At 33.9% G+C, this 144,179-nt stretch overlaps 14 protein-coding genes across 20 annotated transcripts; 12 read left to right on the forward strand and 2 right to left on the reverse strand.

Annotated features, from left to right (window-relative positions):
• The first annotated feature begins 270 nt into the window (after positions 1–270).
• LOC133292061 (myb family transcription factor PHL5-like) lies at positions 271–2,939 on the forward strand. Its single transcript, XM_061490443.1, is given in 8 exon segments — positions 271–449; positions 795–843; positions 935–1,139; positions 1,219–1,335; positions 1,822–1,876; positions 2,018–2,087; positions 2,618–2,691; positions 2,693–2,939. Coding segments are annotated over 8 exon segments (840 nt in total). The 5' UTR covers positions 271–312; the 3' UTR covers positions 2,826–2,939.
• Positions 2,940–10,218: 7,279 nt separating this feature from the next.
• Positions 10,219–12,801, forward strand: LOC133291998 (myb family transcription factor PHL5-like). Its single transcript, XM_061490360.1, has 7 exons — positions 10,219–10,725; positions 11,520–11,694; positions 11,786–11,895; positions 11,974–12,019; positions 12,269–12,323; positions 12,482–12,551; positions 12,672–12,801. Exons 1-7 carry the CDS (start codon positions 10,219–10,221, stop codon positions 12,762–12,764), a joined length of 1,056 nt encoding a protein of 351 aa, XP_061346344.1. The 3' UTR covers positions 12,765–12,801.
• Positions 12,802–22,327: 9,526 nt separating this feature from the next.
• On the forward strand, positions 22,328–27,482 carry LOC133292029 (UBP1-associated protein 2C-like). Its single transcript, XM_061490398.1, has 6 exons — positions 22,328–22,496; positions 24,345–24,465; positions 24,660–24,803; positions 25,073–25,269; positions 25,391–25,466; positions 26,941–27,482. The coding sequence occupies exons 1-6, from the start codon at positions 22,348–22,350 to the stop codon at positions 27,274–27,276; spliced, it is 1,023 nt and encodes a 340-aa protein (XP_061346382.1). The 5' UTR covers positions 22,328–22,347; the 3' UTR covers positions 27,277–27,482.
• Positions 27,483–28,437: 955 nt separating this feature from the next.
• LOC133292028 (transcription termination factor MTEF18, mitochondrial-like) lies at positions 28,438–31,056 on the forward strand. Its single transcript, XM_061490397.1, has one exon. The coding sequence runs from the start codon at positions 28,800–28,802 to the stop codon at positions 30,492–30,494; it is 1,695 nt and encodes a 564-aa protein (XP_061346381.1). The 5' UTR covers positions 28,438–28,799; the 3' UTR covers positions 30,495–31,056.
• Positions 31,057–33,054: 1,998 nt separating this feature from the next.
• Positions 33,055–35,024, forward strand: LOC133292055 (uncharacterized). The gene is made up of 2 exons (XM_061490435.1): positions 33,055–33,405; positions 34,376–35,024. Exon 2 carries the CDS (start codon positions 34,425–34,427, stop codon positions 34,833–34,835), a length of 411 nt encoding a protein of 136 aa, XP_061346419.1. The 5' UTR covers positions 33,055–33,405; positions 34,376–34,424; the 3' UTR covers positions 34,836–35,024.
• Positions 35,025–40,100: 5,076 nt separating this feature from the next.
• Positions 40,101–44,109, forward strand: LOC133292038 (squamosa promoter-binding-like protein 9). Its single transcript, XM_061490411.1, has 3 exons — positions 40,101–40,614; positions 43,227–43,366; positions 43,491–44,109. The coding sequence occupies exons 1-3, from the start codon at positions 40,283–40,285 to the stop codon at positions 44,087–44,089; spliced, it is 1,071 nt and encodes a 356-aa protein (XP_061346395.1). The 5' UTR covers positions 40,101–40,282; the 3' UTR covers positions 44,090–44,109.
• A 1,398-nt stretch (positions 44,110–45,507) lies between these two features.
• LOC133292019 (protein STRUBBELIG-RECEPTOR FAMILY 2-like) lies at positions 45,508–50,397 on the forward strand. Its single transcript, XM_061490391.1, has 15 exons — positions 45,508–45,601; positions 45,858–45,984; positions 46,072–46,143; positions 46,234–46,299; positions 46,861–46,932; positions 47,357–47,428; positions 47,569–47,634; positions 47,707–47,772; positions 47,876–48,210; positions 48,463–48,734; positions 48,846–49,111; positions 49,228–49,372; positions 49,678–49,817; positions 49,942–50,098; positions 50,209–50,397. Exons 1-15 carry the CDS (start codon positions 45,508–45,510, stop codon positions 50,395–50,397), a joined length of 2,139 nt encoding a protein of 712 aa, XP_061346375.1.
• Positions 50,398–62,639: 12,242 nt separating this feature from the next.
• On the forward strand, positions 62,640–66,228 carry LOC133292035 (outer envelope pore protein 16-3, chloroplastic/mitochondrial). 2 transcript variants are annotated; one of them, XM_061490408.1, is made up of 3 exons: positions 62,640–62,777; positions 63,666–64,007; positions 65,722–66,226. In XM_061490408.1, exons 2-3 carry the CDS (start codon positions 63,674–63,676, stop codon positions 65,874–65,876), a joined length of 489 nt encoding a protein of 162 aa, XP_061346392.1. In that variant the 5' UTR covers positions 62,640–62,777; positions 63,666–63,673; the 3' UTR covers positions 65,877–66,226. The 2 variants fall into 2 exon arrangements, with proteins under 2 accessions (XP_061346392.1, XP_061346391.1); XM_061490407.1 differs by lacking the exon at positions 62,640–62,777 and having other exon boundaries at positions 65,722–66,228.
• Positions 66,229–67,859: 1,631 nt separating this feature from the next.
• On the forward strand, positions 67,860–70,675 carry LOC133292036 (rhodanese-like domain-containing protein 9, chloroplastic). Its single transcript, XM_061490409.1, has 6 exons — positions 67,860–67,988; positions 68,242–68,492; positions 68,579–68,729; positions 69,953–70,038; positions 70,123–70,227; positions 70,302–70,675. The coding sequence occupies exons 1-6, from the start codon at positions 67,945–67,947 to the stop codon at positions 70,370–70,372; spliced, it is 708 nt and encodes a 235-aa protein (XP_061346393.1). The 5' UTR covers positions 67,860–67,944; the 3' UTR covers positions 70,373–70,675.
• Positions 70,676–71,244: 569 nt separating this feature from the next.
• Positions 71,245–79,249, reverse strand: LOC133292037 (uncharacterized). The gene is made up of 9 exons (XM_061490410.1): positions 78,588–79,249; positions 78,143–78,283; positions 76,625–77,002; positions 75,466–75,570; positions 74,021–74,161; positions 73,055–73,258; positions 72,760–72,852; positions 72,518–72,629; positions 71,245–71,757 (listed from the first exon to the last, which is right to left on the reverse strand). Exons 1-9 carry the CDS (start codon positions 79,071–79,073, stop codon positions 71,714–71,716), a joined length of 1,704 nt encoding a protein of 567 aa, XP_061346394.1. The 5' UTR covers positions 79,074–79,249; the 3' UTR covers positions 71,245–71,713.
• Positions 79,250–85,361: 6,112 nt separating this feature from the next.
• On the reverse strand, positions 85,362–88,497 carry LOC133292021 (probable pectinesterase 8). Its single transcript, XM_061490392.1, has 5 exons — positions 88,079–88,497; positions 87,776–87,947; positions 87,445–87,651; positions 85,970–86,229; positions 85,362–85,515 (listed from the first exon to the last, which is right to left on the reverse strand). The coding sequence occupies exons 1-5, from the start codon at positions 88,495–88,497 to the stop codon at positions 85,362–85,364; spliced, it is 1,212 nt and encodes a 403-aa protein (XP_061346376.1).
• Positions 88,498–89,460: 963 nt separating this feature from the next.
• LOC133292030 (FT-interacting protein 3-like) lies at positions 89,461–93,168 on the forward strand. Its single transcript, XM_061490399.1, has 2 exons — positions 89,461–89,677; positions 90,465–93,168. The coding sequence occupies exon 2, from the start codon at positions 90,595–90,597 to the stop codon at positions 92,920–92,922; it is 2,328 nt and encodes a 775-aa protein (XP_061346383.1). The 5' UTR covers positions 89,461–89,677; positions 90,465–90,594; the 3' UTR covers positions 92,923–93,168.
• Positions 93,169–128,949: 35,781 nt separating this feature from the next.
• On the forward strand, positions 128,950–135,019 carry LOC133291996 (bZIP transcription factor TGA10-like). The gene is made up of 11 exons (XM_061490358.1): positions 128,950–129,125; positions 129,286–129,389; positions 130,104–130,195; positions 130,364–130,483; positions 130,645–130,713; positions 130,840–130,899; positions 131,029–131,106; positions 131,221–131,305; positions 131,396–131,667; positions 132,407–132,646; positions 134,870–135,019. Exons 1-11 carry the CDS (start codon positions 128,950–128,952, stop codon positions 135,017–135,019), a joined length of 1,446 nt encoding a protein of 481 aa, XP_061346342.1.
• Positions 135,020–139,970: 4,951 nt separating this feature from the next.
• LOC133292048 (uncharacterized) lies at positions 139,971–143,846 on the forward strand. Of its 6 annotated transcripts, none has more exons than XR_009748859.1 (8): positions 139,971–140,352; positions 140,662–141,059; positions 141,219–141,332; positions 141,482–141,545; positions 141,828–141,921; positions 142,305–142,467; positions 143,175–143,243; positions 143,395–143,846. XR_009748859.1 is itself a non-coding variant. In XM_061490428.1 (4 exons), exons 1-4 carry the CDS (start codon positions 140,131–140,133, stop codon positions 141,259–141,261), a joined length of 573 nt encoding a protein of 190 aa, XP_061346412.1. In that variant the 5' UTR covers positions 139,971–140,130; the 3' UTR covers positions 141,262–141,473. The 6 variants fall into 6 exon arrangements, 2 of the variants coding, with proteins under 2 accessions (XP_061346412.1, XP_061346411.1); XR_009748860.1 differs by having other exon boundaries at positions 140,615–140,774; positions 142,352–142,467; positions 143,395–143,845; XR_009748858.1 differs by having other exon boundaries at positions 142,352–142,467; positions 143,395–143,845.
• The last annotated feature ends 333 nt before the right edge of the window (positions 143,847–144,179 follow it).

A 144,179-nucleotide genomic window follows, 5' to 3' on the forward strand; every position in this document is an offset into this window, starting at 1 on the left:
TTTTAAAAGATCGAACACAAATCAAATTCAAATCGAAAAAAATTGAATTGGATTGGATCGAATTTGAAAAAGAAAATTAAATTAAATGAATTTTATTTTCAAAATCGATCCAATCCAGAGGGATAGTAACACATCCAAAAAAAGAATTGTGGAATTTATTTACAATGAGCCAGGGCTGAAAATGGGCGTTGAAATTTCTTTGAGAAAAGCCAAGCCTGCATTCATAGCCCAAATATTATAAATTTATTACATCGGGCTCGGTGAATTGGTGAAAGGGGAAGCAAGTGTGTGTTTGTGATGTGAAAAGGAGAAATGGAGGATTTGCAGAAGAGAAAGCTAGAAGATGAAGAGGAAGACGCAGAGGCAGAGGCAGAGGCAGAGGCAGGCAACGCTGATTTTGTTTCCAAGGAAGAGACACGCTTTCTCATTGAACCTCTACCTATACCGAGGTAAACAAAGATAAGCCAACAGAGGATTGCTTTCTTTATGTTATTTTATTTTATTTTTTAAATAAATATAATTCGTTATGGATTTAAGAGGAGAATGCATTTTGAACTGGCACTTGTGGAACTGGAGTGGATACCTTGTACTAGTACCAACACATTCATGATTATATCTATGAATTAATTATCAAACACTTTGCAAGCCATGGTGAAGTCTCAATTGAATAATAATCAATGCCGTAGATCCCCTGAAAAATCCAATGAAATTTCATGTGAGGATTTTCTTGGTACCAAGTTCCTTCCAATTGAAGAACAAAAATTGTTCATTGATGGCGTTACTTCACTTAGCAGGAACTCATTAATTCCTAACAAAGGAAATCAGGAGATTCAGGACCATACAGTAAGTATTTTTGCAAATCCCATTTATAGCTTTTGTATTGTGTCCATTCTTTGAAGACTCAATTGGCTTGTATTATTGCATCTATCTTCAGGTTGCTCGTGACTCAATTGCTGAGTTGAGCTTCTCTTCTCAGCAAGAGAAGTTGTCTCCAACATTTTCAGCAGGAAGTGTGTCAAATACTCTTGGAAACTTTTCTCCTAATGGGACAATAGTCTCAAGTAAAACACGTATAAGATGGACTACCGATCTTCATGAGAAGTTTGTTGAGTGTGTGAATCGCCTTGGGGGTGCTGATAGTAAGTAACTTACCAAATTATCAATTGGAAGAACATCTATTTAATATCTGATAGTCCTCTTTTGGCTTCTTGACTGTAGAGGCAACACCAAAAGACATATTAAAGATTATGGACTCGGATGGGTTGACCATCTTCCATGTCAAAAGTCATTTGCAGAAATATAGAATTGCAAAATTCATGGCAGATTCAGCTCAAGGTAATTTCCTTTTTCTTTGCATAATTGCAGTGTAGTTTCTTTTTCATGTCAAGCATATTTCTTGGTGCTTGAACTTACTAGCATTCATGTCAGAAATTATGAGTTTATAGTGCTTGTCAATGCGTAGGATAGATAGATCGATGCAAATTATTTACAGTTACTATTTTCTTTGTAGTTAAATAGACTTCAAGTTTAGGAAGTTGCAATACAGAAAAAATGCATTTATATCCATTAATATGGTAGAAAGTTTGAGCTACCCAATGAAAAATATAGTCCTAGTCTACTATCTCTTCCAGATGGCAGCGATCTTACTCAAACTAACAACGCTTTTTAGGTGAAATTATCTCTTTAGGATATGACTGACTGTTCTCTGCTTGTTTTTCTTCTCCCAGTTATTCATAATCTCCAATGCCCTCATTGTTCTTAGTTTCCTTCAAATAATAGGTTCACTCTCCATACTGGACCTAAAAAAGTGTACTATTTCAGGGAAATCTGACAAAAGAATCCATACAGAGGATGTGCATCATCTTGATGTCAAAATGTAATGCTACTTCTTTTGCCTAAACCACTGTTATATTTCTATAATTCTAGTACTTGATTAAGTTGCTTGGTTCATTTCATATTGACCTCGGATGCTGTTACTCTATAAATCTACTAAATTTACAATACTCTTGATTTGCAGTGGCTTGCAAATTACAGAGGCACTTCAGCTGGAATTAGATGCTCAAAGTTATCTTCATGAACAGCTTGAGGTATATCCTTGCTATTGTCTTCTCTTATAACTTTTTATTTCTGCTAGTATATTTCCATGTTCGCCATACCTTTCAGGTTCTTACTTGGTATCATTTTTGTGACCCCTTCCCCCAATAAAAAGCTTCAGTATTGGCCATACCAGTTGAAAGGTTCTTGAGCATTGAATTTCACTTTTAAAGCTTCAGTAAAATGACAGCCACCAACTTAGCATGCAAGAAATGATGCAGAGATTTTCATCACAGAAGAACAACTTACATGCTCAAACTCTAACCACAACTTTTAGAACAATATATCCCTTTTACAAGCAAAACATGATATATTTAAAAGCTCTAGGACATCTCTGCCTATTTGCATTTTGGGCTTCTTGCAATATAGTGCTAAAGCATGGATGAGTTAGGGTTTAGGGCAGTTATTGTTTGAAAAAATGTTGAGGAAATTGGATACCGAAACTGATTGGTTAGGATAGTTGGATTCTAATAATATTCTTTCGTAACTTCAGATTTTCATTTAACTTGCTTTCTTGGTCCAGATTCAGAGAAAATTACAGTTGCTAATTGAAGAACAAGGTAGGCAGCTGAAAAAAATGTTTGACCAGCAGCAGAAGAAGTAATAACCTCTTGAATACTCAGAATACAACCAATGATGATACAGCAATTAGTCATAAGGATGTTGAGGTTTCTTTTTCTGGAGGTGTGGGAAATTACTTCTTCCCTTCCAAGGCCTCTTCAAGCCCATAATTTGATAGTTTTTACAGTTTTCCAAAAGCTTACTCCTTGTAAGAAACAGATAAACCGATTTTGTTATGGGAAGAAAATCATTCTTGTTGATAATACAAGTGCAAACTCAGTGAATTAGTCCATAATCTAGTGTGCTTGCAAGGTGCTATTATTTTGCTCCTTCAGCATTTCTTTCATATTCAGTTCAATGAGTTCATACAGGGTTCACTCCTCACTCCTTTGTTAGAAGGTGAAAAAAAAAACCAGCTTAGTAATTTCAAATTTCATTTACATTTCAAATGTCAGTCTAGTTTAATTACTTAACCACGATTAATTACAAACTACTATAATAAACCAATTTAATTACTCATTAAAAATGATGCAATTAAACCATTTATCTAATAGTTTAACTACTTTATCATGTCACATAGGGATACTCTGAACTTAGGTTAGCATCTGCCGTTATCTTATGCCATGAAAGTGGGGGGGGAAATTCCTTGTTGTGTACGTCAAAATTTAAAGTTCTTGATATTCTGTGTGAGGTTATAGGTTTCAACCTAGGTGTTACTATTATATATATATATAAAAAAAAAAAAATTAAAGTTTTCCTTCTTTCTTGTTAGGTAACAAGGCACTGATATTAAGACACGGTATCATTATACTAAATATAATTATTTGTTAATATTTACTTATAATAAAAAAATATATATTTTATACCATATATATATATATATATATATATATATATATATATATATATATATGTATATATATTAATGATAATTAAATCCAGTTGTTGATCGAGTGGCCGACGCTTAAAAATTGAACCTTTGTGCCTTGTTTTTATTCAAACGTGGCACGATGACCGTCTTTCTTTGGCATTTCGTTCTTGGAGCTGCGTACGTGAACATGCATTAGGGATCAATATAGACATTGGTATCCATTTACAAGGATAGCAAAAACAAGCATAAATTAAATAGCCACCAGGATAAATTGAAATTCTATTGTTTGTGCTGAATGTGACTTGATTCTCTCTATCTCCCACCCTTTTCTGGGTACAGATGCTTTTATGTAATTTGTCGAATAGACTAAACAAATTGATGCTTAAATTATGGTATTGGAAACGGAGACCGAATCACAAATGATTGGAAATTCGGAATAACGGAATCTCGTAACGTTCGGCAGAATCTAGAATGTAACGTAACTTTTATACATTAACACAGATAGCTTGTGAAATTCTATGTTTGTGATATGAGAAGGACGTGCATGTCAAAGCCATAGCCGTGACAGCTTAATTATAGTTTTAAAAAGTTAGAAAGTGACCTTATTCCTATAATTTAATTAGAGAAGAGTAATTGGAACATAGACTCAAATTCTTTATGAATGTCACATACGACAGCATATTTATTATTTAAAATATTTTAAATTATAAATATGTGTATTATGAAATTTATTATGTGTTTGGATTAGATTTCACAAATTAATTTTGCTGGAACTTGTTTTTTCTTAAAACTTAATTTTCTTAGAAAATGAGTGTATAAGTTATAATTTAATGAGTAAAGTTATACTTACAACATTTTTTTTTACAACCTCTTACAACCATATCTTAACACCGTTGATTTCTGCCAATCAACAGTTATGATTTTCGCAAATTAAACTCATTAATTAATTATTAATTCACAATAAATGATAACCGTTGATTGACGGAAATCAACGGTGTTAAGATATGGTTGTAAGAGCTTGTAAAAAAAATGTTGTAAGTATAACCTTCCTCTAATTTAATTATGTTTGAAAACTTTTATTTAGAAAAGGAGGCAGCTGCTCAAATAGTATGAAAAGTTAATAAATAAGAAAATAACAAATATTTGAGGCATAGAATTTTTAATTTGTGATATAATGTACTTATTCGATCGACATTAGATTTAATCGAATTATTTTGATATATCCAAACTAAATTCATTTCATCAAAAAACCGATTTAATCTATTTTCATTTTTTATGAAATTATATCACATTCGATAAATATAAAAGTGATATGGACTACTAACATAGGCCCAAAAATCCCACGAAGGACCCATTGCGTAATATAGCCCAAAAAAAGTTAAAGAGGTAAGTTGATAAACCATCATATTTCAGAAAGGTAAAATGTATTTACGCGAAGATCGATAGGAAAAACTGTTTTTGCGTGCGCGGCTAAAGCTTAATTAGCCTTTTAGCCACGGCAAATGCTTGACTATGATACTGGAAAGAACAAATATATTTGTTATAATGTTGCACAATGATAAAGTTTATAAAATGTTAAAATAAGTGAGAAATGATGCATAGCTATAATGATATGCACTAGGGGTGTTTATCAACCGATCGAAACCGATTCAAATCGCGGTGACCGAATCGAAAGATCGATAACCGAATAAATCGAAAATCAAAAAATCGAAAACAAAAAAAAAACCGAAAATTTTAATTGGATCGGATCGATTTTTATATGGGTTGATGAAAACCGATCCAATCCAAATCGATCCAATATATTAATTTCCTTCTACCTACTTGGGTCTTTCCCCATTAATGGCCCAAAAATTTCTAAATCCAATATCCATTAATCCATCAACTAAACCTAAGAAAAAATCTAGTCACATTTTATCACCAAAATGTTATCTTTGTAGAGCTTCCTAAGTCATTGCCCAAAAAAAAATTATATTATAGTTTACTAATGCTTTTGTATTTCAAAAAAAATAAAAATTTACAAAGTCAATATATACAAAAGATGTTATTTGCACAATAATCATTAAATAAATTTTAGGATTTTCAAAAAACCGAAAACTGATCCAATCCAAACCGAAAAAAATTGGATTGGATCGGATCGGATCGGATTTAAAAAAAAATCTAAATCGAATGGATGATTACATGATCAAATCGAAGGAATTGGATCGGATGATTTTTACTTCCAAAACCGATCTAATCCAGACCGCGAACACGCTAATACGCAGCTTGGGTGATCTTGAATATGGTGGATTCTGTTCTGGGTGGAATTTATCTCTCTGTTCCAAACTCAGCCCTTCTATTCGTTGTCCAATACTTTGATTGTTCATTCTTTGATTAATTATATATACAACCAAAGCCTAAAGCACTACTATAGATAATGAATTCAATGTGCTTATCATTTTTCATGTTAAAAAATCACTTAGCAGGTAAAAAAACTCTTTCTGCAAGACAATTAGTATGTTCTCGAACATCGATTGTGCACTGCTTCTATTTCTTCTGTACACGGAACACTGATCTGGATTACTAATTTTGACCATCCCTATTTTTAAATAATACAATTTCGCTGCAGAAATTGTGGAATCCCAATGTATTTAAATTAATCGATCTGAACAATAATCACGAGTGCTGCTGCTACTTGAGGACCGGCCAGAAGATTATTCAAGAACAATTAACAATATACATTGAAGTGAAGGAAAGGCCCACAATGAAGCCATACTTTTTTTTATATATTTCATTTGAAGAGTTAAACATTGTTAAGCAGGGAGAGCGCGAGTAAAACAAGTATTTATATAGTGTAAAATTGTATTTATAGATGTTAAAAAAATTTATGTTAATACGTAAAGTAAACCAAAAATTGAGCCTGTGTAATATTCACATTTCAAGTTTATATGACTCTTGCGTGAGGGGATGTGTTAGAGAATAATATAAACCATTGAAAAGGTATTCACCCAACAGTTTAAGTTTTTGGGTTGAATTGATTCTTTATATAGTATTAGAGCTTCGGTATCACGGGCTCTGAAGCATGAACATACAATTTTGAAGAAAAAAAATGCGTGTCGGACACCGACGACACGTTCTGATACACAATCAACATTTACCGACACGTGGTCAACGTTTTCCGACACGTTTTTTATTTTATTTTTATATCCAAATTTTATTTTATTTTATCTTTTTAACTAAACATGAAAATTTAATTTATAAATTAAATATTTTTTGTTATGAAATTTGACTTGAAAATTAACAAGGCATCCAAAATTATTTTTTCTTTATATTTATGTTATGCAATTTGAATATTTGATTGATTATATGATTTATTATGAGCAGTGGCGGAGCCAAGGAAAAAAGTCAGGTAATGCCAAAAGATCTGACCAGGTAGAATCAGGTAGTGTCAAGGTTGTATTATTTTTAAAATTCCAACTAATATCAAGGCGGTATCAAAGTTTTTAAAGAAAATCTATACCATTTTAATCTCAAGTGGCGCCACTAATTATGAGCTGCTATATGTATTAAATATAAACTATATTATATATATTAAAAATATTATTTAATATCAAAACGTGTCCTAAAGTATCGAAATCTAACATCTTTTAGAATTAATGTGCGGCGTGTCGTATCCTTTGTCTGTGTCAGTGTAATATAGGTCACAGATTTGATCTTCACCGTCCCATTTAATTAATAATTAATTAAGTATTATGAAGTTTCTTAACATAGATAAGTGTGTCTTGCATTGTCACCTTTCAAGTCTAATGGGCTCTCGTGTAAGGAGTTTGTTAGAGAAATATAAAACTATTAAGGTAATCTTATCTAACTGCTTAAGTTTTTGGATTAAAATGATTCTTTAAAAAATTTAACATAAAACGATATTCACTGAATAGATTTAGTTTTAGGTGAAATGCTTGTTTAATAAGATAAATCCTTCAAAGAGTGTATGACCAAGTAAATTATGGAACAAATTAAATAAAGTGATATCCCGTAACCATGCTCAAGAGATTTTTCAACTTTCCTTTATAAAAAATCTTAGTTCCACGTTCGCATGCCCTAGAATTTAACGAGGTCATAGGGACTGTTAGCTAATGTCAACAACTTTCAGCATAGCAACTAGATTTCAACAGATTTATACACAGATGTTTCTATTATTGCTTCATTTTTGTGATAGAGCTAGTATCATATATTATCTTGGTTATGTCCTGTTATCTTTACCCACAGTTTTTTTTTTTTTTTTTTTCAGTCTTTTCCCGTTATCCTCTGTATGCCCTCACATGTACTTCATGATGGAGACCAAGAATCGTTTTGGTGTCGACATTTTTTTTTCGCGAAAAATAAAAGAAGATCTAGTGTCGACATTTTTTTGTCATTGTCATGGTGCAATTATTTGGACATGTGATTTTGTTCACTTTTTTTTTTTTTTTGGATTTCTTAAATGGTTCATCAATGATTCAATTGATCCGGTTGGAACTGAACAAAGCCACGAAGACCACAAAATTCTTCCCATTAAGATTTAACACAAGTGGATTCAAAGATTCAAACTCGAGATAATTAATTAAGTTGAAATACTCTTTTATCAATTTTAAAATATAAGTGTATATAATAAATAAACTAAGGAATAATTTGAAATGATTAATCTAATTTTAGTGCATAATACATCAATATAAATCATGTTTAGAGATTGTGTATGTCCAAACATAAATCAAAACCTTCTTAATACCCTAAACATTCATTATTTATAATTTTGGAAATTCAATAAAATATTCTTACTTTCATCAAAAAAATATTCTTCAATGACATTTAATTTCATTTAACATTATTATGACAATATGCATAAACATCAATTTAATAAACTTATTATTATGTCTACAAAAAAAAATAAACTTATTATTATCTTTATATTAATTAAAAATAAAAATTATCTTTCGGATGAAATAAATTTTATTTTATTTTAGATATCAACGGATCTTCAAAGTCTTAATAGACCCAAATAATATAGATTTGGATTTATGCCTCTCCGCCCTCCTAAAAATTGTGGTGATCAGAATTCGAACCCACGACCTTTTTCTGTAGATCAAATCTTTGGATCTATTAATATAGATTTGGATTTATGCATCTTCACCCTCTAAAAAATTGTAGTTATCAGAATTTGAACTCACAGCTTTTTGTGTAGATCAAATCTTTGGATCTATTTAGATCGTCACTAGACGAATAACTCTTAATAATTAATTAAAGGGAAAAACATATATCCTTTTAAAGGATATAACCTTTTATCATTTTATATTCTAACCGTTGATTTCTGTCAATCAACGGTTATAATATATTGGGTCAAACTTAATGGGACAAATTTATTATTAATTAATTAATAATTTTGATCCAATATTTATAACCGTTGATGGATGGAAATCAACGATTAGGATCTAAAAAGATATAAGTTTATATCCTTTCAAATGACAAATGTTATTCCCTTAAATAAATTATTTAAGCAAAACCGATTCCATAACTTTTTCTTATACGATGGCATTGGCATGCATTCCTATAAAATAAAGAAATAATGTTTCCCTTAAAAAGATTCCTTTCCGACCATCCAACTAAACATATCAGCAACTTTTCATCACATTATTTTCTATTTAACGGAACCTAAAATAGATCTACCATATATTAAAAAAAATAAAAAAAGATCTACCATATTACTATGAGTTTAATATTTTTCATGTTGTAGAAGATAATTTTATCTCCCACATACATATAAAAATATGTAGAACCCATGTGAGGCCATATGAGAAGAAGAAGAAAAAATATGAATCTCACACACTTATATATATATATATATATGTGAGTTTAGCTGATGTAAAGTGACTGCACCAATTCTTTGGTGCAGTCATATGAAACTACGTCATTTTATAATGTGAAAGCATTAAATATGAAAAATCATAATCATACAAAGATGGAAATAAATATAATATTTTCATTTTTTACAATTAATTTTGAACGCAGACTTCCTTTATCCTAACCAAAACAACGTAATTTTTAGGTGACTGCATCAATATTTATATGCAGACTATACAGTCACGTTACAAATCATTTTGCCTATATATATATATATATATCATGTTAAATCCGTTAACTGTTTATGCTTTGCCCAAGACTAAACTATCTCTTTACTTAAATACTTTTTTGTTTTTTCCTGTTGTCTTTTCAATTGACTGCAAGATAAGGTGAGGACGTAGGAAGGGTCTGGCGCATCCAAAGTAATGTATTGCTATGCTGATTCCTTGAGTCACAATAGATTAAATAATTTATGGGTCTCTTCTACAAATTAATAGCAAGTGACTCCTCGTTTCTCTGGGAAGCTACAATACATACTATGTTTCATTGGCCAGAATGTACTTGGACAAAAATCTTATCATGATACATTGAAAATTCTCTTTGTATGAGGACACAACTATGTCTGCATACATTATTAACTTTTCCTCACTGTTCATCCCTCTCTTCTTCTTCTTTCCCCTACCCTTATACACCCTTTAATATAACAAATAATTGATGTTTTGCATAGGTACTGGCTTTTAGTGCCTTTTTTTTTTTCTCAACTCGTTTTGGCATATAAATGAAAATCACAGAAGTGAAGTAACTATATTTGCAGAAGAGCTGGAGTTTAGATTAAGAGAAGCATGTACCAGTGTGCTTCCCAGATGTATGGAACTCAATGGGAATCCCATATGGGGTTTAGCAACCTAGCCAAGGTTGTTGGATCAGAACAATCACCCTGTAACATTGTGACCACTCCTTTTCAAACAACGCAAGGTTTCTGTGCAAATGCAGCCAAAAGCCTTGTGAGCTTTCAAACTCAAGAACATGATCAGCATCAGATTGAAGTTCCTGCTTGGTGCTTTGAGTTTCCAAATACAACAGACTCCCCCATGTTGATTTGCCAAGCCTCTGGGAATAACTTCGCCAATACCACCAAACAAGATCGATTCACCTCTCAATTCACAAGCTCATTGTACTCGAATGCTGACTCTTTCTTGGCTAGCTGTGCAGATAGCCTTTCTTCTTCTGAAAAATATAGTAATTTTCAGCCTGACAATATGCCATTTTATGAAAACTTTCCACAAGAACGTGATAATGATGCTGCCACAGATGAGAGGCCCCATGAAATTTCCTTCCAGAGAAATCAGGTTCTTACTTTCTTAGTATGTGGCTTGTAGTTTCTGATTCCATTTAATTAAATTATGTGTGATATGGTATGAAGTTGTGCCTTCATTTTCTTCAACATAACAAATAGTAGATGATTTTTACTTGTTTCCTTCGCTTGGCTAAGAGGAAAATGTGATTAGTCTTCTCCTCGGGCATGATCTGTTATAGACACCCAAATTAATTGTTGATAATGATATATATAATGTGAGGGTCACACTAGAAATATAACATCTTTTTTTTTTTTAAGGTAACAAAATAAGCATATATAATGAACGCTTTTACACAAACTATTTATTTGGGCGTTTTTAGTAGATTATACGCACCTAAATTTTTTTCCATCTCATCCATTTATGGAACAGTGACCAAAGTGCCACGGTTGGCAAAAAAAATTATCAAACTGTCACGCCAACAGTAAATTTTGTCAAAATGCCACGTGGCATATTTTGCTACACTGTGTAGCGAAATATATATGCAAATAATTCGCTACACAGTATAGCGAAATTCTCCCTGTTTGACACGTGGCATTTTTTATTCTGACGTGGCATATTTCGCTACACTGTGTAGTGAATTATTTGCACACATATTTCGCTACACAGTGTAGCGAAATATGCCACGTGGCATTTTGGCAAAATTTACTTGTTGGCATGGCAGTCCGGCAATTTTTTTTGCCAACGGTGACAAAATGGTCACTGTTCCTCCATTTATCTTATTGTTTGTAATATACATTTTATTTATTATTTTCTTTGCTGATGAACTGTAATATATGTCTTACTAGTTGGCCTCATGTGCAAAGCCAGAAAAAGATACTCCTCGAATTTGTGGGGTTGCCGGTGCCAATTCTAGCAACTCTGCTTCTAAGAGAGCTCTAACACGTAAAAGAAGAATAAGATGGACCAAAGATTTGCATGAGCCATTTATGATGATTGTTAATAGCCTTGGAGGTCCAGAAAGTAGGTTAATTAGATAATAGTATTAGTTATATATAACAACAAAGAAACTCCTACTTACCCAATACTTGATTTATTCTTTGGTTAATCGCAGAGGCAAAGCCTAAGGCTATACTAGATATGATGAAATCGGATTTACTGTCCATTTCTCACGTTAAAAGTCATTTGCAGGTAAAACTATTTCCAGTGAACAAGTGCTATGTCGTTCTTAAACTTTGTTGTGTCATAGCCTCTTTAGCTATTAATTGGCTCTCTAATATTTCTAATATATTTGCATTGCAGAAATGTAGGTCTACAAATACAATACAGATGCACAAAGCTTTGCAGGGTAAACTACTTCTGTCATGAAACTCCATAAAACATACCTCTTTTGAACTGCTTTATTAATGGTATGCTCAATAGAGTAAAATGAAGAAGGTGGAAATCATTCAGAGAAGTTAAAACTTTTCACCTTCTGATTTTTAAATTTTTAAATCATGGTTAATAATGTACACTTAAATGTGTTGAGTGTTGAACTATCATTTAATTCTCCAGTATTAGGGGTATATTGTGACACAGTTACCACTTTGTGTTTCAGAAGGACCCGAGGAAGGACATAGAACAGATGGGGTCACTGAACTTCAAGTAAAAATGTAACATCAATTGAGCTATGGCAATCTACACTTGTTATGATACTTCTTTCATATGTAATTACAAGTGTTTTGTTCTCACTAAAATGTCAATGCAGTTAAGTGTATTCATATTTGATTTTTTTTAAATGTATGCTTACTGATTTCCTACTTCTTAGCAGCCATATGCAAATTGAGGAATCACAGAAACTGCAACTAGAGGTCCAGAGGAGCATTGACCAACAATTAGAGGTAATTAATTCGGTTTTGCTTTGATCGAAATATCAATTGGACATCAATTAAAACTTATGCTATTGGACAGACTTATACTTACCCTTTACTATGTTGTGCTTATTTTGTCTTTGGGGTTAGATGCAACGAGATTTGCAAATGCTAATTGAACAGCAGAACAAGCTGCTCAAAAGTAATCTAAGATCACCAAAAAATGAAAGAACCAAAAGGTAGAAAATCCTTGGCACAGATATGGAAGTGACTGTCCCAGAATGATGTGTCATTTGTTTTGATAAGTTACTCTACTTTATCTTTCAATAAGCAATCAAACATGCAAATGTAAGAAACGATTCTTTGGCAGCTAATTCAAAATGTAAGCATGCCTAGTGTGTTAGATATTTACAAATATAGGGTTGGAAGGGTCTATGTCAGATCCAATGGGAAAGTATCATAGATATATTCATTTTATTAAAGTATATCACCCGCACTCCCACCCACCAAAAAAAAAAAAAATATGCCTAAGATGAATGTCTGATTCTAATCCTTAAAGCCCTGTTTCTTACGTTTGTATTATTGAAATTCAATTTTGATGCCCAAGTCTTTCGGCAAGGTGTTTTGCAAGTTTATATATTGAACGAAAAAGACAATTTAACGTTCGCAATGGAGTATGGACCTGCTTTAATTTAATACGTTATAATCAATACGCTAAATGGATTATAAATTGAGGACTTGTTGGAAGCTTATTGGAACTTGCCAGAAAAGGAAAATAATAATAGTATTACATTAAATTTGCAAATTAAGATAATTTTACCCTTTTCTGACAATTTCTTGCAAGCTTCCAATATGCAAATTGAGATTATTTTATCCTGTTACTTTTCAAGCAGTTGTTATGACGTAATCAATGGTTTTTTTGCCTTTTTTACTCTCTATCAATTAAAAAAAAATTATTTTATCCCTTATCCAAAATATTCCACTAATCTGTTCATGTTTAATTAATTAAACCATGAGCTTAATCTATTAAATTGCGGGTTTAGTATTTTCTGCATTTTTTAATGTTTAATCAATTAACACCGTGGTTTAATCAATTAAATAGGGGCAGATAAGTGAAATATTTTGAGTAAGGGATAAAATAATTTTTTTTTTTTAATTGATGGAGAGTAAAAAGGTCAAAAAAAAAATCTGTAATCAAAATGAACTGGAATATAGTGGTACGATTCTATTCGTTAAAATGCATGGCAGATCAATGTAGTGCTTATTAGAATAAAAGCTATGAAAAATAATTAGTGTACAACTTTATCTGAAAAAAAAAATGTAGACAAAAAAAAATTGATGTTGATTGCTGACCACTTAGATCAATTTTGTTTCAGCACATGCCTTTACTATATTTTTTATAAATATAATCGAGTTGAATTCAACCTGTGACTTTAATGTTAGTTCTTATTGGATCTTAACATAAGCAAATAATTGAATTGAATTGAACCAAATTGAATTATATTTTCTTAAATTAATTTTGAAAATCTAACTGGTTTTTGTAAACCAGTTTAAAAATTGAACCAAAACGAAGGAATTGGTTCGAAAAATCAGTTACTGATTTAAACAGATTTCGAACCAATTCAAAAAAAAAAAAATCGATTTGAATTAAATGAAACAGTTCAATTTTTTAAACCGGATTAATTTAAACTAGTTCAGGTTCAGGGGGGGAAAAAAACGAGAGTCGAACCATCCCCACCAATATTTATGGCACTCTTGCATTGTTTTTGCACTTGATCAAGTATCAATTCAAGGTCTCAAAACCAGTCAATTTTATTCAATGTTAGACGGGCTTACTTTAGTAATGGGCCAAAAAATAGCTAACTTGTTTAAACCCCATCCGGATTGGTGGATTAAACGGATTAATCCTCTTAAATATAAAAAAATAGAAAAACCGAACAAAAAAGAATTTCTTATTCGCGCAGCCATAGGGCTCATATCTGGTTGGGTTCTTAAAAGTTTTTTTTTTTTTTTTTATAATATTAAGGGGCGAAGCCCCAAACAAAAACAAACAAACAACCAGAAACAAAAAACAACTATCCAGGGTCTATATCCCTACAAGAGGAAATTCCCTGAAGATCGTAATCAAATAACTGAGCAAGGTGAAACGGCATAACTTTATGACTCTAGAATCCAGTATCTTTGTGAAGAGCAGACTTGGCTAACCAATCTGCACAGAAATTAGCTTCTCTTGGAATATGAGAAAGCGTTACCTCCCAATACTGACCGATGAGTGCTTGTATCTTAGCCACTATACGAGTCTGACAAGCTGCATGTAACAAGAAACAGAGATCAGAAAGATAAGAATTAGGGTAAGAGAAGAGACGAAGGAAGAGAGAAAAGAATTATCTGAATATTGCTACCCTTTTACTAAGCCCCAGTAGGCTATATATACGCAAGTCTGTTACATGTATTGTAATTTGAAATGATGCATAATAAAAGAAGACATTATAACTATTGATTTAAGATCCAATACTTATTCAGCCCAATATGAAATCATTGTAATGGGCTGGCTTCTTTATGATCCTTTTAGTAGCCCTTTTAGTAGATGAGCCCGTAACATTATTCTCCGCTTCAAGAGTCGACTTGTCCTCAAGTCGTTTGAAATCCGTAGAGATATTGCGTGCTCCCAAAGCTTCAGTTGTGTCAGTGGCATTTATTAAAGCCACGCGATTGGCAGTTGGAGTGGATGGTTGCTTCAGGGAATCCGACGGTAGATGGATAGTTGGCAGGGGAGTAGTTGAGGACAGCTGTGTCTCACTTGCCGAATCGTGTGGTCCAGAAGCTGCCGACATGGGAAGTTGATTGGCAACCGTTGATGTGGGAAGTGGAAAAGGCTTCATAGGGTATGTCTGAAGCCTTGGTCTTTCAGAAAATTGATGAGCCTTTTTCCTTGTTAAGTCCTTGAGTTCCTCTCTGTGCTGCGGTATGAGCTGCTCGTCTGTTCCCGTTACGATCTTAGGCCTACCTTGATCAGTCTCTTTTATCACTGAGTCTGAGAGTGTCAAAGAGTCTCGTGTTATGAACTCCTTCCCTGTGATGTTGTCATTCCCAGATGTCAGAATCACAGCTTGATCTTCCCAAGTCGAATCTTCTGGTGGAAGACCCGTCCATTGCACCAAAACCTGAGGGATCAGCGCTCCCCTCCTCCATATTTGTCTAACCCCGACTATTGCACAAGGTATGTGTATCAGAGGGCTTTCCAATTCCGAAGAAGGAAAAGGGTGTACCTTGAAGGTTTGCCCTGAACGAAAAGGTCGCAGTAAGGACACGTGAAAGACCGGATGAATACGTGCTGGTGCGGGCAGTTTCAAACGGTAGGCGACCGGACCAATTTTTTCTACAACTTCGAAAGGTCCATAGAAGCGCAAGGCCAGTTTGTGTGAGGACCTACGAGCGACATAGATTTGTCTGTAAGGTTGCAGACGAACTAGAACCATGTCACCCAAGGTAAATGTCCAATCTTTACGCCTTTTATCTGCCTGTGCTTTTATAATCTGTTGAGCCCTGAATAATTTTTCTCGTAATGTTCCTACGAGGTCGCTCCTTTCTGAAAACGTGGACTTCACTGCCTCGTTGGTAGAAGACCCCAAGCAATAGGCCACCATGTTGGGTGGTTTGCGGCCGAACATAGCTTGGTAGGGTGTAACCTCTGTTGCCGTATGGAAAGAGGTGTTGTAATGGTATTCTGCCAAGCTCAAGAATTTTGACCAAGTGGATGGGTGTGCAAGCGAGAAAGCTCTCAGGTAATTTTCCAGGCATCTGTTTACTCTCTCTGTTTGGCCATCTGATTGTGGATGATAGATTGAACTGAAATTTAGTTTTGTGCCTTGCAGTTTAAACAAAGAGCGCCATAAATCGCTTAAGAAAATGGGGTCGCGATCCGAAACAATCGATTCAGGTATACCGTGGAGCTTGCCTACAAAATCCCAGAAAAATTGAGCCACCTTTGTTGCCGAGTAGTGCGCTGGAAGTGGAATAAAATGGGCACCCTTAGAGAAACGGTCAACCACGACCAATACAGCATTATGGCCTGCTGATGTAGGTAAGTGTGTGATGAAATCCATACTTAAGTGAGCCCATATCTTGTCTGGGATTTGAAGGGGTTGCAAAAGCCCGAGAGGGGAATGGTTAGGGGGTTTTAATTTCTGACATAACTCACAACTTTGGATGTAGGTTTTAACATCTTTGCGCAATCCCTTCCAAGTGAAGTGGCTGTTGATGCGGTGAAAGGTAGCTTGAATTCCTGAGTGACCCCCTTGGACTGAAGTGTGAAAGTCATGAAGAATGTGTGTGATCAAGGAAGAACCTGCTGGTAGAAAGATCCGAGAACGATTCAAGAGCAATCCATTGCGAAACTGCCATTCCGGCAAGGAATTGGGATTTTGTTGTAATTGTTGTATAAGCATGGTAGCATAGGGATTAGACTTGTAATCAGATTGTAATACCTGAGTGTAGTTAAGTGTTGGGCCAGAAATGGCCCAGTAATGGACTGGCTGGGCTGCCACGTCCCCTTCAGGCAATCTGGACAAACTGTCGGCCACAATGTTGGCTTTGCCTGTTTTATATGTTATCGTATAATGGAACCCCAGTAGCTTAGACAAAAACTGCTGCTGTTCAGGGGTTTGAATCACCTGATTCATCAGGTTATGAAGGCTCTTATGATCCGTTCTGATAATGAAATGAGATCCTAGGAGGTATTGTCGCCATTTACTAATGGCGGAGGTTATGGCGAACATCTCGCGCACATAAACTGACTGATTTTGCATGGCTGGAGATAATTTTCGGCTATAAAATGCAAGTGGCCTTTCTTTTTGTAGCAGAACTGCTCCAATGCCAACCCCTGAGGCATCTGTTTCCACCACGAAGGTATCCGAAAAATTCGGTAAACCCAAGATTGGAGCAATTACAAGCAGCTGTTTAAGTGCATCAAATGCCTCAGTAGCCGCATGTGTCCAATGAAAGCCACGTTTGGATAGTAGATCCGTCATAGGGGCGGCAATGGATGCGTACTTCCTTATGAATTTTCTATAATAACCAGATAACCCCAAAAAAGCCCGTACCTGAGTAACATTTTTCGGAATGGGCCATTCCAGAATGGCTCTTAGTTTGTCTGGATCAGGTGAGACTCCCTTGCCAGTAATTATGTGTCCTAAATAAGGGATTTCAGTTTGGCAAAATGTGCACTTCTCCCTTTTTGCAAACAAGGAATGGGCACGAAGCTGACTTAGGACAGCGTGCAAGTGAGCCAAATGTTGCTCTGCAGAGGGACTGTACACCAGTATATCATCAAAAAAAATGACCACAAATCAGCGCAGAAAAGCTGAGAAAATGGCATTCATGGTGGATTGGAAGGTAGAAGGGGCATTGGATAACCCAAAGGGCATAACTAAAAATTCAAAATGTCCATGATGAGTACGAAAAGCTGTTTTAGGAATATCAGCTTGATGCATCTTGATTTGGTGGTACCCGGAGCGTAAATCCAGCTTTGAAAAGATAGTAGCACCGTGGAGCTCATCTAGTAGCTCATCGATAGTAGGAATGGGAAACTTGTCTTGCACAGTGATAGCATTTAGGGCTCTATAGTCAACACAAAACCGCCATGTACCATCCTTTTTCTTCACTAATAAAACTGGGGAACTAAAACACGAATGGCTAGGCTTAATAATGCCTTTAAGTAACATATCAGATACCATCCTCTCAATCTCTGTTTTTTGGTAGTGAGGATAACGGTAGGGTCGGACTTGCACTGGGTCAGCATTAGGAATGAGATGGATGTGGTGATTGTAGTCTCTATCTGGGGGCAGGGAGGAAGGTTCCACAAACACATCGTGGAATTCATGCAATAATGGGTTTAATCCTGGCACCAAAGATGAGTTGCTCTGTGTGGTTGGGTCTGAATGAGAGGGAGCATTGAAGCACATGAGACATGAAGAAATAGAGTCCTGCAACATCAATTTGTGTAATTGTGAGGACGTGATGTGACCGGGCAGCATGGGTCGCTCTCCTTGTAATAAAACCTGAGAAGAATTGTGAACAAAAGACATTGTTAAGGCAGAATAATCAGTAATAACAGGCCCCAAGGTTGAAAGCCATCGCACTCCTAGAACCATGTCAGCCCCCTTTAATTCGATGACATATAAATCAAGGGCGAATAGATGGGATTGCAAGTCTACTGTGATGGCTTTACAAGCTGCTGAACAAGTGAGTGCATCCCCATTGCCAACTTGAACATTGAATGGTTTGATGACATGCAAAGTGAGTCGAAGGTGAGTAGCCATACGTAGGGTGATAAAATTATGGGTACTACCCCCATCCACCAAAATTTGCACTTGTTGTCCCCCTATTTTTCCCTGTAAACGAAATGCATTAGCAGAATGGTGTCCAAACAAGGCATTAAAACTAATTTCGTGAGGAGTGTCCAGATGGGGAGGATCAGGTATATCCTCCATTGGTTCCAACTGCGGTTCTGTAGTACTGTCAGGTGGATCATCATCTGTTCCTTCCAAGTATAAAAGGGTTGCACGACCCTTACATCGGTGACTCGCGACAAAACGCTCGTCACAATTATAGCACAGATTCTTCTCCCTGCGTGCTGCCATTTCAGCAGGGGAAAGTCTTTTGATAGGGATAGATGGTAGGCTTAATGGTGGTTTAGGGTTACTAGGTGGAAATATTGTGGTGAGAGGCTGGGCTGGAATGGGCTGAGTGGAGTTGGATGTACGTGGAATCCAGGGTTTGGAGGGTCGTGTTTCAGCAAACTGTTCCTCATAGATTTTAGCAAAAGCAAAGGCAGTAGTGATATCAGTTGGTCGGTGAACTAGGACAGCTCTCCTAATGTGTGGTTTCAATCCGGAGATGAAAAGGCTTTTGCGAGTTAATGGTGTTAATTCGGGAATTCTGCGTGCAAGGAGTTCAAAAGCTGATTGAAAATCAACCACTGATCCCGATTGCTGCAATTTGGCTAAGGAGCCCAATGGGTCTTCAAATTCTGATGGTCCAAAACGCTGATGCAACGCATTGACAAAAGAGTTCCAATCGGGAAAATGGCCATGACCGAAGCAAGCTTCGAACCAGCAGGATGCAGGTAAGTCCAAATTAAAAGAAACTAAATCAAGTCTATCCATATCAAGTACCTGATGATAACGAAAATACCTCTCTACAGCAAATAACCAAGGGCCCGGATCTCCAGAACTGAATCTTGGAAAATCAATTTTCATGGAACGTAAGTGTGAAGTTTGACGCGTGGGGCCAGCGCCTAACACTCCCTGCTGAGGAATGGAACCCATATTGGTGAGTTGAACTTGCATTGTTTGTAAGAGGGCAAACATATCCTGGATCTGATGGTTAATACCATCCATTCGTTGAGTCTGTTCGTTAATTCTGTGAGTCTGTTCGGTGAACTGTTGGTTGTGGGTTAGCTCAAACGTTTCTAGTCGATGGTCTAAGGTCCGTTCCAAGGTGAGGAACTGTTGATCATGAGATTGAACCTGGTGAGTAAGGTCCCTTAATCTAGTATTTTCAGCCATAGCTCTCAATGGAGGCACCAATGTAACAAGAAACAGAGATCAGAAAGATAAGAATTAGGGTAAGAGAAGAGACGAAGGAAGAGAGAAGAGAATTATCTGAATATTGCTACCCTTTTACTAAGCCCCAGTAGGCTATATATACGCAAGTCTGTTACATGTATTGTAATTTGAAATGATGCATAATAAAAGAAGACATTATAACTATTGATTTAAGATCCAATACTTATTCAGCCCAATATGAAATCATTGTAATGGGCTGGCTTCTTTATGATCCTTTTAGTAGCCCTTTTAGTAGATGAGCCTGTAACACTGCATTGCAATCAGCAAGCAAAGAGAATACTTCAGAAGCATCTCCTTCTAGTTCCACCTTCTTAAATCCCAGTTGCCAAACCAATTCCAGACCTTTTAGAGTTCCCCAAAGCTCCGCCATTAAAGGAGTGCAAGCACCAATATGATACTCAAAGCCTCCCAACCAAGAGCCTGATAATCCCACCACAAGCAGCCACCTCAGTATTCCTTTCAACTGCCCCATCAATATTAATCTTCACCCAATTTAGCCTCGGAGGTTTCCATAAACTCATACGAATTGGATGAATGCTAGTAGTAGCCATAGCCTTCCTACCCATGCAGTTACGCACCTCCTCTATATACATAGCAACTATGTGTGTTCCATGGGTTGGATGCTTGAAGTTAGTATCATGGACACTTTTGTTCCTCCATCCCCAAATGAACCAGCAAGAGATAAAAAAGACGTCACGCCAATCATCTGAATTACTTTGATTCCAAGCTTTTGAGATATTATTTTCAACCCAATCTCTAAGACCCAAGTTGTAGAATAAGCTTTGCCGATTAGCTGAAACGAGAGAATTCTAAACACTTCTAGCATGCTTACAATCTCTTAGAACATGGAGATTTGAATCCAACTCACCAGGACACAATTTACAATGATCAGATTCCCCACTCCATCTAGATGTGCGGTCTTTAGTAAGAAGGCGGCTATGCATTATGATCCACATACAAGATTTAACACGCTGAGGCCCATGCCATTTCCATATGGTAGTCCAAGAATTTTTCAACGGCATGAGAGGGAAACCAAGCATGTTATAATACGCGGTTTTAACTAAAGAGCAGCCAACCTTTTGATTTCTCCAAATAATGCGATCATTTCCATCCGATGCGCTAGGAATAAGAGCAACTTGGATCCTTGCAACAGCTTGATCATTGAGATATTGACGAATATAGGGAAAGTTCCATTGACCAGTATTGCTGTTCACGAAGGCACTAACAGGGAGATTCAACTCCAAACCTGTTGGAGTATGAGTAGCCAGAGAGGCAAGACACTCAGTTAAACCCAACCAATTGTCTGTCCAAAATAATGCATCATTACCGTCTCCAATATCCCATTGCGTTGCTTGAAGAAAAGATGGCCAAACACTATATAGATTTTTCTAGAAGTATGAGTCATATGCTTTATGATTTACTTCCCTCCGAAGATCCAAACCTCACTTAAAAGATTTTTGAAATATTAATTCGGATTTTTTAAAATATTAATGACATTATATTAAACTTTAATTTTTAATTTTTAATTCATTAATCTAATCAATAACTTTTAAATTATTTTGGTGTCATAAAAGTATCATATAACTGTAACTTGACGCTGAGTTAGTGGGGTTGGATATGTGTTCGATTCCCGCTGAATGCATTCTTGGAGAGGGGGCTGAACCTTTAGCCATCACTGTTCCCCCGCACTCCGGATTAGTCCCATAGCCAGCTCAAAGAGTCGAAGCTCGTGGGATACCGGAGGGAGCCAACTCGTCTCAAAGAGATAATTAGGGTTGGGTAACTCCAAAAAGTATCATATAACTAAGGGTTTGATGTTTATAATTTTAAATGACATAAGTTATGCCATTTTAAGAGAGAGATAGACATAAAGAATGGAAATCATGGGAGAGAAAATATGTGATTTTTTTAATTTAAATTTTAAATAAAAAATATTTTCTTGTATCCATCTCTCTTTTAAAATGACATAACTTTATGTCATTTAAAATGAAAAATATTTTCTCAATAACTAATGGGCCACGATAACAGTAAAAAAAGAATTTAGGAATATATTTACGATGAGCCAGGGCATAAAATGGGCCTTGAAATTTCTTTTGAGAAAAGCGCAGCCTGCATCCATAGCCCAATAATTATAAACCTAATACATCGCGTTCGGTGAAAGAGGAGGCAAGCGTGTGTTTGTGAAGTGAGAAGAAGAAATGGAGGATTTGAAAAAGAGGAAGCTAGAAGACGCAGAGGCAGTGGCAGAGGCAGAGGCAGACAACGCTGATTTTGTTTCCAAGGAAGAGATGCGCTTTCTCATTGAACCTCTTGCTAAACCCCAGCTCGTCGATCTTCTCGCGAAACTGTGCGTTTCAATTTCAAAATTCTCTATTTCACTTCCTTCTTCTTTTTTATCATTCTTTCTTTGCAATTTATGCATGCTTTTGCTATCTCGGTTTCAGTTTCAGTTATTAGTGTTCCAATTATTTTTCATCCTTTTCTTTTGAAGGGTAAAAACAAAGATAAGGAAACCGAGGAGAGAGAAAGCAATATGATGCTTTATTTATTTAATTTAATTTTTAAATATAATTCGTTATGGATTTAAGTGGAGAATGCATTTTGAACTGGCACTTGTGGAACTGGATACCTTGTACTAGTGCTCATTCGGAGTTCCAATATCTTAATTTTTAAGATATGTCTAGTACACACGCACAGACCCATATATATATATATATATATATATATATATATATATATATATGTGTGTGTGTTTATCGTTTCTCAAGCAGTTTGAGATAACTTTGTATCCGGCTACTAAATCATTAAATCATAACCGTAAAAAGATGAATTAACGATAATAAAGGAAGAGAGAGAAAAAGGGAATCATAACCGTAAAAAGATGGATTAACGATAATAAAGGATGAGAGAGAAAAAAGGAATCATAACTATTCAAAAGTGAAGCAATTAATATAAGGAAATAAATAAACAAAACGACGTAGTTTTGTGGTAGTCGGCGATAAACTTATCTCTTGAGAAATGTTTTTCCCTATATATATATATGAGATAGGATATTCTGACACCCAAGTTATGTTACACCCATGTGACACCCAGTCAATCTCACCGTTAGATCGCTTATGTTGATCCAACGGTTATATTTATTTTCATCTTTGTATGGTCATGATTTCCCAAATTTAAAGTGAAAGCATTAGATATGGGAAATCATAACCATACAAAGGTAGAAATAAATATAAAATATTAAATTTGGGAAATCATAACCATAGAAAGATGGAAATAAATATAACCGTTGGATCAACATAAGCGATCTAACGGTAAGATTGACTAGATGTCACATGGGTGTAACATAACTTGGGTGTCACAATATCCTATCCCTATATATATATATATATATATATATATATATATATGGGCTTATCGTTCTCAATCTGCAGGCTATTAAAGATAATCGAATAAAGATAGATCAATGGTGATAAAGGAAGAGAGAGAAAAAGAGAATCATAACCATTCAAAGCTGAATCAATTAATATAAGAAAATAAATAAATAAAACGACGTAATTTTGGATGGCCGGAGATAAACTTTATCTTAAGCTGCTTGAGAAATGTTATCTCCAGTTATGTGCTTATCGTTTCTCAAGCTGTTTGAGATAATTTTATCTCCAGTTATTAAATCATAACCGTACAAAGATGGATCAATGTTAAGGAAGAGAAAGAAAGAGAATCATAACCATTCAAAGGTGATTAAACCTAATGTTGATCATCCATGAATGATTAAATAATTTAGATTAGCATCTCTCATGTGTCCCTACTTTATATTTTTTAAGAAGTTTCACAATCTTAATGAATTAGCATCTTCACTGTATTACCGTTGGCATGATCTTGGGAATATTCTTAAACCCCTTTTTCAGTCAACAATTGAGATTCTGGAATATATCTCATTCCCTCCCCCCTTCTTCTCAATTTCCACTAAGCCTATATTGTGGCTGTGCCACACCCAGCACCAGCAATTTGGAGTTGTTATGCATAACTTCATATATGCATAAATACTATGTGCGTTTGTCATCATTGACTTGTTAGTACCTTCTGCTTGCTTTGTGTGCTTGTATTCACTGAAAGAGGGCCATAAAAGTGTTTCCCACTTGTATGCTGTGTGATTGACCGTGTGCATGTGTGTTTGTTTGCATGTTGAGGCATAAAGAGGGTCCCAATATCCTTCAATTGCAGAAGAAATAAAAAGTATTGCAAGTGCAGATCCTGTTCATCGAAAGCTTTTTGTTCGTGGCTTGGCTTGGAATACCACTTCAGAAACTTTGCGTGCTGTGAGTGCATTGATGATTGTGTAGTGTGTCATGCATGTGATTGTTTCATGTCACATGGAATGTGCCCAACATGATTTGTATATGGAATGCCAGTTTCCATAACCCTCTATTTTTAACCCTGTACCTTGTCTCTGATCTCTAGTATCGAGCCTTCCTTATATACATTGCTTCTTAGAATTGTTCTTTTTTTCCAGGCATTTGAAGAGTATGGAGAAATTGAGGAAGGGGCTGTGATCTATGATAAAACAACAGGAAAATCCCGTGGCTATGGATTTATCACTTACAAAAATATGGAATCAACTCAGCGTGCATTGAAAGCAACTAGCAAGTTAATCGATGTAAGCTTTAACCCATTTTGTTGCAATGTGTATAAACAGGAATTGGTAATTTAGAAAAAAATTCAGTAAAGTTACATTTTTTGAACCTAAGGTGGATAACCAATAAAACACCGGCTGGTTATTTGTGATTTGCATTTTCTTAATGCTTCTAAGTTGTAGTTTAGTTGTGTGTAAGTCTTTTTTTGTCTTTATCCTGTAATTTGTGTGTCTGTTTGTAGCCATCATTGCTCCATTCCCGTAATTGATTTTAGGGTTTTTTTTCCTTTCAGGGAAGGTTGGCTGTCTGTAATCTTGCTTGTGACGGCCTAAGTGGAACAAGTAGTACTCCTGATCTTTCCCTGAGGAAGCTTTATATTGGAAGCTTATCACCAGAAGTCTCAAGTGAAATGCTGCTTAATTATTTTGCAAGGCATGGTGAAATAGAGGAAGGTTCAGTTGCATATGACAAGGATACAAATGAATCACGGTAAAAGTAGCAACATGATTTATTTGGATATAATATTTTTTTGTCTTTAATTTTTTATAGTAATCTTTTTACCTGGTTTTCCCTGTAACCTGTATTATTATTGTTTTATTTCCAATTGTAGTGGTTTTGGCTTTGTTACGTACAAGACAGCAGAGGCCGCAAAGAAGGCCATAGATGACCCTGAAAAGACTCTTGGGGTAAGCAAAAGCTTGAATTTTTATATGAAGTCTGAGGTTAGCTGTGAGTGTAGGACTTGATTATTTCTATGCTCAAAAAATGTCTTGGAATTGCAAAAAGAAAGATGGAAAGATCATTTTGAGTGAAAAGGCATCATAGTTATAAGGTGTACGTGAAAGTTCTATTAAAAAAAATTGATTTACACACTTTCAGGTAACTTGCTGTTTTAGGTGGGCAGATTGACTAATGTTGTTTGAGAAGGGGGAGGGGGACTTGTTTATCTTGTTTGGGGGAAATATTACATGGTGCATCTCCCAAGAATTGCCACCTGTCATTATTTATTGTTATTATTTTTAAAGCAGAGAGGTGTTAGTCCACCTAGTGCCTCTCTTTAAAAAAAATAATAAAGAATGATATGTGGCAGTCCCTCAGAGGAGCTAGGTGGACTAGCGTTTCTTCCAAGGACTCCCACATGTAAAAATCATCTCATATAGGGTAAATAAGTTTTTTTGTAAATATATATATATATATATATATATATATATATATATATATATATATATATATATTTTTGGCACCACATTGGTCAATCTTCCGTTTTAGCTGCAAATCTGGATTTCACTTTTCTGTGCACAGATGAATTTGTTAAAAAATTTGCCCTTATTTTGACTAAAATAAAGATCCACTTGTGTATTTGTAATTTATCTTACAGCACATTCAACTAGTCTGAACAATAATCTCAACCTCAACCCCTGTTCTTATTGGGGGGGTGTTTGTTTCAGGTTTTTGAAGAGGATTACCGGTAATCCTTCTTTGGTAAATGTAATTACCACGTTTGGTAGAAGGAATAAATTACGATTCCCGGATATCCAAGGATTACCGGTAATTTGATTTATAAAGAAAAGTCACTATTCAGATTACCAAAAATAATATGGTAATTCGGAATACCAATCAGAATACCAAATAAAGGGAAAGCACAATAATAAATTTTAAGACAAAAATACCCCAATACACATAAAAATCTAGACCCAATCTATCAATTACAAAAGTAAAATAGTTTGGGGTTATTTTTGTAAAATAACCTCATATTCCAAGTCATATTTCGTTCTAAACCAAATATGGAATCAGTAATTTTTACCCAATATTCCCGGTAATATTTTGGCGAACCAAACACCTCTTTCGTAAGATTCCAGGTAAACTCAATTTCTACTGAATTCCCATTAATCATGATTCCCGGTCACCAAAAAATTTCTCTTGTACCAAACACACCCTGGGAGTAGAGCTGATAGTGAAAGGGGAGTATAACTTATGGTAAAAACTGAAAAGTCTACTTTTACATGTGTTTGATTGAAGTTGTCATTTCTACAATTACTAAAATTGTAATTCATACTGCTTGATATTTTTTCATTGTAAAGTACTTGCTTTGGAGCTTGCATAAGGATTCAAGCTGTATATACATTGAAGCTAATAGATATTGTTCTTGTTTGGTTTCAGGGGAGGAATATAATTGTAAAATATGCAGATTCCCACAAGGGTAAAACTGGCCAGCCTCCATTTTCTGCAGGAGTGGTTTCAATGGCAGCCTTACCTATGGCCCCAGGATATGTGCAGCCTGGAAAAGCTCATATTAGTTCTGGCCCTCCTGTTGGATATACTTACCCATATGCTGCATCGCCTTACCCAAGCCCTGCGACTGCACCCTCTCCTTATCCAACACAAGGGCAGGTTCCTTATCCTCCAGTTTCTGCGAAGAAAGACCAACTTGGGCTCCCGCCAACTCAACCTGTGGGAATGAACAACAACTATCCTTATTACTATACCAAGCAATGAACGTAAACGTATAACTAAACATGGTGATATTGGTACTCCTTTGCTTTCCTTGTCAATTCTTATTAGCCCCACTACCTGTCAATATCATCATTGGTTATTAATGATGCTCTGCACCTTCCTTCCTTCTTCTTTTTTTAGCTTTTGCTCTCTCTTTTGTAGAATTTTGACATTCTTATTGCTTGTAATACTAGGTCAGCAACTCCTGTATCTAGAAAAAATAAAAAATAAATTATTTTTTCTGAATATTTTAGAAATGAGAATTTTTCAACGTTTTATCTGCCAACTGCTGTATGCATTTACGCAAGGAAACGTTTCAAATCATTTGCTAGTATTTGAGTGGTTTACATGGTCCATTAAAATATTTCAATGAAAATAAAAAGGCCATAAACTGATGGAAACTGTCTTTTCTACCACTAAAAGGAGTAGCGGAAAATAATAGTACGTGTTTCTTAAAAATTATGTGGTAAGATTGTGATTAATTTTTTTTTATGTTTATTTTATTTATTTATCTTAAATATCGTTAGATTAGAATTTTAATTAATATTCATTTTTTTCTTTTCTTTTAAAATTTTGATATATTGGAAATTAATAAAAAAATAGGCATAATATTTTCTTTTATTGAATAATAAATTATTATTTTATTCAAACTTATAGCTAGCAGGGACCAATATAATTTAGGTTATCAGCATTTCTTTATATTATTTTAATCTAGCAACATCACTAAAGGAATAATAATACGAAATTAACTTTCATACATATAAAATTCACATTCTATGTTGCACTATACTCTTATTTTACAATACTTAAGAAGCATAATATTTAACCTTAATGTGTAGCTTAGTTGATAAATTGACTGATCATTAATGAAGTCATGAGTACGATTCTTATAAGAAGTACTTTAAAGTTGGTAGTGAAATTTTTTTTGCTCCAAACCACAAAACTATGGGTTCAATTCCTATAAGAAATAGTTTGATGCAAGTGGTGAAAATCTTCTCATTTTATGAAGAAATTAGTCTCGTATTACATGATAGACACACTTGAATTTACTAAAAATATATATAATATTTTACAGTACTCTCTTTTATTTCTGAACAAATAAATTTACTTCTCGATGTGATTGAATAACCCAACAAACATATTTGCTAATTGCTATCTCTGTTATGCCTCCTTACACATTTTCTTCATCGTAACTTTTCATTAGGTTTTCAAAGTTTTTGGGTCTTCTTCATACTTTGTTATAGTTTCTCATGGTTACTCATCTCACTTATTGTCTTTTCTTCATCGTCTCCAAAATGGACGTAATTTACTTAACAATGGAGGACAGAGCCCTTCACTGCGCTGTTAGATCCCCTTATCGGAGACGTGTCTTCCTTCTCATTTCCCGGTAATCCTCTCTTTATTTTATTTTTATCCCTTTCAGCTTCGACTTCAACTGAACCTTCTTCTCGCCCCAAAACGACACAGCATCCCAAAGGGGCTAAACTCCTCTTCTTCTTCTTCTGCTTCGAAAACTGTCGATACCCATGATTATCCACTTTCGAAAACTGAGATTAACGTCGACACTTTCCAATGTTGCCCGAAACAACCTTAACCTTAAACCCTCAGAAAACCCTAGATTCCAGAACACGAAAAGAGCACTTCAATCGGACGCGAAACTCCCTCGAAAAGCGATCATGAAAGAAGCCCAAGCTGCATTGCTGGAGTATCTGCATTCCACGAGGAGCTTGCAGTTCTTGGACGCCGACAACATGTGCAAAAACTCGCCTTTTTTCCTTCAAGACCTTCTCCGCAAAATTCAAAAGAACCACGATGATGGGGACATGAAACGATCCATTTCCCGCTACCTGCGTTACCACCCCATCAACGAGTTCGAACCCTTTTTCGAAAGTGTGGGTTTGAAGCCTTCCGAATACGCGCCCCTTCTTCCCCGAGGCATGATTTTCCTCAACGATGACCATTTACTGATGGATAATTATCACACTCTCTGTAACTATGGTGTTCCCCGTTCCAAGATGGGGAAGATTTTTAATGATGCACCTCAAGTTTTTCGTTATGATAATAGGGTTTTGCAGTCAAAGCTTGAGGCTTATGAAAAGCTGGGTGTTGCATCATCTATTTTGGTTAAAGCTATTGCTTCTAGCCCCTTCCTTTTGGTTGGGGATGTTAACCTTGGTTTTGTCAAGGTTGTGGAGAAGTTGAAGCATCTTGTTGTTGCAAAGGATGATAGTTGGATTGAGGGGCATTTGTTGGATGGGGTTTCTTTTAATTGGGGCATGATGCTTGAGCTCTTGTCCTTGCTTGGCAAGGTTTATAGGAAGGGACAGTTGGCTGACCTGATTAGCCGGCACCCTTGTGTTGTTTTTGAGGATTCAGGAGGTAGGACACTATCCCTGATTGGCTTCTTGTTCAAATTTGGATTGTCTCTGAACCAGATATCTCTCATTTTTCTTGAGTTACCGCAGATTCAGATTGGCAAGTTCTTCTCCAACTTGAGGCATTGTTTTCTGTTCCTGAGTGAAATTGAGATGCAGGCTGCAGAGATTGGAAGGATTTTCCAATCTCACTCCTTGCTGCTTGGCTCCTCCACTCTAAAGAAAACAACTAGTTTACTTGGTAACTTGAATGTTGGCAAGAAACGGCTCTGTAGAATCATACAGGATAATCCTCAAGAAATGAAGAATTGGGTTCTGGGAAAAAAACTTCAACCTTTGGAGAACTCCAACGAAGAGCAAGAATCAAAGATGCTGAAGACAGAGTTCTTGTTGAGCTTGGGATATGTAGAAAACTCGAAAAACATGGAGGAGGCATTTAAGCTGTTCAGAGGTAAGGGAGCTGAGCTTCAGGAGAGATTCGATTTTTTTGTTAAAGCTGGCTTTGATTGTGAGGATGTTCGTAAAATGATTAGAGTTGCCCCTCAGATTCTTAATCAGACCACAGATAGGATCAACATGAAAATTGAGTATCTTGTAAATGAAGGATATCCTATATCAACTTTAGTGAGCTTCCCATCTTTTCTTTCCTACACACCTCAAAGAGTTAAGCTTAGGTTATCAATGTATAATTGGCTCCAAGACCATGGAGCTGCAGATCCCGGGCTTGCTTTGAGCACTCTAATTGCATGCTCAGAGAAAATATTCGTATCACAGTATGTAAAGCGTCATCCATCTGGCCCTAAAGTTTGGAAGGATTTAAAGACAGAAATTTATTCTGAGGATTAATATATAATCACTTCTGATGTGCATAGTAATGGTTTAATCTGGCAATATGTTTTCTGGTTCAGATAATTGTGTTTCTCCTACTTTTACCAACTCTCAAGCATGATTAAACTGCAAGTTGTATTCTGAAACCATCACTTCAAGTTGACTTGGAGATTAATAAACACATCATGGGTTGGCAATTGAAGATCAGTTATGTTAGTGGGCATATCTTTGACATGAAATCATCATAGACAACTAATGAATAACAGTTTTCATGAGCAAACATCATAGGTGATTTCTGATTGCAGATATTTCTGACATGACTTGTAGATGGAAGAATGTTGGTTACATAGATTTTATTGTGTAAGTCACCATCTTCAACGTATGTAGTTACCCACTTACCTGAGCTACATTGCAGATCACTTTCCAAGTGTTAGATTTTCTAACTTAACGTGTTCCTCATGTATGAACGACACGGCAAATGGAACTGCTGAGGATGAGAAACTGTATTCTTTTATAATTTAAAGTAAGATAACCAGGTTTGTTGGGTTGAAAGCTATCAAATATGTTAACATGGCTTATTTTGGCCACCGTAGAAATTGTTAAAAGGAACACTTGTGCCTCTGAAATCACACGTTAGAAAGAGATTTATATTATGTGTTACCTTGATATTTTTGGACAATTATTGTACTTGTGTTGGTAGAAATAGCAAGGTATAGTAAATATCAAAATGTTGCAGAGAACTCATATTGCAATTTGTATGTGACTTAGAACTTTTTTATATATCGGAGTCAGCTGAAATTGTTAAAATCCATCAGAGTCAAAGCTTCAAGAATATCAGCTTTCTTCAAGATGAATAATAAGATGTTGGTATTTGGGAGCCACGCAAGAGGAATAATTGATCATATCTAGCATTTAGTTGGGTGACAATGTTTTTTATTAAGGCATTTTTATATACTATAAATTTAAAAAACAAAAATTGAGGAAGTCAGTAACTCAGTGGCATTATGCTATTAGTGGCTCATGATTCCTTCACATGATTTGGTTAGAATTTCTGCCTTTCTTGCTTGGGCAAAAGTCTAGTATTCAAATGCAATGTTTAAAGCAACCAAGTTTACCTTTAGCTATTGGCTAACCAACGTTCTTCTTAACTTTGAAATTCTAGATTAGGTGGCTCGCTTCAATTGCTCATTGGCATTGAAAATTTGCAAGTCTAGAAACTTTCATAAGCAAGTATAGAGTGTAATTTGAATTGTCCTTTCATTAGATGATTAATATTGGACTCTCAACTTGGAACTCGTTAAACGGCATCATTACAATCGGACAATGGCTCTACGGCGGGTCCAACAACTAAGTTGCGTTTTTTATTTTGGATTTTGGTTTTGTGAGGGGTTTTAGTATAATTATTTTAAAAAGTAGAGTAAGTATTAAGTATATTTTTGCGCTTTTAATGAATCAGTTTTTTTTTTTTTTTTTTAATCTTAGCAAGTAGTCAAGTACTATAAGGACTCATTAGTAAATTCCTTTTTTATAATAATAATAATAAAAATAAAAACAGAGAATTTCAAAATATATAATTGCTTGTTGATGTCTATAATGACGTCACAAATTGTAATCGAGGTGTAATCATACGTCGTATATCAAAATTCAGGATTCATCAGTAATGAAATTGTCATATTATATATTATGCGTAGGATTAATATTTGACACATGACTAATTATTAATGTATAAACATATTTACACTAATTATTTTAAAATTTCATTTAAAGTTATGTTAAAAACTAGTAAGTATGATCCACACCAAAAAAAAAAAAGAAACTAGTAAGTATGATAATTTTTTTAATGTATCATCCTTCAGCTGTATGTAGTTTCGAAATCTATCAAATAAGTTTTAATATAGTAATGTTTTTCATAAACTTTAAATATACTTTTAGTCAACATTATAGTTAATAAGGAGTTATACTTTGCTACCCATAAGGATATTTCCAAATGATAAATAAGTTTGAATTTAGCAGTTTTAGACGCTTAATATCAAAAGCTCGAGCTTGTGGGGAATTTCTCATGTTCAGGGATAATTATAATAACCCAAGTGAGAATTAATTCCAAACCCAAAAGGTATGAAAAAAAAATCTTCTCAGACAAGAAAAAAGCAATACTTTAATAAACAAAATTTTACATTACAATTTCAGTATAATTTTACCGACAATCAATAAGAATTAGGCGCTGTGGTAAACATGTAGCATTTTTAAAGGGAGGACAAAGTTTCAGATTTTGAAGTTGGAAAGGACCTTAGGAGTGATCCATTAGTCAAAGATAAGATGTTTATATAGTATAACGTTTACATTACAATTTAGTATAATTTTTCCAACAATCAATAAGAATTAGGTGTTGTGGTAAATATGTAACATTTTTAAAGGGAGGACCAAGTTTCAAATTTTGAGTTTGGAAAGGCCCTTAGGTGTGATCCATTGGTCAAAGTTAGAATTTTAGCATAATTTTATGATTAATATTTTTTTATGATTATTATTTATTACTATAAAACAACCCATAATAAAAAAATCTCAACTCTTAGCTATCTTCCATTTTCTATTTTCCTCTTACTTCCCCTCTAATTCAGTTCTTTCTCTCTGCATTCTGTGAGTTCTTTCTTTGGTTGCTGCTCTCTAACCTAGTTCTCCATTTTCACTCATCAAGTCTCAATCTTTAAGATGATATTTCTCTTTTCACATCAGTTTTCTGATCTGGGTCTTCACCTTCTCTAACTCAGATCAAAATTCTGACCACTTTTTCCTTCTCTGTTATGCCTTATTGCTAGCCATTCACAGAAAAACCAGTACTTTCATTTGGGTTTACCCAGTTTCTGGACTTGTATAATCTGATTTTGTAAAATGGGTTATGTTTGAGATGCAGAAAGTTGATTCAAGATACGAGGTCAGCTTCATTTCTCTTCTGTGTCTTTTGCTTACTCAATCTCTATTCTCTTTACAAATCATATGCCACCGAGTCTACAATGTTATTGCTGACTTTTTGTTACTTCTGATAAGTATCATCATCTTTTTATTCCTTATAATAAACTTGGGAAGTGATTTTAAGTTCTTTTTTCGTTATAGTTTTCTTATTGTTTCGGACCAGATAAATTTATGGTCTACTTACATTGTGCTTGTACTAGATCGAACATATGGTTACAATTTTTTTTCATAATATCTGTGTTTATATTCTGTTTCTTTGGTTTCTTAGCATTGAAACTATTATTATGATTTGGGTTTCTCTAGATCATTGCTAAAAAATGAAGCGGGCTTCATTTGTTCCGTTTAGGATTAGGTGATCCGTGATATGGTTCAGTTTTGTTGCTATGGAGAACGATTTGGAATGAGATGTAATATTTTCACGGATAGATTTGTTTGTAATTTTCCTAGTTGAAAATGGAGATAATTTGATTTTTATTTATTTATTTTTTCATTGGCTTTTCAGAATTTCAGAAATAGTAGTGCGCAAGTCCAGTGCTTGTGTATGTTTTTTCTGCTTATTGATTTTTCAAAATGGTGTTTAAGTTTTTTTTGTGTTGTTCATTTGATTGACTGAGCATCTGTAACAATATCTTGAAGTCCTTGCTTTTGGATCACATCAGAATTTCAACTGATGTATTCTTTTTTTGATACTTAAATAGTAAAAGACTGAAGAGAAATTATAATTGCATACTTGATCTCTGCTACCTTTGATTTAATACAAACAAATAATTGATGCAAGTGATACTTAAAAATGAAACATTGCCTCTGAGGTAAAGTGTGGCAGAAGTGGTTTGCAAGTAGCATTATGTACAGTTTTAACTATCAGCTTTCATTATTATTCAGTTATTTGGTCTTCCTTTGGCCTTTCAAGTATAATTGTTCTGTCTGTGCAGAGTTCTTAAAGAGATATTTAGTACATTTTATCAACAAAGTCCTTTGAGTATGGGTAGAGGCAGAGGAAAAGGGAAGAAGCAATCTGCTATTGCTGAGGATCCTGGAAGTGGTGAAGAGGATAAAGTCCCAGCTTACAGAAGAAGAGGAAGACCAATAAAGCCACTGACGGATGAAATTGAAGAAGTAGAAGTAACTGAAAAGATAGAGAAGGATGAGGAGAATGTTAAAGGTAATGCTTCCAGCAATGACTTGAAAACTCAGGTTATCACAGTTAACAAAAGAAAAAGGAAGAGGTCTACACAGGTTAAAGAGAAGGTAGATCCAATGAAAGAGGAAAATGGCATTCGAGCAAAGACAAGCCCTGATGACTCGGTAAAGTCTGCCGGATTCCGACAGAATGGGAGCCGGCGTAAGAACAAGCCTCACCGTGCTGCTGAAGCTGGTGTAGATTGCAAGTGAGCAAGGTTGTCTTGATAGTTTTAAGCCCTTGGCATTGCTGATACTTTGTTATCACAAGATGGGGTTCGTTTGATTATGTAAGGCTTGTTATGGTTGCTTATTATTATTCTTTTTGCTATTGTAACTCTCATCTCATTGTTATTTTTAAAAAATCGCATATTTTAATTTTGGGGATTCATGGTTCTTTAGCCTTCTATAGAGATACTTCCCTAAAAGAAACTATGGAATTTTGTAGATATTCCTTTATCATGAGTTTGTATAAGTTGATTTCTCTGTTCTCTCACATGGTTTCTGTTAGGTAGATTTGTTTACTTGACATGCATATATGATGTATGTGATGTCAAGGAGTCTAACTCATGGAATACAGAGTAATTGCATGCTGCTAAACTGAAGCCTTCACTTAGGGGGATTATATTTCTCTAAGACTAAATAGTAAAATTAATCTCTCACATATATAAAGTTGGTCATTTTAATTCTAGATGGTAGGTATTATGTTTGAGGTCCCTAAATATGCATTTTGTAGGTCTAATTAGGCCACGCGTAAAGTTAATGGAGACGTATGCATGTGGTAAGGCAACTTTCTTCCTACTCCCATAATTGAAATGATGTCAGTCTTGCCTTCATCTTTTATAAGTCTTCTCCAACTTTCCTTAGTGATGGGCCCTTAATGCAAAACCTTCAATTTTGCATTGAAGTTTCTCAACATAAAGCTTCACCCACCCATTTAGCCACCACCATAGAACCCACAACATAAGTGATGGATCTTAAGTGTAATTTTTATTATTTAAAATTTAATATAACTGATTCTATATTTCCCATTAATGAATTAATTTAACTAAGTGCTCCTTTTGTCAAAAATCTGAATTCTTACCGCAACATATTACCATACAGTTACTAATGGTGGGAACATGCATAATCTTATACCACTAACTTAGAAGTTATTGTTGCATCTTTATTAATGAGTTACTATGCAGTCTCAGATCTTGTCCATATTGAATAAATATGGCGCTATTTCGTGGTAGATAGAAATTGCAGAAGTTGTGGGTGGATCCATACTCTGCCTCGATAATTTATAATGACATGCATACATGCAAGCAATTGCACAAAAGCTCATATTGTATGTATTTTAACTATAAATAAATAAGTGTATATATATATAGGGGCAGATTATATTTACAAACTCTTACAAACTACACTATCTTTTCCTAGGAAAACACTAGGTACACTATGTTCCTCACGAGAGAAGATAGTGTAATTTGTAAAAAAAATTTGTAAATGGATCCTTCCCATATATATAGGTAAAATCATTTCTGTAGCCGCTTTACGTACAACAATCAAATACTTGGCATATATATATTTGAAAGCATACAAAGGATGAAAGCATTAAATGTGGAGAATCATAACCATACACCTGTTGTTGTTGTACGTACAGCGACTGCAGAAATGTAAATCTCATATATATATATATATATATATATATATATATATATATATATATATATATATATATATGAGATTTACATTTCTGCAGTCGCTGTACGTGCAGCAATCAAATACTTGTCATATATATACGCGAAAGTATTAAATGTTGAAAATCATAACCATACATAAGATGAAAACATTAAATGTGGGGAATCATAACAATACACCTGTCATTGTTGTGTGTAAAGCGGCTATAGAAATGATTTTACACACACACACATATATATATGAAAAAAATATTACTCAAGTTGTTTGAGATATATTTATCTCCGGCAAACTTAAAACTACGTCGTTTTGTTTTATTTATTTTCTTATATTTATTGATTCACCTTTGAATGATTATGATTTTCTTTTTCTCTCTCTTCTCGTATCACCATTGATCCATCTTTGTACGGTTATGATTTAGTGGCCGGAGATAAAGTTATCTCAACCAACTTAAGAAACGATAAGCCCTATATAACTTTATCGTTTTTCAAGTTGCTTGAGATAACTTTATCTCCGGCCATTAAATCATAACCGTACAAAGATGGATCAATGATGATAAGGGAATAGAGAGAAAAAGGAAATCATAATCATTCAAATGTGAATCAATAAATATAAGGAAATAAATAAACAAAATGACGTAGTTTTGGGTTGGTCAGAGATAAATATATCTTAAGCAGCTTGAGAATATTTTTCTTATATATATGACTTTAATGTTTCTACATCAAAACGCCGTCGTTTTGGGTTGAAAAATTAAAAAACTATAATGATAAATACTATTATAACCTTGAAATAAATTATAATTGCAAAATACTTTGATTTTTGCTCCAAAACGGTGTCGTTTTGGGCTCAATGTAGATAACTTATTTATATTGACTGCAGAAAAAACGAACCCTATATATATATATATATATATATATATATATATATATATAGAGTAAATACTATTTTTGGTCCTCAGCAAATTTCACGATGCCCGCTTTAGTCCCTAGCAAATAAAAAGGCCCATCGTGGTCCCTAAGAAATTCAAAATTGACCCATTTTAGTCCTTTTAGGGACTAATATGGGTCTTTTTTGAATTTATGAGGGACCACGATTTCAACTAAATGGATCCATTTTGAATTTCTTAGTGACCACGATGGGCCTTTTTATTTGCTAGGGACTAAAGCGGACATTGTAAAATTTGCTGAAAACCAAAAATAGTATTTACTATATATATATATATATATATATATATATATATATATATATATATATATAGGAGAGATATTTTTACTACTCAAATTTTTCACTACCAACTTACTACCTATCTAATCATCATTGGATCAAAGAGAGATAATGTTAAAAAGTTTTTGAAGATAGAGAAAATGTTAATCCAATGGTGATTAGATAGGTAGTAAGTTGATAGTGGAAAATTTTGGTAGTAAGAATATCCCTCCTCATATATATATAGGGAAAAGTGTGTGTCATTTTAAAGGATGTAAAATTGTGTCATTTTAAAAGAGAGAAAGAGATAGATAAAAAAGGAGAGAGAGTTGACAAAAAATTAAAAGTGTGGATCTCACCTCTTTGTGAGAGTGAAATAATATAAGTTGTGTCATTTAAAAGGATAAACACTTTTTTGCTTTATATATGGAAAAGTGATTGTGTAATGTTATAGAGATTCGTTTTGCGTGTCGTAGTTTTTTTTTTGCTTCAAAAAGTGTGGGCCCCACAAAATGTTGTGTGTGTAGGAAACTTTCTTCTGTCATGTTAAATGATAAATGCAAATATATATATATATATATATATATATATATATATATATATATATATATTGTTTACATAACTTATATGGTTTATATAAGTATCTTTTCTCATATAACAATTTGTATTGAGTATGAATGTCAAGTATAACAAATTATGGAAATCCTAAAAAAATTGTTTTGCAATTGTTGGACTGTAATTTGGTGAAACTGTTTAAGTTTCATCCCACACTTATTTCAAACAAGATGTGCGTTGAATGTTGTAATCAAGCTGTCTGATAATAAAGGAGATGAAACTTTCTAAAATCTTTGAGGCAGCACCTTTCTTGAAGCCCTATTTTTTTTATATTTTTGGAAATTACATTTGAAGCCCTAATTTTCATTTTTCCGTTGGTCTGATTGCGATAAGACATAAACACATGAATTACCGTGTCATACCTCATATGGATGAATTACTTCAGGTTTCTACAAAAGCAGTTGATTGATCTGGATATCATTGAATCAGGCGCATGTGCCATTTGCTGCTTTGAGCATGTTTATTATGCTTAGTCCCAATGTTGAAAGATGCAGAGCTAAAAACTGGAAACAGAAAGAAGAGATTTAGTACCACTTCCATAGTCATCAGACCCTTTTATTATCAATAACTTGTTCGGTCCTTGTTATAAGATGTTTTGTTCAATAATTCTTGATGTTCACATTGTTTTATTTTAGGGTTTTATAATTCTCATCGTTGAAGAGATAAAAAGTATGTGAGACCCATGTGTTAGAAAAAATTATATGTAAGACTCATGTCAGCACGAAAATCGAAGGGTGCGTAAGAAAATTGTAATTCTCATGTTAAATGAGAATTATAAAACCCTTTATTTTAACAAGTTTAATTTTTTCTAATTGAATCTTAAATCCCACACACAAAACGGTTAATCTTGAACTAATTAAAATATGGGTTTTATAAGAGTTATGTTATATGAAAAGTGATTGTGTAATGTTATAGAGATTCGTTTTGCGTGCCTTAATTTTTTATTTATTTTTTTGTTTTAAAAAGTGTGGACCCTACAAAATGTTGTGAGTGTAGAAAAGTTTATTATGTTATGTTAAAGGATAAAACGAAAAACCTTAAAATATACTATAAAGTAAGTAAAGTTATGAACTCTGGACATTATTTTAATTCAGTTAAGAAGATATGAAAGGGCTAATTTTTTTTTAAGGATAAATTAAACTTTATTTTTTTCTTTTTTTCATATAACTTCTCTTATTTATGTGACCTAACCTCTTTAATTTTGGTTTAAGTTGAAAATGTTAATTTTTCAATTAACTTTAAGAACAGTTTAATATTTTTTTTAACTTACTCTCCTAAAACATAGTTTTAAGGGATAATGCACAACATCGATTTTAATTGGATAAATTGTTAAACCACAAAAGAATAAAGTGTAAAATGAACAGGAAAAACTACTCTTATGATACATGTGATAACTTTCTCTCCTACACATTCTTCGATAACTGTGTCACTTTTTTCTTTTCTTTTATTTTTATTTTTTAGATGGTGGAGCCCACAAATTTGTCTCTATGACATGAGATAATTTATCTCCTTTAACATGAGATTAATAAAATCCAAAATAAATAATAGTTAACGTTAAAGTTAACATTTAACTTAAATCAAAATTGAGAGAGATTATTAAGTGGGAAAAAAAAAGTTCAATAGGACAAAAGATACATCCCTTTCTTTTGTAGCACCCGCTAGCTAGTGTGTGACAGACAGAGACACATAAAATTGCACAAAACATCAGTTACACTTGTTAGGGCCAGTAATGGTTAAAATGCGAGATTACAAGAAGCACCCAACCAACAACAAAAGAAAACACACTCATCAAAAAACACAAGAAAAGATAAAAACAAAACAAGTGGTACAATCTCTCTCTCTCTCTCTCTTGGCTGTCGCTTTACCTCCATTATTTTTGGTTTTGGACAGAAAGAGAGAGAGAAAGAAGAGGGAAGGCGTTTTGTTTCTCTGACTACACAACTCTCTTCTCAGTGTACCATACGCTGCACTGGCCACTGCTAATATGGCCCAGCGTCAAGTCTCTCCTTTTGTCTTTCACTTTACTCTCTCACTACCGTTCCTTTTTTGAACAATCTCTCTCACTCTCTATCTCTCTCATTCTTATACACATCCTTTTTCTTTCTCTTCTCAATCACAATGAATGGACTCTAGTCACCACACCACACCACATAGCTTGAGAAATGGGTTCAGAAGCTTACACAAAATCACCACCCAACTCATCTTCTGAGTCCCTCAATGGCTTGAAATTCGGCCACAAAATTTACTTTGAGGATGTGGGTTTGGCTACTCCTGCCAGTGCCACCTCCGTTGCCGGTTCCTCCGGTTCAAAGAAAGGAAGAGGTGGTTCGGTTCAGCCGGCTCAGCCACCTAGGTGTCAAGTTGAAGGATGTAAAATAGATCTGAGTGATGCCAAAGCTTACTATTCTAGACACAAAGTCTGCGCCATGCATTCCAAATCCCCTACCGTCGTTGTCTCTGGTCTCCAACAACGGTTTTGTCAACAGTGTAGCAGGTCAACTCTCTTTTTTTATTTTTTTATTTTTTTATTTTTTATTTATCTTCTTCATCTTCTTGTGCTATTTTAATATTTTACAGTAATGGGTAAGTTAAGGTAGGGTTTGGTGGTCCTCTTTATTTTTTGGTATTATTATTTTCTTTTTTTAACTTTATTTTGTTCTTCTACGGTTTTGGCTGTTTGTAGTGTAGGCCTGTAGCTTGTTTTGTCGGTGCAGTTATCTAGTTTTGTTACTTAGTTTATGTAGTTTGTAGTGTAAGCTTTTGCTTTTGTTCTAAGTTTGTGTGATTCTTTGTGTCTGTTCTCTGGAGGTCTTTTGTTCAGTTATAATTTTGGGTTGATTGCGTTCGGTCATCGGTGTACTTTGCTTTTCCTGTACCTTTGCTTTAAAGTGCTTAACTGAATGGCTGTCCGATAAAGCGTGTGAGATATTGTTTTCCTTTTCGGCGAATTGATTCTTGCACTTCGGGTTGTGTTTGGTGTTAAAATAATAACTGAGTTAGTACGGAAAAAGGTTTGAAATGGGTGTGCTAACTAATAGTCTGAAAATAACACCACTATGATGGTTTCCCTCTCGCCTTTGTGGGGTACGGACCATTAAATGTGTGTTTATATAGTATGATGTTGCTTTGGTTATTATTGATGTTTGGTGGCTGGTTTATATTTATGTATTTGATGCTGCTGTTGCTACCATGGAATTATAGATGACAATGGTTTTCTATTTTATGTTTTTGTGTTGTTTATTTATTTATTTATTTTATTTGGGTTTATTGACCCCAGACCCCAACTGGTTTGAGAACTCTTTTGAGATAAAGATGTTGTTGATATTGAAGTTTTGCAATGTTTATGTTCTGGTTTAGGCTTGTCAGGGGCTTGTTCTCTATATGATAGTGGTGCTTTTGTGAGTTTTTGTTGTTCCTTCTTTTCTCCTTTTTTTGTTCCTGATATCATGGACCGTTCCTGAAGGAAAAACGAGAGCTATTAAGGAAGTAAAGAGCTATAGAAATAAGGTTGAAACATGAAGTAAGAAGTCAAACATGTGAAACTATATATATTAATCACACAGATATATGAGAAAGTCCTTATCTGTGTTAAGATAAAACCAATTATTTAGTTCAGTTTTAGAAATCAAGTTGTTTTGTCATGCTAAGACATATCATTTCTACTACAAGAGTAATGCCTTTGTTGATCTGAGCGGACCTAGGGTTCTTAAAGTATGCATTATTATCATAATGCCTCCTTAACTCATGTTAGTTATCTTACCATATAGTTGACTTGTTACCTTATTGAGAATGAGACAATGAGTACAATTGCTGGATAATGCAATCCAGGTCACTTGCTTTGCTTTTGTGATTATTCATCTCTATTCTGTTGCATGGTTCTAGCTTCGTCTCATGTACTTTTCAATTTGACTTGCTGATGCTAGAGCATACTGCTGAGCATTCTAAGAGAGTGTTCAATGGTAAAGTATTACTAACAAGCTTGTATTTTGGAGATGGATGGCCATCATAATTGGGAAGTGTCTGACCTTAAGATCTCTCGAAAATGTGGTCTATCAGTCTGTGAATGTGGTTCCCATACACAGTTGTTCTGGAACTGAGTTAGCTTTCTGGTGGCAGTGCCAAGTTTAATTTGCGTCTTCTTTGGGGTTATGGTTCATCCAGGATTGAAAAGGGTTTTCTAAGTGAAATGTTACACTTTTGATCTGTATTGTTTCAAGTTAAGGAGCATGGTATTTTCCATAACGGGAATAATCAGATAATGGACTCCAACAAAATAAAACAATACTCTTCTGAATGTGCTAAGATAAAGTACTACTCAAAAGGATAATGGAAAGATATTTAAGATGGATATTTTTAGAATCGGTAGTCTCAGCATTTCAGATAATACTATTGTAATTGGTGGAACAAAAGGTCATCTATTTTATGTTTGTAATAGCAAAATGAATCTACATTGTGGTTTATCCCCCGTATTCAAGCTTGATGACTTCTCTTTTGAATTATTCTGCTATATTATACTAAAGATAATGATATTCCTCTTGTCATTAATGAAGAGAAAGAAACTTATCAGTATTGTTTCGGTTTTATTTTATTAATACATTAATGATGAATTCTAGGTATCATGGAGCCACAGGATGTTCCTTGAGACATGTTTGAGGATCTCATTTATAAAATTTATTAGTATTCCTCCTGTCAATAAGGAACATCTTATATTGCCAATATATGCTCTCTCATCCAATGCAAAACATGCTCACATCACTGCAAGATGTGAGAATTATTACTACATCTAATGGAAATATACCTTTACTTGGGGTTCATACATATTCTTTTGTTCTGTAATCTTGTCAATGATGACTAAATCAAGTCAGTTAGAAATTTCATCTCATTCACCTCTCTATTTAATGAGAAACAAGAGATACTTCAAGTGCATCCAATTTTTTGGTAGCAACACCATGACATGTAATGCTAGGAAACAATAGATTTGTCATGTTAGCATTTTTTACTGTCTTGGCCCTTGTGTATGCTTGTGCTCATTCGTCTCTCTTCTGCATAAATTGGTAGCATTTATATCTTAGAAAAGCTAATATCTTGTTTCATTGCCTTGCCCAGATTTCATCAGCTTCCTGAGTTTGATCAAGGGAAAAGAAGTTGCAGGAGGCGACTAGCTGGCCATAACGAACGTCGGAGAAAGCCCCCGCCCAGCTCCCTCTTAACCTCTCGTTATGCCAGACTTTCTTCATCTATTTTTGGTCAGAAACTAATAGTGAAATAACGATTTGAAATCTCTTTACTTAATTTTTCCATAGGGAAGCATCAATAGTTTCAGCTTGTGCTATTCCTGGTATATAAAACAAATTCAAATGTTATTGACAGATAATAGTGGCAGAGGTGGCAGCTTTCTGATGGAATTTGCTTCATACCCAAAGCTTAGTCTGAGAAATTCACATTCAACTCCTAGATCACTTTCATCTGAGCTAGTTCCTGGAAATCAAACCACAACACATAGCTGGCAGGGCAACTCAGAGACACCATCTGACCTCTTCTTGCAAGGTTCAGTGGTTGGGACAAGCTTCCCTGGTCCCAGACATCCTCCAGGGGAAAATTACACTGGAGTCACAGACTCAAGCTGTGCTCTCTCTCTTCTGTCAAGTCAAACATGGGGTTCTAGAAACACAGCACCAAGTCTTGGGTTGAATAACATGTTAAATTTCAATGGGACACCCATGACGCAACTTGCTGCATCTTCTCATGGTGCAGCCATCCATCAACTTCCGAATACCTCGTGGTGTTTCAAGGACATTGATCCCGGTAACTGCTCACACACGGTTGTGTCTGATCTAGGTCTCGGTCAAATGTCGCCACCTCTCAACAGCCAACTTCCTTGTGAGCTCGATCTGTCCCAGCAGGGAAGGAGGCATTATATGGATCTAGAACAGCCCAGAGCCTATGAATCTCCTCACTGGTCACTTTAATGCACTTGTTTGTTGTCAAGGCTTGTAATAACATGCAAACACAAATATCCAAACTCTAGAAAAAAATGAGAAGTGAACCTGCGGCTTCTTAGTTACTTACCACACTGATGCTATTTGCTTGTTTTGATTTGTTTAAACTGATAAGCGAGGTGGGTAGCCTTGCTTCTTTTTGTTGAACTTGCAGGCTCGAAATGAATCATTTGAGGTTGGATATTGTTACTGTCTTTGGCATAGGTCGATGCCCCGGAAGGGTGGGAGTTCAAATCTTGGATTCATTTTGTTACTTTTGTCTACTAAATGAATCCAACAAATATATAATGATGCTTGTAGTAAGTATAACTTTTTTCAAAAATCTTTTAATATATTCATATATATAATCTAACAAGTTGAGATGTTGGTTCCTCTTATATAAAAAATAAAGTCAGATTTTTATAAAATATAATCGAATATAATTAAGTTATAAATAATTGTAATTGATTAAATTTATATCTTTTGTTTACTTACTCTATTTTATTTTATTTAAAATAAGTATTACAATATAGGCCGGTCTATAGGCTTATAGGTTAGACTTTGTGAAAGTGGACTTACGGCCTATTTATTAAAAAAAAATTTAAAGGCCTAAACCCGATGTATTTTACGAAATATACGATATCAGGCCTAGTCAGGTGTAGGCCGAGTCGTAGGCAGCCGGCCCGGCCCAGTTTCACATCTAATAGAGGGTGTTGGCTTGCTTCAAATAACTAATTAAGGTCGGTATATCAAAAAAAAAAAAAATCTGAATAATTGGTATGTGAAATTAGTGCGTTTGGAATCTAATATAAAATAACTTCACTTGTATTACTTATAAACGAATTTTTATCTGAAATTCATTCGAAATGATTTTTCAAACATTCCCTGGGAACTGCAATAATTCATAATCATCAATTAATTTGTTTGGCGGAGACGTAATTCAGTCCTTTATAAATGGGCCCACTTCCCCTTTGAAGTCCAGAGCTAATTCTTCGAATTGGGCCCAAGAGTTGCGTGATAAACCAAAGCCCAGTTAAATTTGTTATAGGCCGAATTGGTTGTTTCGCGCTCAAAACTAACGAACTGTAGAGTCTTCTTCTTCGTAAATGGTTACTATATAACGGACTCAGCTAGGTGGACCCCATGTTTCCATGAACTAATACTGAGCGCATTAACATTTGAAAACACCAATCTCACTGTCACAGCTTGATGCAATCTTGATTCTTTTTCTTTATTTTCCGTTCTGTTCCGTTCATTTCTGTTCCATTCAAGAACAAATTGTATGTTTGTTTGTGAGCTAAGAAAGCAGAGGAAGACGCAAAAAAAAAATTATTGATGACATTACCGTGTGTTTTCCAGGAAAGGAAAGAAAGGAATATTCTTGACCGATGGTTCTGATTCTCGGGAAAATGGTTTTCGACTTCCTCTATGTGCATCTCAACCTCGTTTTCTTCTCTTCTATTTTGATTTCTCAGTGCTTGGCGTTCACTCATCCATCTGAAGGTAACTCGGATAATTCACTTCTGCTGTGCTATAATTTTTTCTTGGAAACAAGTAATTGAAAATCTTATCAGATATCATCGTATTGTAATGTCTGCATTTTCATTTCAGATTCTAAAACCTAGTTTCATCCTTTAGACTTTTATTATCCGATTTTATCCATTTTAACTTAATTCGACGTTGGATTAGTTTATGCTCTTTCACTAAAGCATAAATTTCTTGTGTGTGTGTGTGTGTGTGTGTTTTTTTGGATAAATAGTCTGGGCTCTCCAGGATCTATACAGGGCCTTAAACTACCCATCAGTGCTCCAAGGATGGAATGGAAGCGATCCTTGTGAGGAGTATTGGACAGGAGTTGTTTGTTCTGGGGCATCAGTTGAACATTTGTAATGCACCAACTCCACTGGTTATATTTCCTATTTAGATCATAACGCCACTAATAACTGTTAGCTATGCTCTCTGTCAACATGCAGAAAAATTCAAGGATTAAACCTCACTGGGTGTTTTGGAAGCATGCTCTATAATCTACATAAATTGAAGGAACTGTTAGTGTTTGTGGCATTAGGTTCTTATCAAGACATTTTGATGTCAAGTCCTGCTGCTATTTACGTACTTCCATATTCTGGTTTCTGCAGTGATGTCAGTTCTAATAACATAATGGGCGAAATACCATTCAGTTTACCCCCCAATGCCACACATATGTAAGCCAACTGCTCTTCTCACCTTGTTCCTGCAGGACCAAATTCTATGCTTTCAGATAGGCATACCTATACTTACAGCTGTGTGTTGTTAGTTGTTCTCATGATTCTTTATGGCAGAAATAAGGCTTGCATTCTTGCAACTATTTGAACCAAAATATCCCACACTCATTGGCAATCATAAAAAACTATGGCATCTGTGAGTTACATTGGTATAAAATGGAACTTTGTTCATCGGAAAAGTACCCCACTTGCAATTCAGTCCCTGATTTAAAATTTTGTGCTAGATTCAGTCTAAATTATTTAAACTAATTGCATATTACTCCTCATCAGAGATTGTAAGAGGAATATCATGAAAAGAGTTTAAACGATTTAAGGACTGAATCATACACAAAACTTAAATCTGTTTAGACCAAGCTTGATAGAGATAATAATACATGGGAACATTCTTTAAACAAAAAATCAATTGAAAATATATTTCTTCATATTTTCTCATCTCTTTTGAGCATGATGTAGTGATTGAGCTTTACTAATGGCTGTGAAATCATCGTTGTTGTCTTGCAGGAATTTAAGCCACAATTTCTTAAATGGACCCATTGGTGATGTATTTACTGGCTTAGATAATCTCAAAGAAATGTATGTCTTCGTCTCCTGGATCCTTTGGTATTGCATTTGAATTTAATTAAATGAAGAAGTGACTCAACTTGTACAAAACTTTAGGTACTTGAAACCTTAATTTTTCTGGATCTGTGAGAGCAAAGTACAATCTGAACCTTCCCAACTTTTGAATATTCATTAATGGATCAAATAGAATGTTTAACACTATAACTATATAAAATATAATAAATAAAAGAAAATCATTCAACCCAAAAGTAGTGATAAATAAAAATAATTTTTTTTTCTAAGGCAAGATGAAGTGAAGCACTCGAATAAGATGATATAAAGAAAATTGATCTGAATCATCTGATTGAGTAGTGAGACGACAAAATGCAGTTGCTTTGATTGTTTTGTTCAAATTTCATTGTATGGAACCTCACAAAGGATGATTTTCTTTCTTCAGGGACCTTTCATACAATAATTTCTCGGGAGATCTACCAAGTTCATTTGGTTCCTTAACAAACCTTGCTAGATTGTAAGTTGCTTCTTTCTCACACCTTTTCTTCTTTTTTTTGCTAACCTTGATTTGTGTTTCATCAAATATTCAAGGGAAAGAACTTTTCTTTTATTAGGGTTTGTTGGTTTGATCTGTGGAGTGGTTGTGCTTATTTGCAGGTTCCTGCATAATAACAGATTCACTGGATCAGTTGCCTACCTGGCTGAACTTCCACTTATAGATTTGTAGGGTTATCTCTAACATTTTCCCGACTGTATTTACAGTTCTATTATTTGCTCATTTTTCTAAGTTGCCAGGAACATTCAAGATAATCTGTTTAGTGGCATTCTTCCACAGCGTTTTCAGTCCATACCGAATTTATGGTTAGTAACAACTATTACGTGTTTTGATCACCTATAGTTACTTGCATAAAATGAAACAGTGAACAAATAACATCGAATGATCATCCTCTATACCCTCAACTAGGATTGGAGGGAACAAATTCTATACAGCAGATTACTCTCCTCCCTGGACTTTTCCTTTGGACACTGTACCAGTTGAGCATAATATCAGTCGCCCACCCACAACACAGGCAAATGCCATCAAGAACTATGCTCCTCCTAAAGTGAGTGAGTACAAGAAGAAACATATAGGCCCTGGAGGAATAGCTTTTATGGTTGGTGGAGGAACAATAATGGCCACAGGTGTGGCACTCGTTGTTGCAATCCGTTTGAATAAACTGCGTGCACAGAGCCCGAACTTGAAGAGCTCGGAAAGCAACCATTGCTCTTTGCATTCTCATCCGACCAGTGCAACCATAGGTAATTCATACAGGAATGCATATAGATCGTGAGGCACTCTACATCCCATTTGTCATGATTGCAAACTGAGGGACCTTGAGAAAATCTAGAATAAATATAAAAGAAAATTTTGATATTATATTGTAAATTCACTTCTTGTATGTAATAATCGAATAGCTACCTCTCTGGGTTAGTATGCCATTCCATTTAGAATTTCTGTTAATTCATTTCTATCGTTAACCATGCTTTCTGTTTTTTCCCCTCTGGTGATAGAGGTCTCTTCTACAGCAATAGATGACAGCCCACAAATCCCATCTTTTAATGCAGCATCCCTTTTGAGTCCAATGCTATGGCCTTCCCTGCAACATAACAATGCAGAGGAAGCATCAAGAAGAAGTTTTTCCATAGGAGGCAAATCCACTGGAAGGACGAAAATTTACACAGTAGCCGAGCTTCAGTTGGCTACTAGCTGCTTCAATGAAGGCAACCTTCTGGGAGAGGGATCTCTTGGCCCTGTATACAGAGCTGGATTTCCGGATGGCAAAGTACGATCTTAAGTTATCTTTTAAAGACTAAAGTCTTCTTCTTTTTATCACGATCAGGTTTCAAACCGTTGCTTTCAAATTATATATCTTTTTTTTTTTTTTTTTTTGAAGATTTTGGCCGTGAAGAATATAAACATGGCGGGCCAGTCCTTCAGAAAAGAGGAAAAGTTTTTGGATGTCATTTGCACGGCTTCGCGACTGAAGCACCCCAACATCGTAGCACTCAATGGTTACTGTCTGGAGCGCGGAAACCATCTTCTTGTTTACGATTACGTCAGAAATTTAACTCTAAACGATGCTCTTCACAGTGAAACATACAAACCTCTATCGTGGATCCACCGTCTCCAGATTGCTGTAGGTGTTGCTCAGGCTCTGGAGTAAGTTCCATTTTGCCACTCAAGTTTAATAGCTTTTAATAAGAAAGTAAGAATCCTAATTCTCGGCTTCTGGCCATTATGTTTCAACTCTTTAAAAGTCACGCAAACGTTTTCAGCTATTTGCACTCAGCCTGCCCTCCTGTGGCCCACGGAAACTTGAAGGCTGCCAATGTTCTACTGGACGAAAATTTGATGCCTCGTGTTAGTGACTGTGGCTTGGCTATTTTAAGACCACTGAGGAGCAATCAAGTTAAAATTCCAGTAAGTCGTAGCTAAGGTTCTAGTGGCTGAAGTTATACCTAGCATTGAGCTATCGTTCCACTAGCTAAGTTGATGAATATGTGTTGAAAGTTGTTTTGTAAGAGTATTGAAGATAAGGTGATGTGTTCCTTATATTTCAGGAAGAGTGATGGTCCTTTATTAGGTGTAGTAGCAAAAAGCTGCTTAAATTTTATAAACCAGCTGCTGCGAAGTGAATCAGAAGCTTGGCAGTTGGCAATGATCTTCATAAATATGTCCGTTGCAGACATAGGTTCATTGATTACTTTTTTGATTGTTGGAAACAGGCTACTGAGATTATTCTTGGAGAGAGAGGCTACGCTGCACCTGACCATGGCCAACCAGGAACCAGCAGCAGAAAGAGAGACGTCTATGCCTTTGGGGTATTGCTTCTGGAAATGTTAACAGGAAGGAAACCTTTCGATGGGTATGTTTTTCATCTTTCTTGCGGCGTTCCTTTTGTTTTATCTTTCGGCCCATTCGCTCACCTAAAAGGGAGCCAGGGTAGTTACATGGATTGAATAATATTGGCCTCTATTCTTTCAACACAGTTCCAAGCCAAGGGAGGAGCAATATCTGGCGAAATGGGCTTCATCTAGGCTTCAAGATAGCGCGAGTTTGGAACAGATGGTGGATCCCAATATGAAAAGGACATTTTCATCCAAGGCCCTTTCTCGTTATGCTAAAATCATCTCCCTCTGTATACAGGTATTAGCACCAAAATGGTACAAGTTAAACTCGTTAAGAAATTTAATTTACTCAATGGTTGTATGTTGCCATTTTGGTTCTTAATTGAAGTCTGTCTCTCTTTCCTACAGCCTGTAAGGCAGTTCCGTCCTCCAATGTCTGAAGTTGTGGAGTCTCTTGTATCTTTTTCGCAAAAGTTCAACACTGCAAAGAGCCGTGTAGCAGATGGTTCTGAACTTGATCCATTGGAGAGGTCTTTTCGTTCAACCAACACACGCTTTATTGGTTCACCGGCATTGAGCCGCCATGTATCACCATGATGTACAATATGAAAGGGTGACATATAAGCTACACACTTACAATGCAGATTACTACATGAATTAGCTTGATTCGCCTGTGGAAAGCGCAAACTCCCCCAGTTTTTTCAGCTCCCTTGTTTTGCCATTGCATAACCCCTGCGATTTACACATCACTTTCATTCTCTTATACAAGTGCTGCCCTTCTCACTTAAGGTTTTCACTAAAGAAATTTACATTCATGTACCTCTTCGACTATATTAAAATTTATGAATGATTATGCAAAGAGAAATACGTACAAAAATTTCAGATGCATTCTGACAAGAGTAAAGGGGGAAAAAACGAATGAATAAGTATTTTGCAAAGTTGCATGATCAAAGAACTCTTTCTCTGTTTTTTTTTTTTTGGCCTGGGGTGGGGAATATAGATGACCAGATTTAGCTACAGTACTACCTAATTTTTTTAAATACATCCGTCTTACAGTTTATTCAATGAGCTAGCCAATAAAAAATGGAGAGAGGGATGTAACTCGCACAGAAGAAAAAAAGAAAAAACAGAAAATTTCATATGTGAAATCTTGAAAGGAACATCCACCTAAGATCCACTTAAGAATAGTTAGCATAAATTAAGAGTAATTAATTCAAAAAAATTAAAATATTTAATAATTGAAATCATTCACCAATTAGATAAGTAATTATTATTCAATATTTTTTATTACTCAATCAAAAAAAATCTTGGAATATTTATGAAGTTGATTTGAAAGAAGTTTTATGTCACATATTAAAGCAAAGCAAATATTTTATTCAAAATAGATGTCACAATTTAAAATATTATTTTAGTTATTGTAACATCCTCTGTAACTAACTAATATAGATAATATTATATTATTTCTTAAATTATACTTAGAGAAATATAAATATAAATAGATAATACAAACTTTTTCAAGTTACTTGATACATGGTACCAAGTTAGATACATATATTTTACATTCAACTATTCTATATCAGATTTTACATCCTAAGTTATTTCATATTAGTACAATACATATATTACATTTCTAATTACTTAAAGTTACAAATTTATACATTATATAAGCCTTATTCAGTCTAATCTATAGGTATAAACTTCTATACTATTCGGATGAAATATAGCTTCCAACAATCTTCATAAAAGTAAATAGTAATAGTTCATCCTTCACCGGAAATGCATAAACTAGGCTGATACAATCAGGCCCAAGACTTACAAAAGGGACAATGTAAGAAGTGCATGGATCCAAGATAAGCAAGGCTCAAATGCCACAGAAGAGCAACTCTCAGATAATGACATGTCATCAGTAGGAAGTCCCAAGAATACCCCTTAACTGAATGGTGCGTACAGTGCCATTAGTTGGTTATATGGAGAGTGGGAAGGAACGGAAGAAGGGGGTTGAATATTGGAGAAGCAAGTGCTTGGGAGAGTGTGGGACCTCTAGAATTGTCTCACTGTTATCTTTTCTTTTACATTGTAATTTGCTGGTTTGGCTTTGATGTAATTTTCCTTTAAGATGGACAAATCTATGTTTCAAAGTGTTCTTTTACATCTGAATAATACAAAAGAGTGTTAATATATCTGTTTTCCTTGTTGATTTGGATAAATATTGGATTGTTTTGTGAAAAAAGTAACAAATTGGTATCAGAGCTCCGATCTAGGAGCTCTGTGGAATGGTAATAACGCGACAAATGGAACACCGAATGGATTTGATCGAGGAAGGACTGTGCAGAGGGTGTGCGAGGCAGGAAGAAGTTCTATTGAGTCTGGATGCAAATGACGCTAGACATGACGAACTGCTACGTAGATTGGGAGCAAATGAATTGGGTATGACCGATATACTCCGTCGGTTAGACGAGATGGAGGAGAGGAGACGCGGACAATCTCGCGACAGAGATAATGATGAGGAGGAAGGTTCAGGTCACTACGAAAGAAGGAATTGGTGGAGGATTAATATGAATTTCTCAACTCACCGACGCCTGGAGGTTCCCACGTTTTCAGGTGAGGATGCCTTTGGGTGGTTGAGTAAAGTGGAAAGTTACTTTGTAGTAAATGGGGTCACCGAAGCTGAGAAAGTGAATTCTGTGTTGGTTGTGTTGGAAGGGGAGGCTCTTCACTGGTTCCATTGGTGGGAGGTGAGCCATCCGAATGTGACTTGGGGAGTTTTCCGGCGAGAAATAATCAGCCGATTTCAATCGGAGGCCCTGGACAACCTATACCGGGCATTATACACGGTCAAACAAAATGGGAGTGTAACCGAATTTCGTGCCCAATTTGAGAAGATGGTTGGGGCTTTTCGTTTTGAAGATGAAGATCTGCTCAAAGGAGCCTGGCTCAACGGAGTTCGTACCAGTATCAGAGAAGAATTACTTATGTTACCGGAGCTCAGTCTGACGGAGATGATGAAGTTATCCATCAAAGTGGAGAGACGCAACGCGGCTTGGAAGGAAGAAGGACTAGGGCCCTTGGGGAGGAATTGGGCAACTGGACCAAATCGGTTATCATTAGGCCAAGCAAGAAATTCAGGCCCATATGAAAGTAAGACATGGACAACCCAAAACTTGAACCCAGGAGTGAGTAACAGGGCTAACTCCACTCAATCCTTCACCGGGTCTAGTCAAGCGAGTGTGGGTCAAGTGAATACCCATCGTGGGAACCCTAGCGAAGGGACGAACACGAAGACGATGACCCCGGGTGCTGAAATTCGCGCCGGAGAAAACGATACCGGTCAGGTGAGGAGGCTGTCAACCGCGGGATGGCGTGACCAGAAAAACAAGGGCTTATGCTTTAAGTGTGGGGATCGTTGGCACTCAAACCACAAGTTCCAAGTTCGTCAGTTGCATTTGCTGTTGGTGGACGACGAAATCGGGGAAGAAGGCGAGAGAGAAAGGGAAGAAGTTGAGGTAGTTCCGGTTGTGGACACAGGTGAGCTGGAAAAACCGCTGCTATTCTCTTTACAAAGCCTGTTAGGGCTCTCTTCAAGCCAAACACTTAAGGTATGGGGGGAGATCAGAGGTCAGCAGGTGGTGGTTATGGTGGATTGTGGGGCATCAAGCAATTTTATAAAGAGGGAGATGGTAGAAAAAATGGGGTTGGACATTTTTGATACTCCATCTTATCATGTAGAAATCGAAAATGGATGTAAGGTGGGATGTAAAGGGGTTTGTCATGGGGTCAACATCAATATTCAGGGGACCCAAATCAAACAAGATTTGTATCTCTTTGAGTTGGGTAGTGCTGATGTAGTGTTGGGGTTGGAATAGCTCACTCAATTGGGGGAAATCAAAGCAAACTTCAAGGAGATGACTCTCAAATATGGAGAAAGGGGGAAGGAGACCACCATTAAAGGAGATTCTTCGCTGTCTAGGTCGGGAGCTTCATACAGATCCATCACTAAGGCTTTAAAGAATCAGGCACATAGATTTTATGTAGATTCGACAGAAGAAGAGGATCTGGAAGATGAAGCACAGTGGGCTGAGATAGATCAGCTGCTTTCTGAATTTGAGGAGGTTTTCCAGGAACCCAAGGAGCTGCCACCAGCTCGAGCCATAGATCATGCAATACACCTCAAAACAGGGAGCCAGGTGCCCAATATTCGTCCATTCAGGTGCTCAATAGCAAAGCCTCTTACGGAGTTATTAAGGAGAGATGGTTTTCAATGGAATAAGGAGGCCGATGATAGTTTCCATCAATTGAAGTTGATGATGAGCTCAGTACCAGTGTTGGCTCTACCGAATTTCAACAAGCAATTTACAGTTGTCACTGATGCATCGGGGAAGGGGATTGGAGCGGTTCTCACTCAGGATAATAAACCGATTGCATTTATGAGCCAAGGATTCTCCACTCGGGCTCAAACCAAATCTGTATACGAGAAAGAACTCATGGCCATAGTGTTTGCAGTCAAGAAATGGAGGCATTACCTCATGGGTAATCATTTCATTATCAAGACAGACCAAAGGAGCCTGAAGTTTCTTACTGAACAGCAAATTCTGAGTGAAAATCAACAGAAATGGATATCCAAACTGATGGGGTTTGACTTTGAGATTCAATACCAACCAGGGAAGGACAACCAAGTAGCTGATGCCTTGTCCAGACAAATGATTTTTGCAGCTTTGTCTACGGTGCAGTGGACAGCTTTGGATGATTTAGGAAGGGAGGTACAGCAGGATGCAAGACTGCAGGGGATCGTTCAGGACTTGCTGATCGCGCCTGATGCACATAAAGGATTCTCCAGGAAAGGAGGGAAGCTCTTTTATAATGGCAGGTTGGTTTTTCCTAAATCCTCTAATTTTATCCCTTCCTTATTGAAAGAGTACCATGATTCTGGGGTCGGTGGCCACTCCGAGTACTTTCGCACGTACAAAAGGTTGGCTGAAGTGGTCTATTGGGAAGGGATTATGTGGCTGGTTGTGATATCTGTCAACAGTGTAAGTCCCTCAATCTGACCCCGGCTGGGCTTTTACAACCACTGCCTATTCCAACTCAAGTTTGGGAGGATATATCCTTAGACTTCATTGGGGGACTCCTAAAATCAAGGGGAGTTGATACTATATTGGTTGTAGTTGACCGGTTCACCAAATATTCTCACTTCATCCCCCTCAAACATCCATATACGGCTAAGGAGGTGGCTGAATTATTTGTCAAAGAGATAGTAAGGTTACATGGCTTTCCTGCCATTATTACTTCAGACCGTGACAGAGTCTTTTTAAGTCATTTTTGGACTGAACTCTTCAAGTGTGCAGATACCAAGCTCCATTATAGCACAGCGTATCATCCTCAAACCAATGGCCAAACAGAGGTGGTTAATCGTTGTCTTGAGGCCTATCTACGATGTTTTTACTGCACCAAACCCAAGGAATGGCCCAAATGGGTTCCTTGGGCTGAATTTTGGTATAACACGACGTTCAAAGATGCAACGGACATGACCCCGTTTAGAGCTTTGTATGGCAGGGATCCGCCGACTTTGTTCAAGTGTGGGACGTTTATTCCTTCAGTTGATGCAGTCTCTCAAACTTTGGAGGAGAGGGATGTCATTTTGCAAGATTTGCAGCATCACATCCTCAAAGCACAAGATCGAATGAAACACTTTGCTGACCAACACCGTAGGGACGTCCAGTATGCGGTGGGGGATTGGGCCTACCTCAAAATCCAACCATACCGTCTTAAAACGATTGCTAGACACATCAATGAGAAGCTTAGCCCACGCTTCTATGGACCCTATCAAGTGCTGGAACGGATTGGTGAAGCAGCTTACCGTTTACACCTCCCATCGGGTTGCCAGGTACATCCTGTTTTTCATGTTAGTTTACTTAAGAAGGAAGTCAAGGTGGCTACTACAATCCAACCTCTTCCATTTGTCCTTAGTGATAATTGGGAATTAAAGATGGAACCCAAAGCTCTTATGGGAGTAAGGCGGTCTGTCCAGGACATGGTTCAAGTGTTGATTAAATGGTGCCATTTACCAATCTTTGAAAATTCGTGGGAGGAGTTTGCAGTCATCAACAGTCAGTTTCCTCAATTCAACCTTGAGGACAAGGTTGTACAAATGGGAGGGAGTATTGATACAATCAGGCTTAAGACTTACAAAAGGGACAAAGCAAGGAGTGTATGGATCCAAGATAAGCAAGGCCCAAATGCCACAGAAGAGCAACTCTCAGATGATGACATGTCATCAGTAGGAAGTCCCAAGAATACCCCTTAACTGAATGATGCGTACAGTGCCATGAGTTGGTTATATGGAGAGTGGGAAGGAACGGAAGAAGGGGCTGAATATTGGAGAAGCGAGTGCTTGGGAGAGTGTGGGACCTCTAGAATTGTCTCACGGTTATCTTTTCTTTTACATTGTAATTTGCTGGTTTGGCTTTGATGTAATTTTCCTTTAAGATGGACAAATCTATGTTTCAGAGTGTTCTTTTACATCTGAATAATACAAAAGAGTGTTAATATATCTGTTTTCCTTGTTGATTTGGATAAATATTGGATTGTTCTGTGAAAAACGTAACATAGGCATGATGCTTATTTGAAAAGGTTAGCATAAAACAAACAACGTGAGAAAAATCTGAGTAATATTGAGATTTTCTAACTATCACAATTCTAGTCGTAATAACGAAAATATCATTCTCTCATATAATTTCATAAAAATGAAATACTTTCATAAATAATAATAAGTAATAAATTGTGTAATACTTAAGTGAAGCTAATTTAAGCCCAAATTTGTAGGTCTCTACGTGTGAAATAGTCTAATTGGCGGAGCTCAAACCAATGATAAGGTATCCCTTACCATATAACCATTTGAACCCAAACTCTGTGGATCAGTTTACAACAGCATCATTCAGTTAAAATTTACACATTCTCTTAATATTCATTTAGTATCAAATAATTCATCAATCTAATAATCAATCTTAAAAAAAAATCTTCTAGAATAAAATTAAAAGTAAGAACAAAGTTAAAAAAATAAATTTAAGAAAGAAATTTAGCAGAATAACATTACTATTACGACTTTCTAAAAATATCTTTAAGATAATAACTAAAAAGAAAAAAAATGAAAGAAAATTTAATCTCTCAATATTATCTTCCTTTGTTTTTATCTTCTTCTTCTTTCTCTTTCTCACCTCTACGTGTTCTCTTTTCCTCTCTACAAATTTTTATTCTTTCTCAACTTTTTGTTCTTAACTCCCAAAACATAATTAGAAGTGAATGGGGTAACATATATATATACACACATCAGCGCTGATCTTCTTTTTCTTTTTGTAATGTCTTACATCATGAATATTTACATAATTAAGATTACCTTATCACTAATTAAAGTCCAAGCTTATGATTATTATGGCTTGGAGGGGGGTGTTCCACGTGGCCCTCTCCTTGCCAAATGATATTTTTTATATATTATTATTATTTATATAATATTATTTTAATACTTATATATATATTTACTTATTCTTCTTTTTATTTTTTATTATTTTATACACGTATTATTTTTATTTTTATTATATATATATATATTAATTATTATTATTTTTTATTGGACTATTATATTTTCTTTCTCCTAAATAAAATTTTGCTCTCAAAATTTAGACATACCTTCTAAGAAATTTTTTGGATAATTCTGCCATAAATCTTCTTTTTCTTTGCCATGTAGCTTCGTGTAGTAAAAGTCCTTCTCAGCATATTTTGATTAACGGAATCATTCTACTTTCTGAGTTGTTTCAAATTTTTGTCAAGGATTGAACTAATCTAGTCTTAATAGTCTGATTTTCTTTAACTTATACTCGGTCTATATAAAAAATGTGAGAGGGATCTGAGACATATTTTCTAAGCTGAGAAATATAAAAAACACTGTAGAGATTGAAAAAGTGATGTGGAAGGGAAAGTTGGTATGTAACTGGCCCTATTTTCGGAGTATTTGAAATGGACCAATGTATCAAGGATTTAATTTCCTAACTTTGAGAGTCATGACTCAAGCCTACACCTGTAGTAGGAGAAAATTTTAGAAAGACATGTTCTCCCTCAAAAGCCAAAGGTTTCTGCCTGTTATCAGTATAACTTTTCTGTCTCCTTTAAGCTTTTTCAATTTTCTTTGATCATCTAACTTTGTCTCAAGGTTTCTTAGACAAATTACAATCCCAACAATTATTGTTCCCTTTTTTCATACCAACACACTCGAGAACTATATTTCTAATCCATAAAGTGCCTCATATGGAGCCATTCTAATACTAGAGTGGTAACTATTGTTATAAGCAAACTCTATTAATGGCAATTATTTATCCCAGCTACCTCCTCGTTCAAGAAAACAACCTCTTAACATATCCTCTAAAGTTTGAATGGTTCTCTCAGTTTGACCATTAATTTAAGAATGATAAGTTGTACTAAGTCTCAACTTAGTTCTAAAGGCTCGCTGCAGAGATCCCCAAAATCTAAAAGTAAATCTAGGGTTTCTATCTGACACAATACTTAAAGATACTCCACAAAATTTAATAATTTCTTTTATACACAATCAGGCTAACCTCTCAATAGAATACTGGGCTCTAATTGGTAGAAAATGAGCATATTTGGTTAATCGATCAATGATTACACAAAATGCATCACATCCCTCTTGAGTTCTTAATAAACCGATCACAAAATTAGTGGCTACACTTTCCCACTTCCACTCTGGGATATCTAATGGCTGAAATAATCCTGAAAGCTTTTGGTGTTCAATTTTTAATTTTTGATAGACTAAACATTTTGAAATATACTTGGAAATATCTTTTTTCATTCCTGGCCTCCAAAACATCTTTTTTAAATCCTGATACATTTTAGGGGAACCAGAGTGAATTGTGAACTTACTGCTATGTGCCTTATCCAAAACTTCTATCACAATATCTTCTTTCTTAGGTACAACAATCATTTCTTGAAATTTCACCAAACTATCTTCCTCTTTGGTAAATCCTTTCTGTTCCATAAAATTTTCAAAATCAGAATCCTCCTGCTAAGCTTCTCTAATTTTATCTATTAGCCCATTATCCACTCTTATTTCACTAATACCTAAACTTTGAGGCAACACAGTCACAGATAATGTCATATCTCTGAATCTTTCTAATAACTCCATTTCTTTGATAATTAAATGTGACACGCGTAGAGACTTTCTACTTAAAGCATCAGCTATCACATTTGTTTTTCTTGGATGGTACTTAAGTTCAAAAACATAATATTTCAAAAAAAAATTTTCCATCTCCTTTGTCTCATATTTAACTCTTTTTTATCAAATAAATATTTAAGACTCTTATGATCACTAAAAACCTCAAATTAGACCCTATACAAGTAATACCTCCAAATTTTAAGTGCAAAAACTACTGCAGCCAATTCTAAATTATGAGTTGGATAATTTTCCTCATAAAGTCTCAATTGTCTTGATGCATAAGTTACAACTTTTCTTTCTTGCATTAAGACACATCCTAATCACTTTCTAGATGCATCACTGTAAACTTCAAATTTTTCAATGGGTCAAGAATTATCAAAATTAGTGCAGATATCAATTTATTTTTAAAATTTTAAAAACAATCCTTACACTCTTGTGTCCACACAAAAGGAATTCCCTTCCTAGTTAAAAGTAATACTAGTTGTAAAAATTCCTTAATAAACATTCTATAATATGCTGTCAATCCTAGAAAACTTTTGATTTCTGTTGCGACTTCGGCAAGTGCACCGGTCGTAAAAGTAATAAAAGTGTATTGAGTACGAGATCGTTCCCACGAGGATTGGTTTTCAAGCACTAGTTCGCTAACAATGATTTAGTTGGACAACAAAGATTGAGATGAAGAGAAGTGAAATTAAAAATAATTAATAACATGCAAATTAAAATTCAAAATTAGAAAGCAATTGAAAAGATGATTGATTAAGATTTAAAACAAGCACAGTTAGGGTTTCGACTTTTCCCAATCTCCTCTATATGCTATGAATTATACTGTCAAGAATCTTCTTTTAATATAATGTCAATAAATTCTTTCTAAGTTAATTATGGTTCAATTCCTTGTTACCCTAAATCTATGTGATCTTGAAAGAACTCTAGTTCTCCGATTATTCCCAGAGAAAACATGCATTAAGATCAAAAATTTAAAGATTGCACAATTGCCCTATGTCTATCCCTAGATCACAAGGATTGTGATAAATTTAGCAGATCAGGGTTCATGCACCAACAACCTTATTGCCATACAATTCCCCTAAATCAATCTATAAGGAGCAAACTAATAGAAAGCATTAAAGACAGATAAATTTATTCAAATATAAAAAGAGAAGAATTCAGAGACAATTTAATTCATAAACATAAGGATTCAATTGAGTTTCATCTATCCCTAACTACAGAAAAACTTAGCCTAACATACCGAATTCAAAAGCAATAAGAAAGAAAATAGTTCCCCAAGCCTCCATTGGTGTGATGTTTACTTGGTTCCCCAGTGCTCCAACGCTCCGCAACAGGATTCCTCCTTTGGGTCTCTGTGTATTTCCCGTGGTGTGTCTGTGAATGAGTGATTGAATTGACCCCAAGCTCCCTGTTTATAACCTTTGAAGTCATATCTTTTAATTCTTCATCAAATCTCCACATGAATCTCTATCAATTCCCAATCAAATCTTGATTTATTTCTGTTTTTATTTAAGATCCTGCAGATTGGGTTGACTGGGCTTGCATTGGTTTCTTTTGGTTCAGATTGAGCTTCAAATATTTTGTTATGATTCTTTGATCACTTCTTAGCACCAAATCTTGTGGATTTTTCTTCAAAATATGCAAGATATCAAAACATTAGCTCAATTTTTAAATCTTTATGATTTTATCATATAACACCTTGAATTCCATGCAATCTACCATATAATTCTTGTAGAATTTAGCATAAAAACATGGTAAATCAAGAATTTATCAATTTCATTGTGGTCTTATATCTCTCCCAGTGTATTATAGTTGAGATTTTACTAGGATCAACTAACACTCCTTCTTTTGATATAACATGCCCTAAAAAGCTTAGAAAATGTTGAAACGGCGCAAGAAGCGCCAAATGTTGTCTTATAATGGCGCAATATGCGCCAAAATGATGCAAGAAGAGTCGAAACAGTATGAATGAAACACTGATTTACGAGAACAGCGTAATAATTAAAAATAAATAATAATAATAAAATAAAAATAAAATATTAAAAAATACAATAATAATAATATAGTAAATATGAATACAAAATTTAAAATAAATAAATATCAAATTATTAAAATATTAAAATAACGTGATAATAACAAGTAAGGAATATGTAGAAGTACCTATTTAAGCCAAACAGAAAATTCTTATCAATATGAATGATTAGTCAGATAGATTTTTTTTTAGAATCTTATTTATATGCAATGATTAGTTAGTTAATTTTTGTTTTAGAAAAACGTAAAAGAAAAAAAATCAACATATGTGTTTGTGCGTATTTTTGTTTTTAGAAAAAACGTAAAGGAAAAAAAAGTCAACATGTGTGCGTATATTTGTTTTTAGAAAAAACGTAAAGGAAAAAGAATCAACATGTGTGCGTATTTTTATTTTTAGAAAAAAAGTAAAGGAAAAAAATCAACATGTGTGCGTGTGTCTGTGTATGTGTGCCCTCATAGGAAGGAAGGAAAACATGAGGAGAAAAAAAGAAAGGAAATAGAGAGCCGAGAAAGAAACGTCAGACTCTCGAAAGAAAAAGGAAACAGAAAAGAGAATAAGGAAGCCGAGATAAAGGAAAGGAGAAATAAAAAAGAAGAAAAGAAGGAATTAGGGGACATAAAAGAGGAAGATAATATTGAGAGAGAATCTTTTTTTTTGGTGTGGGGCACTGCCCAAGACATACTGAATGATTCTGATGTGACTGACTAATAAGGAGATAATATGGTTATAGGATAAAAAACGCCTTATCATGGCTTGAGCTCCGCTATACAGAACCTTTAACATACATAATTCACATAATTTGAGCATTAGTCATTTCTTTTTAAAGACTATACTTTTCTTTATATGTTTATATGTAGAACCCACAAAGGTTTGGGTATACCGTAGGCCCATAAAGGTTTGAGTATGTCAATGAAGAACTCACAAAGGTCTTGCTTATATATATATATATATTCATGATATTAATTTCTTATTATAAACATATTTTGAGAGAATTATATTTTCCGCTAAAGTGACTGAATTGATTATAGTTCGAAAATTCCAATATTACTGAGATTTATCTCATGTTTGTATATTTTTATGCTAACTTTTTCAGAGAATAAATAAGTGAGCATGTGTAACATTGGAGTATAGTAAAGCACTATGGTTACATTTAGGGTAAAATTAATTATTCTAAAATTAATTATTATTATTATTTAGGATAATTAATTTTATTTAGCTCTATAAATTTTTATGGTCAGATTTTGTTTTTGATAGACAAAACTATAAAATATAAAATAAGGCTAAAATAGATAAATTAATTTAATAACTAATAGTATTAAATATGAATTTGGATGGAAAAAAATTACAGAAAATAATTAATAAGAAAAAAAAATAAGGGTGAAAGTGTAATAATAGACAAATTATTATTAGGGATTTATTAAACTCATGTTGCATGAGATAATTATCTCATACAACAGAGATAAGATTACAAGGTCCACTACTTTTTCAAAAAATAATAATAATAATAATAATAAACTCCACAATTTTATATAATTATTTCAGTTATTATTATTATTATTATTATTATGTTGTGCAGATCAACATTACTCTTGAGTGTTTATTTATAGGAGTAGTACCGGCAAGGAGCAACGCTACGCTGGCTGTAAAAGCAGTTCAGAGTTTACACTTCAGAGAGAGTCGCTTCCTAATCCCCAACCTCGAGTTTCTCTTCTCAATTTCTCACAGGTCAACTATACCTACCTCTCTTTCTTTTTCTTCTTTATCGACATTGCAATTGCAATTGCAATTGTGTGTGAATTATTCTCTTCTCGAAAACCCATCCATAGGCATGGCATAGCATAGCATAATAGCTTACCTTGTTTATACATCATTTTAGGGTTTTCTCTCTGATTTCCCCTTTAAATAGCGCATGTTTCAATAATGTTCCTCGATCTGATTATTTGATTATTTAGATTCATTTTTATCATTATTATTATTTCTATGCTTCGTTCGCTACTGCCGATGTTTCCATGTTTTTCCAATTAGACTTATGCTATTTTGTGTGGTTTGGAGTTCATTTTGTTTTTTTGTTTTTTCTGGATCGATTATCATCTGGTCTTACTGTGGAAGTGGTTCAGCGATTTCAACTTGTTAATAATACCATTACTGTTTCCAGCAACGGATAATTATATTATGCATTCTTTTTTAACGGTGGATTTTTATTTTTATTTTTTTAAATTACATATTAAAGAAAAATGAAATAATGTTAAATGAGGTGTTCTAGAAATTTATCATCAGTAAGCCCCCAGTGGCAAATATACGCTGTGTACTTTTTTTTTATTTTTTTTAAAGCATTATGATTTTTAGAAATTTAGAGTTAGACTCCTATCAAAATTTAGGGTTAGAAATTAGAAATTTCCAAATTTAGAAATTTGGAAAGGATTCCTATCAAAATTGCGTTTTAGTGGAAGTTAAATTGTATTTTCCCTGTTCTGTTTCAGAGGTAAATGCTTGTAGTGTGGGATGTTGTGATCTAACTGCATCTTCTGGCATGAGTAATGGGTAGTAGTGATTTGATCATTGATCGAAGGTATAACTTTTGTCTTCCTTTCGCAATTTTTTGTTGCTGTGCAGAGAAAATCATGGTGGACCCTGCAGAACGTAGGTACTTGGAAGAAGAGGATTCTTCCCTAATGAAAACTATCAAGGGTGCAACAACTGGTTTAGTTGCTGGCACTATCTGGGGTACTGTAGTTGCCACCTGGTATGATGTTCCTCGGGTTGAGAGAAATGTTGCTCTTCCTGGGCTGATAAGAACTTTTAAGATGATGGGCAACCATGGGTTGACATTTGCTGCCATAGGAGGAATCTTCATAGGTGTGGAACAGTTGTTGCAAAACTATAGGATGAAAAGGGATCTGTATAATGGAGCTATCGGTGCTTTCGTTGCTGGTGCAACTGTTTTTGGTTACAAAGGTGCCCTTTCCTCTAACAAATATTTATGCCAGAGAATTTGCATATTTTAATATCTAGATTTTAGAATCTGGCTACTCGTATTAAGCTACTGATTTGTTGTTGATAATAGTGAACAAAGTTCAATCAGTGCTTTGTATATTTTCTCCCATAATCTAATTTAGGCATGATAATGGAGAAGCATCATATAAACAAGGACTTGATCCAGTTCATTCTGAAAATTAGTGTATTTGAACTTTATGTTTTCTCTTCTTTTATCATGATTATGTCATTGTGCTAGATGGCCACTGGTGCTTTTAATGTCTGCCAAGGAAGCTAATCTATCGTTGGCTTTTGTTGGGTTCCTTTGGCTAGCAAGTATTGATCTTCTTGTGGTTGTGTGTCTGTTTTTCTATGTGCATGAGGGGGGTATCTTTGGCCAATCCTTTCATTCCATATCTCTTATGTTATTTCAGCTAGTTCTAGAAAGCTTGTTGATTTTATGGCAATGAATCTGACATTTATGTTGACATCTTGTGCTTTTTTGCTGTCATTCAGGGATCCTTGTATTTGGAGGTTTCTTGTATTTGGAGGTTTTTTGTCACAAAAGACAGGCTATGAATTATACTTTCTGAATTGCTTTCATTCAATTGTACTTGGTCCATTGGTTGGTAGCATGATGTTCTAGTAAGAACATGAAATAGATTTTTTTTTGGGTGCTAGGAGATTATATTATGACCCTTGTTATAGTTTGCAGAGGCTCACTTTTAATTTTATTGCCTCATGTAACAAATTATAATGCTTCAAGTAAACATGGAAAATAGTGATGTCGGTGATTAATTTCTTTTCTTGCTATAAGTTTTAAGCAGTATTATACTTATTTCATGCATTCAAGGATGCTCTTCCACATTGTTTCTGCTTTTCTATGTTTATCTCTATGTTTGTGTATACACTTAAGCTGCAAGTTTCTCCAATCATGTAAAGCGGCCTTGTACTGTGTAAAAGAGTTTATTGCATTGGATTATGCTAGCTCATTGAATTATTTAGTTCAACGATATGTGCCTAAAATCTTCAAAAGGAACAATCTTGGTGATAGATGGTTCTAATGACAACTCAATAATTCTTCTTGGCTTCTGAGTCCGTATATAGTTATTAATAACTATTTGATGCAATTTACCAAAAAAAAAAAAAAAAAAACTATTTGATGCATCTAATTGTTTTTTTGGTTACAGTCCTATTTACTTGCTGGGATGTAAGATATCTCCAAATATCTGTAATTAGTCAAGACTTGTTTATATCTTTTTACTTTAAAAGTTCTGACTTCTTTATTACTTATGTTGCTCTATTTGTTCCTTTTTTCTAAATGTTTTTTAGTTTCTTGTCATCACTATTGACTTATACTGCTAACCTTTCAAGTTTTTTCTGAGTTTCTCCACTTGTGTGCATATATAGGGCATCATGTCAAGTTGTTTGATCCTAATCAACTACTTTGTACATGGACTACCCGTGATTTTCATCATTTGCATTTTTTTCTTCTTGTGAACCGCATTGGATCTACTTTAAACATGCTTACTGAGGATGGTGTTCAACCCTTCCTTTATAACCTTATTAAGAGTGCTAAGTTACCTTTCTGGACCTGATGAATTACTAAACCAGGATTACGAACTTTATAATCTAAATTAGTCTCCCTGGATCTGACTTTTTTTAACAAGTTTATCTGCTGTCCACTCTGTTGTAGGAAGGAGCATCTCGACTGCAATTTCAGCTGGATCAGCACTGGCATTCACATCTGCATATATTGATTTCGGAGGTCAGAAATTAAAACATGATGATGATGTTGAGTACGCTGCTTACACAGTAAAGAAAAGACCTCGTCCTGATGCTGATGCATAATTGTTAATTAATGCACCTTTATGACCGAAGACATTTCAAGTTGATAGGAGAGAGTGGATCACTCTTTGTTGAGCTTGTTGTTTGTTTTCTGAGTTGGAATGACATACTGGGCTGTCTTTCCATAATTTTCTTTTCTAAGTTGCTGGTGCTGAACTGGTTCAATTCCAATAAATGTGCTATTGTGTTAATCTAAATTGCATGTTAGTCCTCCGTGGCCATAAATTACCTAATAGTCCATTTTCTTCCATGGGATGAAGTGATGAACATTATATATGAAGCTGAAACGTGTGGTAGAGCTTGGTGTTGTAACTTTAAGATTGTCAATACAATTTGAATAAGGAATGATGTCTTGAGGTATGTTGATACTGCACCCAACGGTTTTAGTCACGTGTTTTTGCTTTTCAACCATTTAGAAATGATATAAATGGTGTGGCAGAGACCTGGTGCCGGGTGCCGGAACAAATCTTTCGTGCAATTGATGCATTGAAGTTTAGTGCAATTGTCATTCATTTATTCTAGAATACGTAGGCGGATTTTTGGATGCTAGAAATTTATACGAATCTGCCTACGTAGTCTAGGATAAATGAATGACAGTTGCACTCAACTTCAGTGCATCAACTTCAGTGCATCAGTTGTATTAAATTTCAGGTGCATCAGTTGCATGAAGATTCGTTCCTGGTGCTGACTTATTGTTCAGATTCTTTGGCAGCCTTCTGCATAATTACGTCTACGCGCATAGCTAACTAGCAACTTATTATGAATCAAGAATGGGTGGTCTTGAAATAGTTTGATCAATACCGGAGATTTTCATGTTATCTATAAAGATACTGCAAGGTTTAAGCCAATTTCATAATAAAAAAAAATTGATTAGAAATACAAGGGATGTTATATTTACAATTTCTTATAATTAAATTTTAATCGTTGATTTTCGTTAATTTAATGATTATCGTTTATTGGGATATATTTATTAATTAATTATTAATTCTCAATAAATAATAATGGTCAGATTAATAAAAATTAATAGTTAAGATCTGATGGTAAAATATTATAAGTGAAAAGAAGTTATATTAGAAGTTATAAATATAACCGTCTCTTAAGTATAAAAGAAGGGACATAAGGTAGAACTTTAATACACGGTGGGATTTCTACGATTTAAGTGGGTTCATGCCATTGGGCTCGGACTTACAGGTTAATCTCAGGCTCAAATGGGCAAGTAGCCCTCAAGACATAAGATACTTGGTCCTAGCTCTAAAGAACCGTAAGATATAATATTCCCCGAAGGGTTTCGACAATTGCTTAGTTTCTTCTTTGTTTGGGCATAGGCCCACGAATGTATTAAAAACAATAATAAGCATGAGAGGGTTTTGTAGAAGGGAATTATTATTCTTATGCTGTAGGAGATATGGTATCTTATGTGATAGACTCAACATGTGTGAGCTCCATTAATTTTTTAAAAAAAAGAAAAAAGACAAGCACGGATATCGAAGGGTCAGTAGGAAAAACTCTCTATCTTATGTTACATGAGACTAACTTAACCCTTTGTAGAAATGTAATTTTGGTTGCATAACAATGATTCAATTATATAATAATTTTGATCTTCCATTAATAAAAAAAGTTACACTATTATACACTCATATATTAGCATATTATTGTGGATACAAATTAAAATCATTTTTTAATGTTGTGATATTGCCTTTAATGTGTTATATTGTTCTTGCCTATTTGTTTACTTGTGTTTAGCATGTGTATATTTTAGCCCCAATGTTTTGAAGTTTATTAGCCGTATTGTATTTTATTGTGCTAAAATCAATGGTTCCCTGATGTATTGTTTACCAAATCCTTTATTTCCGGAACCCACATCTAAATTCTTTATTTTTCATGTCATTTATAAAAGCTAAGATTACGGATGCATATATCCGCAGGATCATAGTTAGTTGCCACGTGGCGGAAAACCATTGCTGATCCCAAATTTCATGGCCCACTAAATTAAATCGTTGGCTAGGGTGTGTTAATTTCAAAGCCTAGTTCACATCACAAGGATAAGAATGACACACTGAATTTTCATTCAATGGCAGGAACTTGTTACTACACCTCCTGTCTTTCCTCTTCCAGGTAACTCATCTTACGTTTGATTTTTCTTTAACATATGTTCAATGGTTTTAGTGTTAGAATAACAAATTCATAACATGAAAACAAGCAATTCTATTCTATCTTGGGAATTTTCTCAGATTTCCAGCATTTAATATTTTTAAAATCTCTGCCATGCAAACTAATCATCTTGATGTAAACAATGAAGGGAAAGTTCAGTTAAGTGTTTAAAAATCTATGTGGACATGGTTGTGAGGGATTAAGGTTGTGTTTTCAGCAACTTAGGGACATGTTGGTTGGTATTAAAAACTCACAATGCAAGGGCCGTGCCAGGGAAGCTACCTAGAAGGAGAAGTTTGACAATAAAAGCAGAAGTTGAGTATGTAAGTGCTGAAAAAGCGAAGGAGCTTGTAGCAATCGATGGATATTCAGTTCTGGATATACGGGACAAGACTCAGTTTGAACGTGCTCATATAAAATCATGTTATCATGTGCCTCTTTTTATTGAAAATCAAGACAATGATCTCGGTATGGAATTTCTCCTTCCAAAAAGGTTTTATATATGCATCTTTTGTTTTTCGATTTTAGTACTTCATCACATTCACTTTCTGTAGGTACAATTATAAAGAGGACTCTTCACAATAATTTTTCCGGCTTGTTCTTTGGATTACCATTCACTAAGCTAAATCCTGAGTTTGTAGAATCTGTTAAGAGCCAGTTTACACCTGAAAGTAAACTCTTGGTTGTATGTCAGGAAGGACTGAGGTTAGTATATGATTTACTAACTTATTTGATTGCTAATTACACCCCAAATGTCCATGGTCATATGGTGATAGGAAGCTTTCATTGACATTCTTCTTACTAGCATAGAGACCTCAATTCTGCTTTAGTTTGTTTATTCTTTATTTATGATTGGCTTCCAAAATTACGTCCTCAGAACGTGCATGATCCAGCAATATAATCATTGTGTACAGTCTAAAATCTAAATGTCAGATGAATGAGAATCTGGAGATTTAGCCTTGGTCCGATTATTCAATATTAGTTGGCCACTTAGCAGTGAAAGAAGAGATTGCAGTGTTGTCCTATGAAGGTATGAGCTTAGAAGAGGTGCCAAATACCCATGTTGTATTTGAGAGTGTGCTTTGCATGTAGTGTAACTTGGAATTAAAAACTCATTGAGAAGAGTGTTGTGGATAAAAATCATTCTTTGGCTTTGCCAAATATCTTAACATTTAGGACGATTTAGATTTTGACAAAGAGAATGGCAATAACTACTTCTGGCAGTGCATGCATGGAATGCTGTCAAATTTCTGAGTTGAATGAGATGGATGGCTTATGTGAATAAAACCTTTATCTGAGGTGTACTTGTTTCTGTATAAAGGAAGATGAAGGTTCATTTATCTTGAATAAGAAGACAAGATCAAGTTTTGTATAGATGCATAAGATTCAAGAGGTTAGAATGAAAAAGGTGACCTTCACCAGAACTCAGTTTACTTTAGCAAACCACCTGAAGGCATTTGCAGAAAATACCTTTGAAGGAAAGTGTGTTTAGATAAAAGTATGTAATAATAGAGATCATCATTTTCAGCCTCACAGTGATTTAAATTTTCGTATTCTAGATGTGATACTAGAGAAAGTTACCTAAATTATTTACTAACAAACAAGCATTATGTGAGTCTGAGGGTTCTTAGCAAAAACAGTCAATGACTTTAGTGTTTGGGTGATAGTTTGCTGATAAGAATAGTGATTTGGGCTGGTAAATCTCTTCTGAACCAACATAGTGTTCTGCATAAATCTTTATGAATGTTAGAGTTGACTTTAGTAAATTATCTTAGTCAATATCTCATGGACTTCAACATGTCTTTCATACGGGGACAAAAAGATGCATCAAATTCCTATAATTTTGCATCCTTGGACTTTCGTTGTACTTGCATTGAGTTTTAATATCCTAATCTAAGAAATTGAGATTTTCTTTCTTCTTTGTCAAGGTCTGCTGCAGCAGCAAATAAGTTAGAGCAAGCTGGTTTCTTAAATATAGCAAGCATAACATCTGGCCTTCAAACTGTGAAACCAGGTTTAGTAATTCATTGACTCCTTTTTTTCGAAGTCAACGTAAAGTAGCTTGTAGGATAAGAATCGAAATATTTCCATTCTGTAGGGACATTTGATTCTGTTGGCTCCACGGAGCTGCAGAATGCTGGCAAGGCTGGTTTGGTGACAATCCAAGGGCAAATCTCAACTGTGTTGGGAACTGTTCTTATTTGTAAGTTCTCAATATCTTTTATCACAGTTTCTTGATGCTTGTGTTGACTTTTCTTTGTTTTATGAAATTTTCAGGTGCATTTTTATTTATTACCTTCTTTCCTGAGCAAGCAGAAAAGCTATTTCAAATGGCCCCCGCAGGCTAAGCCTAAAAGTCCCATTAATTGTAGTCTTTCTTGATTTTGTTTTACCTCGCTCATTATGTTTGTAGCATAATTGAGGAACGGGGATTAGAATTGAGGAACATAAAAACATTAAATATGTAAGAAGTGATGGAAGAGTAATGTCAGTATGGCTATAAATATGATGGTAAAAAAACTAAATTGTTTATTCTACCGTGGTAGTATTCTCCATTCCGTTATTTAAGATATCAGTTATTTTGGATGTAGGTTATTAGGACAATATGTTGAGCTGTGTTCCTTGTACTGCATGGCAGAACCCAATAGATTGCCTTCAGTTATTTAAGATAGCCTTTTTTCTGCTTTCCTTCTTCTGCTAAAGAAAAATAAGAGTTAAAGAGGTGCTTTTAAGATTCAGAGGGTGATTGATATGATGCTTTATCTGTGCATTATGTTTCAAGAAACGTGGTGAGTCAAATATAAGAATTATTCATCATGTTTTTTTAATTGTCTTTTTTTAATAACTCAAACTTTTGAAATAATTAATTCGTAAGAGATGGCTGATTGAATGACTTTATGATTAAGGATTTACTGAGCGAGTCAATATGTGGTTTTCTCAATCAATTTAGTAATATAAGAGGCTTACGAGATAATATAACGTTTCATATAACATTCATATGATAACGAGAGGAACATCTCAACATCACGAAACCCACATTTACCATGCTGTCAGTCCCGTCTCGTTATTAATCCTAACCTCCATTTACGTTTCCCCTCTAACCTAAATGGAAATAATAGTGGAGACAAAGACAAAAGGTATTAGCAGTATCTGGGGGCAAAAAGAGACTTATTATCAAGTTAAAAAATACAGCGATAAGCTACGTACATTGAACCAAAATTAAGTCATTTATTGTCCTAAAGCTATCTCCCGCACATTGTAAATCAGACATGTTAATGCTACACAGTGAATTTACAGAGCGTAGAGAACCCAAGTACACAACAGAAATTCCCGGAGAGTTCAATTAAATGGAAAAACTCGAAGTTGCAAGACTAGCAGTACACTAGATCTTGGCAGGTGGAATTTTTCATGAAGGCCATTGATTTAGGCTAACAAAATATTACAGTAATTATTTTCACAAAAATAAATAAATAATACAATCAGATTAGCAACTGTATTTTCATTCCATTCTGTGCACCGGAGATGTCACCGCATAAATGGGTGGGCATTCTAATTCACGTCATCTGATCTCAGCTACCTATGGGGCCAATAGAATTGGCAATAGGAATTGAAGAGGAGGTTCAAAAAGGAAACCAGAAACATTGGTCCTGTACCATCATTAACTGCACCATTGCATCGTCTGACAAAGATCAATCGCCTTGTAGACAGTAAAGCTGACGAATGTTCCCGGAAGCTGCCACAACAGAAAACAAATTGTTAGCAATATCTTTTTAACTTCCTCTTCACAATAATTAGAGCAGCCAGATCAAAACTACAAAAACCCTCTGTTTGCAATATAGTTCTCATCAATTGTTTTCTGATAGACGCTAATTTAGGTCTGACACAAGCATTAATATTTATGTCCTCCCTTAACCCCATCAGTTGTTAGCATTGAGAATATATTCTGTATAAAATATCTGAAACCTATGTTATCCTATGATATGAACATGGATGCATGTATGCTTAAATCAGAGGAACGTAGTAAGGTGATTCTTGCTCAGTCTGCACAACTGAATGCTGGTGTTCCATCACGCCGAGAAAAATTAAATCCATGAAAAAGCCATAAATAAATAATAGAACATTGGCCATTGAATATTGCTCAGTGATATGGCTATTTAAATATACGAGATTATAAAATTAGAAAATCAAGAGGGTTGCTTGATTAAAATTTCAGAGAGACTCATGAGTGACGCTAAACAATTTCTCATCCAAACCAAAAGGCCAATGTCATTTCAAGAAAAAAATGGAAAATTCTGTGTTCCCTGTCCATTTGCAGTAATATTGACTGTTGGGAGATTGTTGAATGAAACTCAATATAGAATTCAATGGTCACTATAGAAATCTCCAAAAAACATGTGCAGAAAAAAATGATTTAATGGGAAAACAGAGTGCTCCTTGTAGATGTCAAAATTATGTTAGAATAAAAGGTACTAAAGAAAAAGAATGACAGTTACCATATAACCAATCCTTGAAGTACACATGGAGCGCAGATGACAATTCTCGCTTACGACTTTCTTCTAAAGGTGCTTCTCGTAAGAGTTGCCTTATCTCCCCTAAATTTTTTTGCTGTAGAGAATATACAATTTCATTAAAATTAAAACATAACTCACTTAGATACAGCTTTTTAATGTTTAAGCACCAAAAAATTTGGAAATCCAATCACTAATATTTCCATCAATTAACACTGTAGACATACATTTCTGTGCTGAGATGCCATATAAGCATCTGGTAATGTGAACGGGTTGTCTTTTGTAGACCCAGCGGACTCTTCTCCAAGCCAGCTTGGAATCTGCATGCCAACAATATGGACAAAAAAAAAAATAACTAAATAAAGAAGAAAGAAATATACACCTCGAGCATTCTCCATCCCCCAAAATTTACAAAACAGACAAGATACCATTAGTGAACATATTGAAATTCATCAAATGTATATTTAAAAATAAAAATATTCACTTCCCCTATAAGTCAGTATGAAAGAATAAGATTCATACCACAAAATTAGTGAACTGATCAGGGTCTACCCGTGTAGCAGACTCAGCTTGAACATCAGAGACACCTGCTGCATGAGATAATGAATCATGATGATCAATCATGCCCAATGCTAGAGGTTCATCCCATCGATTCACCGTGGGCAGAATTTCAACTTCATTCATATGCTCCTCCAAGTGGGAGTAAAAAGTATTATAGGGAGCCACCTGTTAACATTATGAGCAAGAAAGTTTTCAAACAATGAATCCAGTTGAGAAGAGCGAGCATTTATACATACATTATCAGAAGCTAGTACCACTAGAAGAAGCAGAAATGTGAACATAAAAAACAGACCTTTTGTAAAGGCCACAGACAAAATACCATATTTATAGTGATCTAAAACAATGGTTAAAAAATCTGCTATTAGATTTTGAAGATAAACTCAAGTGCTTGCTTGAAAAGCACCAAATATACTAATTTTGCAAAACTTTTTATGAGTTTATTCATTTCATCACTTAAAGCCTAATCATGCAGTTAAACTTCTATATCTTTTTCTCTACTATATTAATCACACCTTATCAATTACATCTAGGTAATAGACAATGTGTGCCCTGAGTTTTAAAATTTAATAATCAAAACACTAGTATTTAATGGAAAATAATACCAAGAAGTAAAATAAATTTAGTTAGACTAATAATGAAGCTCAAGCACGTCATATACCTACAAGTAAGATCCACAAACAAGCTCAAAGTAAACAACTTACAATCCAAATATTTTATTTATTCATGTATCACTGTCATGTGATTTGATAGTACTAGTAATTTCACAAATCAATCATTTTGTATTTTCTGGAGGGGATTTTCATATCAGGCTAAACACAATTCTGAAATTCCATAATTACATTCTCATGTAAGAGCCAACATGGAAGGGCAGAGCACCAACTTGCTAGCAACTTCATAAATCATGCAACAGTGAATGAAGAAGCTTACCTGCAGCTTATGGTTATCACCAAGAATAAGAGGTTGCTGGTTCACCCCCAAAAAGAAAACACATTCACGGCAGTTAGCAATACAAATACGTTTTGCTGCTACAATCACATGAACTCGTTCACAGTGTTCTACTCTCACAGCCTGTCAAAGAGGAAAAAAATGTCGATATCAACTTCCTGCCAATGAAGGCGCAAGCTATTCTAACACTCATGATAGGCAGAAGTTCAGTAAAATGCCTCCCCGTTACCAAGTCTTACCCGACATAGACAGCATGTGTATGCATAAGATAAGTAATGGTTATTAATATGCTGAGTAAATAATTTTGTTGCAACTTTTAAAGTAGAAGTTCTTTGAACTGGCAAGTGATTCCACAGATGATACATCCAATAATTAAAAAATAAAAAATCTGGCACCTTAAAGTAGCTGACACCTTAAGTAGCTTCACGAAAGGTGTTATATGATGGATGACAATCAGTTTAGGTAAGAATAATCAGAATGGCCAGAATCCATGTAACAAAATAATAAAACAGTTACTGTTACATGCATAATTGCAAGTGTGAATCAATAATTATCTTTTCTTGCACTTCTCATATACCTGGAAGGGCTGTCCACAAAGCACAGACAAGTTTAGGCATCAACCATCATCCCCCCACCCAAAGAAAGTTGAAGTCTTTACTTTTGCACATTAGTCTTTCTTAGTGATTGCCATCTCTTCATTTTTCATTTCTTCTCCATTCTTAAATATGAAGAGAGACATTGTAAATATATGTGTGTGTGTGTGTGTGTGAGAAAAGGTATTCAACCCAATAAAAACACATAGTGCTGATGACAACCTCATGTTCATAGGCATATCCAATTTAGTCATCAGAGTTTTTGACACTTCATATGGGACTCACAATACATGACACGGCTAAGATTCTGACTTGAGAAAAATAAAAGGATGCACATATATGTGAAAAAGAAAAAAAGAGCCAATGAGCAGCACTTCATATTCTTCAAGTCCCAATGTCTATTTCCTTATACTCATGAGTATCTTGGCAGTGTATGAATAAATGGAAGGAAAAAATAATTTTCCAAATAATGTCATATTGTCATACAACGGCTACAATCACCATAAGCATATGTTGGTTATAGTATTCTACAAGAATTTATCATATTCCAGGTTACATTAGTAAGACAATAACTAATAGAAAGAGCTATTTCCATTCCCATTACCTAATAGAACTTTAATCCTAAGAAAATCTCATTCACTTGAAACCCACTGGACAGTTATCATAATTCATATCAGTATCACCTTCCTTGTAAGTCACTTTACCATTTAAAATGATAACATATTATTGATTCCCACATTCCAGAAGGAAAACAAATTCCATAATTGTTTCTTTTATATGAATAGACTCATTATGCTCCTTTTAAAAACGGGACATAAAGTTACTAGTTATTACCTTGCCAACTGCTCCTAGTACTATTGTTGCATCTGAACATCCATAGACAGTCGCATATCTCAAAGGTGCTAAGATGTAGAGGGCAGACTCATGGCAATTTAGAACCTGCAATGACCAAGCATAACTTATATTAGCATTCCTATTTTGAAAATAATCTAAAGAGACCTCTCAATGTCCAAAACACACAAAGTAAGATGTATAAGGTGCTGTTTGAGAGCAAAAATAAAATAAAATAAAATAAACTTCAAATATTAGCTATCCTGACATCTATTTTCAAGGAACTAGTTATCCCAAAAGCTTTTAAGCTTAAAGATGCTCAAAACCCAACTCATCCTGAAAAACCAAACTAACTCATTCCAAACTGATGGGCTGGCATTGATTATTATATATAATCTTTTCAAATATGCCTATATAATAATATCATTAAACATATATTTTTTATGCAGGCATCCAACCCTAATTCAAGCTCTAAAGACCTTACTTGCATAACATCCGGTCAAACAGATGATTGATAATAAAACATTTCTCACTTTAGAGCTTCCTAAGTGTAGGCATATTTGAGCTAAAATCTGTCTCAAATAATTAAGTTTGCAAAGATGTTGAAAAATTCAATAGTCAAAATTAAACTGTAATAACAAATCCCTAAAAGTTTTTTCGATACACAATTTCTACCGCAAAACCAATGCAACATCTACAATTTCAGGTACAACTCTTTAATGCATATTAACAACAAGATACGTGCAGCATAAGGCAGCAATGATGTCCAACACTGACTGATGAATAATATTAAAATCATGAACCTAAATCTACATGTACATAACTTGTTCAGGCATAAAGCAGATAAACTCTAGCAGTTTCAGATTTCAAAGTTCTAGACAGAAAACTGTATCTGAATAATCCTAAAGGCAAGCATCAGTTATTTAATTGTATCAATTTGGAATATTAAGAGCTAAATAGCTACTCATTAGAAGCAGATGCCTATGTGGAATATAACTGCACCTATCAGTGGCCTTATAAGAAAAAAATAATATTTAGAGTTGCTAGCCTACTTAGAATCAATAGGTTCAATGACATATTAAAATTTGTAATCTAAAATGCAAATAACAGTATACTTGAAAAACAGACAAATATATTGAAAGAAGATGTGTATGAAACAAACCTTAACAGAGGAACCTTTAATGTCAGATGCATGTTTCATATATGACGATTTAGAGATCCCTTCAATAAAAATTGCACCTCTAGTACTTGTTGAGAGCTTAACTGAGACAGTTGCATCAGTCATAGCAACATCCTGATCAGAGGCATTAGCTGGGCCGTTTTCCTTTGAAGAAGTCCGTTCAGAAATATGTTCCAAAGCAGAAGCTATATTCTGCAAGAGCCAATCATGAACTTGTGCAGCGGGAACAGGAACAGCAGGCATGTCAGGATCCGAGTTTGCAAAAAAAGGAGAAGATTGACTCAATGAATTCCCTTCAGATCCCTTATCACCAAACTGAATTAGAAACCCAAGGTGCTCCAATCTATCCATGGTTAAAACCTATCAAATAAGCAAAATAATAATAAGATTAAGAACTATAAGAAAAAGATATAAGAGTTTAAACATTCAATAGAAAATAAATTGCTGAAAAGAAACAATTAATCAAAGAGAACATAAGAAATTTCTAAAAATTCCTTTTACTTTACTTCCGGTAACAAACTATATGATCTTAGGCTACAAAGTTGGGTCCACTAAGGAAAAAATTGGGAATCCACTGCTGTCTAAGACAATTTATCATGTCCCCAACAAAAAGGCAGTAGTCTGTTTAACTATGTGATATGTGATGACTCAACAAGTAAAAGAAAGTAAGTCTTAATGTAATTCTGGCATATCCTTTCATTATTATGATTACTATGACAGCCAAGCATATATGCATTGCCAAATGCATGTGAAACAGAATAAATTAATTAGCATAAGTGGGGGCTAATGGTAAAATCAAGAGAATTTGGCATCAACAACATAGATTAGATGGCCAACATCCTCATCAAATCAAAATAGAGATTGTCCCAAATATCAAAGAAGGAGACAGCTCACTGATAAATTGGGTATGAGCCTTAAAAATATGGATTGCACACAAGAATTTTGACCAAATACAGTAGCACTTGCACGAGATTATTATTCTTACATGCAAACCCCCATGACTCCAATTAAATCAAATGAAAGTAAGGCACACAACAGAACCATGTTTTCTGCTCTCCACAAGGATATTGCGATGCTAGTGATACGTCATAAAATCATAATACAAAGTTGCAATCATATTGGAAGGGGACACAAAAGGGTACCTATCTACTCCAAAATCCTTTAACAACCGATGTCTTCAGTGTATGCACAAAGCATATCATGTTTGAACAAAATATATGGCAATGAGCAAATAACAGTAATAAAAAGTTAATGTCATTTTACTGGAACGAAAAAAAGCATACAACAATGATACAAAACTACTTTACATGACATTCAATATCTCTTCCTGGTTTGCATGGGAAGTCACCAAAACAGTATATGAATTACAAGAATGGATCCCAAAAGATTAAAAATGTAGAATGCACCTACATGCAAAAAAAAAATTATTGAGAATATAAGAAATAATGAATTGCGGTCAAAGTCAGCAACCCATGGGAAACATGCAGTTGATTAACAAACCAGAGATTCTTCGCCTTCCCCCTCCACAGGCTCTGCTAGAAGAGACAGAATGTTAGCCAAGTGCTTTTGCAGGTAAGACAACTGATGCGCCTCTTCGTCAGCCTGCGATGGCATAAACCGCCGACTGTTGCTGCGCACAAGCTTCAACACATTCAAATCCAAATTAACACACCTTTTGAGTATCAAATCAACAGAATCACTAGAAATGAAATCGTCAGTATCAAAACGAACGGAAGAGTAACAAATGCCAGCTAAAAAAAAAAGTCCTAATCCAAGGGTTTGAATTTGATATTAACAACGAGAAATTAATCCAAAATTATAGGAATTAAGTCATGCATTAATCCAGAGTAACAGCTCCATGCACAAAACTGATCATATAGCGTCGAATAACGAATTAAATTGCGTCATGGACATTGCAAGGATCGAAAGAAAACGGAGAATTCACCTGAAGCGGCGAGAGAGCGGACAAGTAGCCATCGAAGGCGGAAGTGGAAGGCCATACGTCGGAGACGGCGGCGGAGTCCTTGTGAGTCCGCGGCAGGAGCCTCTTGTAGGATTGAATGTAGAGGAAAAGAAGCAGATCATGAACGTCGACGCCGACAGAGTCGATTTCGTCGAGCTTGGCGGTGACCAGAGGTTCGGAGTCTGAGTGCAGAGTCGAGGCCAAGGTATCGAGGACAAGCCTGGCGTGGTCAATGGAGATCTGCAAGGACTCGGAGATTGCAGCCGAGTTGACTCGCTGGTTTGAGGATAATTCTAGAAGCTTCTGCTTCAAGGGAATTAGGGTTTGCGTCGGGTCGGAGAAAATGAGCCGTGGAATGGGCAAGAGACCGTGTTCGAAGGGCTCGCGCCTTGGGTGAACCACGGTGCTTGGGTCCCTTGCTGTGGACCCCAATGAAGAAGACGTGCATGGCTCAGTTGGATCCGTCATGGCTAGAGAGAGAAAATCATGTGAAAATGAGAGGGAGAGGGAGAGAGAGAGAGAGAGTTGCAGATCTTTGAATCAGAAACAAGTAGGAGGAGAAGAGAGAGACGCGGGTGAGTTCTGGTGGGGTTCACCGTATGTGGGGGAGGGAGAGTGTAGTTGCGTGGCGCGTTCTCATTGGTTGTTTCTGAACAATGGACCAATTGGCTAAGCTTTTAAACTCCTAAGATCAGATTTAAATGCATTTTTGTACTTTAAAGGATCTCTTTTTCTCTTGCTGTGGCACGGAATTTTTCATTTTGAGGTACAAATTCTTGAGACGAGCCTCCTTCTTTTGTAGCTGCTAGTAGTAACTAAGGATTATTCTCGTTGCTGATATATTAAAGTATAGTATGTATTTATTTTCATTTCTATTTTTTCTGCTCTGTTGAATGATGTGTAATAAATAACAATTCTATTTTTCTAAACTAAAATGATTTTGATTTGGCCTTTTTTTACTGCTGGGTATGGTTCATTGGTTATGTAAATATTAGTTTAGCTTTGCTAGTGCTTGATCATACCAAATTGTGGGGTTAACCAATTGCCCTGTGAGGAGTTTTCAATGGCTAATTTAGGAAAGAGCTATTTTTCATAGCAAAATTGACTATTTCTATCAGCAACTGTTCTGAGTTATTTCACTTTTTTTTTTCTTGATTAAATATTTTCTGATTTTATTTTAAAAAATAATAATAATTTGAAACGAGAAAAATTGGCTTTACCATTCCTAATTGGCAGCTTTTCTGCCTTGAAGACATGGAAAAAGTCAAAGAGCAACATTCAACACGTATGTTCTCACTGTTACCAGTAAATTACTGGGAAGATTAAGAATATACGTGTTGAAGTGCGCAATCCGGCAGATCCATAAGCAGCAGCCAATCGCTGAAGTTAGGAATAAGAAGCAAAAATCAATTTCACTGCATCTCATGCATGTGAGATAAAACAACCTCTTTTCTGCTAAATGTTAATCAAATAGTGAAGATAAACATCAAGTCGTGTCTGCTACTCAGGCAATCCCTTCATGCAGCAAACTATTCAATAGTTATGCGCCATATCAGCTTTTTTGTCTTCAGTTATTTTACGAAATGCAAAACAGAAGGACTGAGCATAATTAACAAAAGGGAAGGAGATTGAAGAGCATGAGTCAAGAAAAAGGAAACTGTCCTTCCAAAAATGGCAGAAAGCCTATTCATTATATATGCAGTGTAAAGATTATCTTGAGGATTTATTGATCTTTTTCGTACAAATTCACAAGCACCCGTGGGAATAAATTTAAGTACTGCAATTCTTGGATCTGAAAACTTTTGGTTCGTCTTAAATATACCTTATCGATTTTGTTAATTTGGAACTCAACATGTGTAACGTGTTTTCACGCATTTGATATAACGGATAATGGGAAAAAAATTAATTTAATATTTTTTAATAAATTAATTACGCATTTATTACAGTTTTAGAAATAATTATACATTTATTGCACAATATCACGCCCAATTTGGGTGTCACCAGTCACGCCTAATGTATGCGTCACTAAAGAGGCAATCACATCTAATTTAAGCATCACTTACCAGGTGTTGACGTGTGTCACATTTTTTTTCAAAAAAAAAATTAATTTAATCGTAAAACTTCTGAAGACCATAACTTTTAACTCGGGTATTCAAATCAGGTAATTCTTTTTTCGATTCCACATAAGTTTTTGAAATTTACGCAATGACATCTCATTTGACATATTTTATTTCTCACAAACATAATTTAAATTTGCAAGAATGGTATTATAAGAACGGTTAAACCCAGAAGCATATGAATTATGGGTTTGTGATTTAATATAAAAAAATAAATAAAAATTTAATTTCTGATTTAAATTAAAGCTTTTGGCTGTTTAGCTTATGCTTCCACACTTCAACAAGGTCGTACCAAACTTTCACCTAGAGCTTCCAAATGTGTTTTTCTAGGATATAAAGAAGGCATAAAAGGTTATGTTATGTTCAATCTTTCATCAAAGGTTATTTTCATATCTAGGAATGTCATTTTCTATGAAAATCATTTCCCATTCAATCCTGTAAATCAAATTTCAAAAGATAACAAGCCTATATCCATATGCCACCCTATTTCTACTTTATATGATATACCTGAATCCATCACAAACTTACAAATAGAAGACACTTCTTTAATAACAACTCATGTACATCCAGAACCAGTTGATTCAGATCAAAATTCTTCCATAATTTCTCAAACAGAATATGTCCAACCTTCAATAATTCCTAGACGATCAACCAGAAACCACAAAGCACCAGATTACTTGACAGATTATCATGTCTCTCTATCGAATGCAATAACTGAACTATCATCAAAGTCAGGTACCATTTTTTATCCTTTATCATATGTTCTATCTTATTCTTTTTGTTCCCCTTCTTATAAAAACTTATGTCTCAATACCATGACATGCATTGAACCCAAAACATATAACCAAGCTTCAAAATTTGAGTGTTGGCAGAAAGCCATGCATGATGAACTCGTGGCTCTTAAACAAAATCATACTTGGAAGATTGTTGATCTACCATCACATACCACACCTATTGGATGCAAGTGGGTTTATAAGATAAAGCATAAGGTAGATGGTTCCATTGAAAGGTACAAGGCTAGATTAGTGGCTAAAGGTTATACCAGCCTTGAAGGGGTATACTACTTAGACACCTTTTCCCCAGTTGTTAAGCTCACCACAGTTCGAATTCTGCTTTCCATTGCAACTGCCAAAGGGTGGGATCTACAACAATTGGATGTTAACAATGCATTCCTACATGGAGACCTTCATGAAGATGTGTACATGGTCCTTCCACCAGGAATCAAATCTGAGAAATCCAATCAAGTTTGTAAGCTCCAACGTTCCTTATATGGCCTCAAGCAAGCCAATAGGCAATGGCATGCCAAACTGACCACTTTTCTGTTTTCTATTGGATATACACAGTCCCAAGCAGATCACTCCTTGCTCATACGCCAAGTTGATAAGTCTTTCACTGCTTTGTTAATATATGTTGATGACATTGTACTTACAGGCACTGACAATGATGAGATATCTCGCGTCAAACAACTCCTAGACAAGCAGTTCAAAATTAAAGACTTGGGTCCACTTCGATTTTTTTTGGGGCTTGAGGTTGCTCGCTCAAAACATGGTGTGGTCCTACATCAAAGAAAGTATGCGTTGGAACTTATCTCAGATGCTGGTTTACTTGCTTCCAAACCAACATTAACCCCTATGGATCCTGCAATCAGATTAAGCAAACAACATGGCAAGCCTTATTCAGACCCTGCTGCATACCGTCGATTGGTAGGGCGTTTGTTGTATTTAACTACTACACGTCCTGATCTTTCATTCCTTGTCCAGCAGCTTAGCCAGTTCATGGCAGATCCAAGGGACTCTCATTTTCATGCTGCCATACGTGTTCTGAAATACATTAAAGCTTCACCTTCAAAGGGCTTGTTTTTCTCCAAGCACAACAGCCTTATTCCCTCTGGATTTGCAGATGCAGATTGGGCTAGTTGTCCAGACTCTCGACGCTCTATATCAGGTTATTGTGTCTTTCTTGGAGATACTTTGGTTTCATGGAAATCAAAGAAACAAACCACCGTTTCCAGATCATCCTCAGAATCCGAATATAGAGCCTTAGCTGCAGTTTCGTGTGAGCTTCAATGGTTATCTCATCTCTTCAAGGACCTCTGCATTTCTCTTGATCAGCCTATCTCCCTCTTCTGGGACAACTGCTCCGCTATCTATCTTGCTCACAACCTAGCATTCCAGAACGCAGTAAGCATATAGAGATTGATTGCCCTATAATCAGGGAAAAAGTGAATTCTGGTTTAATTCATCTTCTCCCCATCAGTTCTGCTAATCAACTGGCTGACATCTTAACTAAGGCTCTTCGCCCTACTCCTTTCCATTTTCTATTGTCAAGTTGGGATTGAAATACATTCATCTTCCAACTTGAGGGGGGCTATCACAGTACTAGTTAATTAGTTATTAATTCATTAGTTAGTTACTGTTAGTTGGTAGTTAATGACAGTTATACACTTTTAGTTAATTGCTTCATTCTTTACTGATATAAATATCAGTACCTGTAATCGATACTTTCACTTTTCAATGTATCAGTTTCTTTTCACTTTCAATATTAATTGAAGTCAATTATGAAAACTGTTTATTTATATGATAATTATTTTCGATTAATTACACAGTTCTATTCTATTCAATTTCAATGTATATAAATAGGTGTCATTATTCTCTTAATGACAGATAAGTGCATTGCTCCATTGCCTATCTCAGACATGTACAATTGTGTCTAAATGTATATATTTCATGCTTCATATGCCTAGAATATGCTCTGTCTCACTGTTTCTAACCTCAACGGCCAAAGCCTTGCTCCAGGGAACAAAAAGAGGAGGAAAAAGCACCCATGTGATGTGATTCACTTATTGTAAAATGTTATCACTCGGTTATTTATTCACTTTGATAATAGATTAATAATTAACTTTTCATGCATGATTCATCCAAATCTTTTATGCGAAAATAAACTTGGCCGTAGCAATTTAGATAGTAATTGCGCGCTTAAAAATAAAATAACAATGATCATAGTAGATTTTTTTTTAGGAAATTTTTTTTATACTTCTGTTGAATTTTTTTTTTCACTCAGAAAAATGAGTAAATCTTTCTGTGAAAATAAGCAATAGAAAAAGTTAATCGGAATTACTGAGTCATATATAAATGTGATAAATGAAAATTTCTGCAGCAAAAATAGATATATTATATTTTTTATTTACCCAAAAATAAAAATTAATTACACAAAACCACGATAAGGTGTTAAATGAGGAATAAAATTTAAGATAAATACTAAATGAGATCCATACAGAATTTTTTTTTCACTTTCCTCGGCGACTACATTAATCTCCATTACAATTTAGACATTAGAAAATAGAGCCATCAAGATCGAAATGAAAAAAAGCTAGTGGCATGTTTAATAATTAATTAAATAAACGTCATTTAAACCAAAAACTTTTCTGGAGTCATGTGAACTGTGGTGTATCCTTTACTGTAATAGTAAGAAACCTAATATTATATGTAGGATTAGATGAATGTATTGCGCTTTGCACAGTCCAACGAAACCACTTTCTTATAAGTCTTGCGTCAGAGATTCAACGACTTTAGACATTAATAGCATCGATGTGGAAGCATACCTTAATAATTTGTTTGAGGAATCTTATATCCTCTTAATAAGTTATCTTTTAAATCTTCCTAATTTTTTGAAATACACAGCATATAAATAAAAACAATGTTTAATGCTTTTAAAAAATAATTCAAAATAAAATAAAATTATAGCTTTTAACGTCATCCTAATTCTAAAGATGAGTCAAGGGGATGTACCATATACACTTATTTTAAATATTTTTAAGGTAAATCAAATATAAGTTTAAGAAATACAATACTCTGATCAGTAATCTCAATATAAATTATTCCATCTCTAGTTTTTGTTATTAGCTATTTGTATTTTGTAATTACTTCAACAAACAGCGAAAGTGAATCTCATTTTTCCAAAATTACATAAGAATTAATGGCATGTTTGATTTTCAATAATCATAGGAAATTTTGTTTTCAAATGCTATCTTAATAAAATTTTAATTATAGTCTGTTTTAAACATAAAATAAATTAACCTTATGTCTTACTAAAAGTTACTCTAATATAGTTCTACACATGCAAATATTGTTTTATTAATACTAAACAAGGCTAGCTGTGTACAAAAAAAGGAAAAGTATCATATAATTATTCTTTTCAAATATTAAAGTTTTTTTTTTATCAGGGAAATTTGAATAATTTTATAATTTTTAATTGTAATAAGAGTTGTATTAATTTTAGAATTCATGTGTATGTGTGTGAGATTACTTTAAGTTATACGACATGATAAGTTGACAACAACTTTTTTATTAAAATTCAGATACATGTGATTACTTTTTGTTAAAATTCTAGAGATCATAATTAACTTTCGGCATGAGAACAACCTTTTTGATCAAGTAACATAAGATAACTATAATTTACAATAAATTAAGCCCAATAAGTAAATAATAACTCCAGATAATTTGTCACTATAATATGCACGCATGCAATTCAATGAGTAATATTATCTCTCTTTTCGCTTTGTTTAATTTGTGTAGCACTTGTTACACGTTAGTATGAATAGAAAATGAGTTTACAATGGGCAAGGCATGGGAAGGTTAGCTTATTTGTAAGTTTCCAACCATTGTTCGCCATCAATAAAACTTGCGTGGAGGAATGGAAATGCTTGTGTATCGTTTAATCTCTGTACATATGAGGCCCTCATGGTCAAATTTGCCCCTGGCCCAGAGCAATTATATTCTCCATAGAAGATACTCCTGCATATATTAGAAGTTTATATATGCCGACAACATAACTAACTTTTATCTTAGTTGTTATTAGGAAAAATATATTCTTATGTTATAGGAGAGAATTTTTCTCTCCTACACATACATCGATTTTTATGTTATTTTTTTTTTTTCTTCAGTGAGTGGGTCCCACACATAATTATCTCTATTGCATGAAAGAGTTCTCTCCTATTATATGAGATTAATAAAGCCCTTGTTATTAATCATATAACTCGTACACATACAAAAATGGGTAAAATGTGTGTCATTTTAAAGAATGTAAAGTTGTGTCATTTTAAGAGAGAGAAAGAGATAGATAAAGAAAGAAAGAAAGTTGACAAAAAAATAAAGGTGTGAATCTCACCTCTTTGTGAGAGTGAAATGATATAAGTTGTGTTATTTAAAAAGATAAACATTTTTTCCTGCAAAAATAGGATAAACTTACTGATCTCTTGCAGGGTCGTTGAAATCATTCCAACCTTCAGGGGCAATGATATCTGACATTGTTGTGAAGGCAAAAATAACACGGGAATATGGCCTCCATGCCCGACCCAACCATATTCTGCCGTTGCCTCCTATTGTACTGTTCACAAATGCAAATCCTGTATTTTCATCCATTGAAACTCTACCATGAGCTGTAACAGCACCATTTATGTTCCTTTGTCCCGGGGGTACTGGATTAGCTATAGAAACCAATTGACAGTTCTGTATATTGCAAGAGTAATAACAGCATTTCGATTTTAGCTATAGTTTTGGTGAAACATTAATGCCACTTTTACATCTTCCCTTTTATAATTTGTGAAGGGTCAATTTATCTTATTTATTCTATTAATAAATAATTAAGGAAAAACTTCACCAATGTTCCTATAGTTTGTTTCAGAATCATTTATGTTTCTGTGATTTTTTTTCTATCACATATGCCCCTATGCTTTGTAAAAAATAAGAAATCACAGGAGTATATGTGATAAAAAACATACCCTTTTACAAACCACAAGTACATATGTGATAAGAAAAAAAATCACAGAGACATAAGTGATTCTGAAATAAACAACATAAACATTGATCAATTTTTCCCAATAATTAAATATTATAACTTTTTATTATAGGTAGTTAGATTAGATTAGATCTGTCCTTCAAATCTAATAATTATTTATATGAAAAAAAAAATATAATATAAAATTATTAATGCAACTTTCATGCAACAGTTTACATTTTTTGAATTGATTGAGTTGACGTTTTACCCAATTCTATAACTCTGTTTTAGCATATACTATTTTTTATTATCGTACAACAAAGAAAGTTATCATTTCAATTTGGAAAAAGTGGGTGTGTTTAATTTTTTTTTCTTAAAATTATTTTGTACCATAGTTGATGACTTAATGGTTTAGTATTTGTCTTTTTAAATGACATAGAGTTATGTTATTTTAATGAGAGAAAGACACAAACAATAAAAATAATGAGAAAGGAAGTAAGTATTGTTTTTAAATTTAAATTTTAAATAAAAAATGTTGGATTATGTCTTTCTCTCATTTAAAATAACATAACTCTATTTTTTTTAAAAAGACAAATATTTTTTTCATAATTAATAAAATATGTGTTTTCTAATTTTTTTTATTTTAAAAGTTAAAAGTCAAAACACAAAGCAAAAATAACTTATATATTATTTCTAAATTTTATTCTAAAAACAAAAAAAATAGTTATAATTTTTCAAACTTTTTTTATAAAATAGGTCTTATCAAATAAGTTGTTATTTTTTTAAATTTTTTTTTTATTGTACTAAAAAAATGAATTTTTTTCTTCTGAAAATCAAATTTTTTTTTTAAAATAGATTTCAAACAGGGCATTAAAATTCTTTTTCTCTTATGCATGATACGGCCACGTAGGTATGAACATTGAGATATTCCAAGATGGATAAGATACCTCATAGAGTGACCTTGCATTGCCGAATATGAAATCAATGGAGCCTTGGATATAGCAATCTTTGAAGTAATGACGACCCTTATCATCGTGAAGGGTGTCTTGGGCTCCAAAGAATCCACAACCCCTGAATTCAGCTTGATCTCCCGATATTCTCATGGCTACAGCTTGTGCTCCTTCAACCCCAGGACTTGGAATTGGTGCTAAATTCTATTTCAAGTACGTAGTAGTTTACCAAGTTGTTAGTGTCATTGTGACATACTATATCTATTTTCCTTCATTGAGCAATTACATGCATCTAGACATACATAAAAAAGAAAAAATTATTATTCACCATGAAGCTCATGTTCTTAGCAATGAAGTTGGAGGCGAAAACTTGTACAGAGCCACTATAAAATGTGCCATTCGCGGACTTTGCAGTATCATTCCATGCAATTGCAGTTGAAGTATAGCCTTGTCCTTGAAATGTAATGTTGGGTTTGGTTCTTGGCACCATGACTTTCTCACTATAAAAAACAAATGGCACGATGATGATTGATGAGATTGAGACAAGTATTCTTAACTACCAAACTAATGAAACAAAAACAGTAAAAGGTTTAAAGGATGTTCGATGAATAATGGGAACCAATTAACTTACTAGTAGATGCCACTGTTAATCCATATTATAGTTCTTTTTTCGCTAAAATCTGGAACTGCATTCACGGCTGCTTGTACTGTTGTGAAATTACAACAGCCATTTCGATCAACACAAAGATAGGAAGTGGTATTGGTACTTGTAGGTGGAATGCCTGGTGGAAAATCATCACATATAGAACTGGCATTCCCGCTATCATCGTGTTTCTTGTGTGGTCGATGGTGATGGTTTCTGAGGAAGGTGCTAGTTAAAGGTAGTGCCAAGTATACAGATGATGATGATGACGACGACGACGACAAGGGTGTGAGACTGAAGTCTATGAAATTGTTAAGAAACTGTGGATTTGGATTTATGAGATACAAAGATGCAAAAACTGCAGCCAGGGGAACCAAATATGATAGGACATTGCTTTGGATATTCATTTGCTGATATTGGAATGTAACAGAGAGGATGAGGCTCAGAATAGTGAAATCAGTATATATATAAATAAAATATGTCAAAGATGCACTTGAAGGGAAAGGATAAATGGCATGTCTTGCAAACTACCCTTTTTCCTATTCATTATTCTTATTGCCAACCTTTACCAAACTTGCAAGTTGGCTTGCGAATTATTAGTGTTTTTTCAAGCAAACGAGCATCGTCCTTCAAACAAGCTTCTCTTAATTGTAAAATAACGTTGAACTCAATTTGAAGATTTTGGTCAATCTACTAAGCTTTCTGCTTTGCACCAATTTTTTAATCAATAAAATCCATAACCAATCCAAATAACGCCACTAATAAATGGTGAACAAACATCCGTTCCCAACTTCCCATTCCGTTTAATTGCTATATTATTAATTCAAAAGAAGTATCAATAGAGGGTCACAAAGGTGCCATGTTAACTTTCTTTAGTCAAATATATAAAAAAGAGTGCAGAGCCCTACCAAACTTGCCAGCAGGATCAACAAATAATAGTCCAAAAAAGTGCAAGTCTGAAATTCCATCGTTGTCCTTTCCCAATTACCCTTTACAATTTGAGAATCCAACGATGGAGATGGACTAATGAGAGAGAAACATACAAAATTTATTGTGACGTAACTCATTACTTAAGTAAGAATCCATGAGTTTTATTAAGATATTACTTTATGTACTCCTCTTTCATAAATATATAACATGTTCTAAAAAAAATATGAGATGATCAAGTCACTTACCCACCAGGGACAGGGATATATAGGATAATCTCAAAAAAAACAAACATGTAGTGGCACACGTGTGACTACCGACTGCAGTGTTTCGCACGCGGGAAGCGGGTCCACCGCCACTCCTCCACCACCTTATACAGCAACTGAGGTCTAGCACTGTGCAAAAAAGCAAAGGAGGGAGCTTCTATGTATATTTTACATAGATTCATTAGATCCTAGCCCCACGGTAACAACATAGAAAAGATAAAGCAGATACATACCCTGCTTTCTGTACTCTCTTTCCTTTTTTTGTGCTAGTACTGTCCTCTCACACCCTCTTATCTCTTCCGTCTCAATCTCTCTCACAATCCCAAGCTCCATTTCCTCTGCTTTTTCTTCAAAACAATCATCCCCATTTCAGTAGAAACCCATGCTCTCCAAGGTAACTTCTTGGCATTTTAGTTCTTAAACATAAAAAACCTTCCTTTTTTCACTCTTTCTTCTTCTCCTCTTCTACTTCATGATTTGAGCTTTGCTGAGAATTTGTCAGATTTTTTGTTCATGCCCTCTTGCTATTTACAGCACCAATTTGGTACAAAATTAGATTTTTAATTATTTTTTGTTAATTTTTTTTTTGGTAAAATCTGTTAAAATGAAAAGGATATAAATCTGCAGAAATCGGAGTTTGCAGGTTTTTCTTTAATTTTTTTTTTTTAGGGTGGTTGGGTAGCTTAAAAAGTGCTGAAACAAGGGAAGTAAACAAAGGGTGATGTTTGTTTCCGGAAAAACAGTGCGCTAGAGTTAAAGAGAGTGGTTATTGTTTCTCATGAGGATCTTAGAATGTAAAAAGTATGGAACTTGGAAGTGTTACCCCTTCATCTCATGCTGCATTCTGTCGGCAACTACCCTCGAACATTCTAGGTTCAGATTGTTTTTATGTGCCTTTTGATGTATTCATTTATGTTTTTTCCCTTTCGATTTTGTGCTTTTAGAATAAACAATCGGATCTAAAAGCGTCGAGTAAAGCTCTTAATACAGTTAAGCTTACTTCTAAGCCTTCACACTCTTGGCATAATCAGAGATCTATGTTTGCATCAAGTGATTATGCATTAATTACAACTTTTGAGTTTCCTTATATCGTTTGTGTATTTTAAAGTTTCCCGAATATTTAGGTGACTCGATTTGGTAGCCAGTAACGGCTTATTTGACTGTGTTTTCCTGTTTTTTAGGCTCCTTGGAACCGTTGAGTTTTTATTCAAAACACTTTCCCTGCGACTGGAACATTCAATATTTGAAATTGTTCTGCTCCAGCTTCCTTTTATTTGGAATTTGGGTGTTTTGATTCTTTGAACCAAGAAAATGCAGAGGCCTCCGCCAGATGATTTTCTATTGAAGGAGACCAAACCCCACCTTGGAGGGGGAAAGGTCTCTGGTGACAAGCTTACTAGCACATATGACCTTGTTGAGCAAATGCAGTACCTTTATGTAAGGGTTGTGAAGGCTAGGGACTTACCTGCAAAGGATGTCACTGGCAGTTGTGACCCTTATGCTGAAGTCAGGCTGGGAAACTACAAAGGCACCACTCGGCACTTTGAGAAGAAGACTAATCCTGAATGGAACCAGGTTTTTGCTTTCTCGAAAGACAGGATTCAGGCTACCGTCCTGGAGGTTACTGTGAAAGATAAGGATGTTGTGAAGGATGACTTCATTGGTCGTGTCTGGTTTGACCTCAATGAGATCCCGAAGCGGGTTCCCCCGGATAGCCCTCTGGCACCACAGTGGTATAGACTGGAGGACAGGAAGGGTGAAAAGGTGAGGGGAGAGCTAATGCTGGCCGTTTGGATGGGGACACAAGCTGATGAAGCATTTCCTGAAGCGTGGCACTCTGATGCGGCAACTGTTAGTGGGACTGATGCTCTTGCAAACATTAGATCCAAGGTGTATCTATCTCCTAAGCTTTGGTATTTGAGGGTTAATATAATAGAGGCACAAGACTTGCAGCCAACTGACAAGGGTAGATACCCTGAGGTTTCTGCGAAGGCTATTCTGGGAAGTATGATGTTGAGGACTAGAGTCTCTCAGAGCAGGAGTATCAATCCAATGTGGAATGAGGATTTGATGTTTGTGGCTGCAGAACCATTTGAGGAGCCCCTGATTTTGAGTGTGGAAGATAGAGTTGCCCCTAACAAAGAGGAACTTTTGGGGAGGTGCATAATTCCTTTACAGATGGTGGAAAAGAGACTAGATCACAAGCCTGTGAACACTAGGTGGTTTAATCTTGAAAAACACGTTGTTGTTATGGAAGGGGAAAAGAAGAAAGAAATCAAGTTTGCAAGCAGGATTCATATGAGGATCTGTCTAGAAGGTGGTTACCATGTTTTGGATGAATCAACTCACTACAGCAGTGATCTTCGCCCAACAGCGAAACAGCTGTGGAAGTCCAGCATTGGAGTTCTTGAATTGGGGATATTGAATGCTCAGGGTTTGGTGCCAATGAAAACAAAAGATGGGAGGGGGACAACAGATGCTTATTGTGTTGCAAAATATGGGCAGAAGTGGGTACGGACAAGGACAATCATTGATAGCTTCACACCCAGGTGGAATGAGCAATATACTTGGGAGGTTTTTGATCCTTGCACTGTCATTACAATTGGTGTATTTGATAACTGTCATTTGCATGGTGGTGATAAGGCCGGAGGGGCAAAGGATTCAAAAATTGGGAAGGTACGAATTCGTCTTTCCACCCTTGAGACGGATCGAGTCTATACACATTCCTATCCGCTTCTAGTTCTTCATCCAAATGGGGTGAAGAAAATGGGTGAAATTCACTTGGCTGTAAGGTTTACTTGTTCTTCTTTGCTTAATATGATGCACATGTATTCACTACCCTTGTTGCCTAAGATGCATTATATTCATCCATTGACTGTCAGCCAGCTTGACAATTTGAGGCATCAAGCTACTCAGATTGTTTCAATGAGACTGAGTCGTGCCGAGCCACCATTGAGAAAGGAGATAGTGGAATATATGCTGGATGTGGGTTCCCACATGTGGAGTATGAGAAGAAGCAAGGCCAACTTTTTCAGGATTATGGGAGTTTTGGGTGGATTAATTGCTGTAGGAAAATGGTTTGATCAGATTTGCAATTGGAAAAACCCCATCACAACTGTTCTAATACACATCCTGTTTATAATATTAGTCATGTACCCTGAGCTTATCTTACCCACAATATTCCTTTACCTCTTCTTGATTGGAGTTTGGTACTACAGATGGAGGCCAAGGCACCCTCCTCACATGGACACTCGTCTCTCCCATGCAGATTCTGCACACCCCGATGAACTAGATGAAGAATTTGACTCATTCCCAACATCTAAACCTTCTGACATAGTGAGGATGAGATATGATCGACTTAGAAGTATTGCTGGGAGGATACAAACTGTGGTTGGTGATTTGGCAACTCAAGGGGAAAGGCTTCAGTCTTTACTCAGCTGGAGGGATCCAAGAGCTACTGCACTTTTTGTCATTTTCTGTCTGGTTGCTGCCATTGTTCTCTATGTCACTCCATTCCAAGTTGTGGCACTCCTTACTGGAATTTATGTATTGAGACATCCCAGGTTCCGACATAAGCTTCCTTCTGTGCCACTGAACTTCTTCAGGAGGCTGCCTGCAAGGACTGACTGCATGCTTTGAGTTCAACCTGTCATGGAAAGTTCAGAAACAAAATGGAGCTTTGCTTTACTTTTATTGTTCAGCATCATATTTTTTGGATTTGCAGTTCATTATGTCATAGGATTTTATGTTTTGAACTTCATGATAGTGTCCTTATTATTAAATTTGTAATTTTGTAGGCTGTGGGTTGAAATTAACTTCTGCTTAATCAACTTGTTAAATTAAATGTAGTAAATCTTCTCGGTGGAAGTTTGAACTTATAACCTCAAATGGAAAGGAGTTGTTTTCTGTTTCATCTCCTCTGAGCTTTTCGAAGTTGCTGTTTCATGTGTTGTCTTTTGAAACAGGTGAACAAAACCCATTATTTTTTGGTGCACAAACCAAACCACTATCTAGTCTCATTTGTTTATGAATAACCTTGCTTGTTCTTCGTTTTGGTTGTCTGCAATTTTCTGACAATACAATTTTGTAATAAGCTTGATTGGTGTACATGTGGGTATCGTTCCCTCTGGACTGTGACATTAAAATAAAGAAACCGTATCTGTATTGTCCGTTTTGCTATGCTACCTAATTTATTATGCTTGGATTCAAGTTGGGGGACAATAATTCTAGCAGTGGGACAGAGTCGACAGACACAAATGCTTCCGCAATGACTGGGTTATGTTTTATTTTTTTCTCCTTACAAAAATGTTTGCATTGATTGCGTTACAGGATTCAACCTTAGAATTTAAATAAGGACGAATCATACGTTTATTAAATTTAATTATTGAGTTTTATTAATCTCATGATAAAGGAGATAAGTTATTTCATATCATAGAGATAAACTTATGGGTTTCACCATCTGAAAAAATAAAAAAAATAAAAGAAAAAGATGACACAGTTATCGAAGTATGTGTAGGAGAGAAAATTTATCTCAAGTAATATGAGAATAGTTTTTTTCTTAATTATTCTACTTAAATGTGTAAACTTTATTAAAAAAAGTATATACTTGTTTATTATATTTAAATGAAGGGTTTGATATTTTTTTATGTTATAGGAGATAATTTATTTTTCACACTTATAAAAATACGTGGAGTTCATGTGGGGTAATGTGAAAAGAAAAAAAAATATGAATTTTATATATTTTTATATGATAAATATTATTCTTTTTTTATATAAAATAACTTTTCTCATTTCTTTTACTTAAATTTTCACACCTCACTTTTTTTTTTGTAATGATGGGATTCATTTATTTTTTCTCTATAATATAAGATAATTATCTTATATAAAAAGAAAATAATAAAATCTTTTTTATATACGTGTAGAAGATAATTTTATTTTTTATAACACAAAACGTGAATAAGTGAATATGCAAATATATGACGGATTAATAAACCTGATGGACTCTTTTGGGAGAATGTGGCTTCGATTGAAGGGCCATAACATAAATGATCGAGATCAGGACCAAATTTTAGGAGTTGTGACCGTAAGCTGAAAAAACAAAAGCTGCTCATTGTTTTTTGAGATTCTATGGTTGGTTTATGATTTTTATGGAGGTGGGGACCTATCACATCACCCTCCCTCTTCCCTTTAGTTTTTAGCTTTACAGACTGTATATTACTTTTCTTCCTCCAATTTTTCTGTTTTTTAGTGCATGACTGCATGTGTAGACAAAATCTACCTCTGCTACTCCCACCGGGCATAACTCTTCCCGAATAAAAGCACGATAGAGGGGGTAAAATCTAAAATGTCTTGTTGCTGTGATCCCCTACCTCCACTTTGTATAAAAAAAACACAGAGAAATAATTTGATTTTTATATTTATAAATTATTTGCAGCATATTTTTATATTATTTTAAATAAATTAATATGTTAAAACTCTACTTATTAATAAAATTTAAAATATTAACTTTTGTATGATATAAATATGAGTAAATTCTAAATTGGTATTTCAAAAATTATGACATTACAACCCTAATTTTAAAAAACTAAAATAATATGATATTTTTCTTTTGTAAATAATTAAATTAATTGCATAAAAAGATAAATTCATTATTATTTTATATTTTTAAGTATAAAAATTTAATTTAATGACGTATTTTTTTAAAAAATTGATTTTTGAAGAATTAATTAAAAATTTACTCTAAATTAAAAAAATTATACCATAATTAACTTTATTTGTACAAAGTAAAATTTTTTTTAACCACGATTAACGAGTTGGAAATATCATGGAACAGGAACAAGACTCTCCGTCCCATTTGCTTTTGCTTTGGCGCCATAGAATAGGTTTGGTGGAACTTTGGGAGCAATTTCTCTTTCCCTTACTTAACAGAGAAGTTAGGAAGATTTTGTTGCTTTAAACAAAAAAAAAAAAAAACGAAGATGAAAGGTTCGGAACACTTTTTCGTATGTTATTCGGTTGCAAAATTGTCTTATGGTGATAATAAGAGACATCATCACTTTTTTATTTTTTATTTTCGGTGACAAGAGAGTGAGAGACATCATCATTTTAAATTAGTGTAAGAAGAAAGATATTATATATTTATAGAGGAATGATGTGTTTATAATTTTTTTTTTTTTTACAAATTACATTAAGTGTGACCAGTCATACACTCTTAATTAGTGTATAATCAATCAGACATAGTACAATTGTAAACAAAAAGTTTGTAAATATAACTTTCTCCATATTTATATTAATGATTGCATGACTCTTTTTATCTATTTTTGGAATTTTATTTTATTTTTTTGCTAGAGAGATACAAATGATCCAAAATAATTAATATAACATCACATATCCCCATCACCTAATACCTTAAGTTTTTTGAGTTGAAATAATTTTTATCATAGTATAAAAATTAGAGTGAGTAGAAGTCATGACTCCGATGTTCATCGCACCCACTCAATGACGGACCCAGGTGGTTGCCATTGCCTGCACTTGCAGACATAAAATTGAGGGAACAAAATTCAAATGGGATGTGTGATTCAAGTCAAGTAAAAAATAAATAAATAAAAAATTGAAAGAAAAAAGGTAAAGAGTGGAGGAGAATCACATGAGATTTTTCACCTTTTTTTTTGTGAAACAAAACTGGTCAACTTTAGATCAAATAGACATCGATAAAGATGAGTTTTTTTATCGATTAACCCTTACAATTATACTATATTTTACAAATGTCTTTTTGTGGTGTTTATTTATTTTTTAGGAAAAGTTCATCAATGTCCTTGTAGTTTGCTTTAGAATCATCTATGCCCCTGTATTTTTGTTTTATCACATATGCCCCAGTGATTTGTAAAAAGTAAAAAACCACAGGGCCACATGTGATAAAAAAATATACCATTTTGTAAATCACAGGGGCATATGTGATAAAAAAAACCATAGGAGTATAAGTGATTATGGAGTAAACCATAGGAGCATTGGTTAATTTTTCTCTATTTTTTAATTATCATTATCCATTATTTCCTTAAAACTTCGGTTAATTTATCAAAGCTTTATTTTTGAAGTGGAAGCAAAAATTGGATCATGATTATGATCTTTAAAAAAAATGGGGAGTGGCGCCCCCGAACCTTCGCCCTAAATATGCAGACATAAAAAAAAATTTCTAAACCCGCCACTGCACCCACTTTAAGGTGAAATTAGAAAAAAAATATAAGATAAACTAAAAAAAAAAAAAAATAGGCTCAGCACAAGATAATGTTAGACATATCCACACTGCAAACTCAAAAGACTCTTGTTAGGAGAGTGTGTTAGACAGATTTTAAAAATACAAAATAATTAATTAATTTTCACCTAAAACCTTAAAGTTATTTTTTTTGGACAAAAAACCTTAAAGTTTTTGGTTAAAATAGTTGTTATCAATTTTCTTAATAAGTTAATCATTAGATTTAATTATGGGGTTTGATTTTCTCATGTTAAATGAGAGTTTAATTCTCATGTTGTAGAGATAAAAAACATGTGGGACCCAGGTGTTAGAAAAAATTATATGTAAGACCTATGTCAGCACGGAAATCGAAGGGTGTGTAGGAAAATTTGAATTCTCATGTTAAATGAAAATTATAAAACCCTTTAACTATATCAATGACTCAGTGAAATGCAAGACCTTTATTCTTCTACTAATATAAAATCATTATTCTTCCTAAGTTCCTATAATGAAAAGCTTATACGATTGCAACTGACCCATCTTAAGATACTTATTTACGTTTAAGTAAAATAAGAATGGAAAATTATTTGTTATCAAAAAAAAAAAATAAGAATGGGAAATTATTTTTTCTTGTAATAAGAGATAACTTTTTCATATTGTGAGGTATTAAAATTTATCCTATCCTTTTTATTTTTTCTTATTTTTAACAAATGTTGAGCCTCATTATTTATTGTATTTATGACATGAGAGATATTATTTCATGTGACATGAAAAAAGAGAAGTTCAATAAAAATTCAAATTCTAGAGAAACTTTCAATTTGTACTGTTACGAAAACACGTTAAAAATAAATTACGGAAAATGTATAATATCACATAAAATTAATACTCTTTCACTTGGTTTTTAATTTCTATAATGATCTGATTTTTTTTATTTTTTTGGAAATAATCTGATTTTTTTCAAAAAAGAAAGAAAGAAAGAAAGAAAAAAGTAAAACACACGACAAGGTCATTGCACATTCAGTATAAATTTTCATCACTTAAACACCCTTCAATTTTTAAATATTTTATATTATAATTTAAAGTAATAAAAAAAAGTGTTTGTCCTTTTAAATGATATAACTTGTATCATTTCACTTTCATAAAGAGGTAGTATCCACACTTTTATTTTTTTGTTCACTCTCTCTCCTCCATGATTTATCTCTTTCTCTCACTTAAAATGACACAACTTTACTTCCTTTAAAATAACACATACTTTTTCCTAAAATAATTGATAAGAAACCCCTGAGAGTGATGAGACGGACCCATCAAAGAATATGGACTCCAAGATTGTTTCTATGTTGAAGTTTAAGGTGAAAAGACCGCGACCTGTTATCTATAAAAAGAGGTAAGACCTCGATTTAGTTGAAAACAAAACGGTGGTGAAAATTCGTTAATAAGTTGAAGGATGAATGTCACGGAAGGATTTCGATAATTCTAAACAAAGGGAAAACTCTCAAAATTATGAATAAAATGTTTGTCCCCATTCACATTGATAGTTTGCTTTTTGATAGACTTTTTACACTCCAAATTCAAAAATCAAATCTTAATACTACAAATTAAATCAGAAATAAATATGCTAAAATAAGAAAATATCCTAACAAAATTCAAATACTATTAAAAGCAAAGATAAAGGTAAGGATATTTATCTCCTAAAAATAAGGAAAATATCCAAAGATAAAGATAAGGATTGTTGATTACATACTAATAAACATTAAAACTCTTAAAAATAAGGAAGCAATTATAATAAAATAAGAGAAATATGTTTTTTATGTTACATGAGATATAATATCTCATGCAACACAAAAAAAATCGATGAAACCCAATAAGGAAAAGAGAGAAAAAATGGGTTAATTTACTTTTATGTGTTGTATGAGATAAAATTATCTGATATAATATGACAAACATATTTCTAATTAAATAAATCTAATAATTAAAGAAAGAGTGTGTTAGGAAATTTGACAACCAATCAAATTCAAAACATATCCCACTCTCTTGTCATCGTGGGTCAAATTGAATGTGAAATAAATACACACACAAATTCAAGATGGGTCCCACTTTATTCTTTTTCTCTCTCCTCCTGAAAGTGGACCCCACCTGCACATATGAGTCTGTAGGAGATAATATTTATCTCCTACTACATGAGAAAACTATTACCCATAGTTTAAACTATATTTCATGAATCAGTTGCATGAATGCTTGCTTCTTCTTTTTTGGTATCCTATGAATGCTTGCTTTAATTCTTCTCAAAATTTCACCAAATACGAATATACGATACCTTTAACACCGTTCCCGGATCACATTAATAATTTATTCTACTTAATGTTTAGATCCATTTAAAATTTTAAGAACTTTATCTGTTAAAGCAATTTCCACTTCTGTTATTAACTAAAAAATTTCTTGGTCGTTCTTTAGGCGGCCTGAATGCGAATATAATTTGATTAAGGGTTTATTTTTTCTCATAAAAATATATATTTTTTCTACAGATATATAAAAATATGTGAGTTTTTCTTTTTCTCTCTTCTTTTAATATGAGTTTACATGAGCTCTATACACTTTTATATATATAAGAGATAAAATATATCTCCTGTAACATAAGAATCATTAATTTTTTTTTATACATACTTAATCTCTTTTTTTAACTAGTGAATTAACTTAGTTATGATTCGGTAATCTGTCAACTATTTATTTTTTTAAAAATATTTTAACTTCTTTTTTTTATGTTTTTTTCAACTTACTTTCTTATCCAATAGTAAACGAAGTTCTGTCAAGTTTAAATGACTCAAATAACTAAATAGAATTTAAAACTTTAAATAATTTATTAAGAAAATTATTAAAAAATAATTTGGCAAATCAACCTTAAAATCCATGGTCTAACGTACGAGGCAATCATATATAGTTCATCTATCCAATCCGTAATAGGCCAAGCCAATCGTTTGTTTACGAACAAATATGCACTGCTCTCGGCCAAATGCATTGTCAGAAAGAGAGAGGAGAGAGAAAGATCAGGTAATTTTTTTTCATTTTCCCACATATAATGATGGGTTTAAGTTTTCTTATGTTGTAGAATGGTAGGAGAAAAAAAAAATAGAGAGGAGGTAAATGTGGATCCCATATTTTATATTAAAAAAGATAAAAAAATAATTAACACGAAAAATGAATTTGTGTAGAAAAAATGATTTACTCTCACGTGACACGAGAGTATTATTTCTCTATAATGATTATGATTAATGAGTCTTGAAGTGCCCTTACACATTTTTTTAAGGGGTGTTTAGTAAAGGAGATATTTTTTTTAACTAGGTAAATGTAATAACCAGGAATATGATAAGAAAGTTAGTAAAATGAGTTTTGTAGGAAAGTTAAAAAAAAGTTGTTTGGTTGAGCAAAATTTACTAGAAAAATTGGATTAAATAAGTCATATTTTTTATTCACCTTTTTTCATTTCCCTAGTTTTCTTGAAATACCACCTCACAAATGGTAAACTTCAAGAGTGCATTATCTCCCTTTTTGCATGTAATTCACAAAGGATGGAGAAAACAGATTAATGGGTAAATTTTTGTATGTCTGCTACCAAACGTTGACAATATAGAATGCAAATATCATATGGTTGAGGATCTAAAAATAAAACCTCAACCAAACAATACCTAAAGATAATAATGTTCTTTAAATTTTTTTTTCTGATACAGTTCTTTAAAAAAAATTTATAGGAAAAATATGTCCCATATTTCTCATCAATCAATTGGCAAACTTTTGAGTTATAAATAATCTTTTGATGGTGTTTCTCTTTACAATTCATTTAACAAAAAATTTATTTATTAAAAATATATGAAAATACAACTATTTGACTGTTAAATTGTATAATAAAATGGATTAAATTGACCATAAAATCATCTGTACACTTTAAAATGTCTTCTCTCTTAGCTTCTTCCCCTCTTTGCTTTTCTTGGGGAACTATTGAACAGTGTCATATTATATGAAACGACTTTTTGACCCTTATGACCTTTAATTAATAATTAATTACCAAATTTCCCTTCATTTAAAACTATTTCAAAAATTTAACCCCCCTCAAAAACATAACACCAATCTGCCCCTGTTTGACCGTTGACCACGAAGCCTACCCGGGTACACCCTTACCTACCCGGGTATTTTTTGAAATTTTTTTGCTACCCGGGTAGGGAAGGGTGTACCCGGGTAAAGTTCTTGAATCTGGGAAAATGGTTGAATTATTTACCCGGGTAGGGAGGAGTGTACTCGGGTAAATCGCGTCCAGAAACCCCAATATCTATGGGTTTAGGCCATTGTTGCGAGGTATAGGGTTTTTGAAACCCCAAATCTCTCTCCCTTACCCTCTCTAATCCGAAACATCACACATATTTCATCTCATCATTTCAGAAAGCTTAATCTTGGTGGGACATTGAGATTACATCTCCACACTCCCATTTTGTGCTCAAAAATCCAAACCAACCTCCAAACCCAAAACCTAGATCTAATTTTTGTGTGAAAGATGAGTTCAAGTCCAAACATGGTTCCTATAGTTATTTACTACAATGGGAGGCATTTTGAAGGTCCGAACGATGTCCGATTTGAAGGAAAAACAAAAACGATGAAAATCAAAGTAGGCACTACATGCAATGAACTGAAGGAGAGAATTCTTCAAAAAATGGGGTCAGAAGGCATCCATTCCATCCACCGCATGATAGCCAGGTTAGAGACTGTAGTGGATATGGATACAATATACTACATTGGTAACGATATAAATGATGATGAAGATGTGGAGTTCGTAACAGATGTGTTTGTTAAATGGAAAGTATTAAAATATATTGAGATATATGTTGAAGTTGATGCTGGTCAATCTTCATCTTTACCGGTGCATACAACCACTACTGCACACTGTACCGGTCAAGAAGATACAGTTGTACGATCTTCTGCACCTCCTCAGGTAGCATTGGATGAGGATGAAGACAAGGACTATGTGGACAGCGAAGATGAGGGAGAACCTGAAAGTGCTATTCCAGAAGGCGATTCGTCAGACACTGACGTGGAGGGAAATTTTGAGGTTGACACGAGCACCGTATGTCTGGGTAGCCCAGCCTTGTCACCACTTCATGTCGACCCAGTCAGTAGTGGTAAGTTATTAAATTTGAACATTTGCTTTAGACAATTTATTATTTGTGGTGGTATTCATTCAGACAAATGAGAGTTGATCTTTAGATGCAGGGACTGAGGTGGAGTCATTCTGGAATGAAAGCCAACATTATTCATTCATTAACTGGGCGCACCCTAATGACGAGCTGGAGATCTTATATGGCGATGATGACTTGCACAGAGGTTGGAAGTTAAGAGATCCGTTATTTGTGCAACAAGAATTTGGGTTCAAACCAGAATTGCAACATGCTGTGAAGATACATTGTATGAAGGGCGTAGGACAACCATAGTCGAAAAAAGCGACGAGTCACGATTTGTTATGAAGTGTAAAAACCATGGCGACGGTTGTCCCTGGTACCTGAGGGCAATCAAGCCGAAGAAGGGAGCTAATTGGGTGGTCCGTAAATGGGGTGAAGATCACACATGCCTGAACCAGGGCCTGTCACAGGATCATAGACAGTTGGATTCAGATGTCATTTGTGCGACTATAATGAGTATGTATTCTATTGTCTACTTAGTGGAAATTCTTATTGAGAATATGGTAAAGTTGTGTTTTTTTTTTTTACAGATATGTTAAAGGAAGATCCATCTACAAAACCCGCTCTGATTCAAGAGAGAATACAGGGAATATATGGATAATTTCAAAGAAGGTTGAGGCAGCTTTGCAAAAAAATGATGAATTGGCCGGCACTTATCGTGTGAGGATATATGATAGTGAGCTGTTATTGTTTGAGGTTGAGGATGCCTACAATCAATCTACACACGAGGTTGGTGACACTATGAGAGTGGACTTAATCAATCGTACATGTCAGTGTGGTAGGTTTACAGCAAGGAGGTATCCCTGCAGTCATGTATTAGCAGTTTGCAAGGTAGCCAAGTTAAACCATTATGATTATGTGGATCATGTTTTCAAAATCCCAACCATTGCTAAAGTATATGCTGCACACTGGTTTCCTATTGGCAATGAATTGTTGATTCCATCTGTTGTTGGGCCTACTGTAATTCCGAATGCCCGGTTGGTATGTGCAAAAGGAAGACCACAGTCTTCAAGGATTCAGAATGAGATGGATTTGGTTGAGTCTCAACCCTTGAGCAGTCAGAGCAGATGTAAGCATTGCAAGCAAGTTGGAGATAACATTCGTACATGTCCATTGAGACTAAGACAAGCATGATTACGTATTGTTTCTGTGTAGTACTTTGTTTTGTAATGATAATCACTTTACGTATTGTTTTGTTTCCTTGTACCCTAAACTTTATCTTGTATTAGTTATGTATTGTGTTGTTGAAATGTATTGTTGAACTGTATTCTTGTGTTGCATAACGTAAATGTTGACATCCGTTAAGTTTAGCGAGTCACTCGTTCCGTATTGTGCAATCCGAATGTCTACCATACCCATTTACCCCTTCCCCGAGTCAGTTAAGGTTATTGTATTACACATCAATTCAAAAGATGCAAAAAAAAATGGATTGAACAGCAGCTGCTGCTGCATAATCAACTGGTCTACCCGGGTAACTCGTAATGATATACCCGAGTACAACCTACCCGGGTACACCAGTTCGTGGTACCCGGGTAGACCAGTTGGGAATGCAGTTGCAGCTTGTGTTTTGGCCATTTTTTTAGCATTTTTTGAATTGTTGTGTAATACCTACATGTGGATTGATTTCGTAGAAATAGGATGCCGGAATCATGATGTGCGCCAATCAATGTTGAACATCCATATTAAAGTACTTTGGGTTGAATTGTTTTCCAAATTACATATGACAATATTAATGCACAGACCCATATTAATGCATAGAACCAACAAGTCTGAACGTGTGCAAAACGAAAATTTCATTCATTCAAATATTGAACATCCAGTACAAAAAGATCCATGCAATGTAGGTAAAGTTCCTAAATATAGCAAAATGACTACATTACATCCAAAATGGTCACCCTTGCCAACTAAATCAATGATATGAAACCCTATGGACACACTAATCCGATTGTGTATCATCCCCATTCTCATCATCCGATTACGTGTCGTCCCCATTGTCATCACCATCCTCCTCCTGAGTATGGGCACCCTCGCCAACTAAACCCTCCAAGCGTGTAACCCTTGTGTCCAACCGTGCAACCATTGTGTCCATCTGGTTCCGCCACTTGCTCGTGCTCTGTCTATATCCTCTAAAGTCAGTAGTCAGATCATATATGGATGCCATGACATGATCAAGTGTCCATCCACCCTCAGGAGGAGCTGGTGGTCGCCGACTACGGGTGGGACGTGTCTGTCTGACATGAACCTCAGCAACGCCATCATCATCGTCATCATCATCAAGGCCTGCATCATAAACCATGAAAAGCACATCTTATAAATACCACATTAAAAAATAAACAACACAAAAATGCATAAACTCATAAACACCAACACATCACCTGCAGGTGCATCCTCCATCTTAGCATCGTGGTGGACTGGGATCTCAGGTGGTTCTGGTGCCTTCTTCCATGTCCAGATACCCGCTCTGTTCGGCAGGATCCCGCACTGCTTCAGGAGCCTCTCACCAAATATAGCATTCCAGCCTCTGGCGGTCTTCAAGGTCTCTGTTGCCATAGGCACTCCAAATCTATGCAGAATCTTCTGCACCAGGAATGCAAAAGGCAATTCAACTTTCTTTGACTTGGCTGCCTTCCACATCAGTATGCATATATAATGCCTCCAGTTCACCTGCTGACGGTGAAGGAGGGCCCACAGGATGACAAAGTCCCCTTCCAGCACCTTCGAGTGATTATGAGGACGCTGGAAAATAATATGTGTCACCACATAATGAAGAATGCGAGCAAAAACTGACAAGTTGCTCACAGGATAATGAGCAAAATGTTCGGGCTCATCGTCTGCCCTCCTAGTCTCTGTAACAATGGCCTCCCGGTTATAATCACCAAATATATGATGGTTGTCTCCATCATATAGTGCTGCTCCTGTGACACCATCAAAATCGAACCCCAGTAGCTCCGTCCAGATAGGAGCAGTCATGATGATATCAATCCCGCAGACACGGGTAGGTAAGGGTGTACCCGGGTAGGCTTCGTGGTCAACGGTCAAACAGGGGCAGATTGGGGGTTAAATTTTCGAAATAGTTTTAAATGAAGGGCAATTTGATAATTAATTATTAATTAAGGGTCAAAAGGGTCAAAAAGACTATATGAAACACTTTTTTACAAAAATCTTTACGTATTAAGTACTAACATTGACAACACGTCCTTAGGAAAATGCAGTCATCAAGGGAGCACGTCACCCACGCATAATCTATGATGCACAGACACGGACATGGGACACGACACGACACGCCAACACATTAATTTTAAAAAATGTCATATTTCGACAGGTTGGGACACGTTTTGATATTAAATAAAAATTTTAATATATATAATATAATTTATATTTAATACATATAAGAGTCCATAATAAGTCATATAACCAATCAAATATTTAAATTTTATAACATAAATATAAATATAAGTACTTTTTCGTATTTTGTTAATTTTTAATGTCAAAATTCATAACAGAAAAAAATTAATTTATAAATTATTTTTTATATTTAGTCAACAAAATAAAATTAAGATTTAAAAAAAAAACGTGTCCGAGCGTGTCCCCAAATGTTGACTACGTGTCCCCAAATATTGACCGCGTGTCGGAACGTGTCGGAGAGTTGACCGCGTGTCCGAGCGTGTCCATGTCGGACACGTGTCCGACACACAAATTTTAAAAAAATTTGTGTGTCCGTGCATATGAGCGCATAATGTTATATGATCACTATTGCTTTGCTAACAGTTATGCAAATATGCGCGCAAGTATACGCGACAACAAGTAATATATGGCTTTTGTGAGTCCCAGTTATCGTTCCGACAAGGATCTTTTGGCAAAAATTTAAAAATGCAAAGTGCAATTTCTAAAACTGAATCTAGTCTAAAAAGAGAGTAAAAATAAAAACAAAGTAACCACAAAACTAAGTTAAAATAGCACTGACTACTTTACTCTAATTTTTTTTTAGGATTTTCAGAATTAAATTCTTGAGCTAAAGGATGAAAAATAGTAGAAAAGCAATTTAAGTATCTGATGTAAAAATATTTTTATATAAGAAAAAATGTAAAACAGAATGATGATTGAAAATTTAAAATCAAAGGAAAAGAAAACTGAGTTTGCGAAAATGCTTGGAAAATTAGGTTGAGCTTCGGTTTACCTTTCCCAACAGCACTGGAATGAAAGACAATTACAGATTATTAAAATTCAATTCTCAGTTAACGAATCACTTCTTGTTGATCTTAATCCCTTAAAATCATTTTATCCACAACTTTCATTCACACATCCCTGTGCTAAATGAAGTGAGGACTCTTGAATCACAAGTCCAAAGTTACATGGTGGCTGCCCTTATCCCTAAGTGACAACCCTTGAATGCTATCACAATCAAGTCCATGTGCTTAATGCATTTTTCAGAATTAGTCAATCTCCCGATGGCTTCTTCCTAAAACAACATCTACCATCAGGCCTCAATGACAAAATGTTTAAATACAAAGCATGACATTAAACAACTGAGAATCAAAGTTTAACAAAAACAATTAACAAACATCCATAACTGATGTTTGGGTAACCTACACCCAACCTTAAAAAGTTTAGCTCATACCCATAATGGTTGAGCTAAAAAACAGCAAAATGAAAAAGAAAAATTACAGACGAACTAAAGTGCAGAAAACGTAAATCACAGCCCGAGTCCTATTCACCAGAATAGCCTCAGTACTGTGCTGACAGGTTCTAATCCAAACAAAGTAGCATTTATTTACAGTACCAGAAACGTAAAAATAAAACTAAAGAAAAAATGGAGAAGAAGAACTGAAAAAGAGGAAGAAGAAGAATACAGAAAAAGGTGAGCCCTAAGCCTTTACCTATAACTTCTTTATATCTCCCACTCCTTGCAAGCAACAGCAACGTGAGCCCTTAGATCAGAAACCACGTGTCTTCCTCTTTTCATAACTTGATTAATCTTCCCTTGCATGTCCATCACCAAGAGATCAGCACCCTTAATCCGCTCCACACATGCTCGTGTAAAATTGATTACGGCTTGATATGAGTGTACGGTGAGATGGGAAAAGGCAAAAGAATGGTGACTTGGGATTGTGGCTAGGGTTTGCAAGTCTCAGCTTTTTTTTTTTTTTTTCACGATGCTGAGCCTTTTTTTCTCTCTCCTTTCTTTTCTTTCCTTGGGCTTCTGACTTGCATTAAAAATTCCAGCCCATTTCTTTTCTTTTTATCTTTTCTTTCTTTTCTTTTTTTCTTCTTTGCTTTAGAAAGTATTGGAATGTGGGACTGAAAACAAAAATGAAGCCCATTAGCACTTAAAGCAATAATTCTCCAACTCAACGTAATTTGGAGTATCTATTAACACAAGGAGTATATATCTTTTACATTTTCATATTAAAAACCATATGTTTTAAGTTTCATTTCATGGAATTATCACATGACCTCATGAATTAAGTAATCAACTACCAATACATTTATCAACGATTCAGTAAAATGATTTTTGTAACATTAAACATTTTCCTGTTGTCTAAAAACTGCTTATATGATTGTACTTGAGTTTTATGTAGTTTCACTATTTTTATTTTCGAGAATTAGTATACATTTGGATTAAATTTTATTTACTCACACAAGTTTCAGTTAAATATAATTTTGAAATATTTTAATTGTAATATTTTCTAAAAATAAAAATTAATACAAAGATGCATTCTTATTTTCTCATTCTATTATCATATACTTGATTAATTAGAATAAAAATTATCATTTTTAAATCATTTAAAAGTTTCAGTAATTAATTTTATTTTAAACAAATTGAGTGAGAGGAGTGCAAAAAAGAAGTGTATGAAAGTAAAAACCTGTTAACTGTAAGAAAAATAATTTTAATAAAAAATTGCTAATTAAAAAAATCATAGGCAATTATGTCAACCAAAATATATCATTCTAAATGATACAAACTTAAGTCCTTTAAAAAAAGAGATAAATACGTTTCAAAAAAAAAAAAAAGATAAATACAAAGAGATTGAATGTTTATGTCTTTTAAAAAGATTTAAGTTTGTGTCCTTTAAAAGACACATATTCTTCCCATAATAAATATGTAAATTACTAATAAGAAAATATTTTAAAATATTCACTTTTCCTAACTCTTCTTATATTACCGCAGAATTAATTGCCCACCATTAAGGGTGTAAATGGGCTGGGCTGGGCTTTGGCCTTCCTGACCCAAGCCTACGTAAAAAAAAATTCAGCCTATCTGGCCTATTAAAGGCTTTATTTGTAGGTCAAGCCCGACCTATTTTTAAAAATAAGAAAGTCTGACATGGCCTACAGGCCTTGTAGGCCTCCCACTGTAGATACTAAGCAAAAAAATTAATTGTATAGAGCAAAGAAAGTTCCATTCATGCATGCACTAGTACTTCTCATAAGAAAAAACAAACAATAAAGAGTCAACATAATACCCCAGTTCTAGAATGTATATCATGGAGGAATAGAGTCAAAGAAATGAGGAAAATAAAAAAATACAATTACTGGATGCTGAAATAAAGTCTACAAGATAATGTCATTCATCTAAAAATCTTTAAACCACTATCAAGACAATGGAAATAAGATTATTATTGAAAGATCTTCATCAGTAACATCATAATCCAACAAGGTAGCCATTGCCACCTAAAATAAATATTATTTTATTTTAATAAATTAAATAGGCCAACCTACAAAGCTGTAGGCCGGGCTTGACAAAATTAGCCTATGGCCTATTTGTTAAAAAAACTTTTTAATAAGCCTATGCTTACTCTACTTTTTCTGAAAGGCTGGACTTAACGTAGGCCGGGCCGGGCCAGCCTGGCCCATTTACACCCCTACCCACCATCAAACATGCTTTTCGTTGAAACCAGTGAGTGAATTTTTTTATTTTTTAGTACATTTCGATCAGCCCACGGAGAGTTGGAACAGTGATGTGGTCTGTTTGGGCCTTTCCTTAAACCATATGGGTTATAATCCACTTGCTACCTGGGCTTAGGTTGATCTCTTTAATTGAAGGAATCGAAACCATTCAAAGCATTTGTCGGAAAGGCCGAATAGACTCATGGGCAGGGATTTGTCACGCAAACACCTTATGATTTTACCCCCCAAAAGATAAATAAATAAAAATAAAAATGGATGGAGTAAAAAGAAGAAGGGAAAATAGTTGGTATAACTTTGTGTCATTTTAAATAAAATGATCATATTTTGATGTATATTTATTGATTTTTTATATTTTTTCTTATTCACAATACTATCTCATTTTCTCTTTTAATTCTGTGAATGAGAGGGAATATAAAAAAAATCAATTAATATTCACTAAAACATGATTGTTTTACTACATACAATTATCTCCTTGACAAAAGTTTTTCCCAAAATAAAGAATGAAAAAATGGAAAATTCAATGATGGCAATAGTTCTAAATCAACCGTAGAGAACAAAATATTGCGAATACTAGAAAATATAGAAATCCATGTTTTTCAAATGGACAAGCTAGGCCTGTTGTATTGTTTAGTAGGTTTTCCATTCTTAGTCACGCTGATTCATTTCCAAAAGGTGAGTCCCGCCATCAAGCAAAAATGCCAGATCCGTATATGAATGTGTGAATGCACTTGTTACAACTTAAGTCTTGTAAGAAAACGAATCGAAAACAAAAATGTTAGTTAAAACACAATCATGGTTCCACTTCCAGATAATTGCCCTAGTAGCTTTTGGAATCATTGCTAGTACCCATTAGGTTGAACTTTGAAAGCTAAGCGCAACGTCAATGTCAATATAATGCAAGAAGCACTTCAAAAAGAAGATCCCCAATTACACTCATTTTCTAAAAATTCACATTTTCCTAATAATGGGTCATTCTAGTATAACCCATGCATAAATCATGTCTATATATGCAAAACGTTATGGACATGAGAACGTGACGAACTTAATGTGGAACATTATTACTTTGATGGTGAATTTATGAAGAAATTTATCTTCCATTTTGTGTATCTCTAAAAATAGTGAACCCCATCTCCCTCTATACCAAATAGTAGTAGTCATTAGTCAATGGATTTCAAACATAGTCTGCCAAGTCTCCAAATGAATGAATGGTCAGTCAAAACAACGCAACTCTGTTCAGACGCCGGACACAGCCTGTTTGCTCTGACTGCATCTCACATTTTGCTCAGTTTCCCAAAACTTTTTTTTTTTCATTATCATTGTCAGTTTTTTGTTTGTTTGTTTTTTTTAGATATTTCAATTCGTTCATTGTTTTATGATTAATTCAATTCCGGAATGGGTCATAGAATTAAAATTTAAAATTTCTCCCAAAAATAACACGATCGAATATATATTCTTAACCTCACTTGCTTTATTCGTTTTTTTTTATTGTCTATAGCTAGAGTACACAAGTTGGGTTTAGTAAGTCAATTTAAATTAAGGAATTTGTATTTATCATGTAACTTGACACAAGAAAATTTTCTACACACACAATATTTTGTAGGGCCCACACTTTTTGAAGCAAAAAAAAAAAACTACAACAGGCAAAACGAATCTTTATAACATTACACAATCACTTTTCCTATAATATAACTCTTATAAAACCTTTAAATTAAATACTTATATAAATATAAGTTGGTGTGTTTTATAACTAATTAATATTTAAAAAAATAATATAGTAATTATTAATTTATTTAGTTCACGCAATATGTTTATATTACAATAATCTCTCCAAATATGAAAAGAGAAAACCTGTGGTGAGGTCAGGCCAACACAGTCTTCAAATTCGATGTAGTTGACAAAAGAAACTGAAAGCTTTGGGAAAAGCTCCCTCAACAAGCTGATCAAGTTTTACTATATTTGGAAACTGAAAAGGGCTGCCCAAGGGCCCACTTGGGACAATTTAGATTTTATTTTTTGATTTACATAGAAAATGGGAAGGCCCATATTGGCCTTGGCTTCCCTCAAATTGAGGATCTAGCTAAAAGAAAATGGAGTAGAAGGCTATGCCAAATTTGGCCTAATCTGTTTTTTCTCCATCCCATTCGGCCATTCTCATTCCCAATACAAAACCGAAATCTCATTATTAAATATTTCCCATGATTCAAATGTCACCCCATAAACCCACTTGCTTGGCAAGGAGGACCTTGATAGATTAATTTTTATTGTGGATATATCACTAAATGAGCCTCTGCCTAAAGGGTCTCTCCATCCCTTGGAAGCATGTCAAGGAGAGGAATAACCATTTATGTCCCTAACTTTAATGATTTAAAGTCGTTTAGCATAAATTTTTTTGCCTTCTTAAGGTAAATAAGATAAGGTACCAACATGGGAATTGGAGACTTGGTAATCTATTTCAATGAAATTGGTCCTTTCGCTAGGTTGCATTTCTAAGATGAACATATAATAACACCTTAATTGGAGGTAATATCTAGGAAGAGGAACTCAAGAGACAAGTTTTGAACCTATCCTAGTGAATTGTTGCCATATTTTGGTTGTCTGAATACTATTTGAGTCAGCTTAGAATTTAGAACGGTGAATATGAACTTTGAGGGAGTTTATCTGACTTAACCAATCTATTGCTCTTAATACCAACCAAACTCCATATAGGTTACATGCTTCCTACAAGTTTAGGTTTAGGCATTCGTGTCATATGTCTCTCTGCCTTAATCTTACAAAAGGAGGAAGTTGAAATTTAAACGATGACTTCTAAATTTGTTATTACATTATGTAGGATCATTGACCTTTATATTGAAATGAACATCACCTATTTCAAGCATGGAAAATTATACAGACCATGCCTCTTTGGTTGACTTTTTTGTAATTATGTAAGGAAGCCAATAATTAATTAATTGGGGTTTATGGGAAAAACCATTATTTTAGAAACAATTGGAAAAAATATATTTGTAATTTATATAGGAAATTAGGAAGAATGAGTAATATTCTTGCTTTCATCCTGTAAACTCCTACCCAATTGAAATTATATATGAATTGAGTTCTGCTTGAGATTATATTTTGAGATAATACTAATACAAAGTGTTAAATATTTTAAAGAAAGATTGAGAAAGTACCCCACTTCTTGTAGGTAGTCTTTATGAATAAATAATACATGTTGCAACGAAGTAAATGGAAATGGTAAGGAATGCGATTAGATATGGTGGCCAGAGTTTCATATTTTAATTAAGGTCAGCGTAAAAGGCTAATTGATATGGGTTGCATCAATAGGTATTCTCTTCAAAATAAAGTTATGCTAATATATTTCATTAAAATTTGGATGCATTGAACTTGGTCACAAGGGTAACACGTCCCAGTCATATTAAGTGTAAAAAAATGGCACTACCGTAGACCCGAGAATAAAATAAGCAAATAGGTTTACATATTTAACACTTATTTATAAATTGAAGCATCCGATTTTTCGCCTTGTTAAATATATGTTTGGACTAAAGTTTTTTATTTACTTACTATATAGTAAGTCCAACAACTCCATATGTAGCATCTTTTTCTGTTGGAGGGTAACCACAAATGTAATTTGAACTAGTAGATGGTTCCCATTCATTTTCTATACTCAAGCGATGTCAACATCCAAACGTGATGAACGTTTCCTTGCGCGCATCATTATTTTGTGTTGTCAAGCGTGGTTTTGCATAAATTCATTTTTCTTTTAGACTCTCTCTTTACACACACACATATATATATATATATAAGGGTAGGATCTTTTGACACCGATATTAAATTTAAAGTTTGACACTTCATCTGAGAGCCGTTAGATAAAAAAAATCAATGGTGTCATATGCTTATAAATCAGAGTTGTTGATCTTTTTTGATTTAACGGCTCTCAGATGAAGTGTCAAACTTTAAATTTGACACTGATATCAAAGGATCCTACCTCATATATAAAAGTATTTTTACAGCTACTTTAGATAACATTATTAACTAAGTCTGACTAGTAAGACATAGTTATAACAATAAAGTTGTTCTTTTTTTATCTCTCTCCTCAAACATTGTCAGCTGACGTGACGGACAAAGAAAATGCAATTTTTATATCTTACTGGTCAGACTTAGTTAAAAAATATATTTGTAGATAAATTTATTTAAAGTGACTGTAGATATGTGGCTGTAGAAATATTTAACTCATATATATATGGGGCAAACATTTCTACAGCCACTTTATATAAGCTTATCTACAACTACCTTTTATAACTATGTTCTCCCGGGAGAACATAGTTATAACACTAAAGTTGTTTTTTTTCTCTCTCCTCATTTACTTTTCAGAACCAGTCTGCTGACGTGGGAGAGAGAAAAAGGCAACTTTAGTGTTATAACTATGTTCTCCCGGGAGAACATAGTTACAAAAGGGTAGCTGTAGATAAACTTATCTAAAGTGGTTGTAGAAATGTTTTTTCCTATATATATGAGGAAGGATCCTTTGACACCGGTGTCAAATTTGAAATTTGACACCTCATTTGATAGCCGTTAGATCAAAAAAGAATCAATGGTGACACATGCTTACAAATTAGAATAGTTGATCTTTTTTGATCTAACAGCTATCAGATGAGGTGTCAAAAGATCCTACCTATATATATATATATATATATATATATATATATATATATATATATGGAAAAAATATTTCTCAAGCAGCTTAAGATAAGTTTTTCTCCGGCTACTCTGAAACTACATCGTTTTATTTATTTATTTTCATATATTAATTGATTCACCTTGGAATGGTTATGATTTTCTTTTTTTCTCTCTTCCTTTATCACCATTGATACATCTTTCTACGGTTATGATTTAGTAGCCGGAGATAAGATTATCTCAAGCAGCTTGAGAAACGATAAGCCCTATATATATATATATATATATATATATATATATATATGGTAAAATCATTTCTGCAGCCGCTTTACGTACAACAACGACATGTGTATGGTTATGATTCCCCACATTTAATGCTTTCATTCTTTGTATGGTTATGATTCCCCGCATTTAATGCTTTCAAGTATATATATGGCAAGTATTTGATTGCCGCACGTACCGCAACTGCATAAATGTAAACCCATATATATATATATATATATATATATATATATATAGAGGTAGGATCCTTGGACACTAGTGTCAAATTTGAAATTTGACACTTCATCTGATAGCCGTTAGATAAAAAAAAGATCAATGGTGTCACATGCTTATAATTAAGAGTCGTTGATCTTTTTTGATTTAACGGCTCTCAGATGAGGTAACAAATTTTAAATTTGACATCGGTGTCAAATGATCCTACCATATATATATATGTGTGTGTGTGTGTGTGTGAGGATAAGTTATTTTACCTATCTTTTCTCTTGCTTATCTTATCTACTTATCTTCAATATCATTGGATCTGAATATTAAGACGAGAGAAAAAGAGTGAGATTCTGATATAATGGTATTGAAGATGAGTAGTTAAGGTAGGTAAAAAAAAAGTCGAGTATCCTATCGCATATATATGAAGAATAATTATTTTTTTACTCCGGTGAGAGAATAAAATGTCTTACTTTCCATTTAAACTGCTAAGTTTTATGCACTTGACAATTATAATTTTTTAATTATATTTATTAATTAATTACTGATTTCTAATATAATTGAGTGTTAGTGCATGTTGGACCCAGACCTATATACCTCTAGAATTTGCCCAATTTACCCAAGTAAATTGCTCGCCAATTACTCAACATTTGACAATTACAAAACACACTTTCAGATTAGCTTTAAGTCAATAGTTTAAATACCAAATTTTCATCCCTTATTGTCTACTTTGATAATAACTAAAACAAAAACAAAATTACAAAAGAATAATTTATGAGTTACCTTACACACTTCTAATTAATAAGTAATTAATAGGTACAAATCAAAATTAAGAGATGGGCTCAACGAATCTGTTTTTGCCTTGGTTTGTCAAATTATATTAAATGTGCCTTGAGAATAAATACTCATAATACATTCAAAAGATTGATTTTTATGGACTTTTTTCAGAATCAATTATTATGAAAAATCTCTAAGTTTTTGTACTAAATTTGTTTTTCTAGATTATCATGATTTTAGAAAAGAATTCAAAATATATTTTTCAAAATAGAATCAAAATTTTTCAAATTAATTTTTTAAAAATTAAAAATAAAATAAAGTATAATCAAATCTTTCATGAAAGAATTTAAAAATTTAAATTATTATTTTTTCAAATCAAAAATCGAATCTTAAAATTCTATTTAAATTAAAAAAAAATTCCTATTTGTTTCCTTAGTTTCCAAATCTTTAGGATAATTTAAGCCAAGGCATAATCATGATTCACCTTATTAAACCATTACATGAAATCTAAATTTTATTTTGCAAACTTTGATCTTCACAATTTCATAACTATTTTATTGCATTTAATTCTTTGTAATTCATCACAAATTATATCTTACAACCAATTTTTAAAAACTAAACAAAGTATTTAGATACCTTGAATTCACTTATTTATATCATTAAAACTAAATAAGGTGTGAGAACCAACCATGCATAATTGCATATATTATATAGGGGTAATCACCTCTCACGAAGAAGAAAAAAAGCAACGTGAATTAATTTCAATGCTTTGAATCTATTAACATTTTGTAGCCGAAATAGTGCATTCATTTAAACAAATATATTAGAAAAGAGATTTTGATACAATAGTAATTTGAATCTACAATCTTATACAAACTATATATCCAAACTCCTCGCCGTTAGATCAATCTTAATAGCTTTAAAAAATAGATTTTGGTTTGAATTGTAGCTGTACTGACCAAAAGAGGAAAGGTCTTGCAAAGAGATAGATCTATTTATCAAATTTCTTTATGTGACAGTTTATTTTATTTTATTTATCAGTTAATTCCATGTATCTTTTTGGATTATAAACCCTACAATATTGTGATCCACAGGGTTGGGTGACCTAATTTAACTTCAATCAATAAAATATAGCCAAGAGAAGAGAGAATCCTAACTGCTAATTAATCTATCAGAGACAATAGAAAATAAAAGGAGACGGTACTACCCCAGCAGTCTTATTAAACAACGGGGATTTCGGTATTATTATTAATAATAAAATAATTTGAATGTATATCGAGTAACTCAGCAACTATGTAGCACCGATACTGACACGATACGACACGACACTCTGACACGTTAATTCTAAAAAATATTAGATTTTCACACGTTACGACACATTTTAATATTAAATAATATTTTTAATGTAAGTAGTGTATATTATATTTAATATTCAATAATTTAACAAAAAAATGAAACTAAACTTATAATATTCATCAATTTTGCAAAGAAATATAAGATATCCCAAATATTTATATTAACCTCAATAAAATATTAATCGTAATCCAACGAATCTAATAATTGGAACTAAAAACTCAACGCAACGCAACCTTTGAACTCTTTTTTGAATTTCTATAACGCGTGTTGGAGTATCGGGGAGCGTCGGATACAACACGTTAGGATTTTTGAAGTGTCGGTGCTTCATAGCTCAACAATAAGCACAAAAATGAGAGAAGATAAAAACGTTATAATTTATTGACTTAAGGAAAGAAACTATACATGATATAGGAATACAATATAACAAAAATTTATTTTGATGTTTACAATATTTATTTAGTTCACCATATTTTATAAACAAAACTATCCTTGACTTTTTCCTAAATTTGTAATTTCTGCCAACTAAATTTTTTAACTCACCAGAATATGTTCAAAGTTCAAACATTGTTACGATGCTTTCTTAGTTTGGAACATATTCATATACAGATGAAGGAAAGGGGATGATTCGAATCATTTAGGATCTTCCATTCATTAAAAGTGATATGGCTAGTAATTTATGTTAAGTTCATATGCAACTTGGGCGTTTGTGATTTTAACCATAAAAACAAAAACTTGGGCGTTTGTGTTACTTTCAGATCGCAAATATCGACTTTAGATAATAAAGAATAATATAAATCATTAAAAAATTATTATCCAACATTTTCAGATTTTGGATTGAATTGATTTTTTATACGATATTTTAGTGACCATGAAGTCACGAGTTCGATCCTTACCCAATACTTTCAGATTTTGGGTTAATTTAATTCTTTACAAAGAAGTTGGAGAAGTCTTTACTTTTTTTTTTTTTCGAAACAGGATGAAAAAGAAAGACAAAGAGAAAGAAAATAAAACAACTTAAGCACAAAGCCTAGGCCGAGTTCCCGTAAAGTCACTCTACAAACGATGCATGCATTCTTGAGGTGGAAGATCCAGAAGCTGAACATTCCAAGAGAAGTTGCTAGCATTAGCGGCTAGCCAATCAGCCACTGCATTCCTTTCACGATGGATACGATAAATAATAACATTCCAATCCTTGGCCAGAAATTCCCTGATGCGACTAATCAAACCAGAATATGGATGAGATTGACTACACCCCCCTAAGGACCAGCTGTTGAGCCATCTGAGAGTCTCCTTCTACCCACACATTTCTAAAACCTTTGCTCCAAGCTACCTCTAGACCCACAAAGAAGGCCCATAACTCTGCATTCAAAGCTGCTTCGCTTCCCAGATTCTCACAGAAACTAATAACCCAGTTACCAGAGCTATCCTAAAGGACACCACCACAGCCATAATGTAATCCATCAGTAGAACTAGCCCCAACAACATTTATCTTAATGATATTCAAAGGAGGAAAGGACCAAGCTATAAGTTTCTCCATTCAAGATCTTGACTCCACTCGTGACTCGTGTGACCGAGAACATATCCTTAGCCAACAGAACACTATCCTTATAAGTCATAGTTGCACGCATTATGCCATAAGAACTACAACTCGAACCATTAAAAACAACATAATTTCTATCTTTCCATAAAAGCCAAGCTGTAATGCTTAGCTGCCAATGTGGATAACAGCTCCAACGAATGGCCCCATTGATATTCTGCAGAATCCACTCATGAAGATCCAAATTCAAAAAATCATGCCATTGGTTTTGGTCTACAAGTAACTACCAAAACTCTCGGGAAACTTTGCAGCCCCTTATAGCATGCAGAACGATCTCTCTCTATCATGGTTGCATCTAGGACAAATCTCGGTTTGTGATATACTACATTGGAATCTTCTATAATTTGTCATGAGCTTATTCCTCAACACTAACCAGACAAAAGTTTGAATTCTCTCTGGACTATCCCATCTCCAAATACACTCCCAAGGAATGCCCATATCTGTGGACTCATATGAGTAAGAACCCTATATGTTGTTCGAACAGAGAAAAGCCCATTAGAAGATTCTCCCCAAATAACTCGATCTTGGCTATCCATCGTTAGGGGAGGCACCATATTCATGATACACCTGGTGATATGTCCCAGAATCAAGTTTTGGAATTGTTCCCAGGCCCATTGACCAGCTTCATTTACATAATCGGCAACTCGAAGAATTATAGCCTCATTGAAAATTTGACCCAAAACCTGCTCAAGAAGAGGACCATTCCCTGAAAGCCATGGGTCCAACCAGAATGAAGTCTCTCACCATCTCCCAAAAGAATGCGACTATGTTTCAGGACAAGAGGCCAATAATGCACAATACCTCTCCAAAGAGCAGAACTATTCTTTGGAGCCTTAGCTTCAGTAAGCAAATTTGAGCCCATATTATATTTCCCCTTAGGATTTTCACCCACAAAGCCTTCAGATTGGTAAGAAGACTATGGCTAAGCCTCATGATAAAAGTCGTATTCATGATAAAAGCCTCCGGATTGGTAAGAAGTCTTTACTTGAATCACCTTAAAGAGGTTAACATCTCTCAGTTATTAAATAATATTTTTTTGGTGGGCGTGTTCTTCGTATACCTAATCCATTCTCCTCCGGTATATTCAAGGGGTGTTTGGTATGGGTTATTTGTCTGAAATAATGGGAAAGTGAGTGAGGGAAATTATTTTCTCATGTTTGGTATGGGAGAAAAGGAAAATTATCTAAGCAACATTTTTTTCCCATTTTTTTTCAACTACACATTCCTTAAACACAATACCATCCCACCTATGGTTTTTGTTCTTTCCCACTACTCAGAATCGCTCAGCCAAATTTGGAGACAAAATTGCCCTCATCATACAATACATCTCAGACCATGTGCATTGCAACACAACAACCAAGAAACACACATCGTTAGGGGGCTTCTTCTTCGACTTCGTGTACTCTTGCTCTGCGTCCTTCCCAAGATCCACCAATTCTTCCTTTGTTTATTTTTTTCTTTGCCTCTGGCTTGTTTTCCTTTACTGTAGGTCTGTGTTTCTTTTTATCTTGCGGTGGATTGATTATGAGTTGTAGGACTGCCCCATGGGTGTGTGAAGAAATAAAGGAAGAGAGGTGAAGAAATTGTTCGGATAGAAAGAAACGGGTCTGCAGGGAGATAAATGCTAAAATGAACGTCTTTGAAGATATTCAAGATTCAAATTTAAAGGGTATATTTGTCATTTTACTTCATAATCCTATTAATATTTTATCACCAACCAAACACAATATAAGTAAATTAACTCAACTTTCTCAGCAAAATTTTGGTCTATCAAACATTTTTTTGTAACTTACCTAGACAAAAATGTTTCTCACCATATTCTTAAAAATATTATTTTTTTTTCCGGTAAAAAAGAATATCTCATGTACCAAACGCCCCCTCAATGACTTTCATATTTGTCTTTGAGCCGAGGGAAGTTAGATTTTTCAAAAAATAACAAGCTTTATGAGAAAATTAAAGTTAACGTCCTAATTAACAAATAAGCAAGAGTTGTTAGGTTATAATCACGGAGATTCTAATATGAATTGGCAAATATTTATTCAATGAAAATCTCATAAAAATATTTAAAAAATTTAAAAAATAATAATCAATGAAATGTTTAATATATATTATGTTAGGAATTCATGGGAGATATATAGCAGAGGAAATGTATATTAATAGGTTAAACAACACATATCGCAGTTTCATCTAAACCTCAAGTTATAAGTTTCTTTTCAATATTTTCTCCTTTAAGTATGAATCTCCAAATTAGTGTGTACATCCCTCAATTTTTTTCCTTCAAATATATATTCATGAAATCATAAATTAAGAGTCAAATCTTGGCCAACACTGTATAACATGGATAAGGTTGAATTATTGTTTTACAAAGGCCCACACCCTTACTCAAAATCTTTAGCTTATGAAATTTGAATTTTTTATTTTTTTTTATAAATATATAATCATGGTTAACCCATTCATAACTAATATAGAGTTTCACTACTCACACTTAAAATGTTCAATACATTTGTATCAAAATTGTTTTTATTTTATAGGTACGGAATAATGATGTATAAACTATGACTACAATAAACCTAATATGTGATTAATGTTTCTCATGTTGTAGGAGATAAATTTTATCCCCTATATACATATAAAAGTGTGTGAAGCTCATATAAAGAGAAGAGAAAGAAAGAGAAACATGGGACCCACATATTTTTATGTGTGTGAAAGAAATAAATTTATCTCCTACAACATGAGAAATAATAAACCTTCTTAATAATATCATTCAAACGTAAAACTTCCTCGATATTAGACAGCTTAACCATTTTATACTACTAAAAACAATGTTTGTAGGCATCTGATCAAAGAATTATGAGACGAAGCCTATAAACACCTAGTACCCAAAAAATGAATAAAAAAATAAAAATCGCTTTAATTCTTTATATAGTCTTCGTTTTGGGCTTTGACTAATTAGATATGTTTGTGATCATTTGCTTTAATCAAAGAATCCTTATTTGACCTTATGGGCCATTCAATCTGAAATCATGGTTATATATATATATATATATATATATATATATATATATATATATAAAAGAGATCATTTGACTCTAGAGTAAGACTTATAATATATATGAGAAAAATATTTATCAAGCAGCTTGAGATATATTTATCTCTGGCTACGCAAAAATTACGTCGTTTTGTTTATTTATTTTCTTATATTAATTGATTCTCTTTTAAATGGTTATGATTCCTTTTTTTCTCTCTTCTTTTATCACCATTGATCCATCTTTGTACGATGATGATTTAGTAGCCGGATATAAAATTATCTCAAGCAGCTTGAGAAATAATAAGCCCAATATATATATATATATATATATATATATATATATATATATATATATATATATATATATATATATATATATAGGAAAGAGATCATTTGACTCCAGAGTAAGACTTATAAGTCTTACTCCCCATCCTAGTTGTTGATTTTAGTCCATCCAACGGTTATAATTTAGGAATTTATATTAATTAATTAATTATTAATTACACTATAAATGACAACCGTTAATTTTCATCCACCAAGGGCTGAGATGTGGAGTAAGACTTTTAGACTCTGGAATCATAAAAACCCTCCCCATATATATATATGTGTGTGTGTGTTCCTCATTTCTGTTGTTGTTGTAGATGAGAAAAATTGCAGCAAATATATTTACATTAGGATACAGAGCTAGATCCTAGAATAAAAAAATTATAAGATACAGATTTGGATATTGGTGGAAGTAAGTGTTGCTGCATATTTTCTTATCTGCAGCAACAACAGAGGTATTAAAGCCTATACACACACAGATATATATATATATATATATATATATATATATATATATATATATATATAATTGCGAGGTTGTAATAATTTACTACAGTTTTGAAGTTCAAATTATGTTTGTGTTCGTATTATATGAACGATATTAATTTTTTTCCCATTTCCTGCGTTGTTTATCACTAAATAAACTCTTGGGATTTTTAAGTGAGATGGAGTTTTTTCACATTGGCTGATAATGGATTAAATGAAGTTTTTATAAGTGGAAGGATCTATGTGTTAGACAAATAATTTCTTACACAGGACGCTTACGGAACACCTAAAGGGAGATGAATAGGTGTTCTTACTTTTTCAAAAAAAAAAAAAACTTTTTGCTAGTAGATTTTTAAATTAATATGTCTAGACAAAATTGAACTATTGAGTTCAATAAACATACCAACACAACAAGAGTTATAGTCCTCAATTTATTTTACTTTAGGTCCCTATGTGTCCGATCAATTTCTATATGATGTGTATTAAAAGAAAATGACTAACCTTTTGTTATACAAAACAGAAAATGATTAATGTCCAAATATCAAAGTAACAGATAAAATTCTACAAAACTTTTTATACAACTAATCAAAATTGACAAACCTCCTGCAGCACAATTAAGATACCAGAAAAACTGTTACAACACATTCTAATTCAACAGCGGACAACTATAGGAAATATAAGTAATAGAAAATTGTTATAGCATTATACAACCAAAATTAGTGTTACTTTCAAACTCTTGATAGAAAATTCAGAATTCAAAATAGAGAGAAAGACACTCGATATATCATGTTCACACCCTTTAGAGCAATGGGATGCTACGTCTAGACTAAAGTAGCCACTGATATTTTATTGATCACAAAAGTAGCATTTTACAAACACACATCACAAACACAATCGATCAAAAAACCAAAAATCTTCTTAGTGCTTACACTGATCCAAGCTCTAAGAATTCTCTCAAGTCAAACCTAGGAGTTCACCAACTTCTCTCGCATAAGAACTCCACACTTCCTAGTGAATTATTGAGGCTCCAGGCCTTGAGAAACAATCTCAAGCCAAGCAAAGATCGCCAACCCACTTTGTTACACCCAACACACCTAGGACATATTTCTCACACAAGCAAGCACTTCACTCTAACACACTATGAAATTTCTGATTTGTCACAAGAGAATTAATCAAAGATTATAATGTTCTATCACACTAGTTATATCAAATAAGGCACAAACCAAGATCCAAGATTATATGATAAATGCATTAAATCAAGATAAGGATATACGTATTAAGATCCCTAAAATTTCAGTATCAAGAAACTTAGATATCTAACAATAAATCTCTAAACAATGAACAATTCAAGATTAAGCTTCAAATCAATGGTAAGATAATTTGAATTAAACAGAATATGCCATAACGAAAATGCAAAATCAGATTCAAAATTCTCAATCAAGATTCCCCTAAAATTTCAGAATAATTCTTCTAATCAAGGAGTAACAGAGGAAAATGAGTTTTCTTAAAAAATACCATAATGGATATTCACAAGAATCCAGTTAGACTTGCTTCCATAAGAACTCTGAATTTCAGTAGCCAAAATAGAGAATGTAGGTTGTTCTTTGAATTTTGATTCCAAGAAAAATTTGCTTCCTGTGTACAAACTTGAAGAATGATGAACAATGTTCCAAATCCCACAACAAAACTAAAAAAATGTTGTAGAAATTTCAAAACTAGATGCACAAAGTTTAGGGTTCAAGATGAACAAAAGAACGTTGAAGAGAATTTGGGGTTTTCTTGGAGAAAGATGAAGAGAAGAATGAGAATCACTCTCACACACTCTTGAATCTTACACTCATGAAGCTTACATGATTCAGTTTTTGGAAGATGAAGATGTTTCTTGAACGTTTGATTTCTGGAAATTTTAGAGAGAAACTCTTCTTTTTGTAGAGAGTGAATGGTGTGTGAATATTATGTTTAGAACAGAGAAACATGTGTTTCTAAACAAAACTCCTGTCTGCTCGCAAAACATGCTCGCTGAAGCGAGTGTTGCAGCGAGGAGCAACAAAAATTTGCCTCCAAATGTTCACCTTTTAAATCATACTCTTATAAAACAACTTTCAACACATATTCATCAACTTAAAAGAAAACTTTTCAACAGCAAATGATTAAAGAAATGTATGCTATGCATTGGAGCTTGGGATGATACTTAGTGTTATCCAATGTGTTACAAAAGTCTAAAGACATCTAACCCAAAAACTTTGACATCTTCAATTTGAGATCTTCATTAAGGCTTGACATCATCAAAATACTTTAGCATAATCCTCTAGCATAAAGGAGGTTTTAGCATAATCCTCTAGCATGTATGAGGTCTTTCACCATGAACTCAATCCCTTAAGATTTTAGGTTAAGATATGATATGAGACCTACTTGCTACGGTTGGTGTAGTCTTAACCCAATGCGGTGGTCCTTCGCTATGACCTTCCCCTAATCTACCTGACATAAACATTCCATTGAATTTAAACAATTCAAGCCGTTTTTAAAATTTTCTTCAAAGATCACATAGTCACGACCAAAATTTCAAGTTATGACCCACGTACGAATTATCATCAAATATTCTAGTGGGCCTAACTAGCTGAATTACATATTTAACAATAATAACTAAAATCATTTATATATATATATATATATATATATATATATATATATATATGATAAGTTATTCTACCTACTTTTTTCTGCCTATCACTCTAAAAGATTATTAGATTAGATTGCTAATTAACATTTATCTTTCTCTCACCTCTTTAAATTTTGATCTAACAGTATTGGAGAGTGGTAGGCAAAGGTAGGTAGAAAAAAAGTTAGGTAGAATAACTTATTCATATATATATATATATATATATATATATATATATATATATATAGGTAAAATTATTTCTCCGGCTGCTGGACGTCCAATATTAAATCTTACATCATTGATTGATTATGATTCCCCGCATCTAATACTTTCACCCACTTTGTATGATTATGATTCCCCGAATTTATTTGTTGGACGTCAAGCAGCTGAAGAAAAGTAAAGCCCATATAGCTTACCAAAAAAAAAGAAAGTAAAACCCGTATATATATATATATATATATATGAGGAATGATCCGTTTACAAATTTTTATGATAAATTTTTACAAATTATACTATCTTCTCCCGGAAGAACATAGTGAAACCTAGTGTTCTCCCGAGAGAAGATAGTGTAGTTTGTAAGAATTTGTAAACTAAAATTTTTTAAATATAACCTGCCCCTATATATATATATATATATATATATATATAAAGAGAGAAGGAAAATAAAGTTTACACCGATGATAGCCTATTATTTAAATTTTTATCCCACAAACAAAGTGTTAGGCTGTCATTAGGGAGCAATAAAACTTGTACAATCAAATCTCATGTATAGACTCAGAGGCAACTTTATTGTCTTTATATGAGAATATACAGTCACTGTTTGGGCGAATTTCAATGCAATCTACTGAACAAATAACGAAAATTATAGCAAGCAGGACCTGGTAACATATAAAAGTATATTTAAATTAAACAATAAAGTTGTTAAAATCATGATCTGTATATAACAACTAATATTTTATCAACATAATAAGTAAATAAAATCAAACCGTAAAGATGTAAAATAAACCCCCAAATCCAAATCGATATATAAGAACAAATCTCAAATTAATACTTCACTAAAAGGGTGATATTTTATCAATGCCAACATATTTTATCAATGTTCTGAAAGAACTGCAACATTTGATGCATATGTTCAACACTTTTTTTTTGTTTAATGTACGAAGGCAAACAAATTTACCATATTTAAGCCAATTCTCTATAAGCATTACGATTTTAAAATTAAGAGTGTACTTCATATAAAATACAATAATTTAATCTATACACAAAACTTTATAACGTACTAATAATACCATTTATTCATCCAAATTTTTGATCATTTATTTTATTTTATTTTTTAATTTAATTGGTATGTAGTATCAGTATATACTAACATCCACAAATACTTTAATATATTATTATTACTTTTATTTAATTATCGATTAAAATATTAATTAACATTAGTGTAAAACTCTTTATATTGAAAATGTATACCAATTAATTTTTTTATGTAGGAAAAATTGACCAAGAATCATTCTTCAAATAAGTTGTACGACGAATTAATTAATAATAGATTAAGTTTTTCTTTTTATTTTGGTTTTTATTTTTTTTAACAACGCACAAAAGGAGGGTGAAATTATATATATTGTTGTAAATCAAATCTATTCTTAAATGACAACAATGATTTCCACACTAAATGTATGCTATGACTTGCTGTAATTTTAAGAGTTATGGGTAGATAATTAATATACTGGAGGTTAGAAGAAAAGAAGATATTCTCGGTGGGGTATGATGTATATGTTGAAGACCTGCAGTCATATGCTAATATTTTTCCCACAAACACAGAAAAAAGAGAGAGAGAGAAATTGCCATGGGGTGAGCCGATTGCTTATTTATTATAGGTTCATTGCTTCAATGATAGTGTTGTCGACAGTTAAGCCTTTTAAGTAGCTAGCACTTCTAAATATTCATGTCTCCCAATTTGAATACCTTCAAATGAGTTGCACGTGTTCCCCAGAAAGCCATTTCCCTTAATAATATTGGTGACGTTTACTAATAAAGCATACAAAAATTTAGTATTTACACTGGACATGTTTTATAGTCCTGCCAGCAACATATTCAACAAGATTCAAGAATGTTTGGGGCAAACAAGTTTCGTGGCATAAGAATTTCAAGAGGTATTGACTTTGGTGGCGTATGTATATATATCTATATGTTTTTGAATAATTTTGCTACAGAAATTGAATTTAGCATTTAGCAAATGTAACAAAAAAAGTATTTAAAATAACCATAAATACTTAAATAATTAACATTGGTTTGCCCATAAACAAACTTGATGGCCTTCACATAGCAAAGATTGGCAAAGTCAATGATTTCCCGTATTTAATTAAATATCTCAATTTGCAAACAATTTTAGTAAAAACCTTATGAAATGCTTTATATGATTTCTCATTAGTTTTGAAAAATTCTAAACAACTATAAATTGTTGTTTGCACTGTACGTAGTCACAATGAATTAGCAGTATTAACTATTCATGTATAAATAAGTGATCATTACCAGTTTTTTATCCAACAACTATCTTTTTTTTTTTTAGAAGGTTATCCAACAACTATCTTTGAACCATAACAAATTTTAAATAAATTCTGTAGTTTTCTTTTCGGGCTGCCCAATTGCTTTTACCCATTTTCTCGCTTGGAATCAATGTTGTTAATATTGAGATCTTAAATAAAATCGGATGAAAATTAAAAAATTGTAAAACGTAAAATCGTAATGTAAAAAAATCGTAAAAAATTATAAAAACGTAAAAACGTTTAGAATATTAGTAAAATCGTTTTGAAGAAAAAAAATCGTAAGAACATAAAATCATAGTGATAAATCGAGATTTTAACAACAACACTTGAAACACCTTCGAGGATTATATAGTTGGCCTCGGACGCAATCTCTCGGTGTGGAGATATAAATTTGAATCACTATAATCTCATAACTTGAAATTGTGTTCAGGGATTTATTAGTCGTTATCTTCCTTAATATATTTATTCTTTTCCGAAAGTCAAATTTGTCCATGTTGAGACAATTCTAAAATAGATTATAGAGGTATTTTCAACCATCCGCCATATAGAGATAACTTACGTCTGAAAGCTCGCTTCAAATAACTGTAATTGTTAATATATATATATAAATATGGAAAATCATTTTCTCATATTATTAGAGATTACTTTCTCACGTTGTGAAACATCGAAATCCGTACTATCTTTTTTTTATTTTTTTAACAAGTAGTGGGACCTACCACTTGTTGTGTCTATAGCATGAGAGATGTTATCTCATGTGACATGAGAAAAGAGAAATCCTATATATATATATATATATATATATTCTCCACTCTTGACAACGATTTATAAGATTCAACTTGTAATAAAATCATTTTCAAACTTAAGGAATATCATTGTCAAATATTTCTATAACGGCTTGGTTAAGAAGACATATAGGAATATAATTTAATATATCTCCTTCGAAATAATTAAGGGTGAATGTTACCTCTCCAAGTTGACAAGGGATTTCAAAGTATAAAAAAATCCCATACATATAAATTAATGGTTATTAGTTATATAAAATAACATCATAATCGCCTTGTTTTATTTGAAATGGGGCTTCTATGAAAAAACAACTAAAAGAGAGAGAGGATAAGAATATAAAAATAAATCTTTATTTTCAATAAAAAATGAAGATGTACAGAAAGAAAAAAAAAAGTATAGAAACAGACGTGCCTAAGTAAAGAAGTAAATAAATCAATGGTTATTAAATCTTTATTTATAACATTTTTCCCTTACAACAACTTTTATACTCATTTGATTAAAAATAAATCAACGGCTTTGAGTTTGTAACTATTTATTTGATGTTTGGTAACCATTGATTTAATTCTAATCCAACAACTATAACAAATAGTTACAAGAGATTATTGAATGAAAAAAAAATTATAAATATAATTTTTTTCATAAAAAAATTATACATTATTGATTAATATATATATATATATATAAATAGATTATATTTACAAATATTTTCTCTTACAATGTCTATTTTTATTATTGTTGGATTAAAATCAAAATTAACTCTTATTTAACGTTATTTTATAATTGTTAATATGATTTTGATTCAACATGAGTAAAAGTAATTATAAAAATTTACCAAAAAAAAAAAAGTAATTATAAAAAAATAATTTATAAATATTACATGTCGCTTAAAAAAAATTGTGTAAATTGTGGTGTGCTAACATCTTGTAAGTACTATCCAACAGACAAAGCCGCCTGAGGGATCTACGTGTAAGTTTGCATGAAATTGTCAATAATAAAAGTTGAACATAGAGGATGACTTTTTGGTCATTTCAGCTATATACAATAAGAGGGCTACAAAATGTACTAAAAAAATAAAATAAAATAAGAGGGCTACAGAAGGAACCTTTTAGGTGGTTTTCTATTCCACGTTACATCTCATCTTTCAATTCAAAATTGGTATCTCCAAAAAAAATAAAAATAAAGAAAAGTTCCTTCTTGCCCTTCTAGAGAGAGAGAGAGAGTGTGTTGAAGAGGATGTCCTGAGAGGACCCGGTTTATCTGAAAAAAAGTTTTTAAGTTTGCAGAAAGTCATCAACTTCTCATAGAGATGAGAGAGAAAAAGAGAGAGAGATGTAATAGAAAAAGAAGTCTTGTCTTTTGTTTGGTTGCATTCAATTCTATTTTCTCTCTTTCTCTCTCTTATTACTCTCTACTAGCTATTCCATTATAACCGACCCTTCCCCTCTCTCTCTCTCTCTCTCTTTTTCCCGTGGACTAAGGAAATGATTTCAAGTGGAAAAAACAAAAGGCGGTTTCACCATTGATGGGGCTTACGAGAGCTACTTTAAGAGAACAACAAGAGCAAGAGACAACAAAGCTTTTAGGTTCTTCTTTGGTTATGGCTTCCAGTGTTAAGAGCACCAACTCAACAACCACTCAAATGGAACCTCTCCCACCACATCAACACCGTCATCATCATCATCACCACTTTCATCACCATCAAATACAAGACAACCAAATTTCTTTTGGGATGATGCAATCTTCTTCATCGTCCTCTATCCCAGGAAACTACCTGTGAGTTATATAATAGGAGTCCCAAGTGTACTTTTCAAAAATCTCTTAGTCTTAGTCACTCTCACCCAGTTTGTGATGATGAGATGAACCATTTGTCTTTTACTCTTTTACCTTTGTTGTTGTTTTTTTTTATTTATAATTATACATGTGTTTATGTCAGCAGAAACAAAGATTCCGGAGCTTATGATTTAGGTGAATTGGATCAAGCTCTTTTTCTCTATCTCGATGGACAAGCAGACCCTTCAAGCGTTCAAGAACAAAGACGTGAGCTTTTCTCCCCCAAACTCCCAACACTTGCACACAAACAAACACGTTAAGATTATTTCTTCTTTTTTTTGTTTCCAAATTCCAATAACCTTCTCCTTCAAATTCAAAAAAGAGAAACACCTTTCCTCTCACTTGTCTTTTGTTTGGGAGATTCTCTTTGGGTCACACCAAAAGTATGTTCAGAAGATCATATCTGCACCATAGTACTCTTGTTGACCAGATCCTTGCAGAGAAGTTAAAAAAAAAATAAAAATAAAAATTGCTCCTCTCTTTTTCTCTCTCTGTTTTTATTTTATTAGTTTCTTGTTTTATTGGTTGGAGCTGTGAGACCATGACATGTAACAAACCGGGTGTCATGATCTCCTTCAAAATACCACATGTACTGAAAAGGGAACTAATAGGGTATGGGTTCGGGTTCCTTCTTTGCCTTTACTTTCTATACTTTTTCCTTCTTTTTCTGTTTGGATGACAGAGCTACAAATGCATGATAATTCATTCCCAGACCAGACCAGCTTTCTTTCCCTTACACTCACACCTCTCTTGCTTTGTCTCTCTTATTTTCTCCTTTGACTCCTATAGTAATCATTCTGGCCTTTGAAAAAACAAACCCTCTTTCCCTTTTGCATGCTATAAACATATACACGATTTGCTTAGATATATTTACAACATAATTGATGGTGCTAAATTTGGTGCATGTATGAGTCTCAGCAGATAACTCATCATCATCAGGAATGAGGCCTCCAACTCTCAACATTTTCCCGTCTCAGCCTATGCACGTAGAGCCATCATCATCCAATTCCAAGGTGATATAATTATCTCACTGTCAATTGTATATTAGATACCATAATACCATACCACACTCTCTCTTTTTTGTTATTATTCCGTACTGCATAGCTAGCTGCGGTTAATTAATGAGTTTCATCAATATTAATAATAGTAAATAATTACTTATATTTGATTTTAATTTATAGGCTAGCGTAGAGTTAGTTTCTCCGCAAACAAGTGGATCTAAAAGACCGTCAAAGCCTTCGATGGAGTTGGCCAACCCACAAAACGAAACCTCTGTCCCTGAACCACCCAAAGCTATCAAGGTACAAAACACCATTTATATATATATATAAAAAATAAATTTAATTATAAATGAATAGAACAAGAATCAAAGTTTGGTAAGCATGAGGTTCTGAGCTTAAGTTATTATTATTTTCTTAATTTTATCTAACTAATCATCTACGCTGTGCGTTTACTATTACAGCGAGAGACCAATCGCAAGGGTCCAACGTCAAGTTCTGAACATGAAGGACCTAAAACACCAGATCCTAAGGTTAACTCCTACATTTTTTCTTGCTTCTATATCCTTCTTTATCAAACTATCTGCTTTTTTAAAAAAAAAAAAAAAAATTGCAGTGATATTCAATTATAATATGTGCTTTAAAAACGTTATGCACAGACTCTCAGAAGACTTGCTCAGAATAGGGAGGCAGCTAGGAAAAGCAGGCTTAGGAAAAAGGTAAGTGATTATAATTTTATTTCAACTTTGTTGTTTTACACTTTTTCGGTAAGACTTGTCAAAGGTCTCTTAGTACTTGTGAGAAATGTACCGTTCTATTTGTCCTCTTTTTTTCATTCTCTTTCTCAGGCATATGTTCAGCAGCTAGAGTCAAGTAGGATTAGGCTTAATCAACTGGAACAAGAGCTGCAACGTGCTAGATCTCAGGTAAGGAAGGAAAAAAAAAACAAAAAAGTCTTCTTTTTGGGGATCCACAATGCTATAAATGTGCATGATATTGGTAAAGTTTTGAGTTCAAACAACGCTAGTTTTTTATTTTAGGGCATGTTCTTAGGCGGAGGAGGTGCACTTTTGGGAATGGGAGGAGAGCAAGGACTTCCTGTGGCTATGAATAGTATTAGCCCAGGTCTCTTATAAAACAATTGTCTCTATGTACATGATTATTTGTCCTCTTGGATTTTTCAATATGATTTATAAATTTGGGTATAAATTTCAGATGCTGCTATATTTGACGTAGAATATGCCAGATGGCTAGAGGAGCATCATCGCCTAGTGTGTGAGCTAAGAGCTGCAGTTCAAGAGCACCTTCCTGAGAATGAGCTTAGACTATTTGTTGATAATTATTTGGCACATTATGACCATGTAATGAACCTCAAGAGCTTAGTGGCCAAAACAGATGTATTCCATCTTGTTTCTGGCATGTGGAAGACCCCAGCTGAACGTTGCTTCATGTGGATTGGTGGATTCAAGCCATCTGAACTCATTAAGGTAAGTACAACTATTGTAACCCAACCTGGCTCAGAAATACTATCCACAAATCCCAGTTATGACAACATTAATGACAACTACATGACAAAAAATATGGAGTTCTATGTTAACTACCATTTTCAAAATGTCCTCCTTTTCTTTCAATATTATATAGTTAAAATATGGGTTCTTTTGATATCAAAAAAAATTATATATATACATGGGTTCTTTTTTTTTATTTTTTTTGATAACTTACATTCTCGGAGAGGGGGCAGGAAATTGGGGTGCGTTATATGTGGTATTCATGAGAAGTAATTGATCTTATAAATGTATGAACTCAGTCTTGTCGGTGGGTCTAGCAAAGAAAAACTGATGAGGGCTATGAATTTAATGTCATACATGAATGACGAAAGGAATCGAGAAAGTTTCCGGTAATGGGTAGAGTTAGGCTTCATTCCCATGAAGCCATGACTTTAACTCCAATTTCTGGCTGGAACTAGAGATCGATTAAGAAATTAAGTAGAGAGAAAGAGAGTGGCAGGGTTTCAATCTCTCATTTTCTTCTTTGTACTGTAGTTAATCAATAAACAAACACTCACAACCATAAAATTTTGTGATTTTATATTCATGCATATGCATCATTATAGTACATCTAAATACATACAAGAACTTAATTTTTATGATATCTAGGCATGCTATATATTTTATTTTCAGTTGAAATATATGTTTATATTAATTTAATTAGTGTAAGTATTTTTAGATTATTCTGGGTCAAATTGAGCCTCTGACTGAGCAACAAATACTGGGTATATGTGGATTGCAACAATCTACGCAAGAGGCAGAAGAGGCTCTCTCCCAAGGGCTTGAGGCTCTCAATCAATCTCTATCAAACACTATAACAGCAGACTCTTTGAGCTATCCTCTCAATGTGGCTAACTACATGGGACATATGGCAATGGCCATGAACAAGCTCTCCACTCTTGAAGGTTTCGTGAGACAGGTAGCTTACATTTCATTCACATTAACACGTTTCTCCTAAATTTTAAAATGAGTTCGTAATAAGCGTAATATATATATATATATATATATATATATATATATAAGTATAAAAAATGATATAAATATTTTACACTTAACTTTTTTTTTTTTTACTAAGGAAATTTAAAAAGGGTCGGTATTAAAATATGTAAAAAAGAATTATTATATAGAGAAAATAATATAAAATTTGTGATTTGGTGAGGGAGTTTCGTGACCGTGTTGTCTTGGTTGATTAGTTGTGTGGTCCCACATGGCATGATATAAGTTTCCATAACGGATCTCGTGGGGTCAGGTAGGAAAAAGAATCTGTTGCTCTTCGGGTAGGGAGACCTGCCCCAACCCCATGAACAACTCCTTCTATGCATGTCTCTCTCACTTTGAGGTGGTTATGTGGAATCTACAAACACATTATAAATATCTGCATCTCATTTCGACGTACGTTGGGGGGGCCAATGTTTATATCTCGAAAAGGACTCTAGTTCCTTTCGACTCTGTCTGGTACAGGTACTTGGATACATTATATATATACCAGACATGCACCTTAATATATTAGGGAAGTTACATGCAACCAAATTGACGGGGTATGTGTAGTAAAGCATAAAAGTGGTAGAAAAATTATTTCCCCCTTTTAGAACTTGTTAGGATTAAACACACAAATATATATTAGCTTGTAGTCTGTACAATATATAAAAAAGGATTGGATAAAGTTTAGTACGTACTCATACGCATTAAAAGCATTGCAAAGGTACCATAATAAGAACAATAGAACATACAGCTCAAGTACAACCTTAAAGGTTACCTTGCTGTAGTGCTGAAAGTTTATAAATGAGGATATATTGTATTGAACATTTCATTAACATTGAATGTCTAAGGTTACTAACGTGTGCTATTGGTCGTATACACGTGACACTAGGACAGATCGGTGGTCCCTCACCGAGACATGCAATCCTAATTTAAAGATATCCCCTCTAGCCCCATATCTCTGTGATGTCATGGTCGTAACCGTTTGACTTGAAGACACAACATATAGACCCATCCCCATAACTTCCTTTTTGACTACTTCTAAGAGCAAAAACAGACCAATGCTCGAGGCTGATATGATGTTTTGGGTTTGCAAGTGAACTTAGGGTGACACAGAATGCAACATATGGTGTTAGATGAGTTTTGAATGAAATGGGACATTTCCTTCTTTTCTAAGTAAGAATAGGACTTGATCTTGGAATTTTATTAGTTGAATTAACAGCATTGGTAAAATGACATAAATTTCTTTGTGAAATTTATGACAATCAATCTGCACCGCCCATCTCTATATATATATGTGTGTGCTCTATTCATCTCATCAAAGTTGGTTCACCAACTTTTATTAATTTCTACATATGAATAGATGCTAATTTTAAGTCATCCAAGAATACATATCCTCTTAATTTGAATCTGTTACAATAACAAATCACAACAATGGGAAACAAAAAACTAAAGGAATCTTTAGGTAGAAAATACTAATCATAATGATAATGAGGTTTTAATTTTATTACAAGTAAACCTTTCCCTAATTCATCTGTAAGCTCATCCAGTCATGGTTTGACCAATTTGTAGTGTTTTGTTCTAGACTTCTTATAGCCACAATTCTGACTTGAAATTACTCCTACAAATGGTCCACGGTTTAGTGTGATCATTATTGTTGTTGCCGTTTGGGATTCAGAAATCCAATGTTTGAAATTAATGTCTCCAAGTTGAACAATTAGTCAACCTCTTTGAAAATAATACATAATCTATATATTAATATGTATATAATAATTAAGGTGTTTTACGGCACCGTGAAAAATCGTATACTGTCTGTTTTCATAATGAAGTGTTTTAGTGACAGAGGAGTACGTAGAGGACCCAAATTTTGATTAAATGTTACAAAATTTGACTATGGAAACCTTGTCACAAGCATTGAATTAGTGGGTAGAGGTTTTATTTAGTATTCCTGTTTCAAAGTTTAAAAGAGAAAAGGAGGCACCGTTATAGTTTTCCTTCCAACCACTTTTGTCTATGTTTGATCATAATAGTTCCATTTATTTCATCAGTTGAAGCTGCATGCAAAGGTTGATTTTCTAAACCCCTCCTCCCTTAAACACACACATATATGACATGACTGAGAATTAATTAGAAAATCAAATTAAATTAACATTTGAACTTACAGGCAGATAATCTGAGGCACCAAACCATTCACCGTCTGCATCAGATCCTAACGATACGTCAAGCAGCAAGGTGTTTTCTAACCATTGCCGAGTATTTCCACCGTCTGCGTGCACTGAGTTCTCTGTGGTTGGCACGCCCTCGCCAAGAATAGCGAGTGGTAGTGGCACATCTCCATATCCATCTCTAGCTAGCTATGGCCTTTGTTGTAGCTTCTTAAATTATAAATTAAAAGTAATCTTTACTTTGGTACCACCCTCCCTCCCACCCTCTTTCCCATTGTATAGATAGACAGATGATTAATATAGAATTAAACTTTTAACTACTATAGCTCTCCCTTTCTCTTTCTTTATGCAAATTTTCGAAATTGTTTGAAGTCAATATTTTTTAGGGAGAATGGAGAGGTAGAGTTTAAGACAAAAAGAAAATTCACTTTGTTTGGTTGCAAGTTATGTTACTTTGAGACATAGAAAAAAATAAGACAATAGGCTTAACTTGTCTTTAACTCAATGGTCCATTTAGCCTTAAGGGTTGCATGGGTAGACTGTTTAGTCACTGGCATATTGATGAACCATACACACATTAGTCAACAATTTTCTTTTTTCATATCTTCGATTGTATCATTTTTTATTTTATTTTTTTGATCTCTGAGAATGAGTAAATTAAGTGGTCCATTCTTACTAGGTTTGTTGTAAATAGTCAATTTCACATGTCAGGAAGAAAAAATAATTCAAAAGGAGGTATACTTTAATTCGAACTATTAATTAATGTTTTGTTAACCTATAAATCTAATAATTATCGAAAACTCAGAGCAGAAATATTGGACATGTTTCCCTATATCAAATTTTAATTGTTGTAAGTTAAAAAAAAAAGTACCAAAATAAAAATAAAACACAGGGGAGATGCATGCATTGTAGACTTATTATTAGATTTGTAATCTAAATTTGTAAAGATTAAATGTATAAAAATCTTATATTAGAATAATAAAAATTATATAATTATTAGTTTCTAAAATTTATAACTTCTTATAAATTTATAGCAAAAAAAATTGTAAGTAGGTTCAATTGATTTGGATTGGATTTGACATCACCTTGAATCTAGATCATATACATTAAAATATAAATATAAATATATATATGAATTATTTTCATATCGGCATCACATTAAAAAGTATATCTCATCTCAATCGTTAATTTTAATCTCTCTTGATAATTTATTAAAATTTAAAAAATTCTTCAACCCAACCTATTTATCTGTGGACATGGGTCCGTGCATATCCACGTGCGTGTATTTGAGAATAAATTAAAAAAAATTAAATATAAATATATCAATAATTAAGATTAAATATAAAATATTATTTTTATACTGTATAAATTGAGCATTCCTCTTATGTATAGTGGTCAATTTTTTTTAGTAGATTAGTGGTCATTGCAGAAGATTTGGAATACTGGATTGAAGTTCAGAATTTATAGTTTCAAGAATTGTTGTTTAGAGCACACTGTTGAATTTATGAATTAATATCAAGGCATCTGTGGGCAGTGACCACCCAATTAACTTTGCAATGCAGTTATTACGAACATTTGACAATTGCGCAAATGCACCAGGACGTGGAAAATAGCGCTGGAGGTTGATAGAAAAAATATCTTGAGACAAACTTTCTTTAGGTTAAACATTTCAGTAGAATTGTTGTAAATGTACAATTTAGTGCTGAATAATTTTTTGGACAAATATTTTTTCCGGAAGATAAATTTATCTCCTCCAATTCAAAATGATATCATTCTAAAATTTATGATAAAAAAATTTATGATATTTTAAAAAATTTAATTTTCTCTTGTAATGAATTTTATTACCATGCATTCGTTTTGAGGTCTCATGTTATTGAAGAAATGTTAGTCCCTTATTTTTATGATAGAAAAAAAAAATTATATATATTTGTTAATATATCTAGATGAACTTAAAAAAAATGAAACATTAAAAAATCATTAATTTCATAAAAAAAAAAACAGCACTTAACAAATAGTGCATTTAAAAACATGAGTATTTTTTTTTAATTAAATATCTCTTTAAATATGTCAATAAAAAGGACAATTTTTATAAGTTCACCTAAATTGGGCCTTCGTAAACAATGAAAATAAGTTATGCACCTAAATCTAACTTAAAAAATTTATTATTTCTATTATGTTTAGCTGTATTTTCTATAGACATTATGTCGAGATAAAAAAAAAGTTATTTTAAAAGCCAATTCATATTTAATCAATTATATAGAGAGAGAAATGTTATACTTATAATTTTTTTTTTACAACCTCTTACAACCATATCTTAATACCGTTGATTTCCGTCAATCAATGATTATCATTTATTGAGAATTAATAATTAATTAATAAGTTTAATTTGCAAAAATCATAACCATTGATTGGCAGAAATCAACGGTGTTAAGATATGGTTGTAAAAAAAACGGTTGTAAGTATGGGATAGGATATTGTGACACCCAAGTTATGTTACACCCATGTGACACCCAGTCAATCTCACCGTTAGATCGCTTATGTTGATCCAACGGTTATATTTATTTCCATCTTTGTATGGTCATGATTTCCTAAATTTAAAGTGAAAGCATTAAATATGGGAAATCATAACCATACAAAGGTAGAAATAAATATAAAATATTAAATTTGGGAAATAATGATCATACAAAGATGGAAATAAATATAACCGTTGGATCAACATAAGCGATCTAACGGTGAGATTGACTGGGTGTCACATGGGTGTAACATAACTTGGGTGTCACAATATCCTATCTCTGTAAGTATAACCTTCCTTATATATATATATATATATATATATATATATTGACTTTTTTTTTTGGTAATCTAAGGGGGTTAACAACAACACCCCAAAGAGATCAACTCAATAAAATCGTTCTGAAATTACAAGACAAAGACAAATCAGCCCAATACAAAGGCCAAATACCAGGGGGAGGGTTTGAAAAAACACAAAAATTATTCTCAACAAGATAGTCTAAAGGATATTTAGAAAGTCAATCTGCACAACTATTTCCTTCTCTAAAAACATGAACCAGGTGAACTTCTTAATTCTTTTGTAACCATACTCGAATCCGAGTCACTAAGCGAGATGCTCGAGTTGCTCTTCCACTGCTGGAGAGCAGAGTGATAACTAAGCTTGAATCACTTTCTAGGATGCAGCGTCTCCAACCTTTAGCTCAAGCAAATTCAAGACCCTTGAAGACGCCCCATATTTCTGCAACAAAAGCTGAACAATGGCCAATATAGTAAGCAAATCCTTCTATCCAATAACCATTTTCATCTCTTATAATTCCTCCACAAGCAGCTCCCCCTGCCATCACTCCTGGCTGCACCATCCGTGTTTAATTTCACCCAACCTGTGTCCGGAGATAACCATCTAATAGGAACAGAAATGTAATTCTTGGTCAGCTTTGTCCCCTTAGAAGTTATCCAGGCTTGTTTATACTCACGAACCAGACTCTCTACGGACTGCACCTTGTATGCTTTCCCGTTATTTTCCACACCATGCACCTAATTATTTCTTCTCCATTGCCAATCTAACCAAACAGTAACAGCAAAAACCAACAACCAGGGGACATCAAAGCACAAAATAGATACATTTTGAATATTCAAGGAAAGCCAAGAATCTATATCAGTATCAAAGAAACCATTTATCAAATTTGGCCTCAAAAGATTAGACCAAATTTTTTTAATCTTTGGACAGTCACGAGCCATATGAATAATGGATTCCTCATAAAAATTACAAATAGGACAGTTAGGAGGACACAATCTAAAGTTTGCCAGAAAGCTCCTAGTTAATAGACGATGATGAGCAGTTTTCCAAAGGAACAAACTTATCCGATTGGGCCCTTTTAAGTTCCAAATGGCTGGCCAGAATTTTCTGTCAATACCATTAGAACTATTTTGATTTAGCAGTGTAAAATAAATATTTTTCACATAAACTTCATCTGATCCAACTAAATTCCACCATTTTTTGTCCATACCATTAGATTTATGAGGAGGCAGCATGCTTCTAATAATTTGAACACAATCATCAGAAAAAAAATTAGATATAATCTCATAATTCCAAGTTCCATCATGACTAACATGAGTTTTAATAATGAGTACATGCACAAATTTTGATTTAATTTGAGTTTCATTTACAAAATCAAGGGCTAATTGACCAGTGTGATAAAACCTTCACCAGAAGAACTAATAAAGGTCGAAGTTTCGGTTTAATTTGACTTTTATACGTAAAATTAAGAACTGACTGACTCGTGTAAAGGACTTTTTGGAAAAAATAAATATCTTATTAGGAGTGATACGTGACATCCTTAATAGCATAAGAAGAGATGTTAGGTCAACTATGTTTAAACTCATTAAATGTAATTAAATGATGAAATAATTATATAATATAAAATAGAGATGTGTTTGAAGTTATATTTTCTAATAAACATTTGTATATCAAGATAAAAAAAATTATTTCAAAAACCTACTCTTAATTAATCAACTAAATATGTACTTTAATATTATTATTTTTCTTAACGTATGGAAGAATGAATAAAGGCCATGTTTCGGTTTAATTATGAGTTTCATTTGTAAAATCAAGGGCTAGCTAGTTGACCATACCTTAAAAAATCAATGAGAATAGAGACAAGTTTCCTTTTAATTTGACTTATAATTACTTATAAAATCAAGGGTTGTTTTATTAGTATATAGGGCATTTATTAGAAAACAAAATATTAAGGACTAAAACGATACATGACATCGTAGCAGCACTAGAACTGTATGATGCTGCAACATTGTCTCATCTCATTAAATTAAATCACTACATAAAAATGTGTTATTAGTGGAGGTTATTTTGTGGAGGTTTGTAAAACCCCCAATAATTATGCATATTGTGGCATTTTCAAAGAACGCCACATTGTATTTTCATTTTTTTTTTTTAGTTTTTATAATTTTGTAGCAGGTTTTGACCCCCACAATTTATACTCTAATTTTTTTATTTTTTTATATATACTTTAATTTTTTTTGAACATTCACTACAAAAAAATATGGCAGGCATGAGGATTAAGCCACCGTAAATGTAATCATGGCAAAATTTATAGAAAGCTCAAATTTGCTACCAAAATTGCATATTTTGAGGCTGTTTCGTCTTTTTAATTCTGTTATCCCATTACCCCGATTAAGGATAGTGTGGTAGCAATAGCCCTAAATATTTCCCATTCTCCAAAACCTATATTCGATGTACTTTGGCAAAATCGCTTCAATTTTTGGACGTTGCCACAAGGATCTCCAGAGAACATTTTCTCTGATCTTCAGAAAAGTTCATCGCGGGCCAAAGGTATGGTGGTGCTGGAAGAGTTCAGCACTGTTATCAGCAACACAGGAACCGTGGATCGCCACATATTCGAGAAGCTTCTGGCAACACAGTCTCGTAGTTCCTTTTTTTAAATTTTGTATGAAGGTATGTTTATTTTCATCCTTTATTTTCATCTTTTTCATTTCCATAATGTGATTAGGTTTTGTTTATGAATTTAGTATATTTTTCTCGATTTTGATTTTGATTATGTTTGCATTCCAATTGTTTGATATGTTGACAATTTCTATTTATCTCTGTCAATATGTGTCGATCAGTTCTGGTCTTGCTAAACTAAAATTCATTTAATCATGTTGCTAATTTTGTGATTTGTTTGTTATTCGTACATTTTCCCCGAATTTTTTGTTAGGGCTTGCGAGTTCATTTCTATAGTATGTTTTCCTTCTTGGTTATAAGGGATCACGGGTTCACCGAGCAGTGTTTGGTGGAGGCGCAGCCTGATTCAGTGAGCCCTCAAATGGTGAAGTACACTACAACACTCAGCCTAGAGTCCATTGTCGACATTGAAGGTGTAGTTTCCATACTAGCCGAACCTATCAGAGGTACTTCATAGCAGATTAATTTGGTTTGGTCTACTCACGCATGATCAGGGTTTTTGATTTTCTAGCTTTTAAACTTGACGGAAGCTCTATGATTATGCCATTGTGTGGTTGGATTGTGTTTTTTTTTTTTTTGGTAGGTGGAAGTTCAAGTGAAAAAAAATTGTATTGTATCAATAGGGCTGTCCCAAATCTTGTATTTAGTCTTGAGGATGCTGCTAGGAGTGAAATGGAAATTGAAAAGGCTTTGCAAGTGTATGGATTATATATGCATTTAAATTGTATTGTATTTCCAACAACAAAAATTGTATTGTTATTTTGATCTCCCTATAACAGTTGTTACTATAACAAAAGAGTTCATTTTTCCCCTCTCTTTTTTCTCATCCATGGTAACAGGATTTTTAATGGGTGCAGGCCTTGGAACAACTTGTTCGTGTTAATCAGGATACACGATTAAACAATAGGGTACTAGATCTGCACACACCAGCTAATTATAACATTTTCTGCATACAATCTGAAATTGCAAAGGTAAAAATGCCATCTCTTAGTCTTATTTTAATCACGGTTCTAAAGTCTTAAGTTTAAAGAAATAAATGCATAATGAGACACTTAAATAAGAAATGCATTTGAAGTTTGATGCTACCCGGAATGATTTGATTAACATTTTCCGCATACAGTCTCATCAGTTTTCTCTTGGGACATTAGTCAATGAGAACATGGAAAGCACTTTTCAAAATCACGGTAACCTCTCGTCTAGTGTTTGTCTCTTTCTGTATTTGACTAGTTGCCATCTATTCTCTTTATACTATCTCCATACGCAAAAAATTTTTGTAGGAATAAACATGCTAGCGTTTGGTCACCAGGCTCACCATAATATTATGGATTCTTTTTAGTTGCTTTCATTTCCTGCTGCTATGCCGATGAACTTGCTTGTCTAATTATAAAATGCCATGCTTTTTGATGTGCATTGGAAATTAAGGATTTTTTTTTATCATCAAGTGAGCCTTGAACATTTTTTTCCAGGGGATTCTCTTGACAGGACCACCGGGAACTGGAAAAACTCTGCTAGCCAAGGACTGTGGTTTAGCAATGTTCATATCAGAAAAGTAAAAAAAAAGTAAGTGTATACATGTTAGGAAATCTGGTTTAGCAATTTAACTTATGGACTGTGGCATATATGATTAATGTATGGGTTTAAGTCACTACAGTTTTTTGTCATCTCAAATTTTTGTATATGAAACTTTTGTCGTACATTATTTTGAAATTCCATACTTGTCCATGTAGCTGTCATTTCCATGTTATAAGGTTGTTTCCAAGTCTACTCATCACAATGAAAATCTGCAAAGTTGAAAATTCTGAGAACTGAACTCTCGGAAATTCCATCCACTCATGAAAAGACACTAATCTTTGATATATATATATATATATATATATATATATATATATATATATATATTTTAAAAATGGATGACACTAATGAATAGTTAGTTGATCAACCAGTTGTGGGCTGCTGAGTTGGATATCTATTGTGACACTGAAAAATCCAGGGTTCCCAAACTCAAAGCTCCTCCTCCAGTGCCACTCTACAAATTACTGTTGTGCCTCATCAAACTGCACCTTCTGATCCTTCTCAAAATGACCATGATGTCTAAAATCCTCCAAGGTATCTTAATCTATGTCAGTACTATCTATATGCCTTATCCATTTGCACCCATTAACGCAAAATTAATGTTATATTAGCAACCTAGTAGTGATTGTTCTTTATATTAGTTTATGATAATATGTAAGAAAGAATGTTGGATTAAGAAGTTATGTTAGATTTCTATTAAATGTAAATTATTAGTTACCCATAGGAAGTTTCTTCATTACTCTAACTCTATTACACGTAGGATATATATTACACATTGTTGGTATTTTTTTTTTTTGTCAATGTTGCATAATGGGAGCTGATGACCCTCTCCTCCCTAGTAATGGTGAGATTTAATCCCAGATACAATAGACTTAACCAGCTGTGTTTGGATATATCACTTTTGGTTAACAACTTATGAACAATTTTGGCTGATTGTGTTGATGTAACATTCTCAGCCTTTTAGACCAATTACAATTCTTTGTCATTGTCTATCAAACTAGCAAGGCAACCCTGCAACTTAGAAATTAGGTAAAATTAAGCAGAACTGGACTAAACTAACACTTAGAATAAACTAACAGGTCCTTGAAATTATTACTACATGATGTGGAAAAATTATGATGAAAGGCCATATTTTCAATTTTTGTTCATTATCTGATCTTGTTTTATTGGTCTTCTCATGTACTGTGTCAAATATTTTAACAAAATGCTTCGTAAGTCCTTTTCTTCTTCTTTCTTGAAAGGCCAATTTAGTAGATGCAAGATACTGCTGCTCCTTAACTAGAGAGACGTCAACCATGTTATGGTCTCAGGTATCACCACTTTATTGCTTGTGCTAAAATCTTATACCTTTATCTTAGAAAAACAACATTTGCACACTATTTCTTTACACCTTAGAGAGAGTATGTTATGATGTGTATTTCTCTTATTTTATTAACAAAAATGGTTTTTGTGATATGATAGGTGCCAAAAGAGATACGTGGCTTAGAAGTTGTGATGCCCCAAACTGAGATTCCAGAATGGTTTAACTTTAGAGGCAATGAAGGGAGTCCTCGTTTCTGGGCTCATGGGAAGTCCAAGTTCCCCATTGTTGCTTTAGCGTTGGTCTTTCAGGATGTGAATGAAATGGCAAACCAATCTCGCAGGAAACTTGTTCAGCTCCACTTGGTTATCAATTTTTAACACTTGTCATGGGACATTTATGCCATATGCGCTAACCTTGTTAAAAAGTTAGGATTAGAATTTCTTTTCAGTATTTTAACATGCTTGTAAAATACTTGCATCTGCTGGGATGCATCCCTCAAGATTTTAGCCTCAGATCATGACAAGCTTCTGAAAAAAGTTATCAAAGAATATTCTATGATCGTTAAGGATCTTATCAAATATTTGTCTTTGTCCATCTTTATAGTTACAAGAATATGAGGCTACTTGTAAAACAGGATAACTTCCAAATTTTGGCCTGCATTATAGTTATCAATTTTTAATAACTTTTAGTTTTTAATTTCATTTATACATCTCTTTGATTTTTTTTATCTTTGAAAACCAAGATCTATTTAAATATGTATTCAAATATTTGAAATGAATTTTTTTTATCCTTTTGAATCTACCTGGTTTTTTAAAAGAAACGTAAAATTTAAATAATTTTTTTTAAATTTTCAACAAATTTGTGGGGGTTTTAAACCTCCAAAAACTGTGGCGTAGGTAAAACTGGAGGTCGTTGAGGATGCCACAAATGTACTTTGTGGCGG

Source organism: Gastrolobium bilobum, unplaced genomic scaffold (assembly GCF_033153095.1).
Source record: "Gastrolobium bilobum isolate Gb01-03AN ecotype WA unplaced genomic scaffold, APGP_CSIRO_Gbil_v1 utg5369, whole genome shotgun sequence".
In the NCBI taxonomy this organism is placed as follows: Eukaryota; Viridiplantae; Streptophyta; class Magnoliopsida; order Fabales; family Fabaceae; genus Gastrolobium; species Gastrolobium bilobum.

Bases quoted from the DNA above. Each gene is read 5' to 3' on its own strand.
- LOC133292029 (XM_061490398.1), top strand. From the start codon at position 22,348: ATGGAGGATTTGAAAAAGAGGAAGCTAGAAGACGCAGAGGCAGTGGCA. The intron at 22,497-24,344 runs GTGCGTTTCAAT...TGAGGCATAAAG, and splicing joins GTCGATCTTCTCGCGAAACT to AGGGTCCCAATATCCTTCAA. The intron at 25,467-26,940 runs GTAAGCAAAAGC...GTTTGGTTTCAG, and splicing joins ACCCTGAAAAGACTCTTGGG to GGGAGGAATATAATTGTAAA.
- LOC133292037 (XM_061490410.1), bottom strand. From the start codon at position 79,073: ATGACGGATCCAACTGAGCCATGCACGTCTTCTTCATTGGGGTCCACA. The intron at 75,571-76,624 runs GTTTGTTTCATA...TGGTCATTGCAG, and splicing joins TTAAAGGTTCCTCTGTTAAG to GTTCTAAATTGCCATGAGTC. The intron at 71,758-72,517 runs GTAACTGTCATT...CTGTTGTGGCAG, and splicing joins CTTCAAGGATTGGTTATATG to CTTCCGGGAACATTCGTCAG.
- LOC133292038 (XM_061490411.1), top strand. From the start codon at position 40,283: ATGGGTTCAGAAGCTTACACAAAATCACCACCCAACTCATCTTCTGAG. The intron at 40,615-43,226 runs GTCAACTCTCTT...TGCCTTGCCCAG, and splicing joins TTTTGTCAACAGTGTAGCAG to ATTTCATCAGCTTCCTGAGT. The intron at 43,367-43,490 runs GTCAGAAACTAA...TGTTATTGACAG, and splicing joins ACTTTCTTCATCTATTTTTG to ATAATAGTGGCAGAGGTGGC.
- LOC133292028 (XM_061490397.1), top strand. From the start codon at position 28,800: ATGATTATCCACTTTCGAAAACTGAGATTAACGTCGACACTTTCCAAT.
- LOC133292030 (XM_061490399.1), top strand. From the start codon at position 90,595: ATGCAGAGGCCTCCGCCAGATGATTTTCTATTGAAGGAGACCAAACCC.
- LOC133291996 (XM_061490358.1), top strand. From the start codon at position 128,950: ATGGCTTCCAGTGTTAAGAGCACCAACTCAACAACCACTCAAATGGAA. The intron at 131,107-131,220 runs GTAAGGAAGGAA...TTTTTATTTTAG, and splicing joins TGCAACGTGCTAGATCTCAG to GGCATGTTCTTAGGCGGAGG. The intron at 131,306-131,395 runs GTCTCTTATAAA...TATAAATTTCAG, and splicing joins TATGAATAGTATTAGCCCAG to ATGCTGCTATATTTGACGTA.
- LOC133292035 (XM_061490408.1), top strand. From the start codon at position 63,674: ATGGTGGACCCTGCAGAACGTAGGTACTTGGAAGAAGAGGATTCTTCC. The intron at 64,008-65,721 runs GTGCCCTTTCCT...ACTCTGTTGTAG, and splicing joins AACTGTTTTTGGTTACAAAG to GAAGGAGCATCTCGACTGCA.
- LOC133291998 (XM_061490360.1), top strand. From the start codon at position 10,219: ATGTACCAGTGTGCTTCCCAGATGTATGGAACTCAATGGGAATCCCAT. The intron at 11,896-11,973 runs GTTCTTAAACTT...TTTGCATTGCAG, and splicing joins CAGTGAACAAGTGCTATGTC to AAATGTAGGTCTACAAATAC. The intron at 12,324-12,481 runs GTAACATCAATT...ACTTCTTAGCAG, and splicing joins ACTGAACTTCAAGTAAAAAT to CCATATGCAAATTGAGGAAT.
- LOC133292019 (XM_061490391.1), top strand. From the start codon at position 45,508: ATGGTTTTCGACTTCCTCTATGTGCATCTCAACCTCGTTTTCTTCTCT. The intron at 45,602-45,857 runs GTAACTCGGATA...TTGGATAAATAG, and splicing joins GTTCACTCATCCATCTGAAG to TCTGGGCTCTCCAGGATCTA. The intron at 47,773-47,875 runs GTTAGTAACAAC...ACCCTCAACTAG, and splicing joins CAGTCCATACCGAATTTATG to GATTGGAGGGAACAAATTCT.
- LOC133292021 (XM_061490392.1), bottom strand. From the start codon at position 88,497: ATGAATATCCAAAGCAATGTCCTATCATATTTGGTTCCCCTGGCTGCA. The intron at 86,230-87,444 runs GTATCTTATCCA...TGCAATATACAG, and splicing joins ATGCAAGGTCACTCTATGAG to AACTGTCAATTGGTTTCTAT. The intron at 85,516-85,969 runs GTAAGTTTATCC...TAATATATGCAG, and splicing joins AACGACCCTGCAAGAGATCA to GAGTATCTTCTATGGAGAAT.
- LOC133292036 (XM_061490409.1), top strand. From the start codon at position 67,945: ATGGCAGGAACTTGTTACTACACCTCCTGTCTTTCCTCTTCCAG. The intron at 67,989-68,241 runs GTAACTCATCTT...TTGTGTTTTCAG, and splicing joins TCCTGTCTTTCCTCTTCCAG to CAACTTAGGGACATGTTGGT. The intron at 70,228-70,301 runs GTAAGTTCTCAA...TGAAATTTTCAG, and splicing joins GTTGGGAACTGTTCTTATTT to GTGCATTTTTATTTATTACC.
- LOC133292055 (XM_061490435.1), top strand. From the start codon at position 34,425: ATGGGTAGAGGCAGAGGAAAAGGGAAGAAGCAATCTGCTATTGCTGAG.
- LOC133292048 (XM_061490427.1), top strand. From the start codon at position 140,131: ATGTACTTTGGCAAAATCGCTTCAATTTTTGGACGTTGCCACAAGGAT. The intron at 140,353-140,614 runs GTATGTTTATTT...ATTTTTTGTTAG, and splicing joins TTTTTAAATTTTGTATGAAG to GGCTTGCGAGTTCATTTCTA. The intron at 140,808-140,944 runs GTACTTCATAGC...TTTTTTTGGTAG, and splicing joins ACTAGCCGAACCTATCAGAG to GTGGAAGTTCAAGTGAAAAA.